This window comes from Bufo gargarizans, chromosome 9 (assembly GCF_014858855.1).
Source record: "Bufo gargarizans isolate SCDJY-AF-19 chromosome 9, ASM1485885v1, whole genome shotgun sequence".
Classification (NCBI taxonomy): Eukaryota; Metazoa; Chordata; class Amphibia; order Anura; family Bufonidae; genus Bufo; species Bufo gargarizans.
The window spans coordinates 1085066-1221183 of NC_058088.1; the positions used below are offsets into that span (position 1 = coordinate 1085066).

General features: G+C 43.6%; 2 protein-coding genes across 2 annotated transcripts; both read left to right on the forward strand.

Moving 5' to 3' along the window:
* The first annotated feature begins 32924 nt into the window (after window positions 1-32924).
* LOC122946024 (cytochrome P450 2A13-like) lies at window positions 32925-45398 on the forward strand. The gene is made up of 9 exons (XM_044305312.1): window positions 32925-33135; window positions 34802-34964; window positions 37721-37870; window positions 38517-38677; window positions 40227-40403; window positions 40666-40807; window positions 43031-43218; window positions 43824-43965; window positions 44783-45398. Exons 1-9 carry the CDS (start codon window positions 32956-32958, stop codon window positions 44965-44967), a joined length of 1488 nt encoding a protein of 495 aa, XP_044161247.1. The 5' UTR covers window positions 32925-32955; the 3' UTR covers window positions 44968-45398.
* A 14540-nt stretch (window positions 45399-59938) lies between these two features.
* LOC122919625 (cytochrome P450 2A4-like) lies at window positions 59939-115032 on the forward strand. The gene is made up of 9 exons (XM_044268757.1): window positions 59939-60184; window positions 79532-79694; window positions 86787-86936; window positions 87330-87490; window positions 105140-105316; window positions 107424-107565; window positions 108045-108232; window positions 108521-108662; window positions 114609-115032. Exons 1-9 carry the CDS (start codon window positions 60005-60007, stop codon window positions 114791-114793), a joined length of 1488 nt encoding a protein of 495 aa, XP_044124692.1. The 5' UTR covers window positions 59939-60004; the 3' UTR covers window positions 114794-115032.
* Window positions 115033-136118: the final 21086 nt, after the last annotated feature.

A 136118-nucleotide genomic window follows, 5' to 3' on the forward strand; every position in this document is an offset into this window, starting at 1 on the left:
GAGTCTGAAGAGGAGTCAGAGGAGGATGGTGGCGGGGAGTAGGAGGAGGAGCAAGAAGAGCAGGCTTTAAATCTTTCTGGGATCCCTGGTGTTGTCCGTGGAAGGGTGGAGGAGAACGAGGACGACATTATCCTGAATGCAAGGCCACTACACCGCTTCCAGTTTAGTGCAAATGGGGTCCTTCATGCTCCAGTGTTTTAAGAGGGACCCCAGTATAAAAATCATAAAGGACAAGGACCAGTACTGGGTGGCAACGTATTTAGACCCCCGGTACAAACAAAAAATTACGGAAATGTTACCACCATCACAGAGGGCTGTCAGAATGCAGCACTTCCAGGCCTTGCTTCGAGAAATGCTACATTCTGCTTTTGCATGCGCTGGCAGAGGAATTTCCACTCACAGAGAAACAGTTGCAGGTACCAATCCCACAGCGCCTGCAAGAGGAGAGCAGTTTGAAGATGTGTTGGTTAGGGTTGAGCGAACCCGAACTGTAAAGTTCGGGTTCGTACCGAACTGTAAAGTTCGGGTTCGTACCGAACTGTAAAGTTCGGGTTCGTACCGAACTGTAAAGTTCGGGTTCATACCGAACTTTAGGATTTTTGGACCCCGGACCCGAACCCGAATATTTCCGTAAAAGTTTGGGTTCTGTGTTCGGCGCGATCTTGGCGCTTTTTGAAAGGCTGCACAGCAGCCAATCAACAAGCGGTTATCTGTCTGACCTTAGAAGCCATCACAGCCATGCCTACTAATGGCATGGCTGTGATTGGCCAGAGCAGCATGTGGCCCAGGCTCTATATAAGCTTGAGTCACGTAGCGCTGCACGTCACTCTGCTGCTACAAGTGTAGAGAGAGGATGCTGCTGGACTTGTGATTTCAGGGAGAGAATAGGAGAGAATCTAACTCAGCGATCTACAGAGAAATAGTTGTGTGGGTGCAGGGCACAATCGTTTCACCCTGCCCTGAGGCCATTGACCAAAAAGCAAAAAAACTTTTATAATTCTGTTAGTTAGGTGGGTGGCGGTGCCCAATTTATGCAAGCTCAGTGCACCAACACTGCATCTAAACTTTTGGGACATTGCAAATCACCATTTTTTGGGGCAATCTACAACATCTGGATAAGTCAGTGTGCAATTTAAGGTAGAAATACACCCATTATTTTCTGGGGTTTGAAAAAAACACTTTAAAAAAAAAACAAACTGTATTTTCCAGATCTGCAAGTGTTAAATTCATATATACAGCTTTCATATTTTGTTACCAAAAAAAGACTAATTTAGCAATCTACAACATCTGGATTAGTCAGTGTGCAATTTAAGCTAGAAATACACCCATCATTTTTTGGAGTTTGAAAAACACTTTTTTTTTTTAAAAAAAAATGTATTTTCCATATCTGCAAGTATTAAATTCAAGTTTAATATCTACAGCTTTCCGATTCAGTTGCATTTAAGTGCAAAGCACGAGCTGCAGTGGAGTAGACACATCAAAAACCAAGAAATGTCTCTGGCTCCTCCTGCTTCCTCTTCTGCTGCATTAATGTAGTATTAATGTAATGGCACCTCTTTATTATTAATGTAATGACCCCCTCTTTATTATTCATATAATGGCCCCCTCTTTATTATTAATATAATATCCCCCTCTTTATTATTAATATAATGGCCCCCTCTTTATTATTAATGTAGTGGCCCCCTCTTTATTATCAATGTAATGGCCTCCTCTTTATTATTAATATAATGGCCCCCTCTTTATTATTAATATAATGGCCCCCTCTTTATTATTAATGTAATGACCCTCTCTTTATTATTAATGTAATGGCCTCCTCTTTATTATTAATATAATGGCCCCCTCTTTAATAACAAAGAGGGGGCCATTATATTAATAATAAAGAGGGGGCTATTATATTAATAACAAAGAGGGGCTATTATATTAGTAATAAAGAGGGGGCTATTATATTAATAACAAAGAGGGGGATATTATATTAATAATAAAGAGGGGGCTATTATATTAATAATAAAGAGGGGACCATTATATTAATAATAAAGAGGGGGCTATTATATTAATAATAAAGAGGGGGCCATTATATTAATAATAAAGAGGTGGCTATTATATTAATAATAAAGAGGGGGCCACTACATTAATAATAAAGAGGGGGCCATTATATGAATAATAAAGAGGTGGCTATTATATTAATAATAAAGAGGGGGCCACTACATTAATAATAAAGAGGGGGCCGTTATATTAATAATAAAGAGGGGGCTATTATATTAATAATAAAGAGGGGGCCATTATATGAATAATAAAGAGGGGGTCATTACATTAATAATAATGAGGGGGCTATTATATTAATAATAAAGAGGGGGCCATTATATTAATAATAAAGAGGGGGCTATTATATTAATAATAAAGAGGGGGCCACTACATTAATAATAAAGAGGGGGCCATTATATTAATAATAAAGAGGTGGCTATTATATTAATAATAAAGAGGGGGCCACTACATTAATAATAAAGAGGGGGCCATTATATTAATAATAAAGAGGGGGCTATTATATTAATAATAAAGAGGGGGCCATTATATGAATAATAAAGAGGGGGTCATTACATTAATAATAAAGAGGGGGCTATTATATTAATAATAAAGAGGGGGCCATTATATTAATAATAAAGAGGGGGCCATTATATTAATAATAAAGAGGGGGCCATTATATTAATAATAAAGAGGGGGCTATTATATTAATAATAAAGAGGGGGACATTATATGAATAATAAAGAAGGGTCCATTATATTAATAATAAAGAGGGGGCTATTATATTAATAATAAAGAGGGGGCCATTATATTAATAATAAAGAGGTGGCTATCATATTAATAACAAAGAGGGGGCCATTATATTAATAACAAAGCGGGGCCATTATATTAATAATACAGAGGGAGCCATTATATTAATAATAAAGAGGGGGCTATTGTATTATTGACAAAGAGGGGGACATTATAATATACAGGGGAAATAATATTATGAGGAATGGGGGACTATCTGTCTGGCTCTAGCACAGTATTGGGGGGCAGCAGGATGACAGTGTTGAGACACCAGGAAGGAGAGGATGAGAGTAAAGTGAGGAACCTAAAAAAAAATCTGTGAAACTCTGCAGAGACGAGAAGCGGCTGAAAGAAAGTATCATGGCGGTCTTATCTCTGAATGAAGACGTCGAGGAGAGTCTACATCACAGGAGACGTCACTGGATGTAACAGGTATGGGGCGGTATTATACTCTAATAATAATGTCCATGCACATATCTGTTTCACAGTAGAGTTGAGGGAGGAGATTGAGAATATGGCCCACCCTGCCGCATTCGGCCCTAGACTTCAGGTCACACTGTGTGTGTTCTGAATTATGGGGGCTTACACCCATCTACTACATTATCTGTACTCAGAGTTATCACTGTGTTATCTGTGGTGTTACATAGGACTGCTAGTGATCTACTACAGTATCTGTTAAAAGGGGCGTGCCTGGGGTGGGGGGGGCGCAATTTTTGGCTTGCCCCGGGTGCTGGCAACCCACGCCACGCCACTGGCGTAACACCTTCACCACTAACTTCAGCACAGCCAGGGGTAAACGACAGCAGGCAGTTTTAAAACTTATCTGTTTGGGGGACAAACCCCACACCGCGCAGGAGCTGTGGACGGGCCTTGAACAACAGACCAATGAGTGGTTTGTGCCAGTCAGCCTCAAGCCATGCCTGAAGGTGTGCGATAATGGGCGAAATCTCATAGCAGCTCTTGGACTAGCCGGTTTGACACACATTCCTTGCCTGGCACATGTGCTGAATTTTGTGGTGCAGAGATTCTTTAAAACTTACCCCGACATGCCAGAGCTGCTGCATAAAGTGTGGGCCGTCTGTGCGCGCTTTCGGCATTCTCACCCTGCTGCTGCTCGCCTGTCAGCGCTGCAGCGTAACTTTGGCCTTCTCGCTCACAGCCTTATATGCGACGTGCCCGCAAGGTGGAACTCCACCTTGCACATGCTGGCCAGACTGTGCGAGCAGCAGAAGGAGATAGTGGTGTTTCAGCTGCAGCATGCACAGGTGAGTCGCTCGGCTGAACAGCACCACTTTATCACCAATGACTGGGCCTCCATGCGAGACCTGTGTTCCTTGTTGCGCTGTTTCGGGTACTCCACCAACATGGCCAGTGCCGATAACGCCATTCTCAGCGTTACTATCCCACTTCTATGCCTCCTTGAAAAAACGCTCCTGGCGATGATGGAAGAGGATGTGGCACAGGAGGAGGAGCAGGAAGTGGGATCATTTTGTAGGGTTTCCAGCCAGTCATTCCTAAGTGACTCAGAGGGTGGGTTCCTGCACCCACAAACCCAAGGTATACAATTGTCCAGCCAGGGCACAGTTTAGGAGGATGACGAGGTGGAGGATGAGGAGATGGAGCTGAAGGAACCATGTTCACAGCAAGGTGGCACCCAGACCAGCTCATGGCCATCACTGGTGCGTGGTTGGGGGGATACAGAGGACACAGACGATACATCTGTGAAGGTTCTCATTTATCCAGGTCATGGTATATATCTGTAAAGAATAAATCAAGGCAACTGGACGTACTGTAGATTTCTTGAAAACGTTTCACTCGTTCTTCCAACGAGCTTTCTCAATTCTGAGTGATTGTACAAAAATTCTGGGAATAAATATGTAACTGAATCCACATCTGGTAATTATACCCAGCAATGGGTCAAAGGTGTTGATTCCATTATCCTAATTGGAGTCAGTAGGTGATAAAGACTTCCCAGAAAAAGGTGTCAAGACAGCATTGTATGTGGCAGACAATAGATGTCTAACCCCCCCACCTCTATTCAAGCTTGGCTTCTCCATTTTTACGTAGATGGCCTCCTTCACGCCTTGTTTGTACCAATAGGCCTCCTTATCCAAAACACGTACTTGACTGTCTTCAAAGGTGTGACCTGTTCCTTTTAGATGTAAGTACACGGCTGAATCTTGACCAGAGGTTTTGGCTCTTCTATGCTGAGCCATACGCTGATGTAGTTGTTGTTTTGTTTCGCCGATATACAGTTCTGGGCATTCCTCATTGCACTGGACTGCGTACACAATGTTGTCCATCTTGTGTTTAGGCGTTGGGTCTTTGGGGTGAACCAGTTGTTGCCTCCAATTAGGATAATGGAATCAACACCTTTGACCCATTGCTGGGTATAATTACCAGATGTGGATTCAGTTACATATTTATTCCCAGAATTTTTGTACAATCACTCAGAATTGAGAAAGCTCGTTGGAAGAACGAGTGAAACGTTTTCAAGAAATCTACAGTACGTCCAGTTGCCTTGATTTATTCTTTACAGATACAGACGATACACCTCCCACAGAGGACAGCTTTTCGTTGCCTCTGGGCAGCCTGGCACACATGAGCGATTACATGCTGCAGTCTTTTTTTTTTGTACGTGTTTTATTTTATATCATTTCACTACTTTGTCATTAACATTTTCTGGTGAAATTAACCAATTTTTGGATGTATAGTACCACTGCTATACCTAGTAGGCCGGTTAAAAAAAAATACAAAATTCTCATTTACATTTTCGGGTGAAATTCACCAATTTTTTTATGTATAGTTGGCCATATAAAAAAAAAATCATTTGCATTTTTAGGTGAAATTCACCAATTTTGGTGTGTATAGTACCACTGCTATACCTAGTAGACAGGTTAAAAATAAAAATAAATTGTCAGCTACATTTTCTGGTGAAATTAACAAATGTTGGTGTGTATAGTACCCCTGCTATACCTAGTAGACAGGTTAAACAAAAAAAGAAAATAGTAATTTACTTTTTGGGGTGAAATTAACCAATTTTTGGGTGTATAGTACCACTGCTATACCTAGTAGGCCGGTTAAAAAAAATAAAAAATTGATATTTACATTTTAGGGTGAAATTCACCAATGTTGGTGTGTATAGTACCACTGTTATACCTGGTAGACAGGTTAAACAAAAAAAAAAAAAAAAAAAAAAAAAGGTCAGTTATATATTCTGGTGAAATTCACCAATTTTTGGGTGTGATGTACCACTCCTACACCTAGTAGTCCAAAAAAAAAATTGTAGTTACTTTTTGGGTGAAATTCACCAATTTTTGGGTGTAATATACCCCTACTCTACCTAGTTGACAGCCTAATCAATTTCAATAATTTTTCTGTTACATTCTTAGGTTGACATTATACAGTTTTAGATGTGAATAAACACCTGATATGCATAGGTGACAGGGAATAAAATTTTATATATTATTCAGTAATTAAGTTGTCACACTTTTATGCTTGAATGTGGTCTCTCTTTATCACACTCTGGCCTGGAACCCTGATTCCCCGCCACCCGTGATCACTGAAGGGAAATATGACTCCATCTGGTCTTCTCTTACATGTACAGAATTGTTATAATATCTTACCCATGCACTTCACATCCCCCCCGCTGTGAGTTAGGTTCACTTATCTGTCTCAGGACAGATTCTTGGAATCTCCTAGAACTAGAACAAATGTTTTGTTTCATTCAGGGTCATTCGGCACAACTGCGTACATTCTTATATGTGACGTATTGCATATCCATAAAAGGATGTTCCGGTTGTATCTGTATGAGCACTAATGTTTATATTTTATGATTGGTTTAACGCTGTTGTTATGCAAACTTTTCTACTGCCTATATAAGGCCAAGCTATAGCATAATAAAGTTAGAGTGTTTCTCAGTGATGTGTGTGTCTATTATTGCCAACTGAGAAACATCTCTCCTGACGTCAGTGTCTCAAACCAAGGTTGTCGTAGAGGTCCAGAAAGGTGCAAATCCTTTCAGTTTGGGGTCTCCGTCCGGGATAGAGAAGACCATCCTCGTGTCCGGTAAGAGAGACATCCCTTTTGTTCACTGCCCGGTCCGAGGGCACTGGCCACATCTCTACCCGTGAGTTTTTATTATGTATCCGGGATACATTGTTAAGCCTTAAAAATAGACTCCGGGAGTTTATAATAAGTACTTGGAGTACTTTCATGAATAAGGCCGGCACTTGGAGTGCCATGCACGGATTAGAGTCTCAGGGAGATCTATCCGTAAGTTGATTTGTGTCAGGGACACACCATAAGGATCTCCGGGAGATCTATTTACTTTATCTAACTGTTGACAGAGATATTTTTTTTGTACCAGGGGTACATGTAAGAGAGGGTCATCAACTCACCTGGTGCAGAATGCACCAGGGATATGCTGATTCACCTGTAGTGTACAGCATTGTACAGGTTTGGGCCTCCCTGACTACAAACTCACATTCCATGTATATGCTCGACAAAATTGTAAAACCATGGCGGGTGTGCTGACACAATATCCCGGAGGCAAGTTACGTCCTTGTGCCTTTTTCTCAAAGGTGGTTCTGGCATCCGTCCAAGGAATGCCGGCCTGTCTGAGATCTCTTGCAGCCTGTGCTATGATGGTTGAGCTTGCAACGCCACTCACAATGGGACATGAGACTATCTTGTACACCACACATGATGTAGTAGGCCTTCTCAAAGGCATACACACACAGCACATGTCCGCACAAAGACTATCTGGATATGAGATTCTACTCCTCAGCAATCCCTCCCTCCAAATCAAATACACAACACACACCTCAGGTCCAGCACCTATCTTGAATGCCCTATTAGGACTTAAAGGACCTGAGGATTACTTGATAGAGGCACATGATTGTATACACGCCATACAACATGAGACATCACCCTGCTCTGATTTACAATCTGTACCTGTAGAAGGAGCTCCTGATGTTTTTGTTGATGGATCCTGCAGCAGACCAGATCCACTTATCATGCAGGATATGCTATTGTTATGCTACCCGATGTTGTCCTGAAAGTCAGACCCATCACATACCAATCTGCACAAGCAGCAGAATTGCACTCACGAGACCATGCATACTACATGAAGGCAAGCCAGTCACCATTTACACTGACAGCAGGTTCGCACATGAAGTGGTCTGGGACCACGGGATCATTTGGCAAAGGAGACGATTCATTGCAGCTGATGGTAAGCACATCTCACATTCACAACTTGTCATACAACTTTTAGAAGCCATAAGATTGCCCTCACAGATTGCAATTGTCCACTGCAGGGCGCATACTGGTGGTAAAGATCATGTGTCCCAAGGCAATGCCCTGGCATACACGGAGGCCAAGAAGGTTGCACTGATGGCCCCGGCCACATTGCAAATGGTGAAATTAGTACCGCCTTCACTTGAGTTAACTCAGATGCTTTTGGATCTCCAGTCCTCAGCTACTGACGATGAAATGGCCAATTGGTGTTATCCAATCTTGCTGAAGAATCCTAGGACAGGATTATTCTGCAAAGAGGGGGAAACATGCATACCACAGCACAGCTCCCCTCTGTTCATTGCACATTTTCATGGAGTAGGACACAACAGCATTCAAACAACACACATGCTGCTAGCACAGAATTTCTATATTACAGGCATTAAACAGTTAGTGTCAGATTATGTGGGAAGGTGTATCACATGTTTGAGGAACAACCCAAACTCTAATGTAACCAGATTGATTAAAGCCCTAAGTGAAATTGAGGAAAAAAGTTGCTTGTAAGTCTCCTTGTCTTCCACAGGAACCAACTCACCCATTCCAAGTGGGAGATATCGTGCTGATATAGAAATTAAAGAAAGGAAAATTCGCAGGAGACTTCAACTACGGACCACTGACTACAGTGGTAGCCGCGACATGCACAGCTGTACTTACAGAAGAAGCACCTACTTGGATCCACGCCACCAGAGTGAAACTGGTAAAGGAGGTAATAACAGGGACAGACAGTCCTGACCTCAAAAAAGGACAAAGTAGGGTACTAATGGGAGCAGACAGCTCTGACCTCTAAAAAGGACAAAGTGAGGTACTAAAGGGAGCAGACAGCTCTGACCTCCACCAGGATGCACTCCCTCAATTCTGGAAGATGGCTCAGATGGTCCACTTGGACTGTGGGATTACTGACGATCCTAATGATTCTGCCGGAGGATAACAAAGCTGAAGTTGCTATAACTCAGAAAGGTGGAATCACTACCTTCTGGTACAATTCCTCCAGTACTCACGTTGCAACTTACGCCTTCTGTTTATGCAGCATAATGAAATGCAGTCCTTCCACGAGATGCGGTAACCACTATAAGAATGGACATACCGTCAGAAACAAACAAACCCCCTCAAACCCTGTATCTTAACTTTTAACAATATGATAGCAATATTTGACCCAACATATGAGGAGGCTCTTGCAGCAGAAACTGGGTTCTCTGATGCCAATCTATGGTTAGAATGGATGAAGTACAGCGCTGCTTCAGTAAATAAAAGTAATTGTTATCTATGTGGGACAGCTAAGCCTCACCTAGGTACTGTGCCCTTAATATTGCCCTCTAGTGTTGAGGAATGTTTTTTGCAATTATTCTCAAATTTATCTAGTAACCAGTCTGCATGTGAAGAATGGAAGCAAAAATACCCACTCCTCATAAAAACTCCCCACCCTGGTGCAGGTATACATATCTATCCTGGTAACTATACCTGCCACAGAGGGGGAGATCAAGGAAGATTCCTGGGTAATTTCACTGAAGGATACTGTGCAACAGTGAAACAGATACCTCCCTCACACAGAATCAAGTATACTCGATTGGAGACGTATATTGGATCTGTGGGGATGGAAAGATAAGATCTAGAGTAGAGGGTTCCTGGATAGGTGAATGTGCCCTTGCTAAAGCCATCATGAACATACACATCTTCACTGAAAATAAAAAAGACACCAACACACATATACGCAACCATCGCGTCCTCCCAAAAGGTAGCTTCGACCCACGTGTGTATATTGATGCAATCGGGGTCCCAAGAGGGGTCCCTGATGAATTCAAGGCCAGAGGTCAGGTGGCAGCAGGATTTGAATCCATAATTCCCCACATAACAATCAACAAAAATGTAGACTGGATCAACTATATTTACTATAATCAACAAAGGTTTGTAAACTACACCAGGGATGCGTTACAGGGTGTAGCAGAACAGTTACAGGCAGATTCCATTATGACATTTAAAAACCGCATGGTACTCGATATGATACTTGCAGAAAGAGGTGGTGTCTGTAAGGCATTGACGGACCCCTCATCATGATGCACGTTCATACCCAACAACACCGGCCCTAATGGTAAGGTCACACTGGCAATAAAGAAACTCGAGGATTTATCAATCGAGCTCAAAATCGATAACCCTTGGGATCAGTATTTTGGCTGGTTCACTACCTGGAAACAGGCACTTGTACAGTTGGGAATCATTATCCTGATAATTATTATAGTAATAGCATTAGTTGCAACATGTATCATACCATGTGTACGGAAACTGATAATGAAAGGAGTATCAAATATGTCATTTTATGAGACTCTGCTGCCTAATCCTGAAGACAACTCACATGAAGGATAAAGAAAATATCTGGCGGTATACAGGGAAAAGGGCAAGGGTAAGAACCGTATTATCTAAGAAATTTGGTTCTAAAAGGGGATTGAAGGGAAATGTGACTCCATCTGGTCTTCTCTTACATGTACAGAATTGTTATATCTTACCCATGCACTTCACTCCCCCCCCCCCCCCCCCCCCGCTGTGAGTTAGGTTCACTTATCTTTCTCAGGATGTTTTGTTTCATTCAGGGTCATTCGGCACAACTGTGTACATTCTTATATGTGACGTATTGCATACCCATAAAAGGATGTTCCGGTAGTATCTGTATGAGCACTAATATTTATATTTTATGATTGGTTTAACGCTGTTGTTATGCAAACTTTTCTACTGCCTATATAAGGCCAAGCTATAGCATAATAAAGTTAGAGTGTTTCTCAGTGATGTGTGTGTCTATTAATGCCAACTGAGAAACATCTCTCCTGACGTCAGTGTCTCAAACCAAGGTTGTCGTAGAGGTCCAGAAAGGTCCAAATCCTTTCAATCACCATGGTAGGCGCATAAAAGAACATCGAAAGTTTATAGTGCAGATATCAAATTGGATCGTGAACATCACGGGGACGTGCGACATGGTGGGGCACTAAGTGTGCACACATCTACACAAACTGACTGACAGGGGTCAGCCCCTGCAACTTCTGGGTCTCCAAATTGGGCACATGGCCTGAGCTTGCCCTTTACCCCTTGGAGGTGCTGGTTATTGCAGGTTATATTTCCAAATGTTTTGGGGTGTACCCTAATTTTAAAAATAAAATTTAAAACTAAAAAGCAGTTTTGGCTACCTCCTACTCCTCCACCGCCGCTTCCACCTACACCGCCACATCCACCCCCTCCTCAACCTCCTACTCCATATGGACCTGGTCCTCCTAGATCAAGATTATTATTTTTTATTTTTATGTATTTTATGTTATTTTAAGTCATTTCCCTATCCACATTTGTTTGCAGAGCACTTACTATGCTCTTAACCACATTTTGATGCCATTTGCAGCCCTCTAGCCCTTTCAATGACATTTTTACAGCCATTTTAGTGGCTCAAAAGTCCGGGTCCCCATTGACTTCAATAGGGTTCGCGTTCGGGGTGAAGTTCGGGGCCCGAACTCAAACTTTTTTCCGAAGTTCGTCCGAACCCGTCGAACCCAAACATCCAGATGTTCGCTGAACTCTACTGGCCAGCTACACTCCCACTAAAATTACCTATAATTCTTTTCTCCTAGTGGTAGGACTTGAACATGAATTCTCAACTTCCAAGTGTCTTTTATCACTCTCAATTAGAGCAACTAACTTCTGTATAGGATGTTCCAACTTGAGTGGAGTAGTGAGACATTTTCCTTTTTTGTCAAGTTTTGAATCTACTATTTGTAACAACACTCTTCTTACTAATTTGTCTTTATCCTTTTGAACTTCTATAACTTTGGTCAATTTCTATCCGTTTGCCATTTACTTCTTAGCATAAGATTGGCTATGTACTCTTTCCTCCATCTATTTCAAAACTGTTCTGATAGCTATTGAACTCTTCGCCATCTCCTCCTGGCATATAAATCCTCTTGGTGAACTTGCCAGGCGGCGTCTGTATGTAATCAGACTTAAGGTGAAGTAGATGGTTGGGAGTTAAAGGGTCCAAACTTGTTGGATCGTTGATGTTATCAACTGTAAGTGGACGACTGTTAAAAATAGACATTACTTCATAGAATAGGGTCCTAAGTGAAGCATCATCTATTCTTCTGGCTTTCTCTTTCAACACTGAACTTAACACATTCCTTACAGTTCTGATTTGTCTTTCTCAAACTCCTTCTGTATGGCTTGCATGTGGAGCATTCATGTTAAAATCACACTGTTTCTCTAACAAATACTCAGTTACTTTTTCTTTATCGATCTCTTTTAGAGCTTTCTTCAATTCATTCTTTGTTACAACAAAATTAGATCCTTGGTCAGATCTAAGCTCTCTGACGGTACCTCAAATGGCTATGAAACATCTAGATAGACATATCTTCTAACATTTCTAGGTGAATAGCTCTGGAGCTTAGGCATGTAAATATTAGTCCATATCTCTTGTACTCCTTGCGGTTTTGCTTGGTGATGAATGGGCCAAAACAATCAATTTCGCTATAAAGAAATGGTGCTGATGGGTTAACACGATCTGCCGGTAAATCTGCCATTCTTTGATCTTCGGTAGGTCTACATGCCTTTCTGCAGACTACACATTTACTTATATACTTTGCTATAACTTTACTTCCTTTCACTTATCCTTGATGCAAGGATTTGTTGTGGTAGTGATCAATAATCAATCTTGTGAAGGTAGAGTTTTTGGGTAGAATTGCTGGATGCTTCACTCTGCTAGGTAACAATGCATTTTCCAGTCTCCCTCCCACCTTCAGTATACCATCCTGCAGAACAGGATTAAGCTTGTACAATGGGTGGTTGTTTGGAAGCCTTTTAGGTTCTTGTCTAAGTCTCTTCAACTCTTCACTGTAGAATCTCTGTTGAATGAGTCTTATGACTGTTTCTTCAGCTTTCATTCTTTCTTCTACATTCAACAACTCCTTCTTTCTAATTCCCTTTGCCAAACGTTGAATTCGAGCTACTACGTTTATGACTGTATTCCATTTTAAACATCTGGCTAGTTATTCAAGTATGTTATCTTGGCACTTGGCAGCAGTGCTCAATGTTTGTACAACTTTTACTTCTGGATCACCCATAGACAATTCTGTGTAACCTTTACTGGGCGTGATTTTCTTTTCCCAAAGGAACTCTGGGCCTGTAAACCAATTAGAATTATTCAATTCAGTTACATTCAGGCCTCTTTAAGCATGATCTGCTGGGTTATGCTTTGTGTCAATGTGATGCCAATGTTCGGGATTTGGTATTTCCTGAATTTTCTCTACTCTGTTGGCGACAAACATATGGAATCTTCGAGCTTCGTTATTTATATATCCTAGGACAATTTGGGAGTCTGTCCAAAAATATTCTTCATATATTTTTTATTCCAATTCTTCTCTTAAAAACTTAATTACTGATGCTGAAACTACGGCTGCTGTCAGTTCAAGTCTTGGTATTGTCTGAATACTGGTAGGTACAACTCTGGCCTTCCCCATAACCAGGGCACAGTGTATCTTTTCTTCTCCTATTACTCTGATGTAGGAGCACTGACCATATCCATAACTATTGGCATCTGAAAAATGATGAAGTTCTATTTTCTTGAACTTTCCGAAATCATGAGGTACAAAACATCTGGGTATCCAAACTTCTCTCAAGTTTTGCAAGTCTCTTATCCAACTCTCCTACCTTGGCCTCAAATTTTCAGGTATGGGCTCATCCCACCCTAACTTCTGTTTGCATAATTCTTGCAGTATTTCTTTTGCTCTGAGGATTACTGGGGCCAAGAATCCCAATGGATCAAATATAGAAGCCACTGTGGGAAGAATGGTTCGTCTAGTTGCAACTTTCTCTTCAATAGATACTTCAAAGAAGAACTTGTCATTCTTTACATTCCATCCCAATCCAAGTACATTATGAACTGGAAGATGATCATAATTGAGATCTACATTCTTCATTGTTGCTGCATGTTCAGAGTCACTGATGGATCCCAGTACCTATCTGTTGTTTGAGATGAATTTGTGAAGGCGCAGGTTTCCTCTTGCGCATACCTCTTGGCTTTCTTTTACTAGTTTGATTGCAGATTCTGTAGACTCTAGACTTATGAGACCATCATCTACATAATAGTTTTTCTTCTGAAAATTTGCAGCTGATGGGTAATCCTTTTCATTCTGATTGGCCAGGTACTTCATACCATAATTGGTGCAACCTGGAGATGATGCCGCTCCAAACAAGTGTACTTTCATTCTGTATTCTGCTGGCTCTGTATCTGTATCTCCGTCCTCCTACCACAGTACCCTCAGGAAGTCTCTATCTTCATTTTTCACATGAAACTGGTGGAACATCTTTTCAACGTCACACATGACCGCTATAGGATACTTTCTGAATCTACAGAGTACTCCAGGCAGAGCATTTGTAAGATCTGGTCCTTTTAGCAGATGATCATTCAATGCATCACCATTGTACTTTGCAGAGAAATCAAATACTACTCTAATCTTATCTGGTTTCTTTGAGTGGTAAACATCTTGATCTGGGATGTACCACACTTCTCCTTCTTTAGATTAGTTATTAACTTTCTCTGCATGTCCATCTTCGAGGATATCTTCCATGAATTTCAAATAATCCTGCTTGAATTTAGGATCTCTTTCCATCTTTTTCTTCAAACATTTCAATCTTGCTAGGGCAAGATTTCTGTTATTTGGCAGACTAGGTCGTTCTCTAAAAGGTAAGGGCATTTCAAGATGACCGCGTTGATTCTGCTGAATACTTTCTTCTAGAGTATGTACAAACTTTATGTCTTCTTGGAATACACTAATTTCTTTAGAACTTATGTCTGCAAAGTCGGATTCAAGGATCTTGATTACTTTCGCTGGACTTACAGTTGGTAACTCTTGGACAGATATTCAATGACATAATCCTGTCATCTGTCTTAGGTTTGCGATCTGCTGTTTTCCTCCAACAACACCTAAATCAGTTTGAACAGCATAGGGTTCACCCTTTCCTCCTGTGATTACCTTTCGTGGTACCAAGGCTTCAGGACAATCATAGCCTATCAACAGTCCAACACCAAACTCCTTCAGCGGGGACATTTCATGAGATATGACAGATAGGTGCTCCCATTCATTGGCTGTTTCACAGGTAGGTATGCAATCTTGATCTAGAGGTACGGTATATTGTCTTTTGTATAAGCTGGAGGTAGATTTAATATGCAGTCTGAATGAAGACCTCTAACTCTCAGTCCTTTGACCCTTTGACTGTTCACTAATGTGTCTCTCCCCATCATTGTAGTGAGTTTGAGCTTCTGTAGCCACTGTAATTTCTTGCAGATTTCTTGATCAATGAAGGTGACATCACTCTGGGCATCCAGTAGCGCATAGGCATATACCATCTTGTTTCTCCTTTTAGGATTTGAAATGCAGACTGGTACAAACATTGATGTGCAATGCTCTCTCCCTCCCTCACTCTGGAAGAGAATACTGATACTTTCTTTCCTTCCTCAGTATCTTTAGGTATTGAGGATTTATCTTTCTTTGGACGTTCTTCATGTAGTGGTGTAGCATGGCGTCCTTTGCAAATGCTACATGTGGCTCTTTTCTTACACTCCTTAGTAACATGGCATTTTCTTAGACAACCAAAACACAGTTGGTTCTCCAGTACAAATTTTTTCTTTTCTCCTGGGGACTTCTCCTTCAATTGTTGGCACTTATGTATGTATTGTTTTCTCCACAGAACATACACTCGAAGGTAGTCTGAAGATTTATCGGCTCTGTCTCTCTACTGCTCCCAGTAGTTACTTTTCACTTACTCTCGTATGTATCTGGACCTTTAGCTGCTGTGTTGTTTGCAAAGCTAGTTGCTCTTGCACGTCTTATCTCTCTTAAAGGCCTTTATTAGAAGGATTTTAAGACATAAGATGATGTTACTGGATTACATGCTATCCATGCTTATTTATTGATGAATTCAGAGAACTCTTTAAAACTTGTGAAGTTCTTAACTAGATCTAACTGTTCAGTCACATAGCGATTCCATCTAGAAGCGACTTCTTCAGGTAGCTTAGTTAGCATCCTGTGGTTTTCTAGATAGTCGTTCATAAGAGAATACTGATACTTTCTTTCCTTCCTCAGTATCTTTAGGTATTGAGTAGTGTTGAGCGAACTTGTGTTTTAAGTTCGGCGTTAGAGTTGAGCGAACACCTGGATGTTCGGGTTCGAGAAGTTCGGCCGAACTTCCCGGAAATGTTCGGGTTCGGGATCCGAACCCGATCCGAACTTCGTCCCGAACCCCATTGAAGTCAATGGGGACCCGAACTTTTCGGCACTAAAACGGCTGTAAAACAGCCCAGGAAAGGGCTAGAGGGCTGCAAAAGGCAGCAACATGTAGGTAAATCCCATGCAAACAAATATGGATAGGGAAATGAATTAAAATAAAAATTAAATAAATAAAAATTAACCAAAATCAATTGGAGAGAGGTCCCATAGCAGAGAATCTGGCTTCCCGTCACCCTCCACTGGAACAGTCCATTCTCAGATATTTAGGCCCCGGCACCCAGGCAGAGGAGAGAGGTCCCGTAACAGACAATCTGGCTTCATGTCAGCAGAGAATTAGTCTGCATGTCATAGCAGAGAATGAGGCTTCACATCAGCCACCCCTGCAACAGTCCATTGGCATATATTTAGGCCCAGCACACAGGCAGAGGAGAGAGGTCCCGTAACAGAGGATCTGGCTTCACGTCAGCAGAGAATTAGTCTGCATGTCATAGCAGAGAATGAGGCTTCACGTCAGCCACCACTGCAACAGTCCATTGGCATATATTTAGGCCCAGCACACAGGCAGAGGAGAGAGATCCCGTAACAGACAATCTGGCTTCACGTCAGCAGAGAATTAGTCTGCATGTCATAGCAGAGAATGAGGCTTCACGTCAGCCACCACTGCAACAGTCCATTGGCATATATTTAGGCCCAGCACACAGGCAGAGGAGAGAGGTCCCGTAACAGAGGATCTGGCTTCATGTCAGCAGAGAATCAGTCTTCATGTCATAGCAGAGAATCAGGCTTCACGTCACCCACCACTGCAACAGTCCATTTTCATAAATTTAGGCCCAGCACCCAGGCAGAGGAGAGAGGTCCCGTAACAGACAATCTGGCTTCATGTCAGCAGAGAATTAGTCTGCATGTCATAGCAGAGAATGAGGCTTCACATCAGCCACCACTGCAACAGTCCATTGGCATATATTTAGGCCCAGCACACAGGCAGAGGAGAGAGGTCCCGTAACAGAGGATCTGGCTTCATGTCAGCAGAGAATCAGTCTTCATATCATAGCAGAGAATCAGGCTTCACGTCACCCACCACTGCAACAGTCCATTTTCATAAATTTAGGCCCAGCACCCAGGCAGAGGAGAGAGGTCCCGTAACAGACAATCTGGCTTCACGTCAGCAGAGAATTAGTCTGCATGTCATAGCAGAGAATGAGTCTTCACGTCAGCCACCACTGCAACAGTCCATTGGCATATATTTAGGCCCAGCACACAGGCAGAGGAGAGAGGTCCCGTAACAGACAATCTGGCTTCATGTCAGCAGAGAATTAGTCTGCATGTCATAGCAGAGAATGAGGCTTCACGTCAGCCACCACTGCAACAGTCCATTGGCATATATTTAGGCCCAGCACACAGGCAGAGGAGAGAGGTCCCGTAACAGAGGATCTGGCTTCATGTCAGCAGAGAATCAGTCTTCATATCATAGCAGAGAATCAGGCTTCACGTCACCCACCACTGCAACAGTCCATTTTCATAAATTTAGGCCCAGCACCCAGGCAGAGGAGAGAGGTCCCGTAACAGACAATCTGGCTTCATGTCAGCAGAGAATTAGTCTGCATGTCATAGCAGAGAATGAGGCTTCACGTCAGCCACCACTGCAACAGTCCATTGGCATATATTTAGGCCCAGCACACAGGCAGAGGAGAGAGGTCCCGTAACAGAGGATCTGGCTTCATGTCAGCAGAGAATCAGTCTGCATGTCATAGCAGAAAATCAGGCTTCACGTCAGCCACCACTGCAAAAGTCCATTTTCATAAATTTAGGCCCAGCACCCAGGCAGAGGAGAGAGGTCCCGTAACAGACAATCTGGCTTCATGTCAGCAGAGAATTAGTCTGCATGTCATAGCAGAGAATGAGGCTTCACGTCAGCCACCACTGCAACAGTCCATTGGCATATATTTAGGCCCAGCACACAGGCAGAGGAGAGAGGTCCCGTAACAGACAATCTGGCTTCACGTCAGCAGAGAATTAGTCTGCATGTCATAGCAGAGAATGAGGCTTCACGTCAGCCACCACTGCAACAGTCCATTGGCATATATTTAGGCCCAGCACACAGGCAGAGGAGAGAGGTCCCGTAACAGACAATCTGGCTTCACGTCAGCAGAGAATTAGTCTGCATGTCATAGCAGAGAATCAGGCTTCACGTCACCCACCACTGCAACAGTCCATTTCCATAAATTTAGGCCCAGCACCCAGGCAGAGGAGAGAGGTCCCGTAACAGACAATCTGGCTTCATGTCAGCAGAGAATTAGTCTGCATGTCATAGCAGAGAATGAGGCTTCACATCAGCCACCACTGCAACAGTCCATTGGCATATATTTAGGCCCAGCACACAGGCAGAGGAGAGAGGTCCCGTAACAGAGGATCTGGCTTCATGTCAGCAGAGAATCAGTCTGCATGTCATAGCAGAAAATCAGGCTTCACGTCACCCAGCACTGTAAGAGTCCATTTTCATAAATTTAGGCCCAGCACCCAGGCAGAGGAGAGAGGTCCCGTAACAGATAATCTGGCTTCACGTCAGCAGAGAATTAGTCTGCATGTCATAGCAGAGAATGAGGCTTCACGTCAGCCACCACTGCAACAGTCCATTGGCATATATTTAGGCCCAGCACACAGGCAGAGGAGAGAGGTCCCGTAACAGAGGATCTGGCTTCATGTCAGCAGAGAATCAGTCTGCATGTCATAGCAGAAAATCAGGCTTCACGTCAGCCACCACTGCAACAGTCCATTGTCAGATATTTAGGCCCAGCACCCAGGCAGAGGAGAGAGGTCCCGTAACAGAGAATCTGTCTTCATGTCAGCAGAGGATTAGTCTGCATGTCATAGCAGAGAATCAGGCTTCACGTCACCCAACATTGGAACAGTCCATTGGCATATATTTAGGCCCCGGCACCCAGACAGAGGAGAGGTTCATTCAACTTTGGGTAAACTCGCAATATAATGGTAAAATGAAATAAAAATAGGATTGAATGAGGAAGTGCCCTGGAGTCCAATAATATATGGTTAAGGGGAGGTAGTTAATGTCTAATCTGGACAAGGGACGGACAGGTCCTGTGGGATCCATGCCTGGTTCATTTTTATGAACGTCAGCTTGTCCACATTGGCTGTAGACAGGCGGCTGCGTTTGTCTGTAATGACGCCCCCTGCCGTGCTGAATACACGTTCAGACAAAACGCTGGCCGCCGGGCAGGCCAGCACCTCCAAGGCATAAAAGGCTAGCTCTGGCCACGTGGACAATTTAGAGACCCAGAAGTTGAATGGGGCCGATTCATCAGTCAGTACGTGGAGGGGTGTGCACACGTACTGTTCCACCATGTTAGTGAAATGTTGCCTCCTGCTAACACGTTGCGTATCAGGTGGTGGTGCAGTTAGCTGTGGCGTGTTGACAAAAGTTTTCCACATCTCTGCCATGCTAACCCTGCCCTCAGAGGAGCTGGCCGTGACACAGCTGCCTTGGCGACCTCTTGCTCCTCCTCTGCCTTGGCCTTGGGCTTCCACTTGTTCCCCTGTGACATTTGGGAATGCTCTCAGTAGCGCGTCTACCAACGTGCGCTTGTACTCGCGCATCTTCCTATCACGCTCCAGTGCAGGAAGTAAGGTGGGCACATTGTCTTTGTAGCGTGGATCCAGCAGGGTGGCAACCCAGTAGTCCGCACAGGTTAAAATGTGGGCAACTCTGCTGTCGTTGCGCAGGCACTGCAGCATGTAGTCGCTCATGTGTGCCAGGCTGCCCAGGGGTAAGGACAAGCTGTCCTCTGTGGGAGGCGTATCGTCATTGTCCTGCCTTTCCCCCCAGCCACGCACCAGTGATGGACCCGAGCTGCGTTGGGTGCCACCCCGCTGTGACCATGCTTCATCCTCATCCTCCTCCACCTCCTCCTCATCCTCGTCCTCTTCGTCCTTCAGTAGTGGGCCCTGGCTGGCCACATTTGTACCTGGCCTCTGCTGTTGCAAAAAACCTCCCTCTGAGTCACTTCGAAGAGACTGGCCTGAAAGTGCTAAAAATGACCCCTCTTCCTCCTCCTCCTCCTCCTGGGCTACCTCCTCTTGCATCATCGCCCTAAGTGTTTTCTCAAGTAGACATAGAAGTGGTATTGTAACGCTGATAACGGCGTCATCGCCACTGGCCATGTTGGTGGAGTACTCGAAACAGCGCAACAGGGCACACAGGTCTCGCATGGAGGCCCAGTCATTGGTGGTGAAGTGGTGCTGTTCTGTAGTGCGACTGACCCGTGTGTGCTGCAGCTGAAACTCCACTATGGCCTGCTGCTGCTCGAACAGTCTGTCCAGCATGTGCAAGGTGGAGTTCCACCTGGTGGGCACGTCGCATATGAGGCGGTGAGCGGGAAGGCCGAAGTTACGCTGTAGCACAGACAGGCGAGCAGCAGCAGGATGTGAACGCCGGAAGCGCGAACAGACGGCCCGCACTTTATGCAGCAGCTCTGACATGTCGGGGTAGTTGTGAATGAACTTCTGCACCACCAAATTCAGCACATGCGCCAAGCAAGGGATGTGCGTCAAATTGGCTAGTCCTAGAGCTGCAACGAGATTTCGCCCATTATCACACACCACCAGGCCGGGCTTGAGGCTCACCGGCAGCAACCACTCGTCGGTCTGTTGTTCTATACCCCGCCACAACTCCAGTGCGGTGTGGGGCCTGTCCCCCAAACATATGAGTTTCAGAATGGCCTGCTGACGTTTACCCCGGGCTGTGCTGAAGTTGGTGGTGAAGGTGTGTGGCTGACTGGATGAGCAGGTGGAAGAAGAGGAGGAGGAAGCCGAGAAGGAGGAGGTGGCAACAGGAGGCAAAGAATGTTGCCCTGCGATCCTTGGCGGCGGAAGGACGTGCGCCAAACAGCTCTCCGCCTGGGGCCCAGCTGCCACTACATTTACCCAGTGTGCAGTTAGGGAGATATAGCGTCCCTGGCCGTGCTTACTGGTCCACGTATCTGTGGTTAGGTGGACCTTGCTACAGATGGCGTTGCGCAGTGCACACTTGATTTTATCGGATACTTGGTTGTGCAGGGAAGGCACGGCTCTCTTGGAGAAGTAGTGGCGGCTGGGAACAACATACTGTGGGACAGCAAGCGACATGAGCTGTTTGAAGCTGTCTGTGTCCACCAGCCTAAATGACAGCATTTCATAGGCCAGTAGTTTAGAAATGCTGGCATTCAGGGCCAGGGATCGAGGGTGGCTAGGTGGGAATTTACGCTTTCTCTCAAATATTTGTGAGATGGAGAGCTGAACGCTGCCGTGTGACATGGTTGAGACGCTTGGTGACGGAGGTGGTGGTGGTGTTGGTGGTACATCCCCTGTTTGCTGGGCGGCAGGTGCCAACGTTCCTCCAGAGGCAGAGGAAGAGGCCCAGGCGGCAGCAGCAGAAGAGGTAGCAGGGGGAGCCTGAGTGACTTCCTTGGTTTTAAGGTGTTTACTCCACTGCAGTTCATGCTTTGCATGCAGGTGCCTGGTCATGCAGGTTGTGCTCAGGTTCAGAACGTTAATGCCTCGCTTCAGGCTCTGATGGCACAGCGTGCAAACCACTCGGGTCTTGTCGTCAGCACATTGTTTGAAGAAGTGCCATGCCAGGGAACTCCTTGAAGCTGCCTTTGGGGTGCTCGGTCCCAGATGGCGGCGGTCAGTAGCAGGCGGAGTCTCTTGGCGGCGGGTGTTCTGCTTTTGCCCACTGCTCCCTCTTTTGCTACGCTGTTGGCTCGGTCTCACCACTGCCTCTTCCTCCGAACTGTGAAAATCAGTGGCACGACCTTCATTCCATGTGGGGTCTAGGACCTCATCGTCCCCTGCATCGTCTTCCACCCAGTCTTGATCCCTGACCTCCTGTTCAGTCTGCACACTGCAGAAAGACGCAGCAGTTGGCACCTGTGTTTCGTCATCATCAGAGACATGCTGAGGTGGTATTCCCATGTCCTCATCATCAGGAAACATAAGTGGTTGTGCGTCAGTGCATTCTATGTCTTTCACCGCTGGGGAAGGGCTAGGTGGATGCCCTTGGGAAACCCTGCCAGCGGAGTCTTCAAACAGCATAAGAGACTGCTGCATAACTTGAGGCTGAGACAGTTTCCCTGGTATGCATGGGGGTGATGTGACAGACTGATGGGGTTGGTTTTCAGGCGCCATCTGTGCGCTTTCTGCAGAAGACTGGGTGGGAGATAATGTGAACGTGCTGGATCCACTGTCGGCCACCCAATTGACTAATGCCTGTACCTGCTCAGGCCTTACCATCCTTAGAACGGCATTGGGCCCCACCATATATCGCTGTAAATTCTGGCGGCTACTGGGACCTGAGGTAGTTGGTACACTAGGACGTGTGGATGTGGCAGAACGGCCACGTCCTCTCCCAGCACCAGAGGGTCCACTAACGCCACCACGACCATGTCCACGTCCGCGTCCCTTACTACATGTTTTCCTCATTGTTATGGTTCACCACAACAACAAAAATATTATTTGGCCCAATGTATTGTATTCAAATTCAGCGGGATATAAATTTGAGGCCTAGTATTTAGGCGCTGGGTGACCGGTATGGATTTACTAACAGAATTGGACTTGGAAATGCACAGTAGCGTGTGTGTGAAGTTATTCTGAATGACCCTATGTGCACCTTGAATATTATATACCCTTTTAGGGATAGATTTCAAATAGCTCTGATATAGCAGAAACCACTAAATTATGAAATTGCTAAATTGGGAATTGTATTTCAACCCAGAACAAAAAACTGTGCTTTGACGGACACTAAATAACTTGCCCAGCCACAACAGTACAGCGGTAACGACAGATGTAGCGGGATATAAATTTGAGGCCTAGTATTTAGGCGCTGGGTGACCGGTATGGATTTACTAACAGAATTAGACTTGGAAATGCACACTAGCGTGTGTGTGAAGTTATTCTGAATGACCCTATGTGCACCTTGAATATTATATACCCTTTTAGGGATAGATTTCAAATAGCTCTGATACAGCAGAAACCACTAAATTATGAAATTGCTAAATTAGGAATTGTATTTCAACCCAGAACAAAAAATGTGCTTTGACGGACACTAAATAACTTGCCCAGCCACAACAGGACAGCGGTAACGACAGATTTGGCGGGATATAAATTTGAGGCCTAGTATTTAGGCGCTGGGTGACCGGTATGGATTTAGTGACAGAATTAGACTTGGAAATGCACAGTAGCGTGTGTGTGAAGTTATTCTGAATGACCCTATGTGCACCTTGAATATTATATACCCTTTTAGGGATAGATTTCAAATAGCTCTGATATAGCAGAAACCACTAAATTATGAAATTGCTAAATTGGGAATTGTATTTCAACCCTGAACAAAAAATGTGCTTTGACGGACACTAAATAACTTGCCCAGCCACAACAGTACAGCGGTAACGACAGATTTAGCGGGATATAAATTTGAGGCCTAGTATTTAGGCGCTGGGTGACCGGTATGGATTTAGTGACAGAATTAGACTGGGATATAGCCAAAAAATAACCACACTATATCTGGTTAAATGCACTTGGTGTGACAGCTTGACCAACCACACTACTGAGGGTTAAATGCACTTGGTGACGGGCGCAGCTTGCCCCTGATGTAGTATATGGCCAAAAAATGAACAGACTATTGCTGGTTAAATGCACTTGGTGTGACAGCTTCACCCTGATGTAGGCTTTAGCCAAAAAACAACCACACCATTGAGGGTTAAATGCACTTGGTGACAGGCGCAGCTTGCCCCTGATGTAGTATATGGCCAAAAAATGAACAGACTATTGCTGGTTAAATGCACTTGGTGTGACAGCTTGACCAACCACACTACTGAGGGTTAAATGCACTTGGTGACGGGCGCAGCTTGCCCCTGATGTTGTATATGGCCAAAAAATTAACAGACTATTGCTGGTTAAATGCACTTGGTGTGACAGCTTGACCAACCACACTACTGAGGGTTAAATGCACTTGGTGACGGGCGCAGCTTGCCCCTGATGTAGTATATGGCCAAAAAATTAACAGACTATTGCTGGTTAAATGCACTTGGTGTGACAGCTTCACCCTGATGTAGGCTTTAGCCAAAAAACAACCACACCATTGAGGGTTAAATGCACTTGGTGACAGGCGCAGCTTGCCCCTGATGTAGTATATGGCCAAAAAATGAACAGACTATTGCTGGTTAAATGCACTTGGTGACGGGCGCAGCTTGCCCCTGATTTAGTATATGGCCAAAAAATTAACAGACTATTGCTGGTTAAATGCACTTGGTGACGGGCGTAGCTTGCCCCTGATTTAGTATATGGCCAAAAAATTAACAGACTATTGCTGGTTAAATGCACTTGGTGTGACAGCTTCACCCTGTTGTAGGCTTTATCCAAAAAAGAACCACACCATTGAGGGTTAAATGCACTTGGTCGCAGCTTGGATGCACTTGGTCGCAGCACCGCACAAGACACAAAATGGCTGCCGATCACCCCAGAAAAAAGTGACTGACAAACGGTCTGGGCAGCCTAAAAACAGTGAGCATTTGAATTTCAGCAGCTCAATGATGCACAGCTGCAGATCGATCGATTAATCAAGTCCTTTGGAGGAGTTAATCTGCCTAATCTCGCCCTACTGTCGCAGCCGCAACCTCTCCCTACGCTAATCAGAGCAGAGTGACGGGCGGCGCTATGTGACTCCAGCTTAAATAGAGGCTGGGTCACATGGTGCTCTGGCCAATCACAGCCATGCCAATAGTAGGCATGGCTGTGACGGCCTCTTGGGGCAAGTAGTATGACGCTTGTTGATTGGCTGCTTTGCAGCCTTTCAAAAAGCGCCAAGAAAGCGTCACAAAAGCGCCAAGAAAGCGACGAACACCGAACCCGAACCCGGACTTTTACGAAAATGTCCGGGTTCGGGTCCGTGTCACGGACACCCCAAAATTCGGTACGAACCCGAACTATACAGTTCGAGTTCGCTCATCCCTATTCGGCGTCTAAAGTTCGGGATCAGGTTATCGAAGAATCGCGTCATGGATTCCGCTACCCCGGACTATAACTTGGTCCGGGGTAGTGGAGTCCATAACGCGATTCTTCGATTACCTGATCCCGAACTTTAGACGCCGAAGTTAACACACAAGTTTGCTCAACACTAGTATTGAGGATTTATCTTTCTTTGGACGTTCTTCATGTAGTGGTGTAGGATGGCGTCCTTTGCAAATGCTACATGTGGCTCTTTTCTTACACTCCTTAGTAACATGGCCTTTTCTCAGACAACCAAAATACAGTTGGTTCTCCAGTACAATTTTTTTCTTTTCTTCTGGGGACTTCTCCTTCAATTGTTGGCACTTATGTATGGATGGTTTTCTCCACAGAACATACACTTGAAGGTAGTCTGAAGATTTGTCGGCTCTGTCTCTCTACTGCTCCCAGTAGTTACTTTTAACTTACTCTCGTAGGTATCTGGACCTTTAGCTGCTGTGTTGTTTACAAAGCTAGTTGCTCTTGCACGTCTTATCTCTCTTAAAGGCCTTTATTAGAAGGATTTTAAGACATAAGATGATGTTACTGGATTACATGCTATCCGTGCTTATTTATTGATGAATTCAGAGAAATCTTTAAAACTTGGGAAGTTCTTAACTAGATCTAACTGTTCAGTCACATAGCGATTACATCTAGAAGCGACTTCTTCAGGTAGCTTAGTTAGCATCCTGTGGTTTTCTAGATAGTCGTTCATAAGAGAATACCGATACTTTCTTTCCTTACTCAGTATCTTTAGGTATTGAGGATTTATCTTTCTTTGGACATTCTTCATGTAGTGGTGTAGGATGGCGTCCTTTGCAAATGCTACATGTGGCTCTTTTCTTACACTCCTGTCATGAGGGTGTCAAGAGCCACGTCTGACTCCATTATACCCGGGGTCAGGAAGTCGCAGCGGGTGGCTGCGCGCTCTATGTCTAAAGATCACGTTGTTTCTTAATGATAGTTTTCTGTGTTTGCCTTGCAATCCTTTTTGTCTCACTCAGGGATCTGTAGCTTCTCCTCCTCAGCTGTTTCTTGTCTGTCACTCCCAACCTCCTTATATTCTCCTCTCTCACTTCTCTGGTTGCCAGATATAGAGCTTCCTGCCTGGACTTCTATACTGACCCACTGGAGCTGTGAATCCTGGATGTTGTTCCAGAGTGTTATCCTCCGGATCCCTGTTGGGCTTTTTGTTGTCTTCTGTTGTCGCCTACCTGGGATTATATGTTTAGTCTGTATTGTCTGTCCTCCTCTTGGTGTTTTCCTTTAGAGCTAGTGGTGCGGACTAGTGTTCCCACCGCCCTATTCACTATCTAGGGCTCATCTTAGGGAAAGCCAGGGTTTTAGGCACGTGATCGGCGTACGGGTGAGGAACCCATCTAGGGACGTCAGGGCAGTCAGGTGCCAGCCTCAAGGTGAGATAGGGGTCACCACCTTTCCCTTGGAAAGGGCCTTCCTCTTTCCCTCCCTTTGTGTCACGTATGTGATAGGCACGCCGGTCGTGATAACTCCTTAGTAACATGGCCTTTTCTTAGACAACCAAAACACGGTTGGTTCTCCAGTAAGAAATTTTTTCTTTTCTTCTGGGGACTTCTCCTTCGATTGTTTGCACTTATGTATGGATGGTTTTCTCCACAGAACATACACTTGAAGGTAGTCTGAAGATTTGTCGGCTCTGTCTCTCTACTGCTCCCAGTAGTTACTTTTAACTGACTCTCATAGGTATCTGGACCTTTAGCGGCTGTGTTGTTTACAAAGCTAGTTGCTCTTGCACGTCTTATCTCTCGTAAAGACCTTTATTAGAAGGATTTTAAGACATAAGATGATGTTACTGGATTACATGCTATCCGTGCTTATTTATTGAGGAATTCAGAAACTCTTTAAAACTTGTGAAGTTCTTAACTAGATCTAACTGTTCAGTCACATAGCGATTCCATCTAGAAGCGACTTCTTCAGGTAGCTTAGTTAGCATCCTGTGGTTTTCTAGATAGTCGTTCTTAAGAGAATACCGATACTTTCTTTCCTTCCTCAGTATCTTTAGGTATTGAGTAGTGTTAAGCGAACTTGTGTTTTAAGTTCGGCGTCTAAAGTTCGGGATCAGGTTATTGAAGAATCGCGTTATGGATTCCGCTACCCCGGACCATAACTTGGTCCGGGGTAGCGGAATCCATTACGCGATTCTTCGATAACCTGATCCCGAACTTTAGACGCCGAACTTAAAACACAAGTTCGCTCAACACTAGTATTGAGGATTTATCTTTCTTTGGACGTTCTTCATGTAGTGGAGTAGGATGGCGTCCTTTGCAAATGCTACATGTGGCTCTTTTATTACACTCCTTAAGTAACATGGCCTTTTCTTAGACAACCAAAACACAGTTGGTTCTCCAGTACAAATTTTTTCTTTTCTTCTGGGGCCTTCTCCTTCAATTGTTGGCACTTATTTATGGATGGTTTTTTCCACAGAACATACACTTGAAGGTAGTCTGAAGATTTGTCGGCTCTGTCTCTCTACTGCTCCCAGTAGTTACTTTTAACATACTCTCGTAGGTATCTGGACCTTTAGCTGCTGTGTTGTTTGCAAAGCTAGTTGCTCTTGCACGTCTTATCTCTCTTAAAGGCATTTATTAGAAGGATTTTAAGACATAAGATGATGTTACTGGATTACATGCTATCCGTGCTTATTTATTGACGAATTCAGAGAACTCTTTAAAACTTGGGAAGTTCTTAACTAGATCTAACTGTTCAGTCACATAGCGATTACATCTAGAAGCGACTTCTTCAGGTAGCTGAGTTAGCATCCTGTGGTTTTCTAGATAGTCGTTCATAAGAGAATACTGATACTTTAGTTCCTTCCTCAGTATCTTTAGGTATTGAGGATTTATCTTTCTTTGGACGTTCTTCATGTAGTGGTGTAGGATGGAGTCCTTTGCAAATGCTACATGTGGCTCTTTTCTTACACTCCTTAGTAACATGGCCTTTTTTTAGACAACCAAAACACAGTTGGTTCTCCAGTACAAATTTTTTCTTTTCTTCTGGGGACTTCTCCTTCAATTGTTGGCACTTATGTATGGATGGTTTTCTCCACAGAACATACACTTGAAGGTAGTCTGAAGATTTGTCGGCTCTGTCTCTCTACTGCTCCCAGTAGTTACTTTTAACATACTCTCGTAAGTATCTGGACCTTTAGCTGCTGTGTTGTTTGCAAAGCTAGTTGCTCTTGCACATCTTATCTCTCTTAAAGGCCTTTATTAGAAGGATTTTAAGACATAAGATGATGCTACTGGATTACATGCTATCCGTGCTTATTTATTGACGAATTCAGAGAACTCTTTAAAACTTGTGAAGTTCTTAACTAGATCTAACTGTTCAGCCACATAGCGATTCCATCTAGAAGCGACTTCTTCAGGTAGCTTAGTTAGCATCCTGTGGTTTTCTAGATAGTCGTTCATAAGAGAATACTGATACTTTCTTTCCTTCCTCATTATCTTTAGGTATTGAGTAGTGTTGAGCGAACTTGTGTTTTAAGTTCGGCGTCTAAAGTTCGGGATCAGGTTATCGAAGAATCGCGTTATGGATTCCGCTACCCCGGACCATAACTTGGTCCGGGGTAGCGGAATCCATTACGCGATTCTTCAATAACCTGATCCCGAACTTTAGACGCCGAACTTAACACAGAAGTTTGCTCAACACTAGTATTGAGAATTTATCTTTCTTTGGACATTCTTCATGTAGTGGTGTAGGATGGCGTCCTTTGCAAATGCTACATGTGGCTCTTTTTTTACACTCCTTAGTAACATGGCCTTTTCTTAGACAACCAAAATACAGTTGGTTCTCCAGTACAATTTTTTTATTTTCTTCTGGGGACTTCTCCTTCAATTGTTGGCACTTATGTATGGATGGTTTTCTCCACAGAACATACACTTGAAGGTAGTCTGAAGATTTGTCGGCTCTGTCTCTCTACTGCTCCCAGTAGTTACTTTTAACTTACTCTCGTAGGTATCTGGACCTTTAGCTGCTGTGTTGTTTGCAAAGCTAGTTGCTCTTGCACGTCTTATCTCTCTTAAAGGCCTTTATTAGAAGGATTTTAAGACATACGATGATGTTACTGGATTACATGCTATCCGTGCTTATTTATTGACGAATACAGAGAAGTCTTTAAAACTTGGGAAGTTCTCAACTAGATCTAACTGTTCAGTCACATAGCGATTCCATCTAGAAGCGACTTCTTCAGGTAGCTTAGTTAGCATCCTGTGGTTTTCTAGAAAGTCGTTCAGTACTTCCAGTCCTTGAACATGTGGGATGGCATTGCTGCATGCTTGCTTGAAGTCACTGTACTCTTGAAGTCTGAATTGTTCTTTAGGACCTATTTTAGGCCAGTTATAAAATTTCTTTCTAAAAGCTCTTTGTACTAAGAAAGGATGACCATATCTTGCATTTCATTTTTCCCAAGCTTCCTTGTAGGTTTCTTTGTCTTTTCTATAGAAATTACCCTCCAGAACTTTCTTTGCTTCCCCACCAACATATCTCAAAAGGTAGAATAACTTGTCAATTGGACTGAAGCAATGATGCTCAATGATCATTTCAAAACTTGCCTTCCACTCTATGAACTTCAGTACGTCTCCTGAAAATACAGTGGGTTCCAGCATGGGAAGTCTAGCAAGGATAGTTCTCTGTTGTTCTGTTGGGACAATAGTTGCAACAGTCTCCTGAGCATTACCGTGACATCTAGGAATAGAATCATCCTGTTCTAATTTGTCACTTAGTTCTGAATTAGGTGATTCCTTTTCTTTATCTTTTCTGGTAGAGATAGAGGGTAAATTCACACACGTTTTTCCTAAAACTGGACTAGGCATAAGGATAATAACTTTTTTCCTCACTGCAAGCTGGAGATTTCCTTTCATTCTCTTGAATGTATGAAGGAAAATATGAGTCCTTTTCTTTACTTAGCACAGAGTTGAACCTATGACTACTCTAAATCATATCTTCCTCATGTACTCTGAGTCTGGCTTCTATGATCTTAACTTCTTTCTGCCTTTCCAGACTTTTCATCTGTTGGCGCTGTGCTTTCATTTCAGCTTCCATATGATGGCGCTGTGCCTCCTTTTCAGCCATCAGTTGGAGCTGCGCCTCGATGGCAGCTTCCAACTCAACTTATGCTCTCTTGACAGCAAGTTGTTCAGCTAATTCCTTTCTTTTGGCTGAAGTATTTGAGGACTCTGATATGTGGGTGGCACTTCTGCTAGCAAAGGAAGTCACACTTGAGATTGTGGTTCCACCTAAGGACCTAGCATAGTCTCTCATAAAAAGCTCATTCATTCTACTTCTTGCTTTAACTTCATCATAATTAGCTGTAGATGAAAGTTCTCTCATGAGCTTTACTAAATCTTTAGTGACTGCAGTACATGTGTCCATGTTCCTTACAATATCCTGGGAAGGTAAACGACCGCAGGTTGACATATGCTGCCATAAGCTCTGATTCAGATTCTTCAACCATCTCTACCATATCACTCAAGTTCCTTTTTATACTTTCTTGCTTTAGCTTTCTACAAATGTCTTTAATGTATGATTTCCACCTATCATACATCCGGGCAAACTTTTTCTCTTTTAATGCTGCTTCTTGCTCAAAAATTTCCAGCATCATTGAGGTCGGTTTTCTGGCACGTGATGAACGTCTTAGTTCATCTGTTTGGGCTATATTTGTTTGAGGCAAGACTAATGCTGCATCAGACTCTTCTACCTCAGACAGGTTCCCTTGCTCTTCCCTCTCTACTCTATCTATCTTTGTATCCTCTTGATGTGATGCGATGCTCTGCGCTGAGTTGCGATGCTCTTTGCAGACTTGTGATGATCTGTGATGACTTGCGATGTGCTGGCTTGGATACGCTGCTGCAGGCTTTGGGCCTAGTGGCAGGAAAATAGCTGACTGCAGTACGGGGTCTCTCCGTGAATAGCGGTGCAGGCACTCAAGCTCTGAACTTTGGCCTCCCACCATGTGTCTCTTTCTCTCTCTAGGAGAGAAGGGTTGCAGGAGGGTTGGCTCTCTTTCTGTGACTATTTTGCCTTTGCCGTTATGCCACTTTAAGAGTCGGCTGCAGTTTGACTAATGCACATGTTCTATGGCCTTTATGGTAGCTCCACTGAGATGTCTTTGCTTGCTCACTCAGGGAACAGTTTCTGCGCGGCGGTATATGCTGGCGCTCTGCTGCTCTAATGTGATTTTTACTGTGCAAGTTGAGGAGTGCTATCGCTTCGCCCTCTAAAGGGCTATAGTTCCACTGTGGCAGGCGCAGCACTATGAAGTGCCTTTTGCACTCTGACTTTTAGTCTAACCAGACTGTCTAGCGCCGTTCTATGGAAACAGTAGGTTTAAAGAGCACACCAAATGCTTCAAATAACTTCTTTATTAACTTCAACTTTTCTTCATATATAATACTTCCGCCTCCGCAGCAGATAGTCAATGTACAGGTCTTAGCTGGCCAGTAGAGTTGAACGGACACCTGAATGTTCGGGTTCGACCGAACTTCAGAAAAAAGTTCGAGTTCGGGACCCAAACTTGAACCGAATTTGACCCCGAACCCGAACCCCATTGAAGTCAATGGGGAACTGAACTTTTGAGCATTAAAATGGCTGTAAAATTGTCATGGAAAGGGCTAGAGGGCTGCAAATGACATCAAAATGTGGTTAAGAGCATGGCAAGTGCTATGCAAACAAATGTGGATATGGAAATGACTTTAAATAACATAAATAGGTAAAAAATAAAATAAATAATCTTGATCTAGCACAGGGGTAGGCAACCTCCGGCTCCCAGCTGTTGTGAAACTACAATTCCCAGCATGCTCCATTCATTTCTATGAGAGTTCTTAGAAGAGCAGAGCAAGTATGAATACTGGGAGTTGTAGTTTCACAAGAGCTGGGAGCCGGAGGTTGCCCACCCCTGATCTAGGAGGGCGAGGTCCATATGGAGTAGGAGGTTGAGGAGGCGGTGGATGTGGCGGTGTAGGTAGAAGTGGCGGTGGAGGAGGCGGAGGAGGTAGCCTACACTGCTTTTTGGTTTCAATTTTATTTTTAAAATTAGGGTACACCCCAAAACATTGGGAAATATAACCTGTAATAACCCCCTCCAGTCATGCTAAACACACGCTCAGACAATACACTGGCTGCAGGGCAGGCCAGCACCTCCAAGGGGTAAAGGGCAAGCTCAGGCCATGTGCCCAATTTGGAGACCCAGAAGTTGCAGGGGCTGACCCCTGTCAGTCAGTTCGTGTAAAATCCTAAAGTTTGGTACGAACCCGAACTTTACAGTTCGGGTTCACTCAACCCTACTGGCCAGCTATACCTACCAGAGATTATTCTTCGATTGATGGCAAAATTCCCAGTGACTAATTCCCTTTAAATAAATCTTGCTTATTTACAATATATTAAGCAATAGAGCTGTAATCTACACCAGCACACCCTGCATGTCCTTAAAGATCTTGTGTTATCTGGATTGCTGCCATGCTCCTGGTCATGTATAAATACAGAGGGACATAGTACAATAGTACAGCCAGAGTTGTGACCACAGGGGCGCAGAATGGCTCTGAACATTGCTTCGACTCTTCTCCTGGCTACAGGACTCACCCTCCTAATTTATCTCATTAAATGGTGGAGTAGAATCAACCAGAAGAACCTACCCCCAGGACCAACACCTCTACCAGCCTTGGGGAGCATCCATCAGCTAAGCACCTCAGAACTACCACAGTCTTTAGTTAAGGTATGTACACTTACCTTCTATTTTACCCTAAGTAGGACATGGGTTTCATATTAATTCCCACCATAAATCTCTTCAGGAAGTCAGGATGATCCAGCAATAGACAAGGGAAGCCTTAGGGAATTCATAATCCCCGCAGCTGCTTTTCAAGTCCATCATCATATACAAGATATTTTATGACAGTCTGTATCTGATGCTCAAGATGCCATAAACGGCAGCCTATATTCTGCTGATAAATCCAGAGTAAAAAGGGAATTTGATGCGCGGACTGCTGTCCTGTTGTGTTATGAAATCAATCCTGCCTAAGATGGGAGATACCTGATGTTAAGGAAATGATGTGCAGTATATATAAAAATGTGTACAGAGCAAATTATAACATAGGTTTCTCTATGAAAAATTAAAGGGTCATCTACTTTCGGCAACACAGTTTTGTTAGAAGGATCCTGTGACAGTAAGTAGATGACGGTGTGCCCCCACTGCATGAAGCATCAGCAATCAGCTGTTATGTAAAGCCAGCAGCAAATGTTCAATGTGCCTGTAGCACCACCACAGGGGAAATAAAGTATTACACGGTGACCACTAAAATGAATAAGCTAAGTGCAGTGCATTTTGAGTTTTCCAGAGAGGTGTTCTTTGTAGCTGCTCTCCTCTCTAGCTACTAAAGGAGAGCAATAAAATGCTACCCTTTCCCCTGTATTAACAACCTGATGGTTCATTACTAGCCTTTGCAGAAATCATATCCCAGTCTCATGAGATCCAGAAAGGAAAGCAATTCCTACATAAGTCTTTTAGTTGAGGTGTTTTCGATCCCACTGGACAGGATCATCTTTTCTAGGTGTACAGCTCTAGTGATTAGCGGCATAAGCAATATTCATTTTCGCGATATTGCGCAAATTGTTCACTTAATATTCACAATAAATTTGTGAATTCTAAAAATCTTGACCTCGTCATTATTTTCTCAGTTGCGCAAATCGGCACTAATGATGCACAAATGTTTTGCACAATACATGCAACTTCACGTTATCAGGTCTGAGTAGATATTACTGATTGGTGCACTAAGTATTGTTGTTACATCACAGCACTATGTCTGTAGCATGTATGTATGGGCAGCAGAGAAATAGTAATTCCTATCACACTACCTAACACCCTGCACTGGAACCTATCAGCTACACTATATCACCATCTAACCTACACTGACTATCTCCCATTAACTATCAGTATTTCATATATATATATAAGCTAACTAACCATCTAATGTAATTGGATAAGGAATAGGATCCAGATGAAAGCACAGAGCACAGCAATGTCACTGCTCTCTCTTTCAGAACTGCAAAAGAAACAGCAGAAAATGGCTGATGGGACGGTTCTTATATAGTAAGGGGTAGGCAACTTTCCTATTGGTTGCTAGGGATGTTGCTAAGCTCAGACAAAGACATTGCAGCCTTCTCATTGGCCCACAAGCAAGATGGGAGGTTACTGATAAAAAAAAAATCTTGAATATTCATGATTACGGATATATAGCCTCTATATTCTACTTTTTTGCGAATTGCCGATATTCGTGATCAAAATTTGTGATTATACATCTCCTGTACAGACCCGTAAAACTCTCAAATAAAAACAGTAACAAGTGTTAAATTTACAATTTTTTATGTTTTCTATATCTGTCTAGCTGAGTGAGACATATGGACCTGTCTATACCCTCTACATAGCCAATATTCGGACGATAGTACTGATTGGGTACGATGCTGTGAAGGAAGCATTGGTGGACCGCAGCGATGCTTTTAGTGACAGGGGAGACACAGGAGCTGGAGAATTTTTTGCTAAAGGTTTTGGTAAGATGGTAAAGTAAAAGAATAAAATACGTTTTTATTTATTTCAATGTGAATTATCACAGTGTATGATGCTGTGAAAGTATACTTCTCTCACAGTAAGTGTAGAATGTGTGAAAGAGGCCAAAATGTGAACCAACCTACTAGTTGAGATGAGCGAAGTTTTAAAAAATTCAATTCGGCAACTTAGCCGAAGTTCACCAAGAAATTTGATTTGTTACAAATGAATTTGTCGCGAATCACTATAAATCAGGTATACCCCGACCACTCTGCCTTAGAGTACAGCCACACGGAGCTGCTGTGCTGCGGACAGGTTGCGGCCATGCTACAGTAAAGAACAGCATGGCCAATTAGCCCACAGCTGCCTTTTATTTAATAATAAAGACCACACTGTATAGTTCTTCTTCATTGTTAATGGCCGCAGCACCTTTAATGCACCTTTAAACAGGGGCTGTTGCTAGTATGGGGTTTGACTGGTTAGGTGGGGGGGACAATATGCATATTATTACTGTTCTGGCCTGCAATCTTATGCAGGTTATTTGACAGTAAACATTGAATATTAATCTGCTCTGACATACCCACTTCTCCAACCGCATCACTCTCCTTCCCTACAAGTGGGAGCTCTTCTTCTGCCATCTGCTTTTTCTACTTTACCACATCATCTAATATCGATGAGAATATTTCATCAGGAACCTCCAGCTCCTCCTCTCTTTCTGCATCTTTCTAACTTTTCGAGGACATGACGACTTTAAAGGATGATTTGGAAGAAGTAAACCCAGCAAAATATGAGGATGGTCATCATAAAAAAATGGCCTCCCTAAGAGGTGCAGACTGGATGGTATTGGTTGGCAAGCTGGCAGTGGAATAATAAAGGTTACATATTATCAGTATTGAATTACATGTCTTAGTTTACGGCTGATGTAGGAATAAGTAAATGTTGGAAAAAATAAATAAAACTTTATAGAATAAGTCTCCCTACACTCTCCCTGTAGTCTTCCTACACTCCCCCTGCACTGTCCCTGCACTCTCCCTTTCCAATATTGTCCTATTAATCATTTTCAGCAACACTGTCTCTAGCGCATAGCGCATGCCACGTCTCTCCCTACCACTAAGGATGAGGGTTTTATAGGGCTGAGACATCACAGGCGATGGCTATTTGCGGATTGGCTGGCTGCATAGCATTATGGGCGACCTTGTGTTCCCGGGCTTCTTACTTTCACTTTGTAACATATGCAGCCGCCATTTTAGGAAAACCTGATTCGTTACCACGAAGAGAGAGAAAATTCGGATTTGTTTCTATTCAAAGTTTTCCTAAACTTCAGACCGAATTCCTTCTCTTCGAATGCTTGACCTAGCTCAAGACTACCAACTACTTCAAGTTACTGTAATGGTTCCCACTGTGGATGAAAATATGTTGCTATTTTTGGATGAAAATGCCCATGATTTTCTAAATCTGGACAACTCATTTAATGAATGTGTCAGAAAATCTCCTACTGTTTAAATTAAGTTTTATGTTTGTTTTTAAAGAATTGTTGGTGATTTTGATTTACTGTAAATTTTTCATATATATTTAAAATAAATGTTAAAATATTGCAGTTTTTGAGCTGGCTACTAAAGGTGTCTGGTTGGCCAAGAGCCAATTACTTTGTCACGAAGCAAATTTTTTTGTAAGTAGCAGGTGCAATTACAGGGACCTGCGATAGCGCCACCCTCCTCATTGTACTCCTCAGATGCCGCATTCGTACATGATCTTGGCATCTGAGTGTAAATTTAACAATAATAAAAATGAAATTAAAAACTTACCGCCTCCATTTACTCGCGACGGGCCAGCCACCGCCATCTTGCTTGAAGATGTCGGCCGAAATACTGCACGGGATTTCGGCAGAGATCTTCAAGCAAGTTGGAGGCTGGCGGAACGTAGCGAGCAAATGGAAGAGGTACATTTGAATCTTTTTGTTTTTTATACTATTTCAGGTTAAATCAACTCGCTGACACGAAGCACAAGGAAATTCAGTTTCTAAGCAAATCGAATTTATCCTGAAATTCGGATCGAATTCCACTTTGTGCGATTCGATTCGCTCATCTCTAGTGTTTATGTGTTGTCAATGGGGATAGAGGAGAACAACGCTTCTTTACACCTCTTATGCCGTTTATCTCCAGGAAGAAAAGCTTGAGTGAAAAATGAATTTGCCTGACCCTTCTACTGTATATGTCATCTTTGTCTGGGGAGAGTCTGGAACCCTCATAACATAATACACATAATGCTGTTGGCTTGGCCCTTTGAAAAAGGGCCATTTTCCATTAATACTCTAAGAAATGTAAGGTTCCTAAGCCTTATGATAAACTGACACTTCATCTTTCATAGAGATCACTTTCCAGTAGTCATTTCCTACTGTAATCAAAGGCAGGATTACAAAGACAGATAACACCTATATACTGCTAACACGGTATCTAATATTAACAATCGGTGACATCAAAGCTTATGAACTTCCATCTTTGTACACTGACCTCTGCAATAACCATGTCTTGTGCATTGACTCTGCAGACTTAATGACTGCTGTAAAGCATGTATCTAAATGCTGTTAAAAGCAGCTCAGGCAAGATGGCCGCCTCATAATCATGTACAGGAAATTAAATAAATCTACCATCAGAAAATAAGAACAGATTATATATTTAAAAAAAAGAATCTGCTTCAGTATCTGGTTTTAATTAGAAAAAAATATAGTATACTCCCTTTAATTGTATTCTTGAACTTATAGGGGTCATTGCAAGCAGTGGGGAAAGGTGGAAAATTCTTCGTCGTTTCTCTCTGACAACGTTGAGAAATTTTGGAATGGGAAAGAGGAGCATTGAAGAAAGAATCCAAGAAGAAGCCCAATGTCTTGCTGAGAAATTTATGAAGGATAAAGGTGGGTGAAGTTCCAAAGATATCTGTCTCCGACACTCAGGCCATACATATCCACAGATCCGTAAAAAAAACGCATCCCTTCCGTGTGCAATCTGAATTTTTCTCAGTCCTAATAAATATTAATGGCTATTCCTGTCCGCAAAAACAGACAATAGGACACGTTCTAAAATTTGTAGGACGTATATACGAATGCGGACAGCACACGGTTGATTCATTTTTTTTTTGCGGACCCATAGAAATGATGGGTCTATGTGCACAAGACACACTATGAGTGTCCAATAGGTGTGGGCCCTACCTTTAGGACCTGCTTCTATCTCCAGAACAGGACATGGTCACACTCAGCCTGGAGTGGAGAAGAAGCTGAGCATGCACAGCTCTCTGCTAACAACTCAGTGGTACTGTACTTTCAAAAATAGCTGAGCAGATGGACTTGGCTAATTTTGGAAGTGCTATTAAAATGAACGGCGAGAGCCACACAAGCACAAATACCTCTCTAATACCAAATCGGGGCAACGGGGCTCCTTTCTGTAGACAGATGGGACTTATACCTATCTGATATTTATAGCATATTTTGTGGATATGCCATAAATGACTGAGATAAGAATACCAATTTAAAGCAATAATTAACCTTTTTTTTTTACTAACAGATGCTCCAAGTGACCCAACATATATATTACGATCTGCTGTTTCTAATGTCATTTGCTCCGTTGTGTTTGGTGAAAGATTTGACTATGAAGATAAAAAGTTTTTGAATCTCTTATTATGTCTTCACGAACTTTTCCAGTTGTTCAACACCCGTTCAGGGCAGGTAAACGTTACAAACTGTCTAACAGGTATATGGGTGCAATGTAATTACCTAGAATTTACACTCTGGAAATGTCTGCCTACCATCTGTCCATTTCATATTTCCAGGCACAGCAACCTGTTAACCTCTTTGGGGACAGTATAGTAATGCACAATGGATGGACCTATGGCTGGATGTCATTGTTTGGATGCCTTTGCTTAGATCAGGGGTGATCACAGTCTTGGTTCAAGATTAAAACAGAACATCAAAATAAAGCTAGTTTCACACTTGTGGCAAGGAACTCTGGCAGACTGTTCCGGTAGAGAACAGCCTGCCAGAGTTCTCCAGATCCTGCATTGCCGGACACTACCGCTTTCCCACCAGACCCCATTGACTATGATGATTCAACTTCTACCCGGTAAATATGCTGAGAAACGACAAAAAACACTGTGTGCTGAGTGCTGTGGCATTGCCTGCAGGACCTGTCAGTCAGATAACCCGGCCGCAGGTGTAAAAGAAGCCTAAAGAAACTTTGCAGAAAGTACTAATTAAAAATAGTTTACTATTGAGTACCTACAAGGATGGAGGTGTAAATGTAGCTTCATTTTTATTTATTTATTTAGGATGCACTGAATTAATTAAAAAAATATTTCCTGTGAAGGTTGACATATGCTTTAACCTCATCCTGGGGCAGCGATTTTCATTTATTTATTTTTTGTTGTTTGTTTTTCGCTCCTTGCCTCCCCAGAGCCATATTTTTTATAACCTTATGAAGTCTTTTTTTTTATTATGGGACAAGTTTAACTTTCCAATTCCACAATTTAATATTGCATAGGATGTAGTGGGAAGTGGGAAACAATTCCAAATGTGGCAATTCCGCCACAGTTTTAAGCTTTTTTTTTTTTTTACAGCTTTCACTATTTGGTAAAACTGACTTGTGCTCTTCATTCTCCAGGCCGGTATGAATCCGGCAATACCACATATGTATAGTTTTTCTTGGGTTTTAATACAAAAAAAGATAAAAATACATTATGACCCCCCATAACTTTTTATTGTTCTGTCTATGAAGATTTGGGGGCACATAATATCTTTCGTTTTTGATAACACTATTTTGGGGTGTGTATTATGGATATTAGCTGGAGTTTCATACAGCATGCCCCCGGCAGCTATGGCTCTCGCTCCGCAGCTGGTGCCATCTTTAAAGACCTGATGTCCGTCGTACATATACAGTGGATGGGATGTAGAGAAGAATTTAAAGTCAAGTTTAAAGGGAGTCTTTCACTAGGAAATCACTGATAAACAAGGCACATAACCTTGTAGGCCTAGCTCAGCTGAATGCAATGATATCTTTCACATGTACAAATGAGTATTTAAGTGCCCCAAAGGTGGGCCTAAGCCTCTCTCAGCCAAGCTAGTCCTACAAGACGTAGTACCTGGTCTATCAGTCAATTTGTTGGTAAAATACTTAATTTATAATGTCAATTTTTATACAAACACATTAAAATATGACACTCAACTAACAAAATAATACTGATGCTATGTTTTTTTTTCTGTTACTTGGTTTCTCAATTAGCTCCTTAACATATTCCCCTCCGTAATGCCCTACATTCCTGGTCCTCACCAGAAGATCTTCAAAGTTTTCAACAACCTGAAACAGTTTATTAAGGATATGGTGAAAAGCCACCGAGCCACCCTGGATGAAAACTGCCCTCGTGACTTCATAGACTGCTTCCTCATGAAGATGGAAGAGGTAACATATTTATAGGGTTCCACAGCAGCAAAAATTGAAGTATCTTTGAAAAAAAGATGTTGAAAGCATTGATTCTATTGGTTGCCATGGGCAACACTGCACTTTTTATTCACTCCAAGTCCTACTGTATTACATCAGCAACCAGTGTGTAGGGATTTGATAATATTTGGAAATTTAAATAACAGCAAAAAGAAAAAAAGAATCCAGACTTTGTAATAATTGATCATTAAAATAATGATAGAATTATATTTTTTTTTTTAAGGAAAAAAAGAACCCAGACACCGAATTTCATGATGAGAACCTAGAGGGGACAATATTAGATTTATTCTTTGCTGGAACAGAGACTACAAGTATGACATTGAGATATTGTTTTATTATACTCTTGAAACATCCGGAAATACAAGGTGATTAGTCTGATGTATTATTTTTATTTTTTATAATACAGTACACATACAGTTGTGTGGCTATAGAAGTAATGCTGCTTTCACATCTGCGTTTTCCTTTCCAGGTTTGAGATACGGCAGAGGATCTCAAAACCAGAGGAAAACGCATCCGTTTGAATAATACAACCAGCTGCATCCGTTCAGAATGGGTCCGGTTGCATTATTTTGAAAATTAACATGCCAGATACTATTGAAAGTCAATGGGCACCAGATCCGTTTTTTTGTGTCTGAAAAAATGGATCCGGCACCATTGACTTAAAAGGTTTAGTTTCCCATGCCAAACACAAAAACACTTCTTGCGATTGCCCCGCTCCCTGCCATTGTACCCCTCAGATGCCGGGTTTATACATGATCGCAGAATCTGATATTAATAACAGTGTAAAATGTTAAAAATGGGCAGGCCACCATCATCTTGCTTGAAGATCTGGCGAGAAAATCTCGCGCGACTCAAGATGACATAAACAGGCCGTCACCATGCATGGGATTTCGGCCGAGATCTTCAAGTAAGATGGCGGAGGCCAGCCCGTAGTTTTTTTTGTTTTTTACATTATTTCAGGTTAAATTGATTTACTATCGTGAAGCAGATAATAAATATATTCACAATTACCTTCCATTTGTTATAATGGCTCGTTTTGTCTAGGGAGCAATCATTAAGAGAAATAAAATGGCCGCCGTCCTACTAGTACACACAAAACCTGTCCTAATCCCACAGCAGGACAAGTTGCTTCACCATAATGAGCCATAGTGCTGCATCATCCTCTCTGCTCTGGTTGTCAGGAATCATGATTCTGAATACAGGTGAATCTCTGTGGGAATGGAAATGATGAGGAGACATGAGAGGAAGGTGAGGTGTGGATAATGAGCAGCAGCACTTGTATGCAGCCTCCATAACCACAGCCTGTCCTGTCCGCCCTCTCTGTACTTCATGTCTCCTCATGAACTAAATTCCCCAGAGATTCAGCTAAAGTTCTTATTATCTGTATTCAGGATCATGATCCCTGACAAGTAGAGAGGAGGAGGAGGATGAGGCAGCTCTGTACCTCAGTGTTGTAAAGTAACTTGTCCTCATGTGTGAGCAGGACAGGTTTTGTGTGAACTGGTGGGACAGCGGCGATTCTGTTTCCCGTGAAGTTTGCTCCACAGACAAAACGAGCCATTATAAATAATAAAAGGTATTTGAGAATATATTTATAATAAAGTAATATTTAAGTGTTTTCATTTTCTTAATTCCTGGAAAACCCCGTTAAATAATCTACCCAGTTCTTTATATGATTATAGGCTGGTTAAGGTGCTGCACATTACCTATTTATACTGTATGTAGTACAGTAAGTCCACTGTGTAATGTACCATTTGTGCAGGGGCTGGGAGACTAAAGGCCCACTTTGCTTAGGGACCCACTGGTGGATTCACCTGTACCATTGTGGCCCAGTCCGAGCCTGATAAGACATAAGACTTTGCTTGCAATTGAACTATGAATACAATTGAACTATGAATGCAATTATTCCCCCTATTGCAAAATATATTTGCAATAGGGGGAAATCAAAAATTATATCACAGAAAAAAATACCCCTAAAATTTAACTTTTACTAAATACGTTTAAGAATAGAATAAAACCCCAAAATCAATTGGACATAAATAATATAAAATCCTTTAATCGTGCCTACACTAATATATATAGTCTTTACCATACTTAAAAGTCCCACACGTTTAGACACATGCCAGTCAGGGGATGTGCTTGATAGCGAATATGTACTAATCGGTCCCTAAGTCACCTACCCCTCCTATATGTAATAAGTGGTCTGGGAGGGACACAATCCCTTAGTTCTGGGTCTGATAACAAAAGTGAATGGTATCAAATAACAGTGAGTTATGGATGAAAACTAACGGTGTTGCTCTGCATTGTTCCGAGTATCTTATATGCTGGTATTGTCGCTTTATTATCCTGCTGATTTGTGGTTATACACGTGCACTGTATGAATATATATCTCAGTGTGGGCACGAGTAAATGATTTTATATTATTTATGTACAATTGATTTTGGGGTTTTGTTCTATTCTTAAACGTATTTATTAAAAGTTAAATTTTAGGATTATTTTTTTCTGTGATATAATTATGGATACAATTAAGCTAATAATGATACTAGTCTGAAAAATATGAGCAATGTTGTGTCTATTATCTTTTACAGAAAAGATCCATAAAGAGATTGACAATGTAATCGGGAAAGATCGTTGTCCATCAATAGAAGACAAGAGTAAAATGCCGTATACAGAAGCTGTAATCCATGAGGTTCAAAGATTTGCTGATATTGCCCCTGCAGGATTGCCTCATTCTGTCAGCAAGGACACAACCTTCAGAGGATATGACATTCCAAAGGTATCTGGGGGAATAAAGCTACTCCTTATGGAGACCGCAAAGTTGGACTAGTGAATATTTGTAAGCCGGACAATCCTTCCTGGGAAAGGGGAAACAGTATCCCCCCCTCTGTCAAAACCCTTTTAAAAAGCTGTGTGCAGATGGGATGCTTCTTCTTATGGAGAAGGTTCTGGTTTTGGCTTATATCTCATTCCTAAGTCATGATTCAAGGCTTGTTGAAAGGGCTACACATTGATATGTAGAGTATCTATCCTATAGGTAGCACTAGAGAGCCAGCTTCTGTTCTCCTGCATAAGAGTTTATTATTATTCTAATCATATAACATACTGTACTAATCTTCTTAATGCTGTGACTGTCTTAGCTGTCTACCTTTTGCTATGTTTTAAGCTAAAGAATCATGCCAGACAATTGACATTTCATTTTAATCCTTACTCTGCTGTTATTAAAAAAGTATACAGTATGTAGGCTTCATGGCTAAGCAGGCTATATACCTTTAGGGGATAGCCATGCTGAGGAAGGTGTGCTGATCTTCTCGGCATCTTGGTTCAATTCTTCCTATCAATTGCTAACTAGAACCAGTTTTTAACATGTTTACTAACTTTCAGGGTACCATGGTGTTTCCAGTCCTGACCTCTGTGTTGAAAGACCCGAAACAATTCAAGAACCCAGAAGAGTTTGATCCTTCACACTTTCTTAACGAGAATGGTTGCTTTAAGAAACATGATGCATTTATGCCATTCTCTACAGGTAACCTGATTAGTTGATCTTTAGTTTTTAGTTAAGCTGAAAAAATTCTGAAATCTATGGCGAAGCTGGGTGAGCTTCATATGAACCTGGGTTTGGTAAAGGAATATATTAGAGGATGTTTGTGGTCATGGATCTATACTGTGTTTTAAGACCAAAACATTCCTTGACAGGGCTTAGAAATCATTTATCTTGCCCTGTCTTTATAGACACACATCATATTAATGTTGCAACCATCATATGAAAAGACATTGCTTCCAATTTGTGGAACGTCTATCAAAAGGTCAGAGGCTAGAACTATTGTCCATAGTAGAAAGCTTTTTCTCATTGACATATCATAACAAGAAGGACAATGCCTTTACTAAAGGGCCCTTTACATGGGCCGAGAATTGCATAGATCATTCAAAACAACGCTTGTAAGGGATGATGTAGCAGTGTCAATGTACCGCTGATTTTTCCGATGAACGAGCGAAACGAGTCACGGGGAGTTATGGGGAAAAGGGAAGCCGTTAGTGATCGCTTCTTACCATCTCTGGAGAAGATCGCTGCATGTAAATAAAACTGACTCCTCTACCAGCGAGCAGCAGATTGTCAGTAAGGAATGCTTCCTTCCCAACAATCTGATGTAGTATCATCCCGTGTAAAGAGACATTAAGTACACAGTACTAATGTAACAGAATTAAATATGTCCCTGAACTATCCCTTTTCAGCACTTATTGAGTTATGATAGCTCATCAGATTTAGCTTCACTGGAGTGGAAAACTACCAGTATCAAATTTAACTTGACTTCTTAATATGTATGCTTGCTGTATCTTTTTAGGCAAACGCATGTGTATGGGAGAAGGTCTGGCTCGCATGGAGCTCTTCCTCTTTCTCACCACCATACTGCAAAAGTTCACCTTGGAGCCTACAATAGACAGAAAGAATCTGAGCATAAAACCAATGCCCAACACCAACGCTTCAAGACCTCATTCATACCAGATGAAGGTTGTCCCTCGGTTATGAGTTGAAGCTTCTTGCATAGAGGAAACCAAGAAGATCTAGAGCATGCAAACAAAAGAAATCTCTAATTTTTAAAGAGGTTTTCTGGGATTTTATTGGTCATCAATATCAGATTGTTGGGGGTCCGACACCCAGCACCCCCGTAGATCAGCTGGTTGAAGAGAAGGCTGCTTGCCATGATCAGTGCAGCTCTTGCACGGCATTTGTCCTTCTCTTCAACCAGCTAATCGGACCCCCGCCATTCTAATATTGATGACCTATTCTGAGGATACACACACTAAAAAAACATGTAAAAAAAAATATCTGAGACTAGTTTCTGGAAAATTCCTTGTAAATTTATGTTGTTTTTAGTAATTGGTCTGGATTACTGAACATAATTTAATATAATTCTAATTTTCTGCAATGATTCAGCATTAATAAAACATTGGACTGCACTGTGTCTCCTGTGTTGTATGCTGCATGTAATTTTTCTTTCATGATTTTTATTTTTTATTTTGTTTAATTGAAGCATGTATGGTGGCTGGCTGGTACACTAAGCTAAATCATGTGTTTGGCTTGTTGAATGTGAATTATTTTGGATAAAGTTTCTTTGTGTATCTAAAGCTGTGCATAACTATGGCTAGGCTGAGTTCACACTTCAGTTATTTGATCAGTTATTTCTATTAGTTATTGTGAACTGAAACCCATAGTGAAGCCTACTCAGAGATCAGGTGTAATGGAAAGATCCGCACCTGTTCTGTCTTTTTGACTCGCACCTGGTTTTCGCTCACAATCACTGATGGAAATAACTGAGTGAGTTCCTTGTTTTTAAGGTGTTTACTCCACTGCAGTTCATGCTTTGCATGCAGGTGCCTGGTCATGCAGGTTGTGCTAAGTTTCAGAACGTTAATGCCTCGCTTCAGGCTCTGATGGCACAGCGTGCAAACCACTCGGGTCTTGTCGTCAGCACATTGTTTTAAGAAGTGCCATGCCAGGGAACTCCTTGAAGCTGCCTTTGGGGTGCTCGTTCCCAGATGGCGGTCAGTAGCAGGCGGAGTCTCTTGGCGGCGGGTGTTCTGCTTTTGCCCACTGCTCACTCTTTTGCTACGCTGTTGGCTCGGTCTCACCACTGCCTCTTCCTCCGAACAGTGAAAGTCAGTGGCACGACCTTCATTCCATGTGGGGTCTAGGATCTCATCGTCCCCTGCATCGTCTTCATCCCTGACCTATTGTTCAGTCTGCACACTCCAGAAAGACGCAGCAGTTGGCACCTGTGTTTCGTCATCATCAGAGACGTGCTAAGGTGGTATTCCCATGTCCTCATCATCAGTCAGTGCATTCTATGTCTTCCACCGCTGGGGAAGGGCTAGTTGGATGCCCTTGGGAAACCCTGCCAGCAGAGTCTTCAAACAGCATAAGAGACTGCTGCATAACTTGAGGCTGAGACAGTTTCCCTGGTATGCATGGGGGTGATGTGACAGACTGATGGGCTTTGTTTTCAGGCGCCATCTGTGCGCTTTCTGCAGAATACTGGGTAGGAGATAATGTGAACGTGCTGGATCCACTGTCGGCCACCCAATTGACTAATGCCTGTACCTGCTCAGGCCTTACCATCCTTAGAACGGCATTGGGCCCCACCAAATATCGCTGTAAATTCTGGCGGCTACTGGGACCTGAGGTACACTAGGACGTGTGGCTGTGGCAGAACGGCCACGTCCTCTCCCAGCACCAGAGGGTCCACTAACACCACCACGACTATGTCCGCATCCCTTACTAGATGTTTTCCTCATTGTTACCGTTCACCACACACAATAAGAAAAAAATTATTTGGCCCAATGTATTGAATTCAAATTCAGGCCTTTTTTTACAGACACCTAACACTATCTGGCTATGTATTTAGGTACCGTATTACACTAATACAGGCACAGCAGTAACGACAGATTTAGCTGAATATAAATTGTAGGCCTAGTATTTAGGCGCTGGATGACAGGTATACGTTTGCGGACAGAATTAAACTTGGAAATGCACGGTAGCGTGTGAAGTTATTGATGACGACCCTATCCGCACCTTCAATCTAATATACCCATTTATGGATAGATTTAAAGTAGGCCTGATACAGCAGAAACCACTGATTTAGGGAATTGCTAAGTTGGGAATTGTATTTCAACCCAGAACAAAAACTGTGCTTTGGCGGACACTAAATGAATTGACCAGCCACAGCAATAAACACAGATTTAGGCTACTTTCACACTAGCGTTCGATCGGATCCGTTCTGAACGGATCCGATCATAATAATGCAGACGGAGGCTCCGTTCAGAACGGATCCGTCTGCATTATATTGGCATATAAAAGCTAAGTGTGAAAATAGCCTCGGACGGTTCCGTCCAGACTTTCAATGTAAAGTCAATGGGGGACGGATCCGCTTGAAGATTGAGCCATATTGTGGCATCTTCAAACGGATCCGTCCCCATTGACTTACATTGTAAGTCTGGACGGATCCGCACGCCTCCGCACGGCCAGGCGGACACCCGAACGCTGCAAGCAGCGTTCAGCTGTCCGCCTGTCCGTGCGGAGGCGAGCGGAGCGGAGGCTGAACGCCGCCGGACTGATGCAGTCTGAGCGGATCCGCATCCATTCAGACTGCATCAGGGCTGGACGGAAGCGTTCGGGTCCGCTCGTGAGCCCCTTCAAACGGAGCTCACGAGCGGACAGCCGAACGCTAGTGTGAAAGTAGCCTTAGCTGAATATAAATTTTAGGGCTATTATTTAGGCGCTGGGTGACAGGTATACGTGCAGGAACAGAATTAAACTTGGAAATGCACAGTAGCGTGTGTGTGAAGTTATTGAGGATGACACTATCCGCACCTTCAATCTAATATACCCTTTTATGGATAGATTTAAAGTAGGCCTGATATAGCAGAAACCACTGATTTAGGGAATTGCTAAGTTGGGAATTGTATTTCAACCCAGAACAAAAATATATCCTTTGCCAGACAGCAGACAGTATTACAATTGGCTGGCCACAGCTGAAACACCAGATTTAGGGTACTGCTATTTTGGCAATTGTATTTCACCCCTCAATAAAATAGCAAGCACAGCCAAGCCCCTGATGTAGGATATAGCAAAAAAAATACCACACTATTGATGGTTAAATGCACTTGGTGTGACAGCTTCACCCTGATGTAGGATATAGCCAAAAAATAACCACACTATTGAGGGTTAAATGTACTTGGTGGCAGCTTGTGCTGGCGCACCACAAGACACAAAATGGCCGCCGATCACCCCAGAAAAAAGTGAATGAAAAACGCTCTGGGCAGCCTAAAGACAGTGAGCAATTGAATAGCAGCAGTTCAATCATCCACAGCTGCAGATCGATCTCTGAATGAAGTCTTTTGGAGGAGTTAATCACTGCCTAATCTCGCCTTAACTTTGCAGTTGCAACCTCTCCCTACACTGTTCAGAGCAGAGTTACGTGCGGTGCAACGTGACTCCAGCTTAAATAGAGGCTGGGTCACATGCTGCACTGGCCAATCACAGCCATGCCAATAGTAGGCATGGCTGTGACGGCCTCTTGGGGCAAGTAGTATGACGCTTGTTGATTGGCTGCTTTGCAGCCTTTCAAAAAGCGCCAAGAAAGCGACGAACACCGAACCCGAACCCGGACTTTTGAGAAAATGTTCGGGTTCGGGTCCGTGTCACGGACACCTCAAAATTCGGTACGAACCCGAACTATACACTATTTCTATCTGTTTCTTTTCTGAACAGATCCGTATGTAATAAACCCTCACTATCCTTGTTTAATAGCGTATCGAGAAAACTGACCTGCATCTGACTATATGTGATCGTAAATCTCAAGCCAGGTATCATGTTATTAATGTACTCATGGATAGTGTTGATAACTAATATTCGAATTTCAAATTTTTATTGCAAATATAGGTACTATATTTTGAATATAGTGATATATATTCTCAATTTTGAATATTCCATTTTTTTTTATCAGTACACACGATCCCTCCCTGCTTCTAGCTTGTGGGCCAATGAGAAGGCTGCAGTATATTTGACTTTAGGAGTAGTGTTGTTTGCGAATTTTCGTAATGCAAAATATTATTACACTCCAGAAATACATCCAGGCCCCTCTTGAATTCCTTTATTGTACTCACCATCACCACCTCCTCAGGCAGAGAGCTCCATAGTCTCACTGCTCTTACCGTAAAGAATCCTCTTCGATGTTTGTGTACAAACCTTCTTTCCTCCAGACGCAGAGGATGTCCCCTCGTCACAGTCACAGTCCTGGGGATAAATAGCTGATGGGAGAGATCTCTGTACTGACCCCTGATATATTTATACATATTAATTAGATCTCCCCCTCAGTCGTCTTTTTTCTAAAGTGAATAACCCTAATTTTGATAATCTTTCAGGGTACTGTAATTGCCCCATTCCAGTTATTACTTTAGTTGCCCTTCTCTGAACCCTCTCCAGCTCTGCTATGTCTGCCTTGTTTACAGGAGCCCAGAAGTTGTAGAACTATGTTTCCATCACGGGCATCTATGTCCCTTTTGATGCAACCCATTACCTTATTGGCCTTGGCAGCCGCTGCCTGACACTGGACCGCTTAGTTTGCTGTTTTTCAAAATTTCTAGGTCTCACCTCATGTGATATGAAGTAATATCACGTATGAAACGTTCAATTTTCTGTATGTTATATAGAAATTTCTTTGAAAATTCTAATAAAAATTATTTTGTTCTAAAGATAATACAAACGGATCCTTTCTGAACGGATGCATGTGGTTGTATTATCTGAATGGATCCGTTTGTGCAGATCCAAGACGGATCCGCACCAAACGCGAGTGTGAAAGTAGCCTCAGAAAGTACTGTTTCTTGTTTGTTTTGTGTTATGTATCTGTCTTATTAGGTTACTTAACGACTTCTAAATCTGATCTTGGATTTATAGGACCACACTTCTATTAATCAGTCCTGTTACCATTTCTTGAAAATACCATCTGCTAATCATTAGTGGCTGTTATTGCAAACTACTGCTTGGGGATCCCTTTGCAAGGTTCACACCCTCATGAATAAAATCCCATAGACTCCACAATTTAGTTTAACCCTAAACCTAATCCAATAATGACACATCTGGGGAGTGGTGTCTGTGCAGTAGTGTCTCTGTTATGACACAATCACTGAATATGTAGTCAAGTGTGACCCTTGTCACACTTGTACCTTGTACTTGTACCCAATTTCTATTCCAGGTTTTTAGATTTCTTTTTTTTTACACCCCCTTTAAGCTAGCCTACAGTCACTACATCGCATCCACTATAAAGTCAGTGGCTCTGACTACAATATAGTAATTATACAAAAAATAAAAGTTTCTAATAAAAAAAAAAAAAAAAAAAAATTTCTAGGTCCTTTTCCATGTCAGTGTTTTACCATTTAGTATGTACAGGTAATTTGCATTATTTAAGAGGTCTGGACTGCATAGTGTGTCTTGTGCACTGTATGAACTTTTTTTTAAATTGAGGCTAGTATACTATACTATACAAAAAAACACATTCTCCTTTTTCATTCAAGCTGCATTCTCAGCCATACACTCTTAACCTTCCCCCACCCTGTCCCTCTGCAGCCTCAACATTCCTGATTCCAGCTAAAATGAATCATTCACACAGCAATTCCTCCTGCACCATTCGAGCTGTGCATAGGCATGCTGGGACAGAAGTGTGCCAAGGTTCCCAAAGCAACAGTGACTCTTCCAGTGAAAAACATTCTCTTTAGGCCTCATGCACACTGCCGTTGTTCACGGCCGTGTGCGGGCCGTGGAACCGCGGCCTGGATCCCTCCTGAGAGCAGGAGCGCACGGCGTCACTGGTTGCTATGACGCCGTGCACTCCCTGCTGCCGCCGCAATACAGTAATACACTGGTATGATCTATACCAGTGTATTACTGTACTGTGCCGGCAGCAGGGAGCGCACGGCGTCATAGCAACCAGTGACGCCGTGCGCTCCTGCTCTCAGGAGGGATCCAGGCCGCGGTTCCACGGCCCGCACACGGCCGTGAACAACGGCAGTGTGCATGAGGCCTTATAGGAAGAGCTCCTCGTTATTGCTGCACTCATTTCCTCTCCAGCTGTTTTTGACTCATCTATACGATCACGATAACATAGTAAACATCTTTATACATATTTTGGTTTCTGGATGCCAGTTATTCATTTTTTCCCCCAATATATTTATCTTTTAGCTTTTAACACTTATGGACAGGTATAAGGCAACACTTCAGCCTTGTCTCCTTTCAATGATCCTCATTTCTTTTCTCTTTTCTCTCTTTTTTATGTTTTTTTTAATCTATATAAATTATATCAATTTTTATTATTTTGTGTATTCAAGAACTGGTCTCACAATCAAATATTTTACACTTTTTATGCATTTAGCTAATCAGCCCTGACCTGTGACCCCTGGACAATAGGTGGTCTTATGATCTTTTGTGTACTGGGTGGGCCATTTATATGGATACACCTTAATAAAATGGGAATGGTTGGTGATATTAACTTCCTGTTTGTGGAACATTAGTATTTGTGAGGGGGGAAACTTTTCAAGATGGGTGGAGACCATGGCGGCCATTTTGAATACAACTTTTGTTTTTTCAATAGGAAGAGGGTCATGTGACACATCAAACCTATTGGGAATTTCACATGAAAAATAATGGTGTGAAGATACGAGATGTGCAGCACCTGAAACTACGGATACTGGAAGCCTGTGCTAGCATTTCTCCTGCGGTGTTGCTATCAGTGTGTGAAGAGTGGGAGAAGAGGGTTGCATTGACAATCCAACACAATGGGCAGCACATTGAACACATTTTATAAGTGGTCAGAAACTTGTAAATAACTCATGAAAGAATAAAGTTACGTTAAAACCAAGCACACCATTGTTTTTCTTGTGAAAATCCCAATAAGTTTGATGTGTCACATGACCCTCTTCCTATTAAAAAAATAAAAGTAGGATTCAAAAGGGCCGACTTCAAAATGGCCGCCATGGTCACCACCCATCTTGAAAAGTTTCCCCCCTCACATATACTAATGTGCCATAAACAGGAAGTTAATATAACCAACCATTCCCATTTTATTAAGGTGTATCCATATAAATGGCCCACCCTGTATATTTAGGCTTGATTGAGGTTTTCTTTAAAACAGAACCAGCAGGCTGTTCCAGTGAATCTGTGAATATCGGACACTACTGTGCTGAGATACTATCCAGCCCAATTCACTGACTGTAGTGGGACAGCCAGAGATCCAGCCAAAACCCAGCAAATATGCCAAGGAGCAGCCGCTGCGCGCAGCAGTTTTTGTCCAGCCGCTTCTCGTCATATTTGCCTGGTAGCGACCGAATCTTCGCCAGTCCCCAATATAGTGAATGGGGCGTGAAGGAAATATATATAAATAAATAAATATATTGCAAGAAAATTTAGACTAGAACCTATTGAGGGTAGAACCTCTTTTAGACTGAACACGCCCATCTACCTGGGACTTCTGAGCAGAGTACGTTTGTAGCTGGTTCCTACACTGCCCTGAATATTGTAGGCTTAGGTAAGTCCAAAGTGAGGCAGTATATTTAGTTTTAGGGACCTATCTGCAGAAGCCACCTTGACGCCTGGTAGATGGGCCCGACACGTAAGAGCTTCCATTACTCATTTATAGTCGGTATTGTACCACTTTTATCTAGAATGACCCCCATTTCTTAGCTCTTTTGTTTGTGTATATAACGGTGTGCAGCCATTTTGTTTTTTGTAAAGGTAGTATTTAGTGTTAGGTTCCCGTCTTACAGAGATCTCCTTGACGTTTGGCAGATGGGCCCAAATAATTTTGTACAAAATGTATTTGCTAAGAATCTCAAATTTACAAAATAAGCATAGCATTAGCACCACAATATTTTATTTAACTATGATATTATTGTACTTTATTTGGTTTGCAGAGTGCTGTTGCATTGTATTTTTTTTCTTCAGGAAATTACAGTACCTCTTCTGGTCAGTTCCTAGCAGGAGCGTAACTACCATAGCAGCAGACCATGCGACTGCTATGGGGCCCAGGGCAATAGGAAGCCCAGTTGGGATCATCTCCTCTTCTACTGGGGGTGAAAACTTGGTCAGTACTCTAACCCTCTAAAGGAACAACTTTTAGCAAATGAGGCCGTGGAAAAAATAGCCCAAAGATCATTAAAAAGAATTTAGGCGGAAACCCTTTTGTCCTGTGTGGGGCCTGGTTTGATCCTTGCTATGGGGCCCTTAATTCTCTATGAATGCCACTGGTTCCTAGACTAGCTGACAGAAATAATTGAGCACAACCAGCAGACTCAATGTCCAAATTAACATCAGGATATTTAGAATCCCCCATTATATGGACCCTGTAATTGCATGCTGCCTTTCCTATATGTTGCAGAATTTCATCCTTGGCCAGTTTGGTTATGTTGGGTGGATTATATCAAACTCCAATTAGTAAGTTACCATTTTGCCTGCTCAATATCTATAAGTACTCCACTCTGTCGGATCTCACCCCAATACTGTCATTTGACTGATCGATAAACCTCTGCCACCCTCATTGCTCTTACCCAGTCAGGATTCTGTCATTGCCACTATTTCATAATCCATATCTAGCATTCACATTTCCAACTCTTCCATTTTATGTTCCAGAATGTTTTCGTTCACCAGCAGACCTTTGATCTTACCAGCACCTACAGTATATTTTACTTGGGTCTATGCATATTCCTAGTCATCTCCCTGCTGTCCATGCAAACTCCAGCCCCCACCAAATTCCAATTGACCTCTTCTCCCCTGGTTTATGTATACCCACCAACCCTTCTTCCAGATCCTAGCTTTAAAGATCCTGCAGCCATCTAATTGTTCATTCCCTAGAACCCAAAACAATGTTACAATGTTGCTCTAAAATGATTTAACCATGCAAATTTAATATAATGCACCATATCGCTCACATCATAAGTATAATGAGTATAGTCTCAGGTTATCAACTGTTGTTTGTTTCCCTCAACATCATTGTTATAAGCAGTGGGTGTGGATCCACTGTGTCAATTTTCTTAGTTGTACATTGTGGGTCTAAGGCCTCTTTCACACTTGCGTTGTCCGGATCCGGCGTGTACTCCATTTGCCGGAATTACATGCCGTATCCGGACAAACGCAAGTGAACTGAAAGCATCGGATCCGTCTTCAAAATGCTTTCAGTGTTACTATGGCAGCCAGAACGCTATTAAAGTCCTGGTTGCCATAGTAGTAGAAGGGAGCGGGGGAGCGGTATACTTACAGTCCGTGCGGCTCCCGGGGCGCTCCAGAATGACGTCAGAGCGCCCCATGCGCATGGATGACGTGCCATGCGATCACGTCATCCATGTGCGTGGGACGGCCTCACTCTGGAGCGCCCCGGGAGCCGCACGGACGGTAAGTATACTGCTCCCCCGCTCCCCACTACACTTTACCATGGCTGCCAGGACTTTAGCGTCCCGGCAGCCATGGTAACCATTCAGAAAAAGCTAAACGTCGGATCCGGCAATGCGCCAAAACGACGTTTAGCTTAAAACCGGATCCGCATCCGGTTACCTGATGAAGGGGAGTGTTTCATCCCCGAAACGCGTTGTTTCCAATTAAAACAAAAATAATCTATTAAGACTGATCATACTGGTGGATTTGTGCCGAACTTCTTCTTCTCTTTACCCACGAATTCTTTTGGAGGGACTGGACATCCCAGCCAAAAGATCCCAAAAATATGCGGCTGCAATCCTGGTTCAAATGGTCTTGTTTTTATCAAGTTTACAGTAGCGTTGTGCCTGCCGGAGCACAACCCTGTAAGGTGAGTTTGGCTATTTCTCACTCTGATATCCCTATCTGGTGTTTTGAACATACTACCCTATTGTGCGCTCCTTTTTCTCTTTTTTCCCTTGTTTCCGAGGGAAATTTAGATTTGTCCGTGCTTCATACTCCCATTCTAGAAACTACACCCCTCAAGGTATTCAAAACTGATTTTGCAAATGTTGTTAACCCTTTAGGTGTTCCACAAGAATTAATGGAAAATAGAGATAACATTTCAAAATTTTACTTTTTGGGCAGATTTTCCATAAAAAAATTTTTTTTTCCAGTTAGAAAGCCAGGGTTAACAGCCAAACAAAACTCACTTTATGGCTCTGATTCTGTAGTTTACAGAAACACCCCATATGTGGTCATATAAACTACTGTACGGGCACACGGCATTGCGCAGAAGAAAAGGAATGCCATACGGTTTCTGGAAGGCAGATTTTGCTGGACTGGTGTTTTGACACCATGTCCCATTTGAAGCCCCCCTGATGCACCCTTAGAGTAAAAACTTTTAAAAAGTGACCCCATTTTAGAAACTACGGGATAGGGTGGCAATTTTTTGGTACTATTTTAGGGTACATATGATTTTTGGTTGCTCTATATTACACTTTTTGTGACGCAAGGTAGCAAGAAATATCTGTTTTGGCATTGTTTTTATTTTTTGTTATTTACAACATTCATCTGACAGGTTAGATCATGTGGTATTTTTATAGAGCAGGTTGTCACGGACACGACAATACCAATTTTTTGGGTTGTTTATTTCAGTTTTACATAACAAAGCATTTTTATTTATTTTTTTATGATTCTTTAGTGTCTCCACATTCTGAAAAGCCATAGTTTTATTTATTTTTTGGGCGATTGTCTTGTGTAGGGGCTAATTTTTTTCTGGATGAGATGACGGTTTGATTGGCACTATTTTGGGGTGCGTATGTCTTTTTGGGGCTTGATATTACACTTTTTGTAATGTAAGGTAACAAAAAATTGCTTTTTTTACACCGTTTTTATTTTAAACAAAATTACAGTGTTCACCTGAGGGGTTGACATTAGCTCCATTTCCCCTGAAGACGCCATGGCGAAACATGTTGGGGGAGCTGCAATCCAGTTTTTAGTTTGGGTGCGGGTGTAACTATGTATCCGAACGTGGTGTGACTGCAGGTGCACCTCGAGAGAAACACACCAGTGGCAGAGAGTCGCAACAAACCAAATATAATAGAAGCACAGCTAGTAATTGAGAAACCAAGCGACTAAGTATATGGCCCTTATAATGCTCTCCATACATATATAAATATAAGAATACAGCCAAGAGACCTAAGAGCTGGAAAGTGGAAACATAAATAAAAATCAGCTAGAAATACGAATTATGAGAAGGAGAGACGCATTCTAGGGCAGAATATATAGATGAAGTAACCTATATTTCTACCTGCATGAGTTCACCAGCACCTATAATTTTAAAATTTTCTGCTATGTTTTAAATGACCAGAAACGGGAATTTAGTAGCCTAGTGGCTAATTGAACCTTATCACCTGAGGGGTTAGGTCATGTGATATTTTTATAGAGCATGTTATTACTGATGCGGCGATACCTAATATGTGTACTTTTTTAATTTACTTAAGTTTTACACAATAACAGCTTTTTAAAAACAAAAAGAAATGGTGTTTTAGTGTCTCCATATTCTGTGACATAGTTTTTTTTACTTTTTGGTCAATTGTCTTAGGTAGGGGCTCATTTTTTGCAGGATGAGGTGACGGTTAGATTGGTACTATTTTGGTGGGTATACGCCTTTTTTGATCGCTTGCTGTTGTACTTTTAGTGATGTAAGGTGACAAAAAAATTGTTTATTTAGCACAGTTTTTATTTTTTATTTTTTACGGTGTTCATCTGAGGGGTTAGGTCATGTGATATCTTTATAGAGCCTGTCGATACAGACGCGGCGATACCTAATATGTCAATTTTTTTACTTGAAACTTTTAAGTAAAAGTCCCACTTTGGGACTTCAACTTTTGGGGGTCTGATCCCCTTTACAATGCATTCCAATACTTCTGTATTGGAATGCATTGGCTGTATGAGTAACACAGTGTGTATTACTCATACAGCTTCCTGCCTGTGAGATCCAGGGGGCTGGATCTCACAGGCAATTCACCGGAAAGCAGCTCTGATGCCTAAGGAAGGCACTGCGCTGCCTTCCATGCCATCAGGTCCCCATTACAGCCGCACAGGGACCCGATGGCACCGCCGACCACCTGCCGCAACCACCCGTAAAAGCCGCAAACCGCAGGTCTGAATTGACATTCACAGGACCCCCCCGCGCATTGTCCCAGGGTGCCTGCTGGTTGATTTTAGCGGGCACCCAGTTCCGTACGCGCGGCGGTGATCGGAACTACACATGACGTACCGGTACGTCATGTGTCCTTAAGTACCAGGACATCAAGACGTACCGGTACGTCATATGGCCCCAACAGGTTAAAGGGTGCTCCCTCCGCACACTATATTTCATAATGTCTCAGTGTCTAGTACCCTATTTGCCATGCCTACATTTTTTTTAGAAATGTTACAAAACAGAACACTAAGAAAACAACAGACTGTTTCCTAATTCAACCTATGATTCATTTATGGATATTATATAAACTTTTTCTAGTTCTGAAAGCATTATCCTATCGATCCCCTGTTTTTCACCCTTTAACCACCTATACAGAAATATGGCCTTCACTGCAGAGGAACCACCAGGCAGCTATCTCTTAGAATAGTCCTGGTGTGGTTTGTTGCTGATCCATGGAGGTCAGAGACACTAATGTGTGGCACCAAGAGAACAAGCAAATTCATAGTCAATAACAGGCTGAGTTCAGAGCAGGCAGATTGTATACAAATCTTTCATTGTCAATGGGGACAAAACTGAACTAAACAGAACAGAATGCTCCAAAATGCATTCCGTTCTGTTTAGTTGCATTCCCAGACCGGAGAGCAAACCGCAACATGTTGTATTTTGCTTTCCAACCTGGGATGCGGAGCAAGACGGATCTGACACAATCTGCCAAAATAGAAAACGGATCTGTCCCCCATTGACTTTTAATAGAGTTAATGACGGATCTGTCTTGGCAATGTTATAGATATGTTAAAGATAATACAACAGGATCCGTTCATAACGGATGCAGATGGTTGTATTATCAGTAACGGAAGCATCTTTGCTGGACCCTGCTGGATCCAGCAAAAATGCTAGTGTGAAAGTAGCCTAAGAGCAAATTATTAGCAACTGATACAGCGATTTAGCAGCTCACAAAGCAGGAGAAGATTAATCCTCATAGTGTTGTAAACTGAGGTTCAAGGAAAACAAGTCCTAATACACACAGGACACTGACGGCCTGGCTTGCTGCTAGAGTGCAGGAACTATTACAGGCAAGGTGTGAGAGGTAGGGAGCAGTGCTCCCTAGAGCTTTTTGCACTACTGTGCCTACCTACTTGCATGACTGCCCTAAACAGCAGACTACAACTGGACGGCAGTCCCTTCTTAACTAAGTCCTGGGGCTTAATAAGGAAAACTCTAAGGACAAAACGATAAACATAGTGACAGAGACAGAAGGCATTAAATATTATGAGGTGGAGAATGCAGATGCCACACAGAATACCAGAAGCAATAGTCACGTTAAGGTACAAAATGTTAAACAAGATAAAATCAAGTCAGAAGCGAAGGTCATAAATGCCGGATCAGAGGAGTAAACACTAAGCTGAGGTCAAAACCAAGAGAGCATGTCAGAAGCCAAATCAAAATCCACAAACGTAGTCAGGAATACAAGCAAGGTCAGTTGGAAATATCAGTCGGATCAACGTTAGTAGGGGTCGGCGAAAACACCAAACACAGGCAATTGCTCAAGGAAGAAGCCAGTTTAAATACCCTGCTTCCTGGATGAGTAGCTCCAGTGCACAATTTGTTTGATCCAACATGTCACATGACCCGTCGATGTCATCATGCGTGGTTCACTACGCTAGAACCCACGTGACCGGGCTCTGATGTCATCACACCCGGGTAACAAGTGCCGGCTTTAATTGGTCCCTGGGTTGTGACGCCACACAGCAAGACCAGGACCTGGAAGCAGCCTTGGAATAACAGGACCACCAGTGCCTGGCCACGTCATGGGAGCATGGATCAGTAAGTTCATTACATAAGTGGTGAGTGGAGTAGCACCCGTGCCTGCTCAGGAGAAGTGTGAGTTCAATTTTTACTACCATGTTAAAATTAAAAAAGGTTGAAAAGCTAACAATTGTTCATGTGCTTTAGTTAGTATTTTGCATTTGGTAAATGGTGCCAGAGTGATAGAACTACAACAGTGGATTATTATCCATGCCCATCCAGGAGAGTGGGACAGCAATGGACAAGGACCACCAGCATAAGGGCTTTTTCAGACAGCCGTAGTGTTTTGCGGTCATTTGCGGACCGCACATGGCAGGCACTATCATAGAAATCCCTATTCTTGTCCGCAATTGCGGACAAGAATAGGACTTGCTCTATATTTTTTCAGTGGAACGGAACAACGGTGGCGGACAGCACACAGTGTGCTGTCTGCATCTTTTGCAACCCCATTAAAATACAGTCATGTGAATGAGCCCTAACAATCATCTGTTAGAGGAGAGTTGGGAGCTCTGAAGGTTAAGCTCTGATTTAGCATTATTAATGGTAGCATCTGATCTGATTACATAAGTTGAGTTCAATTTTTAGTGCCATGTTAAAAAAAGACAAAAAGTTATCAATTTATCTGTAGATTAGTTTATTTTCTAAATCTACATTTGGCCATTTACAAAAGATCCAAACAGTAATGCTCTGTTTACACATGTGTTGTGGTTTTTATGCATAATGGAAGCCACAATACATTGCAGGATAGGTCATATGACTTACAATGAGGGTCTCCGTCATGGTGTCTGACATCTTCATGGCGAGAATACAGCATTTTTTTTTACAAACCTGAAAGACTAAGGCTTCAAATTAACTTAGAAACAGAGAGAGCCCAAGTTAAAAAAGGAATAAGAAGAACTCCATCTTTTTAAATAAGATCTATAATTGTACTAGCATTTACAACAATGCAAAACAATTCAGCTGTAACTCACAAACACGCCCAGCCTGTCCTCGGTGATCACATGTTCTCTGGATTGTTGCTCTCTTCCTCTTCCTTTTCATATACAAATACAGAAGGACATAGTGCAGACAGAGCTGTAATCACTAGTTTGCAGGATGGCTCTGAACATTGCTTCAACACTTCTCCTGGCTACAGGCGTCGCTTTCCTAATTTATTTGATTAAATGGTGGAGCAGAGTCAAACAGAAGAACCTACCCCCAGGACCTACACCTCTACCAGGCTTGGGGAATATCCTTCAGATGAGCACCTCAGAGCTACCACAGTCTTTAGTTAAGGTATGTACACTTATTTGAGAGATACTTAGCAATTCCTACTATAAATCGGTTGTTGAAATACTTCATAAGTCAGGCTGATATAGTAAAAGACAAGGGAAGCCTTAGGATACTGACACTGAGTTTTTTGGATAAGGTTGTGAGGCAAATCTGCCTGCAAGATTTTGTGCCAAAGACAGAAGTGGATTTGAAAGGAGTCAGAAATATAAAAGAAAGACATATATTTTTCCTTCTTGCTGTAAAATAATGCACTTGAGGAGAAGGAACCATGTATTGGTGGTTCTGTGTTAACCAAGAATTCAGAAGAGAAGTATTTAAGTGTCCTTATACCAGGCAGCTTCAAAATCAGCTCACAGTGTTGTCAGGTGGCTGAGAAAGCAAGTCGGATGCTTGGCTGTAAAGCTCGAGGTATAACTAGTAGGAAGAGAGAGATCATGATCTGTCATATAGAGTACTAGTGAGCTTCATTCAGATAAACAGATTTCCAGCACGAAGGAGATAGAATCTTGCATGTTCTTTATTGGATATTCAAAGCGTACACACTGTGCAGTGAAAGAGGTCCCTCCATGTCCCTGGTCAGACCGGCATGTTTCGAGCCAGCTGGCTCTTAGTCATGATCTGAGTACTAGTGAGGACACATCTGGAATACTGTGTACTAGTGAGGCCACATCTAGAATACTGTGTATAGTTCTGAAGACGCCACCTACAAAAAAATATACATAAAATGGAGCTGGTGCAAAAGCGGGCTACAAAAATGTTGAAGAGTTGGAAGTAAAGATGGGCGAAATTCTCAAAAATTTGATTCGGCTGGTTCGCCAAATTTTCAGAAAAAATTTGGTTACATCCGAATTTATTTGTGGCGAATCATGTAAAAAATTGTCTATTTCCTGGCTGCAGAGAGCCTTTATAGTGGTGCAGAACACTGTGCCTTGTAGTAACACGCATAGGGAGTCTGCTGTGGTAGTGAAACAATACTGTGAGTCAGTATGACATGCAGATGACAGGCGTTGCACTGCACACTTCACTATTTGGGCAGTTACGGGGCCAAAACTGATCAAATTACTCAAGTGTGAACTCAGCCTTACAGGTCAATGTTAGCGGCAGGTATAAAGAACCATGCAGAGGCACAAGATCCTACTATGGCGTGAAAGAGCGTACTCCTTTTACACCAATTCACTGATTCCACATAGATTTCTACAGAACCTGTTCTATTAAAGGCTTATACAAGTAGAGCCCCCCCTGACAGAGTGGAGTGGGTGTCAGCAGTAAGTTTGTGTTGACGTCACAGATTATTTTGCCTTTCCTCTGATTATTGTCAGAACAATAACCCCAAAAAAATGGCTCCTGTCTGTAGAGCATCCGCCTTCACTCAGTCAGCATTTGGTCAGTAATCCATCAGTATTGCTAAAGCCAAAAAAAACAGAACTGGATCCAAAACAGAGATGACACGTGAATGGAATATTGGCATGTGTTTTCGTACCCACTCCTGCTTTTGGCTATCAAATCATAAGCCAATTCTGATGCAAAATAGGGACCATGTCATACAGGCCTTACAGCTGTTACATAGACAGGATCCGGTCAGAAGAAGGGTCAAATAAATAATGATGTCAGCCAGTCCGAAAGGCAAAATAGTGGTCCAGTCATGAAGTGGGGAGATTGGGAACAGCATGAGAGGTCCACAGAGTGGCACTATGACATAGTAGTCAGGTGCAACACCATCAGCATACTTTTCTGAGCAATCAAATACTACTTTAATCTTATCTGGTTTATTTGAGTGGTAAACTCCTTGATGTGGGATGTACCACACTTTTCCTTCTTTAGGTTGGTTATTAACTTTCTCTGCATGTCTTTCTTCGAGGATGCCTTCCATAAATTTCAAATAATCATTTTTGAGTTTGTGATCTCTTCCTATCCTATTCTTTAAACATTTCAATCTTGCTAGGGCAAGATTTCTGTTATTTGGCAGATTAGGTCGTTCTCTATAAGGTAAGGGCATTTCAAGATGACCTTGTTGATATTGCTGAATACTTTCTTCTAGAGTGTGTACGAATTTTGTCTTCTTGGGATACACTCTTTTCTTTCGAACTTATGGCTGCAAAGTCGGATTCAAGGATCTTGATTACTTTTGCTGGACTTACAGTTGGTAACTCTTGGACAGATATGCGATGACACAATCCTTTCACCTGTCTTGAGTTTATGATCTGCTATTTTCCTCCAACAACACCCCATCCTAGATCAGTTTGAACAGCGTAGGGTTCACTCTTTCCTCCTGTGATTACCTTTCATGGTACCAAAGCTTTGGGACAATCGTAGCCTATCAACCGTCCAACACCAAACTCCTTCAGCGGGGACATTTCGTGTGATATGACAGATACATAGGTGCTCCCATTTATAGGCTGTTTCATAGGTAGGTATGCGATCTCGATCTAGAGGGGTATTGTCTTTATTATAAGCTGGAGGTAAATCTAATGTAAAGTTTGAATGAAGTCCTCTAGCTCTTAGTCCTTTGACCCTTTGACTGTTCACTAATGTGTCTCTCCCCGTCATTGTGGTGAATTTGAGCTTCACTGGTTCTGAGCCACTTGTAATTTCTTGCAGATTCCTTGATAAATGAAGGTGACGTCACTCTGGGCATCCAGTAGCTCATAGGCGTATACCTTCTTGTTCCTCCTTTTAGGATTTGAAATGCACACTGGTACAACCATTGATATGCCGTTGCTTTCTCCTTCCCTCACTCTGCAAGAGAATACTGATACTTTATTTCCTTCCTTAGTATCTTTAGGTATTGAGGATTTATCTTTCTTTGGACGTTCTTCATGTAGTGGTGTAGGATGGTGTCCTTTGCAAATGCTACATGTGGCCTTTTTCTTACACTCCTTAGTAACATGGCCTTTTCTTAGACAACCAAAACACAGTTGGTTCTAAAGTACAAACCTTTTCTTTTCATCTGGGGGCTTCTTCAGTTGTTGGAACCTGTGTATGGAATGGTTCTCTCCACAGAACATACACTTGAAGGTAGTATGAATATTTGTTGGTTCTGTCTCTCTACTATTCCCAGTAGTGAGTTTGGACTTGCTCTTGTAGGTATCTGGACCTTTAGCTGATGTGTTGGTTGCAAAGCTAGTTGCTCTTGCATATCTTTTCTCTCTTGCAGGCCTTTTTTCTAAGGATTTTACAATGGAAGATGATGTTACTGGATTACATTCTATCCATGCTTCCTCATTGACAAACTCAGAGAACTCTTTAAAACTTGGTAAGTTCTTACCTAGATCTAACTGTCACATAGCGATTCCATCTAGAAGCCACTTCTTCAAGTAGATTAGTTACCATCATGTGATTTTCTAGATAGTTGTTCAGTACTTCTAGTCCTTGAACATGTGGGATGGCATTGCTGCATGCTTGCAGGAAGTCACCATACTTTTGGAGTCTGAAGTGTTCTTTAGAACCTATTTTAGGCCAGTTATTCAGTTTCTCTCTAAAGGCTCTTTGTACTAAGAAAGGATGACAATATCTTGCATTCAATTTTTCCCAAGCTTGCTTGTAGGCTGCTTCATCTTTTCTATAGAATTTACCTTCAAGAACTTCCTTGGCTTCTCCACCAACATATCTCTGAAGGTAGAATAACTTGTCAACTAGACTAGAGCAATGATGTTCAATGATCATCTCATATCTTGCCTTCCACTGTATGAACTTTAGTACATCTCCTGAAAATACAGTGGGTTCCGGAACAGGAAGTCTAGCGAGGACTGTTTTCTGTTGTCTTGCTGGGACAATAGTTGTAACATTTTCTTGACCGTTGCAGTGATATCTAAGGATAGAATAACCCGGTTCTATTTTCTCACTTAGTTCTAAATTAAGTGAGTCCCTTTCTTCTAAATTCACACACCTTTTCCCTAGCTTTGGACTAGGTCTCTCTTTGTCTTTCTAAGCAGGAATGAAAGGACAATGACTTATTTCCTCACCAAATGCTGGAGATTTTCTTCCATTCTCCTGGGAGTATGGAGGAAAGTAGGAGTCTGTTTCTTCACCTAGTACAGAGCTGAACACAAGACTACTCTGATTCATATCCTCTTCGTGTACTCTGAGTATGGCTTCTACAATCCCAACCTCATTCTGCCTCTTTCCAGACTTTTCATCTCAGCTTCCATTTGATGGCGCTGTGCCTTGATGGCAGCTTCCATATCAACTTCTGCTCTCCTGACAGCAAGCTCTTCAACCAACTCCTTTCTTTTGGCTGAAGTACGTGAGGACACTTGAGACTGTGGTTACCACCAAGGACCTAGCATAGTCTCTCATAAAAAGCTCATTCATTCTCCATCTTGCTTTAACTTCATCAAAGTTTGCTGCAGATGAAAGTTCTCTCATGAGCTTTACAAAATCTTTAGTGACTGCGTACATGTGTCCATGTTCCACAATATCCTGGGAAGGTGTCGCAAACGACCGCAGGTTGACATATGCTGCCATAAGCTCTGACTCAGATTCTTCCACCGCCCTTACCTTGTCACTCAAGTTCTATTTTATACTTTCCTGTTTTAACTTTCTACGAATGTATTTAATGTATGATTTCCACCTATCATACATCCGGGTGAACTTACTCTCTTTTAAAGCTGCTTCTTGCTCCAAATTTTCCAGCATCTTTGAGGTCGGTTCTCTGGCACGCGATGAACGTCCCAGTTCATCTGCTTGGGCTAGATTTGTTTGAGGCAAGACTAGTGCTCCATCAGACTCTTCTAACTCAGACAGTTTCTCCTGCTCTTCACCTTCTACCCTATCTATCCTTGTATCCTCTAATAGTGGCATGGTCATACTAGGCTCAGACATTTTTACTTTAAATGCTATAACAATCAATATGAATATTAAAGGACATTTCACTTTAAATGCAATATTGACAAATGCAGAAATACATGACTTTCACTTTAAATACTTTAGAGTCCATATACTACAAACTGTCCTTAGTTTTTACTTTGAAGTCTCTTATTTCTGAACACAAAAAATGTCTCTATATGCCAAAGCCTATATGCAATGATAAGTAATAAAAGGAAAGCTTAATGGAGAAGTCAGTCTTAAAGGAGATGTGTCTTTTCTTGATATGATGCGATGCTGTGCACTGACTTGCGATGCTCTGTCCTCAAGCTGATGTCCTCCTCAACGGTTTCTGACCTCTCGCAACACCAGCTCCCACGCCACTCTTCTCATCACTACTTGCCCGCCTATTGGAGGAAGCGGCAGATGTCTCCTCCACATCTTGGTTGGCCAGTAGCTGCTGACTGTCCTCTAGTAGCTCATCCTCGCTGTATAGTGGATCTGAGCCCACAGCATATAATATTAGTCTGGCTGAGGAAACAGAAAAGGACAGTGGCGTATTGAGAACAGTTCTGCTCCCGAGCCATGCCAACTAAGGGTTGTGTCTGACGAAACTAAGGACTTTTGGCTTAGTTGTTGGTCAAGACACGACCACTAGATGACACCGGGAGCTCAAGCCTCTCGCTGCAACTCCTGCTGCCATGCCCCCTTACTCTATTGTGACCAGAAACATTTAGGCGTCTGCCACTCCCCTGTGCAGGGACTGGCACTTCTCTGTCTAACATACTGTTAGATTAAATAAATAAATAAAAAGGAAATTCAAACATCCCCAAAAAGTCTGCAATTTTCTCACTTCACCACACAACAGTGAATAAGCCCTTTTTTCCCACTAATACACGCCAATGAAAGCTCTAGAACATATAACTGCACCTCTGAATGGCAAATAGGCCCTTACTTGTTTCTACTTATACACGACACAAAAGGATTTAGAACATATAACTGCACAGCTGAACGGCAAATAATATTTATTTTTTTGCCACTAATACACGCCAATAAAGGGCTTTAGAACATATAACTGCACTGCTGAACAGCAAATATATATTTTTGGCCAGTAATACACGCCAAAAAGGGCTGTCATTTTCTCACTTCACCACACAACAGAAAATACTTTTTTTTTGTGTTACTAATAGAGTTGAGCGAACACCTGGATGTTCGGGTTCGAGAAGTTCGGCCGAACATCCCGGAAATGTTCGGGTTCGGGATCCGAACCCGATCCGAACTTCGTCCCGAACCCGAACCCCATTGAAGTCAATGGGGACCCGAACTTTTCGGCACTAAAAAGGCTGTAAAACAGCCCAGGAAAGAGCTAGAGGGCTGCAAAAGGCAGCAACATGTAGGTAAATCCCCTGCAAACAAATGTGGATAGGGAAATGAATTAAAATAAAAATTAAATAAATAAAAATTAACCAAAATCAATTGGAGAGAGGTCCCATAGCAGAGAATCTGGCTTCACGTCACCCACCACTGTAAGAGTCCATTTTCATAAATTTAGGCCCAGCACCCAGGCAGAGGAGAGAGGTCCCGTAACAGAGAATCTGGCTTCATGTCAGCAGAGAATTAGTCTGCATGTCATAGCAGAGAATGAGGCTTCACGTCAGCCACCACTGCAACAGTCCATTGGCATATATTTAGCCCAGCACCCAGGCAGAGGAGGGAGGTCCCGTAACAGAGAATCTGTCTTCATGTCAGCAGAGAATCAGTCTGCATGTCATAGCAGAGAATGAGGCTTCACGTCAGCCACCACTGCAACAGTCCATTGGCATATATTTAGGCCCAGCACCCAGGCAGAGGAGGGAGGTCCCGTAACAGAGAATCTGTCTTCATGTCAGCAGAGAATCAGTCTGCATGTCATAGCAGAGAATGAGGCTTCACGTCAGCCACCACTGCAACAGTCCATTGGCATATATTTAGGCCCAGCACACACACAGGCAGAGGAGAGAGGTCCCGTAACAGAGAATCTGTCTTCATGTCAGCAGAGAATTAGTCTGCATGTCATAGCAGAGAATGAGGCTTCACGTCAGCCACCACTGCAACAGTCCATTGGCATATATTTAGGCCCAGCACCCAGGCAGAGGAGGGAGGTCCCGTAACAGAGAATCTGGCTTCATGTCAGCAGAGAATCAGTCTGCATGTCATAGCAGAGAATGAGGCTTCACGTCAGCCACCACTGCAACAGTCCATTGGCATATATTTAGGCCCAGCACCCAGGCAGAGGAGGGAGGTCCCGTAACAGAGAATCTGGCTTCATGTCAGCAGAGAATCAGTCTGCATGTCATAGCAGAGAATGAGGCTTCACGTCAGCCACCACTGCAACAGTCCATTGGCATATATTTAGGCCCAGCACCCAGGCAGAGGAGGGAGGTCCCGTAACAGAGAATCTGGCTTCATGTCAGCAGAGAATCAGTCTGCATGTCATAGCAGAGAATGAGGCTTCACGTCAGCCACCACTGCAACAGTCCATTGGCATATATTTAGGCCCAGCACCCAGGCAGAGGAGAGAGGTCCCGTAACAGAGAATCTGTCTTCATGTCAGCAGAGAATTAGTCTGCATGTCATAGCAGAGAATGAGGCTTCACGTCAGCCACCACTGCAACAGTCCATTGGCATACATTTAGGCCCAGCACCAGGGGCGGATTAAGTGTATGATAGACCCGGGGCTGTCTACCAAACTCGGGCCCCTCCCTCCATTTTAAGTTTACGGGTTTTTTTTCTGTATAAAGAGGCTGCGGTGCTTTGTGAGCGCCACTGTCTCTTCCTTGGCCATATGACATCACATTAATTGGTCACGTGGCCTAGGTGCAGCTCTGTCCCATCTGAGTGATTGGGGCTGAGCTGCAATACCAAGCGCAGTGCTATCAAATGGGCAGTGCTGTGCTTGGTAAGGAGAAAAGAGGCTGCGACGCTCGCTGGAACATCGCAGTCTCCTCAAACAGCGGATTGGTGGAGAAGATGAGACGCAGGTCACAGTAGTGAGTAAGCTCTACTATAGGGGAATACAGCAGCACATAGCTGTTACATCCAGTGACTTCTCCTGTCATGTAGATCTTCTCTTTCCTCTTCTCCTCCGTTTGACCCAGACCGCCATGACAAATTCTTTCAGCCGCATCTCGTCTCTACAGAGTTTGTTACACAGATATGTTAGATTTCTCATAATTGGGGTCATTTATCAAACTGGTGTAAAGTACAAGTGGCTTAGTTGCCCATAGCAACCAGTTTCCACCTTTCATTTTCCAGAGGAGCTGTCAAAAATGAAAGGTGGAATCTGGTTGCTATGGGCTACTAAGCCAGATCTACTTTACACCAGTCTGATAAATTGTTCCAAAGGTCCCTATAGTGTCTACAGCAGTTATAATGTCCCCTAGAGTGCCCCCAGTAATAATAACACCCTATATTTTGCTTTAGGTAATAATGCCTGTATAGTGCCCCCAAAAATAATGCCCCCTAATAGCAACTCCCCCACACTACTCCCATATAGTAATTTCCCCCACACTGCCCCATATAGTAATTTCCCTCACACTGTCCCCATGTAGTAATTTACCCCACACTGTCCCCATGTAGTAATTTACCCCACACTGTCCCCATGTAGTAATTTTCCCCACACTACCCCATATAGTAATTTCGCCCACAACTGTCCCCATGTAGTAATTTCCCCCACACTGCCCAGTATACTAATTTCCCCCCACACTGTTCCCCATGTAGTAGTTTTCCCCACAAAGAAATTTGCCCCCACACTGCCCCATCAAGTAATAACCCCCCAAATTGCCCCATTAAGTAATTTGCCCCCGACACTGCCCCCATAAAGTAATTCGCCCCCACACTGCCCTACATTAGGTAATTTGCCCCCACACTACCCTTCATTAAGTAATTTCCCCCCACACTGCCCCCAATTAAGTAATTTGCCCTCACACAAACACAAAAAAAAAGGCTAATACTATACTTATCTGTGTCAGGAATGGTGAGGCAGGCGCGCGTACATCAAAGCCCTGCGCGCAACACTATACATGTGCGCGATGACATCATCACGCACGCCGCTCAATGACTTCACCACGCACGCCATGCTTTTACCACCAGATAGGCCACAGGCCTACTAGGCCTGAAGCCTATGGTGGTGATAGGCGGCGGGGTAGGGAACTATGTGCTTCTGTGCCCCGCCACAGTATGTGGGCGTTCGGGTCGGTTTTTGGCCCCCCAGCGATGCCGGGCCCGGGGCGGCCGACCCAAAAGCCCCAATTATAATCCGCCACTGCCCAGCACACACACAGGCAGAGGAGAGAGGTCCCGTAACAGAGAATCTGGCTTCATGTCAGCAGAGAATCAGTCTGCATGTCATAGCAGAGAATGAGGCTTCACGTCAGCCACCACTGCAACAGTCCATTGGCATATATTTAGGCCCAGCACACACACAGGCAGAGGAGAGAGGTCCCGTAACAGAGAATCTGTCTTCATGTCAGCAGAGAATTAGTCTGCATGTCATAGCAGAGAATGAGGCTTCACGTCAGCCACCACTGCAACAGTCCATTGGCATATATTTAGGCCCAGCACCCAGGCAGAGGAGGGAGGTCCCGTAACAGACAATCTGTCTTCATGTCAGCAGAGAATCAGTCTGCATGTCATAGCAGAGAATCAGGCTTCACGTCAGCCACCACTGCAACAGTCCATTGTCATATATTTAGGCCCAGCACCCAGGCAGAGGAGAGAGGTCCCGTAACAGAGAATCTGTCTTCATGTCAGCAGAGAATCAGTCTGCATGTCATAGCAGAGAATGAGGCTTCACGTCAGCCACCACTGCAACAGTCCATTGGCATATATTTAGGCCCAGCACACACACAGGCAGAGGAGAGAGGTCCCGTAACAGAGAATCTGTCTTCATGTCAGCAGAGAATCATTCTGCATGTCATAGCAGAGAATCAGGCTTCACGTCACCCAACATTGGAACAGTCCATTGGCATATATTTAGGCCCCGGCACCCAGACACAGGAGAGGTTCATTCAACTTTGGGTAGCCTCGCAATATAATGGTAAAATGAAAATAAAAATAGGATTGAATGAGGAAGTGCCCTGGAGTCCAATAATATATGGTTAAGGGGAGGTAGTTAATGTCTAATCTGGACAAGGGACGGACAGATCCTGTGGGATCCATGCCTGGTTCATTTTTATGAACGTCAGCTTGTCCACATTGGCTGTAGACAGGCGGCTGCGTTTGTCTGTAATGACGCCTCCTGCCGTGCTGAATACACGTTCAGACAAAACGCTGGCCGCCGGGCAGGCCAGCACCTCCAAGGCATAAAAGGCTAGCTCTGGCCACGTGGACAATTTAGAGACCCAGAAGTTGAATGGGGCCGAACCATCAGTCAGTACGTGGAGGGGTGTGCACACGTACTGTTCCACCATGTTAGTGAAATGTTGCCTCCTGCTAACACGTTGCGTATCAGGTGGTGGTGCAGTTAGCTGTGGCGTGTTGACAAAAGTTTTCCACATCTCTGCCATGCTAACCCTGCCCTCAAAGGAGCTGGCATTGACACAGCTGCCTTGGCGACCTCTTGCTCCTCCTCTGCCTTGGCCTTGGGCTTCCACTTGTTCCCCTGTGACATTTGGGAATGCTCTCAGTAGCGCGTCTACCAACGTGCGCTTGTACTCGCGCATCTTCCTATCACGCTCCAGTGCAGGAAGTAAGGTGGGCACATTGTCTTTGTAGCGTGGATCCAGCAGGGTGGCAACCCAGTAGTCCGCACAGGTTAAAATGTGGGCAACTCTGCTGTCGTTGCGCAGGCACTGCAGCATGTAGTCGCTCATGTGTGCCAGGCTGCCCAGGGGTAAGGACAAGCTGTCCTCTGTGGGAGGCGTATCGTCATCGTCCTGCCTTTCCCCCCAGCCACGCTTTTTTTTTTTTTTTTTTTTTTTTTTTTTTTTAAATCCATTATATAATCCATCCACTACCCTTGTCATATTTATATGTATTTTTTTTTTTTAAACCTTTCCTTATTACATTTTAATTATATAGTTTATATTCCCAAACTCTGAAATAATTTTTATTAGGGGTCCCTATATAAAATTCTAATTAATCTGGTAGAAGGTAGACATATATATATATATATTTTCCTCCTCTCCCCCTTGATCCCATGAGCAGGCGATTGGCAGAGAGAGCTAGACGCCGACAATACAAGACGTCCCTCCCTCTGTCTTTTTTCTCCCCATGCCGGTGCGTTCCATTAGTTGGAGCGCACAGCGATGGGAAGTGACGTTCTTCTGAGCCGGCGTGCGTTCCACACGCAGCCGGCATGCGTTCCACGAAACCGGAAGTCGCGGCAGATACGCGACTTCCGGATTCTGGATGCGTTCCACCGACCGGAGGCGGTGCTTGAACGGGATTTCCCGCTCTTTTTCGTCCCCTGAGCGCGGGAATTTGATACACTGGTGAAGGGAATCTATTTAACATGTAAGTTGATTTTATTTTATGTATTACTCAATACCTTGCTCCTGAGGAAGGGGTTTTGCATAACCCCGAAACGCGTTGAGCCTTATTAAACTACTTGAAGATACCCATTCTAAAGATTGAGGACTCTAATTTTCCAATTGAGGACCGTGAGAAGCAGACTCGGCCGGGGGGTACTGTCTCAGGTAACTTGCATTACACCTGTTTGGCAGCCCCCCAGTGAAGTGAGTAAAAACTACACCTTTTTTATCTACCTGTTTTCTCAAGTGAATTACAGCAACCCAGGCGAGGGGGGTTCACTGTCCTAGGTAGTTGTGACACCTGACCTATGTGACAGCCCCCCCAGTGAAGTGAGTACCTTAGTTCACTTCAAAATATCAAACACTGTTATACATTTGTGTTTCTCCTATTTGGGGGGCCACTGCCACAGGTGCCTTTATACCGGTTGACAGCCCCCCACCAAAGTAAGTTATATTTACAGGTATCGCTGAGTACTCGTCCTTTAGGGGTATCGCTATATCCCATTGCGCTTTATACATAGTTATATGTTTGTGGGGATTAGGCGCCATCTATGTGTATTTAAAAGTTCTGAAGGTCACCAACATTATAGACCAAATTTTACACATAAATTCTTCTTCTTGCCCCCAGCCACGCACCAGTGATGGACCCGAGCTGCGTTGGGTGCCACCCCGCTGTGACCATGCTTCATCCTCATCCTCCTCCACCTCCTCCTCATCCTCGTCCTCCTCGTCCTCCAGTAGTGGGCCCTGTCTGGCCACATTTGTACCTGGCCTCTGCTGTTGCCAAAAACCTCCCTCTGAGTCACTTCGAAGAGACTGGCCTGAAAGTGCTAAAAATGACCCCTCTTCCTCCTCCTCCTCCTCCTCCTCCTCCTCCTGGGCCACCTCCTCTTGCATCATCGCCCTAAGTGTTTTCTCAAGGAGACATAGAAGTGGTATTGTAACGCTGATAACGGCGTCATCGCCACTGGCCATGTTGGTGGGGTACTCGAAACAGCGCAACAGGGCACACAGGTCTCGCATGGAGGCCCAGTCATTGGTGGTGAAGTGGTGCTGTTCTGTAGTGCGACTGACCCGTGCGTGCTGCAGCTGAAACTCCACTATGGCCTGCTGCTGCTCGCACAGTCTGTCCAGCATGTGCAAGGTGGAGTTCCACCTGGTGGGCACGTCGCATATGAGGCGGTGAGCGGGAAGGCCGAAGTTACGCTGTAGCGCAGACAGGCGAGCAGCAGCAGGATGTGAACGCCGGAAGCGCGAACAGACGGCCCGCACTTTATGCAGCAGCTCTGACATGTCGGGGTAGTTGTGAATGAACTTCTGCACCACCAAATTCAGCACATGCGCCAAGCAAGGGATGTGCGTCAAATTGGCTAGTCCCAGAGCTGCAACGAGATTTCGCCCATTATCGCACACCACCAGGCCGGGCTTGAGGCTCACCGGCAGCAACCACTCGTCGGTCTGTTGTTCTATACCCCGCCACAACTCCTGTGCGGTGTGGGGCCTGTCCCCCAAACATATGAGTTTCAGAATGGCCTGCTGACGTTTACCCCGGGCTGTGCTGAAGTTGGTGGTGAAGGTGTGTGGCTGACTGGATGAGCAGGTGGAAGAAGAGGAGGAGGAAGCCGAGAAGGAGGAGGTGGCAACAGGAGGCAAAGAATGTTGCCCTGCGATCCTTGGCGGCGGAAGGACGTGCGCCAAACAGCTCTCCGCCTGGGGCCCAGCTGCCACTACATTTACCCAGTGTGCAGTTAGGGAGATATAGCGTCCCTGGCCGTGCTTACTGGTCCACGTATCTGTGGTTAGGTGGACCTTGCCACAGATGGCGTTGCGCAGTGCACACTTGATTTTATCGGATACTTGGTTGTGCAGGGAAGGCACGGCTCTCTTGGAGAAGTAGTGGCGGCTGGGAACAACATACTGTGGGACAGCAAGCGACATGAGCTGTTTGAAGCTGTCTGTGTCCACCAGCCTAAATGACAGCATTTCATAGGCCAGTAGTTTAGAAATGCTGGCATTCAGGGCCAGGGATCGAGGGTGGCTAGGTGGGAATTTACGCTTTCTCTCAAATGTTTGTGAGATGGAGAGCTGAACGCTGCCGTGTGACATGGTTGAGACGCTTGGTGACGGAGGTGGTGGTGGTGGTGTTGGTGGTACATCCCCTGTTTGCTGGGCGGCAGGTGCCAACGTTCCTCCAGAGGCGGAGGAAGAGGCCGAGGCGGCAGCAGCAGAAGAGGCCGAGGCGGCAGCAGCAGAAGAGGTAGCAGGGGGAGCCTGAGTGACTTCCTTGGTTTTAAGGTGTTTACTCCACTGCAGTTCATGCTTTGCATGCAGGTGCCTGGTCATGCAGGTTGTGCTCAGGTTCAGAACGTTAATGCCTCGCTTAAGGCTCTGATGGCACAGCGTGCAAACCACTCGGGTCTTGTCGTCAGCACATTGTTTGAAGAAGTGCCATGCCAGGGAACTCCTTGAAGCTGCCTTTGGGGTGCTCGGTCCCAGATGGCGGCGGGCAGTAGCAGGCGGAGTCTCTTGGCGGCAGGTGTTCTGCTTTTGCCCACTGCTCCCTCTTTTGCTACGCTGTTGGCTCGGTCTCACCACTGCCTCTTCCTCCGAACTGTGAAAGTCAGTGGCACGACCTTCATTCCATGTGGGGTCTAGGACCTCATCATCCCCTGCATCGTCTTCCACCCAGTCTTGATCCCTGACCTCCTGTTCAGTCTGCACACTGCAGAAAGACGCAGCAGTTGGCACCTGTGTTTCGTCATCATCAGAGACATGCTGAGGTGGTATTCCCATGTCCTCATCATCAGGAAACATAAGTGGTTGTGCGTCAGTGCATTCTATATCTTTCACCGCTGGGGAAGGGCTAGGTGGATGCCCTTGGGAAACCCTGCCAGCGGAGTCTTCAAACAGCATAAGAGACTGCTGCATAACTTGAGGCTGAGACAGTTTCCCTGGTATGCATGGGGGTGATGTGACAGACTGATGGGGTTGGTTTTCAGGCGCCATCTGTGCGCTTTCTGCAGAAGACTGGGTGGGAGATAATGTGAACGTGCTGGATCCACTGTCGGCCACCCAATTGATTAATGAATGTACCTGCTCAGGCCTTACCATCCTTAGAACGGCATTGGGCCCCACCATATATCGCTGTAAATTCTGGCGGCTACTGGGACCTGAGGTAGTTGGTACACTAGGACGTGTGGATGTGGCAGAACGGCCACGTCCTCTCCCAGCACCAGAGGGTCCACTAACACCACCACGACCATGTCCACGTCCGCGTCCCTTACTAGATGTTTTTCTCATTGTTATGGTTCACCACAACAACAAAAATATTATTTGGCCCAATGTATTGTATTCAAATTCAGCGGGATATAAATTTGAGGCCTAGTATTTAGGCGCTGGGTGACCGGTATGGATTTACTAACAGAATTAGACTTGGAAATGCACAGTAGCGTGTGTGTGAAGTTATTCTGAATGACCCTATGTGCACCTTGAATATTATATACCCTTTTAGGGATAGATTTCAAATAGCTCTGATATAGCAGAAACCACTAAATTATGAAATTGCTAAATTGGGAATTGTATTTCAACCCAGAACAAAAAATGTGCTTTGACGGACCTTAAATAACTTTCCCAGCCACAACAGGACAGCGGTAACGAGAGATTTAGCGGGATATAAATTTGAGGCCTAGTATTTAGGCGCTGGGTGACCGGTATGGATTTAGCGACAGAATTAGACTTGGAAATGCACAGTAGCGTGTGTGTGAAGTTATTCTGAATGACCCTATGTGCACCTTGAATATTCTATACCCTTTTAGGGATAGATTTCAAATAGCTCTGATATAGCAGGAACCACTAAATTATGAAATTGCTAAATTGGGAATTGTACTTCAACCCAGAACAAAAAATGTGCTTTGACGGACACTAAATAACTTTCCCAGCCACAACAGGACAGCGGTAACGAGAGATTTAGCGGGATATAAATTTGAGGCCTAGTATTTAGGCGCTGGGTGACCGGTATGGATTTAGTGACAGAATTAGACTTGGAAATGCACAGTAGCGTGTGTGTGAAGTTATTCTGAATGACCCTATGTGCACCTTGAATATTATATACCCTTTTAGGGATAGATTTCAAATAGCTCTGATATAGCAGAAACCACTAAATTATGAAATTGCTAAATTGGGAATTGTATTTCAACCCAGAACAAAAAATGTGCTTTGACGGACACTAAATAACTTTCCCAGCCACAACAGGACAGCGGTAACGAGAGATTTAGCGGGATATAAATTTGAGGCCTAGTATTTAGGCGCTGGGTGACCGGTATGGATTTAGTGACAGAATTAGACTTGGAAATGCACAGTAGCGTGTGTGTGAAGTTATTCTGAATGACCCTATGTGCACCTTGAATATTATATACCCTTTTAGGGATAGATTTCAAATAGCTCTGATATAGCAGGAACCACTAAATTATGAAATTGCTAAATTGGGAATTGTACTTCAACCCAGAACAAAAAATGTGCTTTGACGGACACTAAATAACTTTCCCAGCCACAACAGGACAGCGGTAACGAGAGATTTAGCGGGATATAAATTTGAGGCCTAGTATTTAGGCGCTGGGTGACCGGTATGGATTTAGTGACAGAATTAGACTGGGATATGGCCAAAAAATAACCACACTATTGCTGGTTAAATGCACTTGGTGACGGGCGCAGCTTGCCCCTGATGTAGTATATGGCCAAAAAATGAACAGACTATTGCTGGTTAAATGCACTTGGTGTCACAGCTTGACGAACCACACTACTGAGGGTAAAATGCACTTGGTGACGGGCGCAGCTTGCCCCTGATGTAGTATATGGCCAAAAAATGAACAGGCTATTGCTGGTTAAATGCACTTGGTGACGGGCGCAGCTTGCCCCTGATTTAGTATATGGCCAAAAAATGAACAGACTATTGCTGGTTAAATGCACTTGGTGTGATAGCTTGACCAACCACACTACTGAGGGTTAAATGCACTTGGTGACGGGCGCAGCTTGCCCCTGATGTAGTATATGGCCAAAAAATGAACAGACTATTGCTGGTTAAATGCACTTGGTGACGGGCGCAGCTTGCCCCTGATTTAGTATATGGCCAAAAAATGAACAGACTATTGCTGGTTAAATGCACTTGGTGTGATAGCTTGACCAACCACACTACTGAGGGTTAAATGCACTTGGTGACGGGCGCAGCTTGCCCCTGATGTAGTATATGGCCAAAAAATGAACAGACTATTGCTGGTTAAATGCACTTGGTGTCACAGCTTGACGAACCACACTACTGAGGGTTAAATGCACTTGGTGACGGGCGCAGCTTGCCCCTGATGTAGTATATGGCCAAAAAATAAACAGACTATTGCTGGTTAAATGCACTTGGTGACGGGCACAGCTTGCCCCTGATTTAGTATATGGCCAGAAAATGAACAGACTATTGCTGGTTAAATGCACTTGGTGTGATAGCTTGACCAACCACACTACTGAGGGTTAAATGCACTTGGTGACGGGCGCAGCTTGCCCCTGATGTAGTATATGGCCAAAAAATGAACAGACTATTGCTGGTTAAATGCACTTGGTGTCACAGCTTGACGAACCACACTACTGAGGGTTAAATGCACTTGGTGACGGGCGCAGCTTGCCCCTGATGTAGTATATGGCCAAAAAATAAACAGACTATTGCTGGTTAAATGCACTTGGTGACGGGCGCAGCTTGCCCCTGATTTAGTATATGGCCAAAAAATGAACAGACTATTGCTGGTTAAATGCACTTGGTGTGATAGCTTGACCAACCACACTACTGAGGGTTAAATGCACTTGGTGACGGGCGCAGCTTGCCCCTGATGTAGTATATGGCCAAAAAATGAACAGACTATTGCTGGTTAAATGCACTTGGTGACGGGCGCAGCTTGCCCCTGATTTAGTATATGGCCAAAAAATGAACAGACTATTGCTGGTTAAATGCACTTGGTGTGATAGCTTGACCAACCACACTACTGAGGGTTAAATGCACTTGGTGACGGGCGCAGCTTTCCCCTGATGTAGTATATGGCCAAAAAATGAACAGACTATTGCTAGTTAAATGGACTTGGTGTCACAGCTTGACGAACCACACTACTGAGGGTTAAATGCACTTGGTGACGGGCGCAGCTTGCCCCTGATGTAGTATATGGCCAAAAAATAAACAGACTATTGCTGGTTAAATGCACTTGGTGACGGGCGCAGCTTGCCCCTGATTTAGTATATGGCCAAAAAATGAACAGACTATTGCTGGTTAAATGCACTTGGTGTGATAGCTTGACCAACCACACTACTGAGGGTTAAATGCACTTGGTGACGGGCGCAGCTTGCCCATGATGTAGTATATGGCCAAAAAATGAACAGACTATTGCTGGTTAAATGCACTTGGTGACGGGCGCAGCTTGCCCCTGATTTAGTATATGGCCAAAAAATGAACAGACTATTGCTGGTTAAATGCACTTGGTGTGATAGCTTGACCAACCACACTACTGAGGGTTAAATGCACTTGGTGACGGGCGCAGCTTGCCCCTGATGTAGTATATGGCCAAAAAATGAACAGACTATTGCTGGTTAAATGCACTTGGTGTCACAGCTTGACGAACCACACTACTGAGGGTTAAATGCACTTGGTGACGGGCGCAGCTTGCCCCTGATGTAGTATATGGCCAAAAAATAAACAGACTATTGCTGGTTAAATGCACTTGGTGTGACAGCTTCACCCTGATGTAGGCTTTAGCCAAAAAACAACCACACCATTGAGGGTTAAATGCACTTGGTCGCAGCTTGGATGCACTTGGTCGCAGCACCGCACAAGACACAAAATGGCCGCCGATCACCCCAGAAAAAAGTGACTGACAAACGGTCTGGGCAGCCTAAAAACAGTGAGTGAGCATTTGAATTTCAGCAGCTCAATGATGCACAGCTGCAGATCGATCGATTAATCAAGTGAAGTCCTTTGGAGGAGTTAATCTGCCTAATCTCGCCCTACTGTCGCATCCGCAACCTCTCCCTACGCTAATCAGAGCAGAGTGACGGGCGGCGCTATGTGACTCCAGCTTAAATAGAGGCTGGGTCACATGGTGCTCTGGCCAATCACAGCCATGCCAATAGTAGGCATGGCTGTGACGGCCTCTTGGGGCAAGTAGTATGACGCTTGTTGATTGGCTGCTTTGCAGCCTTTCAAAAAGCGCCAAGAAAGCGTCACAAAAGCGCCAAGAAAGCGACGAACACCGAACCCGAACCCGGACTTTTACGAAAATGTCCGGGTTCGGGTCCGTGTCACGGACACCCCAAAATTCGGTACGAACCCGAACTATACAGTTCGAGTTCGCTCATCCCTAGTTACTAATACACGCCAAAAAGGCCTTTAGAACATATAACTGCACAGCTGAACGGCAAATAATATATTTTTTTTTGCCAAAAAGGGCTGTAATTTTCACACTTTACCACACAATGGCTAATAAGCCCTTTTTTTCCCCACTAGTTTTCCCCGCTAGTTTTGTTAAAAGGATTCCTTGCCAAGAAGCTGATGGTTTGTCATGAGCACCAATCAGCAGTTAGCTATAGAAACCCAACAGCAAGTGCTCAATGTGCCTGCAGCCCCTCCACAGTGGAAATTTAAGTATTATATGGTGTGTACTGAAATGAATAGGCTGAATTAATACATGGACCTGTTGGGTCCTCCAGAGGGCTGATCTTATAGCTGTTCTCCTCTCTGGCTATTAAAAGGGAATTCTAAAAAATGTACCCACCACCCCATTTTCACAGAATTACCTGATAGCATATTACTAGTCTGTGCAGGAATCGTCTCCTAACTCACGATCTCCAGAAAGCCTTTCCCAAACCTTCTTATAACTAAAGTGTTCTTGACCTCACTGGACAAGATCCTCATCTGTAAGTATATATTTCCTGCTCAGATCTGTAATACTCTAATATGAAAACAACCTACATGTTACACTCACTACTTTTTATGTTTTCTATATCTGTCTAGCTGAGTGAGAAGTATGGACCTGTCTATACGCTCTACATAGGCAACCTTCAGGTCATAGTACTGATTGGGTATGATGCTGTGAAGGAATCATTGGTGGACCGCAGCGATGCATTTAGTGACAGAGGATACACAGGAGTAGGAGAGTTTTTTTCAAAGGACTTTGGTAAGCTAATAAAGTAAATGACTAATATAAAAATATCTTATTTTCTTTGATTTCTTTGATTATTCTATAATGTACACAAGCCCTATCTCTATAATAGACAGAAATCCTATTTCTCTTACAGTTTTTAAAAAGCAAATGACAGTTGAGGGAATTTATGGCTATTTCATAAATAGGTTTGTCCTTAACCCCTTAGGGACCACCAATATGCATTTTTACAGTAGTCACCAAGGAGCCTTAGGCTGGGCAATCGCCTTTTCACAGAGGCATAGCCCGGTCTAAGCGCTGCACAGTGGAGAGCGAGAGCTTAGCTCTCACATGAGAGCTGCTCTCCTCTTTTTAACAGAAGTGCCAATCCGGGCTGTTTAACCCCTTACATGCTGATTGCAATAGCGCCCACCTCATATCAGCAGTGACAAAAGGAGTGGACTCCCTCTGTCTCCCATCAGCACCCCTGAAATGTGATTGCAGGGTGCCCATGTGTGTAAAGTCTAGCTGGGACCTGGTGTAGGCCCCAAGCCTACCTTAAGTGTTTTCCAGCAGGCTGGTCAACGTCAGCATAGCACTGACATTAAAATGCAATGTACTAGAAGGACAGTGCACTACATTTTAGAAGCAATCAAAAGATTTAATAAATAAATAAAAATTCCAATGCCATTGAAATTTTTTATAAAAATTGCAAAAATAAAATCTCACAATCTAAGTAACACTACTTACATATAATGTAAATTATCCCCTCCATATAAAAACAAAAGCAACAAAAAATGCCAGAATTGCTAATTTATTCGCCACTGAAAAAATTTATTAACGAGCGACCATAAAAGCTTAATTTACCCCAAAATGATACAGATGAAAAAAAAGTCATGTCGCAAAAATCAAGGCCTCAAACTAAAACTTTAGCCCAGCTAAGACGCTTCTGACGTTGTTTGTTGTTCAGGAGAGGCTTGACAAGTAGTAAAACTGTTTTACAGCTTGTCCTGCAACAAACAAACCCTCACATAGCTCAGTCAATAAACAAATAAAAATGTCACTGTTGTGCCCCCAAACAGCAGTTCACGATGACATACAGAGAGTGCAGAATTATTAGGCAAATGAGTATTTTGACCACATCATCCTCTTTATGCATGTTGTCTTAGGCTACTTTCACACTTGCGCTTGATCGGATCCGTTCTGAACGGATCCGATCATATTAATGCAGACAGAGGCTCCGTTCAGTACGGATCCGTCTGCATTTATAACTTAGAAAAATTTCTTCTAAGTGCGCAAGTAGCCTGAGCGGATCCGTTCAGACTTTCAATGTAAAGTCAATGGGGGACGGATCCGCTTGAAGATTGAGCCATATGGTGTCATCTTCAAGCGGATCCGTTCCCATTGACTTACATTGTAAGTCTGGACGGATCCGCACGCCTCCGCACGGCCAGGCGGACAGCTGAACGCTGCAAGCAGCGTTCAGCTGTCCGCCTGGCCGTGCGGAGGCGAGCGGAGCGGAGGCTGAACGCCGCCAGACTGATGCAGTCTGAGCGGATCCGCATCCATTCAGACTGCATCAGGGCTGGACGGAAGCGTTCTGCTCCGCTCGTGAGCTCCTTCAAACGGAGCTCACGAGCGGACAGCAGAACGCTAGTGTGAAAGTAGCCTTAGTACGAGCTGTATAGGCTCGAAAGCCTACTACCAATTAAGCATATTAGGTGATGTGCATCTCTGTAATGAGAAGGGGTGTGGTCTAATGACATCAACACCCTATATCCGGTGTGCATAATTATTAGGCAATCCTTTCCTTTGGAAAAATGGGTCAAAAGAAGGACTTGACAGGCTCAGAAAAGTCAAAAATAGTGAGATATCTTGCAGAGGGATGCAGCACTCTTAAAATTGCAAAGCTTCTGAAGCGTGATCATCGAACAATCAAGCGTTTCATTCAAAATAGTCAACAGGGTCGCAAGAAGCGTGTGGAAAAACCAAGGCGCAAAATAACTGCCCATGAACTGAGAAAAATCAAGCGTGCAGCTGCCAAGATGCCACTTGCCACCAGTTTGGCCATATTTCAGAGCTGCAACATCACTGGAGTGCCCAAAAGCACAAGGTGTGCAATACTCAGAGACATGGCCAAGGTAAGAAAGGCTGAAAGACGACCACCACTGAACAAGACACACAAGCTGAAACGTCAAGACTGGGCCAAGAAATATCTCAAGACTGATTTTTCTAAGGTTTTATGGACTGATGAAATGAGAGTGAGTCTTGATGGGCCAGATGGATGGGCCCGTGGCTGGATTGGTAAAGGGCAGAAAGCTCCAGTCCGACTCAGACGCTAGCAAGGTGGAGGTGGAGTACTGGTTTGGGCTGGTATCATCAAAGATGAGCTTGTGGGGCCTTTTCGGGTTGAGGATGGAGTCAAGCTCAACTCCCAGTCCTACTGCCAGTTTCTGGAAGACACCTTCTTCAAGCAGTGGTACAGGAAGAAGTCTGCATCCTTCAAGAAAAACATGATTTTCATGCAGGACAATGCTCCATCACACGCGTCCAAGTACTCCACAGCGTGGCTGGCAAGAAAGGGTATAAAAGAAGAAAATCTAATGACATGGCCTCCTTGTTCACCTGATCTGAACCCCATTGAGAACCTGTGGTCCATCATCAAATGTGAGATTTACAAGGAGGGAAAACAGTACACCTCTCTGAACAGTGTCTGGGAGGCTGTGGTTGCTGCTGCACGCAATGTTGATGGTGAACAGATCAAAACACTGACAGAATCCATGGATGGCAGGCTTTTGAGTGTCCTTGCAAAGAAAGGTGGCTATATTGGTCACTGATTTGTTTTTGTTTTGTTTTTGAATGTCAGAAATGTATATTTGTGAATGTTGAGATGTTATATTGGTTTCACTGGTAAAAATAAATAATTGAAATGGGTATATATTAGTTTTTTGTTAAGTTGCCTAATAATTATGCACAGTAATAGTCACCTGCACACACAGATATCCCCCTAAAATAGCTAAAACTAAAAACAAACTAAAAACTACTTCCAAAAATATTCAGCTTTGATATTAATGAGTTTTTTGGGTTCATTGAGAACATGGTTGTTGTTCAATAATAAAATTAATCCTCAAAAATACAACTTGCCTAATAATTCTGCACTCCCTGTATGGGGTGTTTCTGTATTCAGGAAAAAACGCATGACAAAATATGGAGTGAATTTTCTCCTGTTATGCCTTGAGAAAATGAAAAATTTGGGGCTAAAGCAACATTTTATTGCAAAGTGTTTCTTAATTCTATGAAACGCTTGTTGGGTTAAAGCGCTCACTATAACCCTAGATCAATTCCTTGAGAGGTGTAGTTTCCAAAATGGGGTCACTTTTTGGGGTTTCCTTTCTAGAGGTGCATCAAGGTCTCTTCAAATGTGACATGGCACCCAAAAACTATTCCAGAAAAATCTGCCAGTCAAAAACAATATTGTGCTTCATTCTGAGCCCTGTGGTGTGCTCAGGAGAAAATGGATAATGAATAGTGAAACATTTGGGCCTAAAGTGACATTTTCTTGTAAAATATGCAATTTTTCATCTTCTCAGCCAAGTGTTTATTTTTTCTATGAAACAAAGTGCTCCCTACCACCCTTAAAATATTCTTTGGGGGTTGTAGTTTCCAACATGGGGTCACTTCACATAGTGACTTCAAAACTGAATTCGTCCTTTAAAAAATAGGTTTAGCAAACTTTATAAAAAATGTAAAAATTTCTTCTAAGACTTATATATATATAAAAAAAAAAAAATGATATCTACAAAATAATGCCAACATAAAGCGGACATATGGGAAATGTTAAGTAATAAGTATATTTATGAGGTATTACTATCCGTCTTAAAAGCTGAGAATTTCAAATTGATAAAATTGCTAATTTTTCACATTTTTAGGAAAATGTGGGATTTTTTTTATAAATTAATGAAAAACTTATAGACTCAACTTTACCATTAACATGAAGTATGATGTGTCATGAGAAAACAATCTCAGAATTGGTTGTATAAGTAAGAGTGTTCCCAAGTTATTACCACATAAAGTGACACGTCAGATTTAGGGTGCATTCACATCACCGTTTAGCTTTCCGTTCTTCTGATCCATCAGAAGAAGAGAGATCCTGTTGCATCAGCTGTCATCCATTTAAGCCATTTCTTTGCAGGTTCCCGTTTCCCAGTCTGCGCATGCGCAGACCTAAAAAAATGTGAGAAAATTAAATACTGGATCCGTTTTTCTGGATGACACCAGGGAGACGGATCCAGTGTTTCAATGTACTTGTCGGCCGTATCCGCATCCAGATCCGGATGCAAATGCTATCCGTTTGCATACGGATTTCCAGATCCGGCAGGCAGTTCCGGTGATGGAACTGCCTGCTGGAATCTAACAACGCAAGTGTGAAAGTACCCTAAAAAAAAAACACAAAATGGCATAGGGTACTTTCACACTAGCGTTTTTCTTTTCCGGCATTGAGTTTCATCCTGGGGGCTTTATACCGGAAAATAACTGATCAGTTTTATCCCCATACATTCTGAATCAAGAGCAATCCGTTCAGGATGCATCAGGATGTCTTCAGTTCAGTCCTTTTAAATGTTCAGGACGGAGATAATACCGCAGCATGCTGTGGTTTTATCTCCGTCCAAAAAAACTGAACACTTGCCTGAATGCCAGCATTTTTTTCTATAGGAATGTATTAGTGCCGGATCCGGCATTAAAAATACTGCAATGCTGGATCTGTCCTTCCAGTCTGCGCATGTGCAGACCTTTAAAAAAAAAAAAAAAAAGAGAAATGGATCCGTTTGTCCGTATGACGAACTGACAGACGGATCCGTTCTTGCAATGCATTTGTGAGCCGGATCCGCATCCGTCTACAAATGCTGTTCGTTTGCATGCAGATTGCCGGCGACGGAACTACTTACCGGATCACTCTGCCGCGAGTGTGAAAGTACTCTTAAATGGATGACAACTGATGCAACAGGATCCTTTTTACTGGATCCTGTAAAAAAAAATATCCTAGGCAATCCTATGCATAACTGATGCAACAGGAACAGGTATTTTTTTACAGGATCCAGTTTTTTTTTATCTCTCTCTTCTTCTGATGGATCAGAAGAACGGAAAGCTAAACGGTGATGTGAATGCACCCTTGCAAAATTTGGCCTGGTCCTTAAGGTGAAAAATGGCTGTATCCTGAAGGGGTTACACGTATATGTACAATAATAGGTCGTATTCTATTTTTTTGCCACGGACATGGAGTGCTGTCCACATCTTTTGCCGCCCCATTGAAGTGAATAGGTCTGCATCCGGTCCACATTTTATGCACATGAGCCCTAAGAATTTCCCCCCAGTGATCCCCATACGGTAAAAAAGCCCCCTTTGTGCTCCAACACAGTAGTTATTCTTCCACGATAGTTGTGTCCCTTTCTGCCCCCTCACAGTAAAAATGGTGCTGCCCTGCTAGTGCCTCCTAAGAATGATGTTCCCATGGGGCCGCTTCCCAATAGGGCTGCACCCATAGTCCCCCTCACAATAGTATTTCCTCCTTAGTGTCACTCTCACAATGTTGTTGCTCCCTTAATGCCCCCACAGAATTGTGTTGCCAACCTTAGTGGTCAATCAAATAGTTTTGCCTTCTTATTGCCCTCTTATAATAGTAATGACCTTGTACTTTAAAAAAAAAGTTGAATTTTTACCCAGCCCTATTTCCCTAATAATCAGAACAAAACATGCTTGTGCTTTCTCCTGCTTTACTCAGCAGATACCATGATGTAGCCCCCCTTATTGAGTTGCATATCAAGTACAACCCATCTGTAACTGATCCACGAGTGTGGACCCACTGTACCAACTAGGTGGTTTGACTTTGAGCTAACCCTAAGGTCATTATTCTGAAGTCCCCCTGGTATTAATCCTTTAACCCCAGGACAGAAATCTGGACTTTTTTGCAGGAACCAGACCACTAGCTCTAGGGATAGTCCCAGAATTATTGGCAGCTGACCCACGGAGGTCAGGGACACACCAAAACTGCAGTAGAACCTTAGCATTCTGAGTAGTTTTTGAGATCCAGACAGCACATTAGTAGCGTAGATCGAGATAGACACACGATAGACTGGCATGCACGGTAATGGTGGAGACACAAGCAAGGCAGACTGGGTACTTGGCAGAAGCATGGACAAGGCAGACAGACTGGGTTAACTTAAACACGAATGAAATTGAAACTGGAACTGGAAGTGCAGAAGCACACAGGCAGGATGGATACAAGGCTGGAGCACAAAAGAAACATAGGCTGGATCTAATGTAGAATAAACTCAGGAGAATGACAGAAGCAGTAAACTTCCAGACACCTTTGCTGGTCACCAGGGAACCTAAAGCTTAGACACCCTCTGCCTGGAGAGGATGTCTTAAATACCCAAGGATTTGGAGGTTCATGCATTGGCTCTTTAAGATGCCGAAGGTGAGCACGTGCTTTCTAAGGCCTCTTGCACAAGACGGTATTTGTGATCCATGCGGATCACAAATACTCGTTGAAATGGACACATTTATTTCTATAGATCTGCAACAAAAAAAAAAGAGGGCAGTACACATCCATATGCTGTCCACATCCATGCAGCTGAGCAACAAATGATAGAAACTGTAATATTCTTGTCAATTTTGCTGACAAGAATAGGTCTTTTACATTGGGTACCATGAAAATTGCCCGATGCACGTAGACCGAATCCGTATTTTGTGGATACGCTATTTGAAGACCGCAAAACGGATAGAATTATGTGCATAAGACCTTAGGAAACATAGGGTGGAGCATAGGCAGAAGCATTAAATAAGCAACATGCAGAGGATTCTGACAATCAGAACACTGGAAGGCATAGTGAGGGACACAGAGTCCATGCCCAGAGGTTACAGCAGGGCCACAGTGGGAACAGGCTGGTGACCACAATGTCTTAGACAGTTAATGACCAAATGCAAGGACTATTGTCCCGGCATCAGAGGATCTGTCAAACCCCATTAACTCTACCTGTTCTGGCCACTATAATGATTGCATTTATGTATGTTGTATCTATGTATTTCTAATTCTGTCCAATTGCTTGAAATGCATGCTTGAACTTACAGGAATCTTTGCAAGCAGTGGGGAGAGGTGGAAAATCCTTCGTCGATTTTCTTTGACAACGTTGAGAAATTTTGGAATGGGAAAGAGGAGCATTGAAGAAAGAATCCAAGAAGAAGCCAGATTTCTCACTGACAAATTTATGGAGGACACAGGTATGTGATGTCCGTTTTGCCTCATACTTTCAGCTAACTCTAGTCAGCTATTGCCCAACAGACATCTCTATGGATTACCCATGAACATGAATGCTTGGTCTGTGGGGAACAAAGGATCGGGCATCTTGAAACCCAACATACGTGATCTTTCTTTTCCCCAAAACTTGAAATTGGGAAACTATTGAGCTGCTATATGTGTACTAGATTTATTACTGACCGCTCAAATCATTAGGTTCAGCCAACATTAATCTGATGTTGGTCAGCAGTAGTGAGATAGCTATAAACCACACCATACAGTGTAGCAATCCATACTATGGTACATATTCTCCCAGTGCTTGAATTATATTGTATAGTTAAGGATATGACTGACCACCTCTTTATATTGGATAACAGATACCACAATTGACCCAACATATATTCTACGACAAGCTGTTTCCAACGTCATTTGCTCAGTTGTGTTTGGGGAAAGATTTGACTATGAAGATAAAAAATTCTTGACACTCCTCTCCTATTTAAATGATATTCTTGAATTCTCCAACAGTCGCTTTGGGCTGGTAAGTATTACATTATATGTCTAACAGATATATGGGTGCAATATAATGAACATGAATTCACAAAAAAATTATAGTTTTGCTGATTCTGAAAACTTTTGCCCTTATGGTTGAAGGTAAACTGCCTGGTGTCCATTTCATATGTATGATGATTTGCGTCAGCCTGGCGTGGAACATAAAAAAATTGCTCCATCGTTTTGATGATACTGAACTGGCTGCTGCTGTGGCTTCTAGTGCTTGTGGTAGTGGAGACAGTGGGAGTTAGGCGACTGCGGGGAGTGGAGAGGAGTCTCAGCCACACGAGCGGCAGGCGTCTGCTTGACCAGAGCTGTGGCAAGCTGCGAACACAGTTTGTCCTGGTATTAGAGCAATTGACCTCCCATTCAGCAACAGGAAAACATTCCCCACTTTGCTTTGATAGTGAGGGTATAAAATCGTAGTTATCCAGTAATCATCAGATTGCATGTGTATGATACGCCTGCCATCCTGTAAGCAAGCAAGAGTGCAGCTTGGTATTCTCACCAGCATGCCCATGGACACCAGTGATTTTGAATGCAATGTTCAAAAACATTGAGTTGACAACACTGTCTTGTTATAGAAATAAAACACACAATTTTGCTAGCTCATTTTACTAGTGTACGAAACCCATGACTTCATTTGCAGGCCAAATAAAAAAAATGGCTGGAAAACAGAAGAGTTCAAAGCAAAAGACCCAGGCATCATCATCCAAGAGTCAGAATGTGGGTAATAGTAGCAGTAGCAGCACCAGCCATCCGGAAAGTAGTAGTAGTAATAGTGGCACTTGTCGCTAAGGTGGTGGTGACTGGGGAGTGGTAGCAATAGTTGCACTTGCGGCAAATACAGATCAGAGAATCAGGAGAGTGGCCAAAAAGCCCACAATGACATCACAGTCTGATAAAAGTGGTGCTGAGGTGAATACTATGGCTATGATGGGGTGTTGGACAGAGCCTGGGAGCTGGATCAGGGTTGTGAGGCGGAGATCACATCAGAAGAGGAGGGTGTGGCCGTGTCAGCAATAAACAGAGGCAGCATATGACCAAAACCTGCCCAAAAAATGGCAGGGTTAGATCTGCTTCTGTTGTGGTCATCTCAGAAATTGGTGATGTTGCAGGCTCAAAACATGCCAGACCACATAAGGATTTTTCTCCCAACGCTGGCATACAAAACCACAGCTGTTTTCATGATCTTAAAGGATTAAAATAAGCCATGGGTGTTCAAACACAAACATACAGTAGGTACCAGGGCCCTATAGCAGCACAAGGTCACATTACTGGATCCTGTCGGAAAATAGAACTTGCCAACATTCTGAATCAGAACAAGTCTGTATTCCTTCATCTCTTCTTCTTTGTGGCAGCCAGCCTGTATACCCAAGCCTTGCATTGTCCTTGACATCATCATCAGCTGCTTCTTGTCCTGCTCAGACTCCTCCTCTTTGTGAGTCAAGCTGTCTGGGGCACAGCCGTGTCTCAGCTGAATAGATAAAGGAATAACCAGCTCCAGATTCCAAGCTTCAATAGATATCATTAATTTTTATTTTTTTTAAACGGTGACGTGTTTCGGGGATCAACCCCTTCCTCATACATGTCCAATGTCTGTATGAGGAAGGGGTTGGTCCTCAAAACGCATCACAGTTTTTGGAATAAAAATGTGTGATATCTGCTGAAGCTTTGAGTCTGGCACTGGTTCGTTACTTTATCCATTGATCTGAGACACGGCTGTGCCCCAGAGACCTTGGGGGAGATTTAGCAAACTGGTGTAAAGTAGAATTGGCTTAGTTACCCATCGAAACCAATCAAATTCCACCTTTATTTCTTCACAGCTCCCTTGAAAAATGAAAGGTGGAATTTGATTGGTGGCTATGCGCAACTAAGTCAGTTCTACTTTACACTAGTTTGATAAATCTCCCCCCTTGACGCAAATATCTGACGTCCGGTTTACTCCTGGAGAGTATTTCAATCTGCTGCCATGGTGACTTCAATTTGCATTACATGCGTATATATCACCTACAGCTGCTTTTATATTGTCGCACCAAGCTTAACTATACTACCTTATGTGGCGCTTGGTGCTGTACTTTACACTTTATCTCAGCATCTGCTCCTCCTCCTCCATAATGGAATGTGTGGCCATGAGAAACCTTTCTGCAACCAGCAATTAGCTTGTATGTAAGCTGCACTCCCACCTGACTGGTGGTGCAGTTGCTGCAGTACCACTTAGGCTGAGTTCACATTTCAGTTATTCGGTCAGTTATTTCCATTAGATTTAGTGACCCAAAACCAGGTAGGGTCAAAAACGCCAAACTGATGCAAATCCCATTAAACGTTATCTCTGTGAAGGCTTTACTACTGGCTTCGCTAACCATTGCACAACAATCTGCACCTGAAATATGCCTAATTTTGTATTTCAGAATAACAAATTACCCCCTGTGTGTTTAATGTTACCGGTTCAAGAAGGTAATTTTTTTACTGAATGGTCTATGAAACACCGTAATGTGGCTGCTAACTCAAATATATGCAGTATTTGCAGTAAAATGTCTTTGAACTATGCATTCAAAAATAGGTATAAAAATTGAGTTACTGTCGTAAAATGCTTTTGCTAGACTGCCTTGTTCAATAACAAGGCTATAATGTAGTGATGAAAAATGTGGAAATGCTCAATGTTTGCAGAAGATTGCTATTGTGGTGCTGTGCTGGCAATAAGCCTACGTAGAAACTTTTAGAGAAAGAAAAAGTCCCTATTAATATACAGAAAAAAAAACGAATTATTACTGGATTTCTGGCAGGGGGTTTTGTAATGCAGAACTGCCAGGCTGAGCTGCTGACCAGACCCCCACTCCCTCAAATCTTCCCTGATCAAATTCCTTAAGTATCTCTCCCCATAGTGCCCCTATTACACTAAATTAGTGGCTTGTGTCTGATCGTTTTTTGCCAGGCACTGCCAGACACACTCCTTCCAGGTAAGAATCTGAACACACGGGCTCTTTTTCTCGTTCAGGATAGACAGATCTCTATGTACTGTCACCCTGATTGGCTGATACGGCCTCTGAGCCAATCAGGTCAAGCCCCCCCTTTCTCCTAGTGTCATGTGCTCCCCCGTCTTCTTCCTTCCTTGTGTTTTTTTTTCCACCAATATTAACAGTAAAATGGTACTGAGCACCATTTTTATGAAATTTGCTAAAGCCTATCACAAAAGCTTTGGATTAGTTTGGCACGCAAATTTTTGTAAACTTCGTAAAGAATCTGAATTTGCTCATCTCTACTTTAGGCCTTACATTTCTTATTAAATGCTTTTGCAAAATCCAAGAGCACTATATCAACAGCCGTCCTTTTGTCCAGACCTGTACTTAACTCTCCATAAAAACATCAAGTTAGTATGACAAGTTCTGTATTTGGTCAACCCATGCGTGCTTCCTACAATGGAAGGTAAGTGTCACGACCGCTATCCCAGCAGCAGTCGTGTCGCACCAGACGGAGGGGAAGGGGGACCCTCATCTACGGATGGGAAATAGAACGGTCACCCCTGACTAACTCTAAGCTGGCACCTGTCTGCCCTGATACCCTAGACGGGGTGTGAACCCGTGCGGCGAGCAGGATGCCTAAACCCTCAGTCACCCTAACAAGACTAGACTGGGGAAAGGCAGATGGGAGCACTAGTCACCATCACTCACGTCTAGGAGAACAACAGGGGAAGACAGCAACAAACAAACAAACAATCAAACATAGATAGACTTATCCAGTCACGAGCAGAGAAGGTGATCCCAGTAACGACGGTCCACACCAGACGAGAGCTCCACAGCAATACCATCAAACGATTTCCTTCAAAGGTCAGAATAGCACTGGAAGTAAGGACTATATCTGGCAATGACTGCAAGTGAAACTGAAACTAATATAGTAGCTGGGAGTGGCAGACAGGACTCACCTGAGAAGGATGCCTACAAACTCCCAGTCAGGACAAAAAGGTTCACAAGGCAAAACCCTGATGACATACCCTGAACCACAGAGCAAACTCACAAGCTATCGCGAGTAGCAAGTCGCTGCGACCTTCTCCTCCCAGACCTGTCTGGATCAGTCACAGTCGTGACAGTAAGGTAAGGTCTATAATCACTTGGGAAAGACCTGGAGCTCTTTTTGAATATGGGCGCCACATTTGGCTTGTGCCAGTGACTGGCACTACTAGATTCACTAGAAATTCTCTAGAAATTATGAACATGGGCACAGTAATAACTGAACTTGGGTGTAATCCCTCTGACATGGAGACTTGTTCACAGTTAAAGGGTGTAAACCCGGCGCCCCTTGCCTGCAATTGTGTCCCCACACGCAGGCAAGCACGTCAGCCTTCCTCACTCCTCCCCACTGCTGAGCTCCGTGCTGACAGGCGTAGGGAGTGGGGTTGTTAGCTGTGGTCTGTGCTCCTGCTTCCTGCATTCCTCTCCTGGCTCTGAGCAGAGCTTGTTGCCCGGCTCAGAGTGTCTTGTGTGCATGTAGGGTGTCTGCGGGTGTGTCTTTTCTCCTTATGTGAGGCAGCATGCTCATGCCCCTTATCTTCACCAGCCTATGGCTAGTTTCGCAGGATGTATTTAAAGGCGCCTTCTTCTGCAGGAAGACACCTGAGCAACTTGGTCACTAGTTATCTAGCCCAATTCTGTGAAGGTATGTAGTGTAATTCTGCTTTACTGTGTACTGGAGCCTGCTTTTTGTTTAAATGGCCTATTTGCTGCCTACCCCTGACGTAGGACTACAGTCACAGACTTTGCCTCAATGCTGCGTGCCTTGACCTGACTATACTGCCACCTGATCAGCCTCTGGCCTCCCAACACCCTCTGGTTGTACCGTACCTCCTGGAGGTTATTCCAGTGGGTCCACACCCAGGTCTAGAACATGGCCACCATCTTGAAATGGACACTCCCAATCTCCCTCCGAGGTGACCCTGAAAAAGCGCCAATCAATAGGGTGGGAAGGCTGCTGGGGCAAAAATAGAAAAAAGGGGGTGTGGGGCTAAGGGCTAAGGAACCAAATGTGTGCAAGACAATGTGTGGATAATAAAAAGCAATGTAAAAACAAAGGTGTGGATTAAAATCGAAGAACAGATTAAAAAAAAATAATTAAAAGATATATAAAAATATATAATAACACTTAAAAAAATGGTATAACTTTAAAAATCGTCACAGTTCGTGGTGAATAAATGTACATATAAATACACTTCAGTGTAAGCATGAACATTGAGATGTTACTCACTTCATGGGCGGGTGTTACTCGGATATGCATAATACACCAGTAAACCAATACCCCCCAGCCAGGTTCGCCTCAAGATGGTGAAAGATGAAGTCAGCCACAGTCAGGAAGCTTCTGTTGAAATGTTTTTATTTTGTATAAAATCTGGCTCAACGCGTTTCGGGACGATGTCCCTTCATCAGGAGTAGCATTACTTGTGATATGGAAGGGGGGGCTATTTATGGCCTGGATATTGGGCTAATTCCCCCAAAAAAAAGCCAAAAAGAGGAGGGAGTGATCAAGAAAGGGCGCTAAACGTTAGGGGGCGTGTTTGGCCGCTAAGTTACTTCACCTTTGGTGATGTCAGGGGTCCAGGTTGGCGGTCGTGATGTGGATTTTTTGTTAGTGTTTGGCTGGTGTGTCCGGAGCGCATTTCTGGTCTACTGCGCATGACCGGAAGCAGTGCCGGAGAACGATGCGTTCCAGGTTGGTACGCAAATCCCGGAAGTGGCACCGCAGCTGTCCGGATCTGAATGGAGGATACTCGGACTGTCGATCGGGGGTGGGGTGGTGATCTGCCCGTCATGTCTGGGTGAAACTGTCAGCTAGTGGGGACCTCTTGAAGCTGATAGTGGCCAATCTGAGATGGTGGTGTTTTTTTTTTTTTTTTATAAAAAGATTTGCTATTATTATTTATTGGGGGGTAATCTGTGTACTGTCATTGGTCATAAGTGTGGTGATGTCACCTGTACCAGTAGATTATAAGAGCACATGGTCATATAGGTGTCTGTTATATATTGATGTGGAATCTATATAAATCAGAAGCTTCCTGTGGCTGCCTTCATCTTTCACCATCTTGAGGCGAACCTGGCTGGGGGGGTATTGGTTTACCGGTGTATTATGCTTATCCGAGTAAACCCCTCCCCCCCGTTAAGTGAGTAACATCTCAATGTTAATACTTACACTGAAGTGTATTTATATGTACATTTATTCGCCACGAACTGTGATGATTTTTTAAGTTATACCATTTTTTTTTAAGTGATACCATATATTTTTTTTATATCTTTTTGTTTTTAATTTGAATTTTTTTATTTTCTGTTCTTCGATTTTAATCCACATCTTTGTTTTTACATTGCTTTTTATTATCCACACATTGTCTTGCATACATTTGGTTCCTTAGCCCTTTTCACTCAGCCTGTAGTTTAATATGATCTTCAGCTGAATTTATGTAGGAATAGAGTTCATGAAGTACAGAGAGTTCAGACAGGACAGCCTGTGGTAATGTGGTTCTGTGGTAATGGAGACTGCATAGAAGTGCTGCTGCTCATTATCCCCATCCCCACCTTCGTCTCTATACTTCATGTCTCCTCAGGAATAGAGTTGAGCGAACACCTGGATGTTCGGGTTCGAGAAGTTCGGCCGAACATCCCGGAAATGTTCGGGTTCGGGATCCGAACCCGATCCGAACTTCGTCCCGAACCCGAACCCCATTGAAGTCAATGGGGACCCGAACTTTTCGGCACTAAAAAGGCTGTAAAACAGCCCAGGAAAGAGCTAGAGGGCTGCAAAAGGCAGCAACATGTAGGTAAATCCCCTGCAAACAAATGTGGATAGGGAAATGAATTAAAATAAAAATTAAATAAATAAAAATTAACCAAAATCAATTGGAGAGAGGTTCCATAGCAGAGAATCTGGCTTCCCGTCACCCACCACTGGAACAGTCCATTCTCAGATATTTAGGCCCCGGCACCCAGGCAGAGGAGAGAGGTCCCGTAACAGAGAATCTGTCTTCATGTCAGCAGAGAATTAGTCTGCATGTCATAGCAGAGAATGAGGCTTCACGTCAGCCACCACTGCAACAGTCCATTGGCATATATTTAGGCCCAGCACCCAGGCAGAGGAGGGAGGTCCCGTAACAGAGAATCTGTCTTCATGTCAGCAGAGAATTAGTCTGCATGTCATAGCAGAGAATGAGGCTTCACGTCAGCCACCACTGCAACAGTCCATTGGCATATATTTAGGCCCAGCACACACACAGGCAGAGGAGAGAGGTCCCGTAACAGAGAATCTGGCTTCATGTCAGCAGAGAATCAGTCTGCATGTCATAGCAGAGAATGAGGCTTCACGTCAGCCACCACTGCAACAGTCCATTGGCATATATTTAGGCCCAGCACACACACAGGCAGAGGAGAGAGGTCCCGTAACAGAGAATCTGGCTTCATGTCAGCAGAGAATCAGTCTGCATGTCATAGCAGAGAATGAGGCTTCACGTCAGCCACCACTGCAACAGTCCATTGGCATATATTTAGGCCCAGCACCCAGGCAGAGGAGGGAGGTCCCGTAACAGAGAATCTGTCTTCATGTCAGCAGAGAATTAGTCTGCATGTCATAGCAGAGAATGAGGCTTCACGTCAGCCACCACTGCAACAGTCCATTGGCATATATTTAGGCCCAGCACCCAGGCAGAGGAGAGAGGTCCCGTAACAGAGAATCTGGCTTCATGTCAGCAGAGAATTAGTCTGCATGTCATAGCAGAGAATGAGGCTTCACGTCAGCCACCACTGCAACAGTCCATTGGCATATATTTAGGCCCAGCACACACAGGCAGAGGAGAGAGGTCCCGTAACAGAGAATCTGGCTTCATGTCAGCAGAGAATCAGTCTGCATGTCATAGCAGAGAATGAGGCTTCACGTCAGCCACCACTGCAACAGTCCATTGGCATATATTTAGGCCCAGCACCCAGGCAGAGGAGAGAGGTCCCGTAACAGAGAATCTGGCTTCATGTCAGCAGAGAATCAGTCTGCATGTCATAGCAGAGAATGAGGCTTCACGTCAGCCACCACTGCAACAGTCCATTGGCATATATTTAGGCCCTAGCACCCAGGCAGAGGAGAGAGGTCCCGTAACAGACAATCTGGCTTCATGTCAGCAGAGAATCAGTCTGCATGTCATAGCAGAGAATGAGGCTTCACGTCAGCCACCACTGCAACAGTCCATTGGCATATATTTAGGCCCAGCACCCAGGCAGAGGAGAGAGGTCCCGTAACAGACAATCTGGCTTCATGTCAGCAGAGAATTAGTCTGCATGTCATAGCAGAGAATGAGGCTTCACGTCAGCCACCACTGCAACAGTCCATTGGCATATATTTAGGCCTAGCACACAGGCAGAGGAGAGAGGTCCCGTAACAGACAATCTGGCTTCATGTCAGCAGAGAATCAGTCTGCATGTCATAGCAGAGAATGAGGCTTCACGTCACCCACCACTGCAACAGTCCATTGGCATATATTTAGGCCTAGCACACAGGCAGAGCAGAGAGGTCCCGTAACAGACAATCTGGCTTCATGTCAGCAGAGAATTAGTCTGCATGTCATAGCAGAGAATCAGGCTTCACGTCAGCCACCACTGCAACAGTCCATTGTCATAAATTTAGGCCCAGCACCCAGGCAGAGGAGAGAGGTCCCGTAACAGACAATCTGGCTTCATGTCAGCAGAGAATTAGTCTGCATGTCATAGCAGAGAATCAGGCTTCACGTCAGCCACCACTGCAACAGTCCATTGGCATATATTTAGGCCTAGCACACAGGCAGAGGAGAGGTTCATTCAACTTTGGGTAGCCTCGCAATATAATGGTAAAATGAAAATAAAAATAGGATTGAATGAGGAAGTGCCCTGGAGTCCAATAATATATGGTTATGGGGAGGTAGTTAATGTCTAATCTGGACAAGGGACGGACAGGTCCTGTGGGATCCATGCCTGGTTCATTTTTATGAACGTCAGCTTGTCCACATTGGCTGTAGACAGGCGGCTGCGTTTGTCTGTAATGACGCCCCCTGCCGTGCTGAATACACGTTCAGACAAAACGCTGGCTGCCGGGCAGGCCAGCACCTCCAAGGCATAAAAGGCTAGCTCTGGCCACGTGGACAATTTAGAGACCCAGAAGTTGAATGGGGCCGAACCATCAGTCAGTACGTGGAGGGGTGTGCACACGTACTGTTCCACCATGTTAGTGAAATGTTGCCTCCTGCTAACACGTTGCGTATCAGGTGGTGGTGCAGTTAGCTGTGGCGTGTTGACAAAAGTTTTCCACATCTCTGCCATGCTAACCCTGCCCTCAGAGGAGCTGGCCGTGACACAGCTGCCTTGGCGACCTCTTGCTCCTCCTCTGCCTTGGCCTTGGGCTTCCACTTGTTCCCCTGTGACATTTGGGAATGCTCTCAGTAGCGCGTCTACCAACGTGCGCTTGTACTCGCGCATCTTCCTATCACGCTCCAGTGCAGGAAGTAAGGTGGGCACATTGTCTTTGTAGCGTGGATCCAGCAGGGTGGCAACCCAGTAGTCCGCACAGGTTAAAATGTGGGCAACTCTGCTGTCGTTGCGCAGGCACTGCAGCATGTAGTCGCTCATGTGTGCCAGGCTGCCCAGGGGTAAGGACAAGCTGTCCTCTGTGGGAGGCGTATCGTCATCGTCCTGCCTTTCCCCCCAGCCACGCACCAGTGATGGACCCGAGCTGCGTTGGGTGCCACCCCGCTGTGACCATGCTTCATCCTCATCCTCCTCCACCTCCTCCTCATCCTCGTCCTCCTCGTCCTCCAGTAGTGGGCCCTGGCTGGCCACATTTGTACCTGGCCTCTGCTGTTGCCAAAAACCTCCCTCTGAGTCACTTCGAAGAGACTGGCCTGAAAGTGCTAAAAATGACCCCTCTTCCTCCTCCTCCTCCTCCTCCTCCTGGGCCACCTCCTCTTCCATCATCGCCCTAAGTGTTTTCTCAAGGAGACATAGAAGTGGTATTGTAACGCTGATAACGGTGTCATCGCCACTGGCCATGTTGGTGGAGTACTCGAAACAGCGCAACAGGGCACACAGGTCTCGCATGGAGGCCCAGTCATTGGTGGTGAAGTGGTGCTGTTCTGTAGTGCGACTGACCCGTGCGTGCTGCAGCTGAAACTCCACTATGGCCTGCTGCTGCTCGCACAGTCTGTCCAGCATGTGCAAGGTGGAGTTCCACCTGGTGGGCACGTCGCATATGAGGCGGTGAGCGGGAAGGCCGAAGTTACGCTGTAGCGCAGACAGGCGAGCAGCAGCAGGATGTGAACGCCGGAAGCGCGAACAGACGGCCCGCACTTTATGCAGCAGCTCTGACATGTCGGGGTAGTTGTGAATGAACTTCTGCACCACCAAATTCAGCACATGCGCCAAGCAAGGGATGTGCGTCAAATTGGCTAGTCCCAGAGCTGCAACGAGATTTCGCCCATTATCACACACCACCAGGCCGGGCTTGAGGCTCACCGGCAGCAACCACTCGTCGGTCTGTTGTTCAATACCCCGCCACAACTCCTGTGCGGTGTGGGGCCTGTCCCCCAAACATATGAGTTTCAGAATGGCCTGCTGACGTTTACCCCGGGCTGTGCTGAAGTTGGTGGTGAAGGTGTGTGGCTGACTGGATGAGCAGGTGGAAGAAGAGGAGGAGGAAGCCGAGAAGGAGGAGGTGGCAACAGGAGGCAAAGAATGTTGCCCTGCGATCCTTGGCGGCGGAAGGACGTGCGCCAAACAGCTCTCCGCCTGGGGCCCAGCTGCCACTACATTTACCCAGTGTGCAGTTAGGGAGATATAGCGTCCCTGGCCGTGCTTACTGGTCCACGTATCTGTGGTTAGGTGGACCTTGCCACAGATGGCGTTGCGCAGTGCACACTTGATTTTATCGGATACTTGGTTGTGCAGGGAAGGCACGGCTCTCTTGGAGAAGTAGTGCCGGCTGGGAACAACATACTGTGGGACAGCAAGCGACATGAGCTGTTTGAAGCTGTCTGTGTCCACCAGCCTAAATGACAGCATTTCATAGGCCAGTAGTTTAGAAATGCTGGCATTCAGGGCCAGGGATCGAGGGTGGCTAGGTGGGAATTTACGCTTTCTATCAAATGTTTGTGAGATGGAGAGCTGAACGCTGGCGTGTGACATGGTTGAGACGCTTGGTGACGGAGGTGGTGGTGGTGGTGTTGGTGGTACATCCCCTGTTTGCTGGGCGGCAGGTGCCAACGTTCCTCCAGAGGCGGAGGAAGAGGCCGAGGCGGCAGCAGCAGAATAGGCCGAGGCGGCAGCAGCAGAAGAGGTAGCAGGGGGAGCCTGAGTGACTTCCTTGGTTTTAAGGTGTTTACTCCACTGCAGTTCATGCTTTGCATGCAGGTGCCTGGTCATGCAGGTTGTGCTCAGGTTCAGAACGTTAATGCCTCGCTTCAGGCTCTGATGGCACAGCGTGCAAACCACTCGGGTCTTGTCGTCAGCACATTGTTTGAAGAAGTGCCATGCCAGGGAACTCCTTGAAGCTGCCTTTGGGGTGCTCGGTCCCAGATGGCGGCGGTCAGTAGCAGGCGGAGTCTCTTGGCGGCGGGTGTTCTGCTTTTGCCCACTGCTCCCTCTTTTGCTACGCTGTTGGCTCGGTCTCACCACTGCCTCTTCCTCCGAACTGTGAAAGTCAGTGGCACGACCTTCATTCCATGTGGGGTCTAGGACCTCATCGTCCCCTGCATCGTCTTCCACCCAGTCTTGATCCCTGACCTCCTGTTCAGTCTGCACACTGCAGAAAGACGCAGCAGTTGGCACCTGTGTTTCGTCATCATCAGAGACATGCTGAGGTGGTATTCCCATGTCCTCATCATCAGGAAACATAAGTGGTTGTGCGTCAGTGCATTCTATGTCTTTCACCGCTGGGGAAGGGCTAGGTGGATGCCCTTGGGAAACCCTGCCAGCGGAGTCTTCAAACAGCATAAGAGACTGCTGCATAACTTGAGGCTGAGACAGTTTCCCTGGTATGCATGGGGGTGATGTGACAGACTGATGGGGTTGGTTTTCAGGCGCCATCTGTGCGCTTTCTGCAGAAGACTGGGTGGGAGATAATGTGAACGTGCTGGATCCACTGTCGGCCACCCAATTGACTAATGCCTGTACCTGCTCAGGCCTTACCATCCTTAGAACGGCATTGGGCCCCACCATATATCGCTGTAAATTCTGGCGGCTACTGGGACCTGAGGTAGTTGGTACACTAGGACGTGTGGATGTGGCAGAACGGCCACGTCCTCTCCCAGCACCAGAGGGTCCACTAACACCACCACGACCATGTCCACGTCCGCGTCCCTTACTAGATGTTTTTCTCATTGTTATGGTTCACCACAACAACAAATATATTATTTGGCCCAATGTATTGTATTCAAATTCAGCGGGATATAAATTTGAGGCCTAGTATTTAGGCGCTGGGTGACCGGTATGGATTTAGTGACAGAATTAGACTTGGAAATGCACAGTAGCGGGTGTGTGAAGTTATTCTGAATGTACCCTATGTGCACCTTCAATATGATATACCCTTTTAGGGATAGATTTCAAATAGCTCTGATATAGCAGAAACCACTAAATTATGAAATTGCTAAATTGGGAATTGTATTTCAACCCAGAACAAGAAATGTGCTTGAACGGACACTAAATAACTCGCCCAGCTACAGCACTAAGGACAGATTTAGCTGGATATAAATTTGAGGCCTAGTATTTAGGCGCTGGGTGACCGGTATGGATTTAGTGACAGAATTAGACTTGGAAATACACAGTAGCGGGTGTGTGTGAAGTTATTCTGAATGACCCAATGTGCACCTTGAATATTATATACCCTTTTAGGGATAGATTTCAAATAGCTCTGATATAGCAGAAACCACTAAATTATGAAATTGCTAAATTGGGAATTGTATTTCAACCCAGAACAAGAAATGTGCTTGAACGGACACTAAATAACTCGCCCAGCTACAGCACTAAGGACAGATTTAGCTGGATATAAATTTGAGGCCTAGTATTTAGGCGCTGGGTGACCGGTATGGATTTAGTGACAGAATTAGACTTGGAAATACACAGTAGCGGGTGTGTGTGAAGTTATTCTGAATGACCCAATGTGCACCTTGAATATTATATACCCTTTTAGGGATAGATTTCAAATAGCTCTGATACAGCAGAAACCACTAAATTTTAAATTGCTAAATTGGGAATTGTATTTCAACCCAGAACAAAAAATGTGCTTTGACGGACACTAAATAACTTTCCCAGCCACAACAGGACAGCGGTAACGAGAGATTTAGCGGGATATAAATTTGAGGCCTAGTATTTAGGCGCTGGGTGACCGGTATGGATTTAGTGACAGAATTAGACTGGGATATGGCCAAAAAATAACCACACTATTGCTGGTTAAATGCACTTGGTGATGGGCGCAGCTTGCCCCTGATGTAGTATATGGCCAAAAAATGAACAGACTATTGCTGGTTAAATGCACTTGGTGACGGGCGCAGCTTGCCCCTGATTTAGTATATGGCCAAAAAATGAACAGACTATTGCTGGTTAAATGCACTTGGTGTGATAGCTTGACCAACCACACTACTGAGGGTTAAATGCACTTGGTGACAGGCGCAGCTTGCCCCTGATGTAGTATATGGCCAAAAAATTAACAGACTATTGCTGGTTAAATGCACTTGGTGTGACAGCTTCACCCTGATGTAGGCTTTAGCCAAAAAACAAACGCACCATTGAGGGTTAAATGCACTTGGTGACAGGCGCAGCTTGCCCCTGATGTAGTATATGGCCAAAAAATAAACAGACTATTGCTGGTTAAATGCACTTGGTGTGACAGCTTCACCCTGATGTAGGCTTTAGCCAAAAAACAACCACACCATTGAGGGTTAAATGCACTTGGTCGCAGCTTGTGCTGGCGCACCACAAGACACAAAATGGCCGCCGATCACCCCAGAAAAATGTGACTGACAAACGGTCTGGGCAGCCTAAAAACAGTGAGCAATTGAGGATCAGCAGCTCAATGATCCACAGCTGCAGATCGATCAGTTAATCAAGTCCTTTGGAGGAGTTAATCTGCCTAATCTCGCCCTACTGTCGCAGCCGCAACCTCTCCCTACGCTAATCAGAGCAGAGTGACGGGCGGCGCTATGTGACTCCAGCTTAAATAGAGGCTGGGTCACATGGTGCTCTGGCCAATCACAGCCATGCCAATAGTAGGCATGGCTGTGATGGCCTCTTGGGGCAAGTAGTATGACGCTTGTTGATTGGCTGCTTTGCAGCCTTTCAAAAAGCGCCAAGAAAGCGTCACAAAAGCGCGAAGAAAGCGACGAACACCGAACCCGAACCCGGACTTTTACGAAAATGTCCGGGTTCGGGTCCGTGTCACGGACACCCCAAAATTCGGTATGAACCCGAACTATACAGTTCGAGTTCGCTCATCCCTACTCATGAACTCCATTACTACAGAGATTGAGATCAAATTAAACGGTATTCAGGATCATAATCCCTGAGAAGTAGGCAATAAGGATGAGGCAGCTCTCTAGCTCAGTGTTGTGAAGTAACTTGTCTTCATGTAGGATTAGGACAGGTTTTGTGTGTACTAATAGAATGGTGGCCATTTTATTTCCCCTGACAATTGCTTTCCAGAGAAAACGAGCCATTGTAACTAATGAAAGATATTTGAGAATATATGTATAATAACATAATATATAAAGTGTAACTATCATATTTTTTTATTTGCTAGTTTATTAGAACTAGGCATGTATACCTGAGTTAGTCTGTCAATGCTTGTTGAAAGATTTGTAATTTCCTTATAATAACAGCTTTTATTAATGTCCCTTTCCACTGGTCCCTTAAAAGCCTGTTACTAGGGCTTTTCTGTGTCCAGCTCATTGTAAACAGAAGACAGAGGGGCGATCCTCCACACTGAATGCCTGCATTAAAGGGGTTGTCCAAGTTATATTTATTGATGACCTATCCTCAGGATAGGTCATCAATATCAGATCGGCGGGGGTCCGACACCCGGCACCCCCTCCGATCAGCTGTTTGAAGAGGAGACTCGCACGGTGTCAGCGCTGCCTCCTCTTCACTGTTTACTTTTTAGCCGTTGCATCTGCAGTGGTGAGCAGGTGTAATTACACCCAAGCCGTCCCATTCATTTCAATAGGATGGCTTGGGTGTAATTACACCTGCTCACCACTGCAGATGCAACGGCTAGAAGGTAAACAGTGAAGAGGAGGCAGCGCTGACACCACGCATGCCTTCTCTTCAAACAGCTGTCGGACCCCCGCCGATCTGATATTGATGACCTATCCTGAGTATAGGTCATTAATAAATATAACTTGGACAACCCCTTTAAGCTTTAGATAGAGGAGGCGTGTCTCTCAGTAATACAATCTTATTGGCTGGCAGGAAGCTTCTGGCTACAGCAGGTGTGTATGTGAAGGGAGGGAAGATAGTTTTGGTCTCAGAGAAGTGGTGCAGGAGCCATTTGAGATGAAGAACCTCATATCGTAGGGGTTAAAACAAAGGAAAACAGTGGTATGTTAAAAAACTAATGATTGCTTTATGCATAATGCTGCATAATAAAAACATGACAGTTACACTAAGTATTTTCAGTTATTTTATTTTCTCAATTCCCAGAGAACCCCTTTAGGGTGCACAGAAAAGGAAATTGTGTAAGTAGTTGTACACAATATGGACTTGCACAAATTAAAAGAACCTTGCTTTATCCGATAAACAACCACTTAACCAGGCCACAGAATCACACTCAGCACCAACAATGCCAATTTTTAATGCCACTAAACTCTGTACAACAGCCCTCTCAGTGCAACAAGCAGAGATGTCTACAACCTTGGCAATAAAACAAGAACATAACAGCCATTAAAGAAGCTATTAAAATATGGCAACTTTGCAGATAACCTCAATTAAAATAGAGTACAATATTGTGTCTACAGGTGTTATGCAGAAAGGGGAGTACCAGTGGGGTGGCAGAGGTAGCAATGGCATCCGGGCCAAACACTCCACAAGTATTAGAAGACACAAGTATTGTAAGGCTCCTTGTGTAGGTTTTTACATTGTCTCTCAGGTGTGATAAAGTATGTCTCAATATGCAAATCTATATGTATCCATGGCCAAAGACTACAAACAAACCAGTTACAGCTTCATTTTGCAATTGTGAGATCTTCTATCTATCCTTATATTCTTGCTAACATACATAGGCTAGCTTCGCAAGAAATAAGGGACCAATAGAAAAGTGTGACTGCAGGGTCAGACCAAAAAGGGTTTGTTTGTAGTCTGTAACCATGGAAACACAAAGGTCAGCATAAGATCTGTAAACACAAAATAGATTTCTTAATCATGATTACCTGCCAAGTTACTTTATTTTTATTACTATATTTTTTGCCCTATAAGACGCACCTGCCCATGATACGCACCTAGGCTTTTGAGGAGGAAAATAAGAAAAAAAAAATTTGAACCAAAAGGTTTGCTTTTGGTGGGTTTTGAACTAATAGTGGTCGGTGGATGACACAATTATGGGGGATCTGTTGAGGACACTTATGGGCGATCTGTGGGTGACACTGTTATGGGGGATCTGTGGGTGACACTGTTATGGGGATCTCTGGATGGCTTTTATTGGGATCTATGGATGGCACTGTTATGGGGATCTGTGGATGACACTGTTATGGGGGGGATCTGTGGATGACTCATATAAAGCATCTTATGCTATGTGTCATCCACAGATCCCCTTCATAACAGTGTCCCTGTAGTGTGAATGGCCCCCAATACAGGGGGTGAGGGTCGCATCTGGTTTTATAATTACAGCGGGGCCCGTGCAGTGACTGTATTCTACTACACGGGCCCCACTCACTTTATATAATCGTATCTGTAATTGTAGGCATTGTTAATGTATACAAATTCTGGGTAATCAGCGCCTGTATTACGGAACTTACAAGCGCTCGGTAGCAGAGAGGAGGGAGGAGGCAGGCCGGGAGGACGGGCGCTGGCAGCGTGAGTCACTACGTCATGCGCCCACGCCACCTGCTTTATTCATAAAATGGGCGGCGCAGGCGCGTGACGTAGTGACTCACGCTGTCAGCGCCTGTCCTCCCGGCCTGCCTCCTCCCTGCTACCGAGCACTTGTAAGTACCGTAATACAGGCGCTGATTACCCAGAATTTGTATACATTAACAATGCCTACAATTACAGATACGATTATATACAGTGAGTGGGGCCTGTGTAGTAGAATACAGTCACTGCACGGGCCCCGCTGTCATTATAAAAGCAGATGCCGGGCCCCAGCCCCTCCTCCCTCTCAGCTGATACACCCGCCGTGCGGCATCTCGGCGCGGCGTATCACTGAAAATTCGGCAAAATGCAGCATTCGCCTCATAAGACGCACTGCTATTTTCCCCCCACTTTAGGGCGAAAAATAAGGTACTTTAGATGCACTGAAGTAATCTAAAACATTTTTTTCAATGTCAACATTTGCTGTAATGACAAGGCTAAAACTTTAAAGCATATTATGACTATAAATTTGAAACTCGAACAACGGAAGAACATTTATAATATTTTTTCCCTATCACATTTTTTTTCCTAATTAGCTTGTAAATATGTTCCCAGCCATAATGCCTTACATTCCCGGTCCTCATCAAACATTCTTCCGAATTGTTAACAACCTGAAACAATTTATTAAGGATATGGTGAAAACCCACCGAGACACCGTGGATGAGAACTGCCCTCGTGACTTCCTAGATTGCTTCCTCATGAAGATGGAGGAGGTGAGTAGTGATGAGTGGCATAGGCAATATTCGCATAATTTTCATGATTGCTCAAATCGGCACTAATGATGCGCATATTTTTTGCACAATACATGCAAATTTACATTTTATCAGGTCTGAGTAGATATTACTGATTGGTGCACTAAGTATTGTTGTGACATCACAGCACTATATCTGTAGCATGTATGACTGGACAGCAGAGAAACAGTAATTCCTATCACACTACCTAACACCCTGCACTGGAACCTATCAGCTACACTATATGTCTATCTAACCTACACTGACATCTCCCACTAACTATCTGTATTATATATGAGCTAACTAACTATCTAATGTAATTGGATAAGGAATAGAATCCAGATGAAAGCACAGAGCACAGAAATGTCACTGCTCTCTGTCTCTCTCTCAGAACTGCAAAAAAACAACTGAAAATGGCTGCTGGGGAGGTTCTTATATAGTAAGGGGTAGGCAACTTTCCTATTGGTTGCTAGGGATGTTGCTAAGCTCTAAGACAAATATATTGCAGCCTTCTCATTGGCCCACAAGCAAAAAGGGCGGTTACTGATGAAAAAAAAAAATCTAGAATATTTGCGATTATTAATATATAGCACTATATTCTACATATTCGCGAATTCTCGAAGTGGAGATATTCGCAATAAAAATTAGCGATTAGAATATTTGCGATCAACACTAGAGGTGAGTTTACAGATAATTAGAATTACAAAAACACACACTTATAATGTAAATACATTTTCCACAAAGAAAAAAAAACTGTGCCTCTGGGACTAACCGATGGATGGTAGCTATCCATAGTTACATAGTTAATACGGTTGAAAAAAGACATAAGTCCATCAAGATGTGGACGCGAATCCCAGAAGGAAGTGAGACTCAGACATTTTCATAAGCATTAGTGTCATTTACTTTTGAGAATTCATCTAAACCCTTTTTAAAACTGTTCACTGTTCCTGCTGTGACCACGTCCTGAGGAAGTCTATTCCGCAGATTCACAGTTCTTACAGTAAAGAAGCATTGACGCTTCTAGAGACTTAACTTTTTCTTCTCCAGTCGGAGGCAGTGCCCCCTTGTCTTTTGAGGGCATTTGACATTGAAGTTTTCCTCCATATTTTCTGTATGGTCCATTTATATATTTGTATAGGTTAATCATGTCCCCCCTATAGACGTCTCTTCTCAAGAGTAATTAAAAGTAATTCTTTTAATATTTCTTCATAACTAAGACCCTCCATGCCCTTATCATAGTCGCTCTCCTCTGTACTTTTTCCAGCTGCAGAGCGTTCTTTCTATGGACTTGTGCCCAGAACTGAACCCCATATCCCAGAAATCCAGGGACAGACTGTGAACTTAAAGTGTCTCTAGAAAAAAATAAGTGGCCTCATTTTGTAGATGGGCCAAAACTGACAGAAGGTGAAGCAACACAATTAGATAGGGCCAGCATAAGTAACCATAGACAACAGAAGCAGGCAGGGTCAGCGATACTGTAATGCAGCCCAAAATTCTGCCCCAGCAGAACCAAATACCATAGTGCAGCAAAAACTACTGTCACCTTCAAAAAGGCATCTGTCCAATCCACTAGCCTGGTGCATACGTACCGTAGCTGATGCTCCTGCATTAATTATTGCTTAGAGCATAAGATCATTTTTTACCCAGCCGGTGTCCATGAGGTGGGTTCTAGCAACCCTCTGGGTGTCAGCCCACTGGGAAATCTCCCTGTAGGGTTTATGACCAGTTCTCCCCGGTATAAGTCAATGTTCAAACTTTTAAACAAGGCTTAAAACAAGACTTTGTATTTTAGCCAAGCCAGTACCTCATCTGTAAACAGCAGTTTTAGTTTGATAGGCCTTTATTAGGATTCAGGATGTGGCTTTTCTTTCTGCAAAGAGTAACACTCCTACTAGCCTTTCTCTACAATGAAGAATCATACCTAGTGGACTTTTGAGGCAAGATATTTATAGGGTTCCCATTGCAATCATTCTGTTGGTCACCACGGTCAACATTGCACTTTTTATTTATTTGTATTACATCTACAAAGAGTGTGCGGGACTTAGACAATATTTTATAATTAAATAAAGATGAATTATTATTTTTTTAGGAAAAATATAATCCAGATACAGAATTTCATGAAGAAAACCTAGAGATGACAATATTAGACTTATTCTTTGCTGGAACAGAGACTTCAAGTTTGACACTGAGATATAGCTTTCTTATACTCATGAAATATCCAGACATACAAGGTAAAATCCATATTATTTTACTCACACTGGGATGTAGAAGTACAGTATCAGACCTGAGGATGCCCAAATGACACCAGTATTATAAAAAGCACATGGTAGGTTGGGGTCCTGTTAGCGATTTTGCATTCAAACCAGTACCTTTAAGTTACTGTCTCCAAATATCTGCTAAATTGACTAATGTCATTGCTTCCCTTTTTGGGAAAAACAGATAGAATATGTATCCTCCCTTTCTCTTAGTGCAGAACTTTTCCATACACATAAAATGCTAAACTTATATCTTTGCATATGGCATGTGATGTAACATGGCAAAAGACACATACAAAATTACATAAAAAGACCTCTGTTCCTATATAAAATATGAGGCATACAGAAGAACATTTTGGGGCCATACATTTGTAAAGTTGCTGCATTATGGATCTGTGTTGTATGGATACAATGATAACATGACTGTAGACTTGTTCTGTTTTTGCCCTTTTTAGAGAAGATCCTCAAAGAAATTGACCATGTAATCGGCAAAGATCGCTGTCCATCAATAGAAGACAAGAGTAAGATGCCATATACAGAAGCTGTAATCCACGAGATCCAGAGATTTGCTGATATTGTCCCTTTAGGAGTTCCCCATGCTGCCAGTAAGGTCACAACCTTCAGAGGATATCACATTCCAAAGGTAAATTATGTTGGTCTCATCAACCTCTTAGCTCTTAACATATTCCCATCTTTTAAGCTTATAATTTATGGTTTAAATTAAACTTTTTCTTTTTGAAACCTTATATTATTCTTATTTGCCTATAAGTATCATGGTAAATTAACAGACACTACCTTTTGATTAAATCCCATGCCAAAGAAGATATTCTGATCTTCTCAATGCGTTAGTTAATTTCTTCAATTACCATCCAGACCTGACTTTTAACACTTCTGGTTTTCTAGAGCTACATATGTCATACATTTCTTTCAGGGAATCTTGGTGCTTCCAGTCCTGACCTCTGTTTTGAAAGATCCAACTCAATTCAAGAACCCCGATGAATTTGATCCTGGACACTTTCTTAATGAGAATGGTTGCTTTAAGAAATGTGATGCATTTATGCCATTCTCTACAGGTAACAAATTGTTAATTGACTATTAGTTCACAAACTAGCAAAAATTATCTGTAAAATATGACTGACATTAAGCTTTATTTTAATCCAGGTTGGTATAGTTAAATAGTTGAGGACTTCGTATTTTGATGTGGTTGGTAGATCTTGGTTATGTTTATGAAGACCAAGAATATGACTTGATAGGACTTAAGAATGCATGACTTCCAAGGACTTGATAGGTCTTTACACATACGATATTAAGACATGGGCTACAGTCGAGTCATTGTTATAAATCGAGCAGATGAAACTATGTGCAACATCTAACAAAAAGGTTTGAGCTACAGTATTGTCCATACTACATGGTTGAGTCACATTATTATGTCCACCAGCTAATATCTAGAGTAACTGCCATGTACAGCATGGACAGCAGGTAGATGGACTGGCGCTGACTCAATAAAGTCCTGGTTGGTTGTTACAGGTATCTGGAGCCATGCTCACTATCGGGAATATAAAGCAAATGCTTTATATAAAATAAAGGATCAAAGGAAAAATGTCAAGGGATTTGATTCTCGAGGTGGACATATAAAACACCTGAAAAAGAGTTTGATCGGTAACTTAATTATATTGTGCAATCAGTAAAACATGGTACAAGCGTCTATGCAAAAATATAAATGATTTATTATACAATAATTTAAATATAGTCAAAGAATAATCAATGTGAAACTCAATCTGCAATGATATACAGTGATATGCAGTACCCAAAATTCGCTACTAGATGGCACCAACACAAATACCAGCGTATACACAGTACCTCTTAAACAGAAAATGTAATACGATCTGCTTTGACCACAATCATCAGATATAAAACTCAATAATGTTAATAATAGATACAAACCCTTGCTCTGCATAAAACTATGACAAATCTCGGATAATCGGGTAGGATTGTCACACAACTTATAAAATGATCAAGCCTGGTATGATTATGGAATGAAATTATTCCAATCAGAGAGTTTACCTCTGAAATCAATATTTAAGTTTTTTATTCAGTAATATGCATCTCTATTGAATAGTGACAATATTGATATAGCAATTTCAACAACTATACATCTGCCAACAGCGGGGAGTTTGCAAAATATCAGGCTGATTAATTCATATCAATGTTGCACTAAATAAAATTATACGTTACCCGAAAATGCAGACTCCAAAGTCTGTTCTGATCATTGGGATTTTTCTCCAGGGGTTTCTCCTTTCTTTGTTTCTCTATGTTTCTGAGTCTTGTGTTGCTCCCTGTTTTTTTCTTGTTGTTTTTTTTTTCTTTCTCTCTTCTTACTCTAATGTGTACTTTCTTATCCAAAAACCTATCAGTTAGATACACCATCCTAGCTTGGAGTTTTCCAATCATTGTCGGCTAGGCGTATACATTTGATAAGAACTGTGATGTCATTGTATTCCCAAAATTCACTTCTGCTGTTGGTGTAATATTACTCATTTACCCCTAGGTGACACTATTACCTAAGCTATTAGTATAATTCTATTAAGGGTTAAATATCCAAGTATGACTTTATCTCACATTTTATACACACAACCTTTGGAACCTAAATCAAAGCTAAAGGGATTAATTCTGACACTTCTACCAATTAAGCACAGACCTTTAGGCACCATTTGAATGTTTCCCATACTCCAAAATGTATGTTACAGATAATAATTTGATGAGCCTTTTTTTCTCACAGAGATATCTGTGCCTCCTCTGCTACACCAACGGGTGATTGATGGTTAGTTAAAATAACACACCTTTACAGATACTCATTAACTTAGGTATATATGCGTTCTTACTGAGAAATATATATGATAACAAATACCTAAACATCCTTAATAATGTGTAACAATATAAAACAATACATATATCTTATTAATTTTCTTATACAAAACTAAGGTTGATTATATGGGTATATAGATATTACAGATTTTCTGCTTCATTAATAAATACTAAACTGTAGAAGTAATTAGTAGTGATGAGCGGCAGGGGCAATATTCAAATTCACAATATTTCACAAATATTTTGTAGAATATTTGTCATATATTCCCGAATTCGAGATTATATTCTTGATTACAAAAATCGGCAATGTATTATTCGCGGCCATCTTTAAAAATACAGAACATATAATACAAACCGGATTCCAAAAAAGTTGGGACACTAAACAAATTGTGAATAAAAACTGAATGCAATGATGTGGAGATGGCAAATGTCAATATTTTATTTGTAATAGAACGTAGATGACAGATCAAACATTTAATCCGAGTAAATGTATCATTTTAAAAGAAAAATACGTTGATTCAAATTTTCACGGTGTCAACAAATCCCCAAAAAGTCGGGACAAGTAGCAATAAGAGGCTGGAAAAAGTAAATTTGAGCATAACGAAGAGCTGGAAGACCAATTAACACTAATTAGGTCAATTGGCAACATGATTGGGTATAAAATAAGCTTCTCAGAGTGGCAGTGTCTCTCAGAAGCCAAGATGGGTAGAGGATCACCAATTCCCACAATGTTGCGCAGAAAGATAGTGGAGCAATATCAGAAAGGTGTTACCCAGCGAAAAATTGCAAAGACTTTGCATCTATCATCATCAACTGTGCATAACATCATCCGAAGATTCAGAGAATCTGGAACAATCTCTGTGCGTAAGGGTCAAGGCCGTAAAACCATACTGGATGCCCGTGATCTCCGGGCCCTTAAACGACACTGCACCACAAACAGGAATGCTACTGTAAAGGAAATCACAGAATGGGCTCAGGAATACTTCCAGAAACCATTGTCAGTGAACACAATCCACCGTGCCATCCGCCGTTGCCAGCTGAAACTCTACAGTGCAAAGAAGAAGCCATTTCTAAGCAAGATCCACAAGCTCAGGCGTTTTCACTGGGCCAGGGATCATTTAAAATGGAGTGTGGCAAAATGGAAGACTGTTCTGTGGTCAGACGAGTCACGATTCGAAGTTCTTTTTGGAAATCTGGGACGCCATGTCATCCGGACCAAAGAGGACAAGGACAACCCAAGTTGTTATCAATGGTCAGTTCAGAAGCCTGCATCTCTGATGGTATGGGGTTGCATGAGTGCGTGTGGCATGGGCAGCTTGCATGTCTGGAAAGGCACCATTAATGCAGAAAAATATATTCAGGTTCTAGAACAACATATGCTCCCATCCAGACGTCATCTCTTTCAGGGAAGACCCTGCATTTTTCAACAAGATAATGCCAGACCACATTCTGCATCAATCACAACATCATGGCTGCGTAGGAGAAGGATCCGGGTACTGAAATGGCCAGTCTGCAGTCCAGATCTTTCACCTATAGAGAACATTTGGCGCATCATAAAGAGGAAGGTGCAGCAAAGAAGGCCCAAGACGATTGAACAGTTAGAGGCCTGTATTAGACAAGAATGGGAGAGCATTCCTATTTCTAAACTTGAGAAACTGGTCTCCTCGGTCCCCAGACGTCTGTTGAGTGTTGTAAGAAGAAGGGGAGATGCCACACAGTGGTGAAAATGGCCTTGTCCCAACATTTTTGATGCAGACCATTGCAAAGTACTAGTTCATATTAATACTAATTCTGGAATATCTATATTTATGATGCTATGTTTCGCTGTTCTTCTACTATACTTGCTTGAAGTTTATGACTATAGGTAAAGATGGGTGTTACCAGTTGGAGGGGGGGGGGGTGTTTCTGCACAGTTTGACACTATCTATTCAGTGATGTCAGTGTCAGATTGCAGAAACACCCCCCCCAGGTGGTAACACCCATCTGTGCCTACATACATAAACTTCTAGCAGGAATAATAGAAGAATGGCACAACACAGAGTCATAAGTATAGATGCCCGAAAATTGCAGTTACAATGGGGAAAGGAGCTAGCCACTAAAACAGACATGTCAGGAGAGGTGATAGGTCTGCTTTAAGAAAACTTGTCAGGTTTACCTGCAGTCCTATGGAAAACAACCTGTAGCACAAGGACAAGTTATGGGAAATCATGTTGACTTGAGTGACAAATTCATTGCGGCTGCATGGGCAATTGTGACTCTTGCTTCTGAAAATGTACGTAATATACACCTACAATAGAATAAAAATGTCTGTTACACACATTGATCTTTGGCCTTATAACAGATATGGTTGTTATATCCAGTAATGAGCGGCAGGGGCAATATTCAAATTAGCGATATTTCGCAAATATTTGGGCGAATATTCATCATATATTCGCAAATTTGTGATCTCTTCATTATTTCTTGATCGCAAAAATCGGCAATCGAAAAATTAGCGATATAAATTTGCGATCAACACTACTCTTAAAGTCAAAGATATTGCAGCCTTCTCATTGGCCCACAAGCAAGAAGCAGTGAGGGATCATGGGTACTGATGAAAAAAAATCTAGAATATTCGCGATTACAAAAAATATAGCACTATATTTTAGATATTTGCAAATTCTCAAAGTGCCAATATTTGCGCAAAAAATTTGCGATACTAAAATTCGCAATCAACACTAGTTATATCTAGTGTTGAATAAATCAAAGTTGACGAAGTGGAATTCGATTCGAATTACAGGAAAAAATTGTCACAAATCTGAATTTCCTTGTGCTTCGTGGTAATGCATCAGATTTTTTCTAAAATGGCTGCTGCTCACCAAATCAGCAGATAGCTAGCCTCTGTGATGTCGCAGCCCTATAAAAAGCCTCCGCCATTTTACTGGTGATAGGCGCTAGGGACAGTGATCAAGAAAGCTTTTATTTGTAAAATTTTAGTTTGGAAGAGTTCAGGGATGGCACAGGGACAGTGCAGGGAGATCATAGGGAGACTTTAGCCACACTATAGGGAGAGAATTGAGAGAGTGCAGGGGTTAATGTAACAGTGTCCCTGTGGTTAATAGATAAACAATTCTATTACACCTTGCTGCACTAATTGGGGTGAAAAAGCTGTGTAATACTACTGCTATTGCGGTGTCCACACTGTTTTATACATACGTAATTCTATAACGCCTTGATTCTGTAATTGGGGTGAAATAACACTCTATTTTTTTACATATTTGGTTTTACACCTCGTGTTATAGATTCCATTAGGCCTTGATTTTGTAATTGGAGTGAAATAGCGTTCTAATACTACTGATAGTTTTTTATTACTGGTTTTCTAGCAATCTATGAGCAATCAGCAGACGGTGTAAAATGAGTGCGCTCTTTCACTCTATAGTAGAATCTTGGGCCCATGCAAGTTTAAGTACATTATACCTGGTGCTAACATTAACCTGTAAGGATGAGTTCACACTTCAGTTATTTGGTCAGTTATTGACCCGTAACTGACCAAATAAGTGAAGTGTGAACTGAGTCTAAGAGTGATGCCTGCCACCTGCCTGTCATACTGACGCACAGTAACCGTTTCACTACCACAGCGCACTAGCTATACATGTTTCTGCAATGCACAGTGAGGTACACCGAGATACATTCTCCCTGAAGCTGGGAAATAGCTGATTTTTAACGCGTTTCGTCACTAATTAATTTAGATCTAATCAAATTTTGGGGAAAAATTCAGCAAAGCATCCAAATCGAATTTTTCAAAACTTCGCTCATCTTTAGTTATAGTACTTGAATTAGGAACTCATGCAGAAAATAAGCGCAGTAAACCAGTCCTCTCCTCAAATAAAAAGTGTATGAAGAATTTAAGAGATCAAAAATTTCACTGATATGTGATGAAACCCAACAGTAAGGGTTCAATTGTACTGCAATGCTCCCACAGGGGAAATAAATATTCACACAATGGCTACTAAAATTGCTCTTCACTCTGGTTTATTAATCAAGGTAGTGAATAGGGACCCCATCCTCTATTAACTCAGAATTGCCTTAAAGGACAATTAAATTGTTTTTTTTAAACCTCCCAACCACTTTAAGTTTAGCTTGACTTTTTATTGTGTATGCTTGTTCTGTCTTCTCAGGCAAACGTGTGTGTATGGGAGAAGGCCTGGCTCGTATGGAGCTCTTCGTCTTTCTAACCACCATACTGCAAAAGTTTACCTTGGAGCCGACAATAGACAGAAAGAATTTGAGCATAAGACCAGAGCCCAACACCAACGCTTCAAGACCTTATCCATACCAGATGAAGGTTGTCCCTCGTTTCTGAGTTCAGGACAAGCTTTAAGCATAAAGGAAATTTAGAAGTTATAGAACTTACAAACTAAGAAGGCAGCTCTAATGTTTGAAAGATATCAAATGAAAAAAAAAAAGCAATATAAAGACATGTTTACACAAAGCATACACTTTTTTTATTTTTTGTATTGGATATGTCAGGATTAATTTAAATAATATAATGCAATTCTTAACTTCAGAAATTATTCTGTTTTAATAAAACTTTGGAATGCACCGTGTCTCCTGTACACTGTATGTACTTTTTCTGTTTTTCAGGATTTTTTTTTATTGAGGTTAATATGCTACCTGGTACCTTTTGAACTGAGCTAAATCTTTTTTTGCTTATTGCATGTGCATTAGGGCTAATAGGGCTGGAAGAGATGCGGACAGCACAAAGAGTAACTCCGTTCTACGGCCCTGCTAAAAAAAAAACAGAACATGTCCTATTATTGTCCGTATCACAGAGAAGGATAGGACTGGTCTATTTAGGGTCAGACCTTGCGGAACACACGCAGCAGGTATCCGTGTTTTGCAGATCTGCAATTTGCAGATTGCCTAACACGGTACGGCTGTGTGCATGAGGCTTTATTTTGGTTAGTTTATTCTTTGTCTTTCAAAAATAGCCCATACCAGGGGCATAACTAAAGGCTCATGGGCCCTGGTGCAAGAGTTCAGCTTGGGCCTCCATCCTTCAGTGACTTGTGGCAAGGGGCAGGGGTGCACCTAACCTTTCTGATGCCTGAGGTAAAAATTTAAATGGCACCCCCCTCATGCCAAACTCTCAACCTAACCTCTTCTCTACAGCCCTACTGTTAAAGGCATACTTGGAAAACATTACATACAGCTCTACAAAACATACAGGGTAATACAGCGCCACATGCCTCTTACATCCAGTCACGTCTCCTCTGATGTAGATGTTCTCTTTCTTCAACTTCTCCATTCAGACCAGAATGTCATTATGATTTCTTTCAGCCATCTCTTCTCTCTACAGAGGTTAACAAACAGACTTCTTAGTTTCCTACTTTTCAAAAATTTCCTCTCACCTTCTCAACACCCCATCCTGTGCCCACTGTATTCCCCAATACTATACTGCAGAAACAGTCTCCCTGAAAATACTAGTACCATGTAGACACTGGCGTACTGCCCATAGCGGCAGACCACGCAGTTGCTATGGGGCCCAGGAGTTTGAGGGGCCCGGGCAGGCTGATTGGCCCCGCCCCCTTTCCAATCAAAGTACGTCTCCCTTCCTCCTTGGCCCTGCAGCCAGCCACCAAATCCTTTCGTCTGCTGTACTCTGCTGCTTCCCCTGCCTAATATCGCTACAGCAGCAGAGCACTGTGTGAGGGAGAGGGCCCGGCAGGGTTAGCAGCACTTCACTGCTCTAATCTCCTGACCTCCAACCACTGACCTGAAGAGCAATGGCCTGCAAGGTAGTGTAAATTCCATGAGCTGTTGGGATTCCCAAATCCCACAGCAACACAAGCATCAGACTGCACACTCTATATGACCGTTATCTAATCACTCACACACTGAGCTCCAGAGGGGGAGGGGGACACACTAGAGTGCTGACGGCTGGTTAAAGCTATGTGTATTATGTAGGTGTAGCAGGGAGTTAGTAGTTGTGCTGGTGTGTGTGTGAATATGTGTGTGTGTGTGTGTGTATATATATATATATACACACACACAGACCTGTTCACAGCTTATTCACCTCACTGTAGGTTCTGTAGGAAGGCATAAGGGGTCGTCATTGATCGAAGGTATGTGTCACCAAGGTTCCTGGCCTTGGTGAGGTAAGAGCCGGTAGTTTTAAGTGTCAGAGGCAGCTAGTGCTGATTGATACTGTTTGTTGTTAGTATGGCTGTAAAGCCGATCCGGGCCGGCTCTTACTGGGAGTAGCCAAAGTGCTAGGTGGGTGGCTGCTCCCCACGCTCCAGGCCGGGTCTTTATTGGCCTATATAAAACCCAGCCAGCAGTCTCATCTGGGTGTGGATGACCCTTCATCTGACAGGGAAGCTGTGGAGACTCTGTTTTGGAATCTGTGAATTGGTGCCGTGGTAAAGGCTTGAAAGCCGCATGCTGGAAAACAGGCCCCTAAAGCCTGCTGTGGACGGCTGGGGGAAAGACTGCTAACCAGGTGAAGATTTTGTTCTATGAACATTGCATGGTGTGAACAAACACCAAGACTGTGAACGGTCATTTTTGTTTTTCTTAATGTGTGAATAAACACCGAACTGTTTAAGTTAAGGACTTTGCAATTGCCTCTATACTGTGTCCACTAGGCTGTCTACCAGAGCAAATACACATATGCTTGAAATTATGAAGGGTGGTTCAGGCTCTGCCCCTCATTGCCTTATTACTATTTCTAATGAGGGCAATGAGGGACAGGAACTGGATTCCCCTCAGAATTTGAAGTATATGTCTATGTATTGTTATTAGTGTTGAGCGGACTTGTGTTTTAAGTTCGGGATCCTGTTTTGGATGACACATCCGAAGTCGATTCACATAAAACTTTGTTTCAATACTGTACGGAGCGAGCGCTGTTGGCAGGACACAGCAGAAGCATGATGGCAGGAGTGGCATGATGGAGGCAGGCGGGCAGCAACAGTGGCAAGACGTGGCACCGTCAGCAAGGCCAGATCTATACATTTGCCTCAGCCAGTGGAGTGTGAAAATCCTCCCTAATCCAGGCTTGGATCATTTTGACAAAAGTGATGTTTGGGTGTCACCAGGCTCCCTACGTCAATGAAAACCCTCTCTGAGATGCAACTGGAGGCTGAGCAAGAAAGAAGAAAGAGACTGTGCTGTGTCAGTTCAGGCCACTGTTCCAGTCTGCCTGCCCACAAATCCACTGGGTCAGGGAACAGGGTATGCACCAGAGACGGGGCTTATTGTAGGTACTGTAGGCCTAAACCTGGGCGTTCAGGTGGGAATTTTTAGCTTGCTAAGTGGCCTCAGCCTGGCACTGCATGTGCAAAAACCGATCCATCATGTTGAGGAGACTAAAATGGCTTCTGCTGCTGCTGTTCTTCTTCCTTCTTCGTCGCTAGTGATGAGCGGCAGGGGCAATATTCAAATTAGCTATATTTTGCGAATTTATGGGCGAATATTCGTTATATATTCCCGAATTCACGATCTTCGAGTTAAAAAAAATTTTGGATCCGAAAATCGCAATGTAAAATTTGCGTATTGCTCATGCGCAAAACGGGAGTGGTCAAGTTCAGCAACTGTCGGAAGTTTGTGGAGATTAGAAAAGATTGTTGGAAGCAATTTTTGCGACAGTGAGGAAGAACTCCTGATCACTGTAAGTAATTTCACATTACAGCAGTGTATTTGATTACATTTTACATGCATGTCAGAACAATTGCTTTAGGCTACTCACACTTGCGGTAGAGTAGATCCGGCAAGCAGTTCAATCGCCGAAATTGCCTGCCAGATCTGTCAAAACGTATGCCAACTGATGGCATTTGTAAGACTGATCAGGATCCTGATCCGTCTTACAAATGCATTAAAAAAGCCGGATCCGTCTTTCCGGTGTAATCCGGAAAAAAAGGATCCAGCATTTATTTTTTTCCGTCTGCGCATGCGCAGGCCGGAAGGATGGATCCGGTCATCCGGACATTCCTATGAAAAAAAATGCCTTCAGGCAAGTGTTCAGTATTTTCTCCGTCCTGAACAGTCAAAAAGACTGAACTGAAGACATCCTGATGCATCCTGAACGGATTGCTCTCCATTCAGAATGCATGGGGATATGCCTGATCAGTTCTTTTCCTGTATCGAGCCCCTAGGATGGAACTCTATGGCTACTTTCACACTAGAGGCACGGACCTCTAGCAGGCTGTTCCGTCGGGTGAACAGCCTGTCGAATCCGTCCTGCCGCTAGTGAAAGTGTGGCCCCCAGACTGCCGCTCCGTCCCCATTGACTATAATAGGGGTGGGGCGGAGATCCGGTGGAGGCACGGCAGCGCACGGCGAGAGGCTGCCGGGATAAATGTTGGACATGTCGTAGGCAAGTGTGAAAGTACCCTTATAGGCAGATAGAGTGTTATAAAATATTTGTGATTGCGAAAATCGCCACTTATGATCCAATTTTTTTTCGCAATACATATAACTTCACATTTTATCAGGTCTGAGTAGATATTACTGATTGGTGCACTAAGTATTGCTGTGACATCACAGCACTATGTCTGTAGCATGTACGTATGGACAGCAGAGAAATCTCTCTCACATGCACATTGCACATCCATATCCTGCCGCACACTATATACCACACACACACACACAGTCTATAGATTAGAGTTTGTATCCTGTTGGAATGGTGAGGACTCAGGAGAAGCTTTTTTTTGTCTTACCGCCTTGTATTTGCTGGTTCATTTAGAGTTACCCAAGGTGCACCATGGGGAGGCCAATGTCCAATTGCTCAGACCCCACACACATACAATCGCAATAGAATCCGATCTTATAAAGGTATCATATCAGAATGGTTGCTTTAGGAAAAGTGATGCATTTATGCCATTTTATACAGGTAAGGTAAGGTCAAATCAGTAAGCCGCTGTCGCTCCACATCTCATTGTCTTCCCACCTTTTACACCTGCTGCTTGACAATGTGTATTGCTGCTTAACTGACTTGTAACCAAAATATCAAAAATATATATTTTTGTGCGTTCAGTTTTCCCTGTTTTATTACATTTAATGTACAGTATATAAAGTAATACTATCACTATGGTCATTTGCCATGTTCTTGGCCATGCTGCTTGCTTGTCTGTTGACTTTAGCCCATTTTGAGTATGTACCAATTACAAAGACTGTGGGGCACATTCATTCAGACCGGCGTTTTAGACCCCTATACCTGACCGTTGATCCGCCAGAGTTATTCAGAGGTGCAGGCTTCCTAGCAGCTAGAAGGCGCTACTACGAGTGAAACTGCCTTCTTAAACAGCTAATTTATAATGTAAAAACGCAGTGGCAGTACTGCTGTTTTTCCCTTCTGCCTCCCAAAAAGAGTTAATAAAAGTTAATCATAAAGTTATGTGTACCCCAAAATGGTACCATTAAACAACTACAAGCCCTCATAAAGCTATATAGATGGAAACATAAAAAAAAAGTTATAGCTCTTGGAACGTCACAATGAAAAAAGGAAGAACAACGTTTGGTCAGTAAGGCCCAAAACTGGCTGATCACTAAGGGGTTAATGCTAAGACAACATTGGTAATGTCATAGTGACAATGGTTAAACGAATGGTAGTAACAGGCTGTTTAAAAGAGCACTGCATGGTTAAAAAATATATATATTCTGATCTATTAAATGGCAGACACCATTTTTAATGATTTGTGCAGGATGAATACTAAAACTTTTGGATGTGCTGAAATCTAAAACTTTTCTGAAAAATTGCAACAAAACCAATTTGAGTCGTATTAATTCACTCATCTCTACTAAAAATAATTTTTCCAACTCAACCTTAATAAAAAAAATATTAACAATTTGTCTTCTACAGTCTTCATGTTTCATTTTCCCCGCAAACTGAAAAAAATCCGATATTGTATACGGTCTGTTGGACAAGATCAGATCCAACAAGTTATCTGCTCCGGTCCGTTCCTTGACAAGCTGAGAGAAATGTTGTCTTGAATGGTCGATAAAAACGTATAGCTTCTAGCCAGGGGCGTAGCTATAGGGGGTGCAGAGGTAGCAGTCGCTACCGGGCCCAGGAGCCTGAGGGGGCCCAAAGACTCTTGTGCTGCATAAGAAGACACACAAAGCACTGAGGGAAGGGGGGCCCAAGCCTAACTCTTGCACCAGGGCCCATGAGCCTTTAGCTACGCCCTTCTAGCACAACCAACAGGTTAAATGTCCCAATTAGTGTCAGGAGAGTTAAAATCCCCCATAATATGGACCCTGTTATTGCAGCATTTCATACTGTTAGGCCTCTTTCACATGGGCATCATGGATTTGGGCTGGATAGGATGCGAGTGCGTCGGGGGCAAATGCGCATTTTTTCCACGCAAGTGAAATTTTTTTAATGCGTTTTGCACGCGCGTGAGAAAAATCGTCATGTTTGGTACCCGAACCCGGACTTCTTCACAGAAGTTCGAGTTTTGGTTAGGTGTTCTTTACATGTTATTATTTTCCCTTATAAAATGGTTATAAGGGAAAATAATAGCATTCTTAATACAGAATGCTTAGTAAAATAGGGCTGGAGGGGTTAAAAAAAAAATTATAATAATTTAACTCACCTTATTCTACTTGTTCGCGCAGCCCGGCTTCTCTTCTGTCTTCTTCTTTGCTGTCCCGGCGGAAATGGACCTGTGGTGAGTGATGTCACCACAGGTCCTTTTCCTCCGGGACAGCAAAGAAGAAGACAGAAGAGAAGCCGGGCTGTGCGAACAAGTGGATTAGGGTGAGTTAAATTTATTTAAATTTTTTTTAACCCCTCCAGCCCCTATTTTACTAAGCATTCTGTATTAACCTCTTCTGGACACAGGGCGTACCGGTAAGCCCTGATGTCCTGGTACTTAAAGGGACACTAACAGGCCCTATAAACATACAGACGTGGACAAAATTGTTGGTACCCTTTGGTCAATGAAAGAAAAAGTCACAATGGTCACAGAAATAACTTTAATCTGACAAAAGTAATAATAAATTAAAATTCTATAAATGTTAACCAATGAAAGTCAGACATTGTTTTTCAACCATGCTTCAACAGAATTATGTAAAAAAATAAACTCATGAAACAGGCATGGACAAAAATGATGGTACCCCTAGAAAACACAGAACATAATGTGACCAAAGGGACATGTTAATTCAAGGTGTGTCCACTAATTAGCATCACAGGTGTCTACAACCTTGTAATCAGCCATTGGGCCTATATATATGGCTCCAGGTAATCACTGTGTTGTTTGGTGATATGGTGTGTACCACACTCGACATGGACCAGAGGAAGCAAAGGAAAGAGCTGTCTCAAGAGATCAGAAAGAAAATTATAGACAAGCATGTTAAAGGTAAAGGCTATAAGACCATCTCCAAGCAACTAGATGTTCCTGTGAGTACAGTTGCACATATTATTCATAAGTTTAAGATCCATGGGACTGTAGCCAACCTCCCTGGACGTGGCCGCAGGAGGAAAATTGATGACAAATCTAAGAGACGGATAATCCGAATGGTAACAAAAGAGCCTAGAAAGACTTCTAAAGAGATTCAAGGTGAACTTCATGCTCAAGGAACATCAGTGTCAGATCGCACCATCCGTCGTTGTTTGAGCCAAAGTGGACTACATGGGAGACGACCAAGGAGGACACCATTGTTGAAAACGAATCATAAAAAAGCAAGACTGGAATATGCCAAACTACATGTTGACAAGCCACAAAGCTTCTGGGAGAATGTCCTGTGGACAGATGAGACAAAAATCGAAGTTTTTGCCAAGGCACATCAGCTGTATGTTCACAGACGAAAAAATGAAGCATATCAAGAAAAGAACACTGTCCCTACTGTGAAACATGGAGGAGGCTCTGTTATGTTCTGGGGCTGCTTTGCTGCGTCTGGCACAGGGTGTCTTGAATCTGTGCAGGGTACAATGAAATCTCAAGACTATCAAGGAATTCTAGAGAGAAATGTACTAGCCAGTGTCAGAAAGCTTGGTCTCAGTCGCAGGTCATGGGTCTTGCAACAGGACAATGACCCAAAACACACCGCTAAAAACACCCAAGAATGGCTAAGAGGAAAAAATTGGACTATTCTAAAGTGGCCTTCTATGAGCCCTGACCTCAATCCTATTGAGCATCTTTGGAAGGAGCTGAAACATGCAGTCTGGAAAAGGCACCCTTCAAACCGGACACAACTGGAGCAGTTTGCTCATGAGGAGTGGGCCAAAATACCTGCTGAGAGGTGCAGATGTCTCATTGACAGTTACAGGAAGCGTTTGATTGCAGTGATTGCCTCAAAAGGTTGCGCAACAAAATATTAAGTTAGGGGTACCATCATTTTTGTCCATGCCTGTTTCATGAGTTAATTTTTTTACATAATTCTGTTGAAGCATGGTTGAAAAACAATGTCTGACTTTCATTGGTTAACATTTATAGAATTTTAATTTATTATTACTTTTGTCAGATTAAAGTTATTTCTGTGACCATTGTGACTTTTTCTTTCATTGACCAAAGGGTACCAACAATTTTGTCCACGTCTGTATTTAGTTATTCCTATGCAGTCATAGATCTATTAAAGTGTATTCCAATGATATAAGAGTACCAACTGTCCGCATTGTAAACCATGTAAAAACAACTTTATATTCATCTGTCAATCACATTTCTTTATGCCCAAGGGGCGTTTTCTCTCATACCTTTGTGCCCAGCCGCGCCCCAACTGTCGTTTCCTACCGCCGCCCAGCTCATTATTATTCACTGCGCTGGGCGGCTCTTACATTCCCCGATCCTGTCAGTTCCCGCGCATGCCCGATAGATACTTATGGGCATCGGCCTCAATCGGACCATCTGCGCTTGCGCCGGCAGCCTCCCAAGCCTGTAAATGAATGCGCCTGTGTCCGATCTCTCCTCAAAGGCACTCGTATCCAACGCTTCAGAGCGCTGATGTCATCAGAAATTCAGATGGTTAATGCGCCTGCGCCGGCCAAGAAGCTCTTCTCTCGGGTGACAGGATCGGGGAATGTAAGAGCCACCCAGCGCAGTGAATAATAATGAGCTGGGTGGCGCTAGGAACCAACAGTTGGGGCGTGGCTGGGCACAAAGATATGGGAAAAAACGCCCCTTGGGCATAAAGAAATGCGAAAAAAACGCCCCTTGGGCATAAAGAAATGTGATTGACAGATGAATATAAAGTTGTTTTTACATGGTTTACAATGCGGACAGGGGGTACTCTTATATCATTGGAATACACTTTAATAGATCTATGACTGCATAGGAATAACTAAATATGTTTATAGGGCCTGTCAGTGTCCCTTCAAGGACACAGGGCATACGGGTACGTCCTGTGTATTTCCGATCACCGACGCCCGACGGGCGGTGATCGGAACCCGGTGCCTGCTCAAATAATTGAGCAGGCACCTCGGCTAAATGTGTGGGGGGGTCCCCCTCAGACCTGCGGTTTGCGGCGGCGAACGGGCGTGCCATCGGGTCCCCATGCGGCTGTAAGGGGGATCCGATGGCATGGAAGGCAGCGTGATGCCTAAGAAAGGCATCGCGCTGCCTTCCTGTGACGTGCCTGTGAGATCCAGCCCTCTGGATCTCACAGGCCGGAAGCTATATGAGTAATACTGTACATACAGTATTATTCATACAGCCAATGCATTCCAATACAGAAGTAAAAAAATATTGGTAAAAATTATGGGGGGAAAAAAGTATACATATTAGGTATCGCCGCGTCCATATCAACCGGCTCTATAAACATATCACATGACCTAACCCCTCAGATGAACACCATAAAAAATAAAAACTGTGCTCAATAAACAATTTTTTGGCACCTTACATCACAAAAAGTACAACAGCAAGCGATCAAAAATGTGTTTGCCCACCAAAATAGTACCAATCTAACTATCACCTCATTCCGCAAAAAATGAGCCCCTACCTGAGAAAATCGCCCAAAAAATAAAAAATAAATATGGCTCAGAAAATGGAGACACTAAAACATAATTTTTTTTTGTTTTAAAAAAACTGTTATTGTGTAAAACTTACATAAATATAAAAAAGTATGCATATTAGGAATCGCCGCGTCTGTATCGACCGGCTCTATAAAAATAGCACATGACCTAACCCCTACACCGTAAAAAAAACAACAAAAAAACTGTTAAATAAACAATTTTTTGTCACCTTACATCACAAAAAGTGTAATAGCAAGCGATCAAAAATGACATATGCACCCCAAAATAGTGCCACTTAAACCGCCATCTCATTCCACAAAAAATTTGACCCTACCTAAGATAATCGCCTAAAAACTGAAAAAAATATGTCTCTCAGAATATGGAGACACTAAAACATGATTTGTAAATGAAAACATTGATTTTCAAAAATGATATTATTGTGTAAAACTTACATAAATAAAAAAAAGTATACATATTAGGTATCGCCGCGTCCGTATGGTCCGGCTCTATAAAAATATCACATGACCTAACCCCTCAGATGAACACCGTTAAATATAAAAAAAAAACTGTGCTAAATAAATCTTTTTTTGTCACCTTACATGACAAAAGGTGTAATAGCAAGCGATCAAAAAGTCACACGCACCCCAAAATAGTGCCAATAATACCGTCATCTCTTCCCACAAAAATCATACCCTACCCAAGGTAATCGCCCAAAAACTGAAAAAATTATGTCTCTCAGACAATGGAAACACTAAAACATGATTTTTTTTGCTTCAAAAGTGAAACCATTGTGTAAAACTTACATGAATAAAATAAAGTATACATATTAGGTATCGCAGCGTCCGTAACAACCTGGTCTATAAAAATATCACATAATCCAACCTGTCAGATGAATGTTGTAAATAACTAAAAATAAAAACGGTGCAAAAACCTTGTTACCTTGCCTCACAAAAAGTGTAATATAGAGCAACCAAAAAACATATGTACCCTAGACTAGTACCAACAATACTGCCACCCTATCCCTAGTTTCTAAAATGGGGCCACTTTTTTTGAGTTTTTGCTCTAGGGGTGCATCAGGGGAGCTTCAAATGGGACATGGTGTAAAAAAAAACAGTCAATTTCATCTCCATTTGCCAATAACTCTTGTGGAACACCTAAAGGGTTAACGACGTTTGTAAAATCAGTTTTGAATACCTTGAGGGTTGTAGTTTCTTAGATAGGGTCACTTTTATGGAGTTTCTACTGTAGGATTGCATCAGGGGGGCTTCAAATGGGACATGCTGTAAAAAAAAACAGTCCAGCAAAACCTGCCTTCCAAAAACCGTATGGCATTCCTTTCCTTCTGCGCCCTGCCGTGTGCCCGTACAGTGGTTTACGGCCACATATGGGGTATTTCTGTAAACTAAAGAATCAGGGCCAAAAATATTGAGTTTGAGTTTGGCTGTTAACCCTTGCTTTGTAACTGGAAAAAAAATATTAAAATGGAAAATCTGCCAAAAAAGTTAAATTTTGAAATTGTATCTCTGTTTTCCATTAATTCTTGTGGAACACCTAAAGGGTTAACAAAGTTTGTAAAATCAGTTTTGAATACCTTAAGGGGTGTAGTTTCTATAATGGGGTCATTTTTGGGTGGTTTCTATTATGTAAGCCTCGCAAAGTGACTTCTGGTCCCTAGAAATTGGGTTTTTGAAAATTTCTGAAAAATTTCAAGATTTGCTTCTAAACTTCTAAGCCTTGTAACATCCCCAAAAAGTAAAATATCATTCCCAAAATGATCCAAACATGAAGTAGACATATGGGGAAAGTAAAGTAGTAACTATTTTTGGAGGTATCACTATGTATTATAGAAGTAGAGAAATTGAAACTTGGAAATTTGCAATTTAAAAAAAAATTGTAAATTTTGTATTTTTTAATAAATAAAAATGATTTTTTTTTACTTCATTTTACCAGTGTCATGAAGTACAATATGTAACGAAGAACAATCTCAGAATGGCCTGGATAAGGCCTCATGCACACGACCGTTGTGTGCATCCATGGCCGTTGTGCCGTTTTCCGTTTTTTTTCGCTGACCCATTGACTTTCAATGGGTCCGTGGAAAAATCGGAAAATGCACCGTTTTTCAGCCGAGACCGTGATCCATGTATCCTGTCCGTCCAAAAAATATGACCTGTCCTATTTTTTTGACGAACAACGGTTCACGGACCCATTCAAGTCAATGGGTCCGTGAAAGAACACGGATGCACACAAGATTGGCATCCGTGTCCGTGATCCGTGGCCGTAGGTTACTTTCATACAGACGGATCCGAAGATCCGTCTGCATAAAAGCTTTTTCAGATCTAAGTTTTCACTTCGTGAAAACTCATATCCGACAGTATATTCTAACACAGAGGTGTTCCCATGGTGATGGGGACCCTTCTAGTTAGAATACACTACAAACTGTGTACAAGACTGCCCCCTGCTGCCTGGCAGCACCCGATCTCTTACAGGGGGCCGTGATCAGCACAATTAACCCCTTGCGGCACCTGAAGGGGTTAATTGTACTATCATATCCCCCTGTAAGAGATCAGGGCTGCCAGGCAGCAGGGGGCAGACCCCCCCCTCCCCAGTTTGAATATCATTGGTGGCCAGTGCGGCCCCCCCCTCCCTCTATTGTAATAATTTGTTGGTGGCACAGTGTGCGCCCCCCGCCCCCCCCTCTCCCTCCCTCTATTGTAATAATTCATTCGTGGCACAGTGTGCGCCCCCCCCTCCTCCCTCTATTGTAATAATTTGTTGGTGGCACAGTGTCCGCCCCCCCCCTTCCTCCCTCTCCCTCCCTCTATTGTAATAATTCATTCGTGGCACAGTGTGCGCCCCCCCCCCTCCTCCCTCTATTGTAATAATTTGTTGGTGGCACAGTGTCCGCCCCCCCCCTTCCTCCCTCTATTGTAATAATTTGTTGGTGGCACAGTGTGCGCCCCCCATCGGCCCCCACTCCCTCTATAGCATTAACAACATTGGTGGCAGTGTGCGGCCTCCCCTCTCTCCCCCCCCCAATCGTTGGTGGCAGCGGAGTTCCGATCGGAGTCCCAGTTTAATCGCTGGGGCTCTAATCGGTAACCATGGCAACCAGGACACTACTGCAGTCCTGGTTGCCATGGTTACTTAGCAATAGTACAATAGTAGAAGATTCATACTTACCTGCTGGCTGCTGCGATGTTCGTGACCGGCCGGGAGCTCCACCTACTGGTAAGTGACAGATCTGTGCGGCGCATTGCTAAATGAACTGTCACTTACCAGTAGGAGGAGCTCCCGGCCGGTCACAGACATCGCAGCTCCCAGGTAAGTATGAATCTTTTACTATTGTACTATTGCTAAGTAACCATGACAACCAGGGCTGCAGTAGCGTCCTGGTTGCCATGGTTACCGATCGGAGCCCCAGCGATTAAACTGGGACTCTGATCAGAACTCCGCTGCCACCAATGATCGGGGGGGGAGATGGGAGGCCGCACACTGGCCACCAAGGTTGTTAATGCTATAGAGGGAGGGGGGGCCGATGGGGGGCGCACACTGTGCCACCAACGAATTATCACAATAGAGGGAGGAAGGGGGGGGCCGGGGGGGGCTCACACTGTGCCACCAACGAATTATTACAATAGAGGAAGGAAGGGGGGGCCGGGGGGGGCACACACTGTGCCACCAATGAATTATTACAATAGAGGGAGGAAGGGGGGGCCGATGGGGGGCGCATACTGTGCCACCAACGAATTCTTACAATAGAGGGAGGGAGGGGGGTCGATGGGGGGTGCACACTGTGCCACCAACGAATTATTACAATAGAGGGAGGAAGGGGGGGCGATGGGGGACGCATACTGTGCCACCGACGAATTATTACAATAGAGGGAGGAAGGGGGGGGGCCACACTGGGCACCAATGATATTCAAACTGGGGAGGGGGGGTCTGCCCCCTGCTGCCTGGCAGCCCTGATCTCTTACAAGAGGATATGATAGTACAATTAACCCTTTCAGGTGCGGCACATGAGGGGTTAATTGTGCTGATCACGGCCCCCTGTAAGAGATCGGGTGCTGCCAGGCAGCAGGGGGCAGTCATGTACACAGTTTGTAGTATATTCTAACTAGAAGCGTCCCCATCACCATGGGAACGCCTCTGTGTTAGAATATACTGTCGGAAATGAGTTTTCACGATCTAACTCATATTCGACAGTATATTCTAACATAGAGGCGTTCCCATGGTGATGGGGACGCTTCAAGTTAAAATATACCATCGGATTGGATAAAAACTCCGATCCGATGGTATAAAAGGGACTCCAGACTTTACATTGAAAGTCAATGGGGACGGATCCGTTTGAAATGGCACCATATTGTGTCAACGTCAAATGGATCCGTCCCCATTGACTTGCATTGTAATTCAGGACGGATCCGTTTGGCTCCGCACGGCCAGGCGGACACCAAAATGACTTTTTTTTCATGTCCGTGGATCCTCCAAAAATCAAGGAAGACCCATGGACGAAAAAACCATGTTATAAGGGAAAATAATAAAGATTGGGTCCCCATCCCGATCGTCTCCTAGCAACCTTGCGTGAAAATAGCACCGCATCCGCACTTGCTTGCGGATGCTTGCCATTTTCACGCAGCCCCAATCACTTCTATGAAAAACGCACAAAATGGAGAATTCTGCAATTTTCATGCAACACACTAGTGATGCATGAAAATCACCGCTCATGTGCACAGCCCCATAGAAATTAATGGGTCTGGATTTAGTGCAGGTGCAATGTGTTCACCTTACGCATTGCACCCGCGAGGAAATTTCGCCCGTGTGAAAGAGGCCTTAGGTAGCAAAGTCCAATTAGGTCATTACCATTTTTGTATCCACTGTATACCCATAAGGACTCCACCCTGTCAGCGCTTCCCCCGATACTGTCATTTAGCAGTGGGCTTTAAAGCATACCTGGGTTAATAAAATAAAAAAGTTTGCATAATGGGTTTGCTACGTCTCTGTAATATATGATAAAATGCTAAATAATAAATAACTTTTTTGTGAACGGTGGCTCAGTGGTTAGCACTGGTGACTTACAGCGCTGAGGTCCTAGGTTCAAATCCAACCAAGGACAACATCTGCATGGAGTTTGTATGTTCTCTCCAGGTATGCGTGGGTTTCTTCTGGGTACGCTGGTTTCCTCCCACACTCCAAAGACATACTGATAGGGAACTTAGGGCTCATGCACACAAACTTATTTTGTGTCCGTTCCGGATTTTTTGCGGACCATATACGGAACCATTCATTTCAAAGGGTCCAAAAAAAAGAATGGAAGTTACTCCATGTTCATTCTGTTTCCGGATGTCCGTATTTTCATTCCTCAAAAAAATAGAACATGTCCGATGATTGTCCGCATTAGGCCTCTTTCACACGAGCGTGACGGATTAGGTCCGGATGCATTCAGTGAAACTCGCACCATTTTGCAAGCAAGTTCATTCAGTTTTGTCTGCAGTTGCGTTCAGTTGTTCCGTTTTTTCCATGCGAGTGCAATGCGTTTTGATGTGTTTTTCATGCGCGTGTTCAAAAACTGAAGGTTTTCAAACAACATCTCTTAGCAACCATCAGTGAAAAACGCATCGCGTCCGCACTTGCTTCCGGATGCAATGCGTTTTTCACTGAAGACTCATTTACTTCTATGGGGCCAGGGGTGCGTGAGAATATAGAACATGCTGCGTTTTTCATGCAACGTAGAACTGATGCGTGAAAAAAACGCTCATGTTCACAGAACCATTAAAATGAATGGGTCAGGATTCAGTGCGGGTGCTATCCGTTCACGTCACGCATTGCACCCGTGCAGAAAACTCGCTCGTGTGAAAGGGTAGTACTGTTCTATTAGGCTGGGTTCACACGGGCGTCACGTTTTGGCTCAGGATGCGTCCCGGGTGCATTGCGACAAATCAGTTTTGGTTCCAGCGTTTAGTTTTTATTACGCGGGTGCAATGCGTTTTGCACGCGCATGATAAAAATCTTAATGTGGTACCCAGACCCGAACTTCTTCACTGAAGTTCAGGTTTGGGTTCAAGGTTGTGTAGATGTCATTATTTTCCCTTATAACATGGTTATAAGGGGAAATAATAGCATTCTTAATACAGAATGCTTAGTAGAAGGTCAATTGAGGGTTAAAAAAATAAAAATAAATTAACTCACCTCCTCCAATTGATGGTGTAGCTGCCGGTCTCCTGTTCTTTCTTCAGGACCTATCAAAGGACCTGTGGTGACATCACTGAGCTCATCACATGGTTCGTCACCACAGGTCCTTTAGCCGGCAGCTCATGATTAAAGAGGACCTTTCACTACAATAAAAAATCTAAACTAAGCATACAAATGGCCGCAGCACTCAGCTCATAGCCTGAGAGAAAAGAAAAACTCTCAGGCTATGAGCTGAGCGCTGCGATTGGCCAGCGCTACAGCCTGGGAGAAGGAGACGCTGGCAGGCTCCTCCCAGTTGAGCCAAAAATCTGAAGATACCGGAGCCTAGACCGGGAGAACGGAGCGGCGCCCAGGGATAATAGTAAGTGCAGAGCGATTCCTGGGCGCCGCTCTCCATGTCTGTATGCTTAGTTTAGATTTTTTATTGTAGTGAAAGGTCCTTTTTAAGAAGTAAGACGAGATCGGCAACTACGCGATCAAGAGGAGAAGGTGAGTTATTTCTATTTTTTTTAACCCTCAATTGACCTTCTACTAAGCATTCTGTATTAAAGAATGATATTATTTTCCCTTATAACCATGTTATAAGGGAAAATAATACAGTGAATAGACTTTCATCTTAGGCTACTTTCACACTAGCGTTCGATCGGATCCGTTCTGAACGGATCCGATCATATTAATGCAGACGGAGGCTCCGTTCAGAACGGATCCGTCTGCATTATATTGGCAAAAAATGGCTAAGTGTGAAATTAGCCTGAGCGGATCCGTCCAGACTTTTACATTGAAAGTCAATGGGGGACGGATCCGCTTGAAGATTGAGCCATATTGTGGCATCTTTAAACGGATCCGTCCCCATTGACTTACATTGTAAGTCTGGACGGATCCGCACGCCTCCGCACGGCCAGGCGGACACCCGAACGCTGCAAGCAGCGTTCAGGTGTCCGCCTGCTGAGCGGAGCGGAGGCTGAACGCCGCCAGACTGATGCAGTCTGAGCGGATCCGCATCCATTCAGACTGCATCAGGGCTGGACGGAAGCGTTCGGGTCCGCTCGTGAGCCCCTTCAAACGGAGCTCACGAGCGGACAGCCGAACGCTAGTGTGAAACTAGCCTTAGCAATCATGCGTGAAAATCGCACCACATCCGCACTTGCTTGCGGATGCTTGCGATTTTCACGCAGCCCCATTTACTTTTATGGGGCCTGCGTTGCGTGAAAAACGATTTTCATGCAACGCACAAGTGATGCTAGAAAATCACCGCTCATCTGCACAGCCCCATAGAAGTGAATGGGTCCGGATTCAGTGCAGGTGCAATGCGTTCACCTCACGCATTGCACCCGCGCGAAAATCTCGCCCGTGTGAACCCAGCCTTAGGGGCCAGCTGTTCCGTTCCGCAAAATACGGAATGCACACGGACGCCATCTGTGTTTTTTGCGGATCTCTTTTTTGCGGACCGCAAAATATGTACGGTCGTGTGCATGTGAGCCCAATTGGGGACAGCTTGACGCAAAATATGTACGGTCGTGTGCATGGACCCTTAGATTGTGAGCCCAATTGGGGACAGCTTGATGCTAATGGCTGTAAAGCGCAGCACAATATAGCAGCACCATATAAGTACAAAAATAAATAAAAACTATATTGTAGAGCACCGCCCAATTTAAGGCAGATACCCCCTAATGAAACTGGAGAGTTACACCAATTGTGAACAACCAGGAACCACCCTGTATTGCTTGATGTATCCCCACTATAATGGCGCACCTTCAGTGTGTCAGTACCAAAAACAAATGTGCGTCCTTTGTCCACACCCCCAGGTAAGATGTGGGGTGACTGAAAAATGAACGATCTACTCCATGTACTCAGTGTGAGGTCTCCTGCACACGACCGTAGGTGTCCCGTTGCCGTATTGCGGACCGCAATTGCGGTTCCGCAATACACGGGAACCGTTTCGTGTGCATTCCACATCACGGATGCGGACCCATTCACTTCAATGGGTCCGCAAATCCGGAGATGCGGAATGGTGCGAAACGGAACCCTACGGAAACATTATGGAGTGCTTCCGTGAGGTTTTGTATCGTACTTCCGTTCCGCAAAAACATGTCCTATCTTTTGCGGAACGGCCGGATCGTGGACCATTTAAAGTGAATGGGTCCGCGATCCGCTGCGGCTGACTCATGGACGGTGTTCGTGCATTGCGGCCCGCATTTTGTGGGCCTCAGCACGGCCACGGGGTGCACACGTGCCTACAAGGCAGTTAGCACTGATGCCGGCACACCTCACTATATTCAAGGCAGGGTTTCATATGGATAGCCCATTTGCTAGGCTTTTGCTGGCCCAGAAAGCCTCCCTGAATGTGTCCCTGTTATTACAGCCCCTCCCCCCCATGGGTACGGCTGACAATACACTTATGTCTATGGGTCTATCACATGCCTTCAATAAAGGCAGACCATGTAAATGCTCCGGGCCCCGGGGGAGGGGGCCCGTCACTCATTTCCTACTTCTTTCCTTCTGGTGGGAGGTGAAAACACTGCATTTGCATGTAGATGCCACTAGGGGGAGGTCAGTCCAAAGAGATTATGATAGCTTCCATTGCACTATATAAACTCCTATCACTGAGCTCCCCTAGTGGTATCTGTAGGTAAACAGCTTCGTAAAGTGAAGCTGAAAACTTTATCAATGTATGTATTAGGAATGAGCAAATCGACTTCGAATGAAATATCCAAAGTCGATTTGCAGAAGCTCCGTTCAGTATTAGAATGTATTGGCTCTGATGAGCCAAAGCTATTGCTTGAATTCTCACGAGACTTTCGGTAATAACTTCACAAATTAATTTCTACAGTAAAAAAACAGGCAATAACAAGCAATAACTTTGGCTCATCGGAGCCAATACATTCTAATACTGTACCAATACTGTACCGAGCTCCAGATTCTGCATATTCGTCAGAAATCTGGGGTATTGTGCTTTGTGTTCTGAATTGCCTGTGAGTGGTTGCATGCATAATGGGAAATTGGTGGCGCAGAGGGGGCCAATAGGGCCAATAGTAATAAACTGTTCCTCTTTCGTTTCATTGGTATATACCGCACACATAAATATATACCAGCAGTGGATACATTGCACACATAAATATATACCAGCAGTGGATACATTGCACACATAAATATATACCAGCAGTGGATACATTGCACACATAAATATATACCAGCAGTGGATACATCGCACACATAAATATATATGGATGGACTTCACAGCTCAGGAGCGAGGAGCCAAGTCTGCACTCTGAGTGATGGCCGACGCCCGCGGCACGTCCTGACTACCCCGCCAGCTTCTTTTGTCCTATGGCCGGTTCCTGCAACAGATATAATTGTGTCTGTATGGTATTGCATCCAGAGTCCATTCAATGCCCCATGTTCTCTGGCCATAGCTTGCACTTCGTACTGATTTAGTACCTACAGACCTTGATTGAAGGCAGCCAAACCTAGTCTTATCCAATACTACTTAACCCTTAGACTAGTTGTAGGTACTTGGCGACACAGTATGTGTGCTGTCTCGCCTCATTCACAAGGATGTATTTCACCAATCATGTGACGTTAACATTGTTGTATGGACCGTCAAAATATTTTTAATCATGCCTTATTCACTAGTTGTATAATCATGCACTTGTGCACCTCACTATATAATCATGTATTATGAATTTATGATTTATTTCCGCCATATGAATCTTCTTTTTCTGTATATTATGTCTTGTCAGCCTGATGAAGGGCGATTGTTAGCCCGAAACGTTGCAACTGATATACCACTTACTCCGGCTGAAATAATATGAAATAAAACCATTTATTATCATCACTTAAGGAGTGCTGTCTAAATATTTGTGTGATACCTACAGTTCTTGAGGTGGAGCTACAGAACACAACCCGGACGTGCACCCACCCTTGCCGTTTTATGAAAAGAGTGCTGTGGCCTATTTACTTAAAAAGATTATAGACATTCAGCAGCAGAGCAGGAAGAGAGAAGGGAGATGGCACATGCACAAAGCGCACGCCGTCTTCTCAAACAGCTGATCGTCGGGAGTGCCGGGTGTCAGACCCCCGCCAATCTAATATTAATGACCTATCCTGAGGATAGGTCATCAATAAGAAAAAACCCAGAGAACCTTTTGAAGCTACCCCCAATACTGTGCCTGTTCTGTCCCCCCCCCATGTCCACAAACATTATACTATAAACCCAGACTGCCCTCATTATTAATCAAATAATAATAATACCCCTACAGTACTCTAGTAGTTATTATAAAACCATAATGCTCCCAGTGGCTCTAATGTTTCCCTGTAGTGCCCCCCACTAATTCCAATATATAATGCTTCCTCCCCATATTGCCAGTACATATATAATGTTCCCCCGTAGTGCCAGTATATAATGCTCCTCCATTCCTCCCCAGTAGTGCCAAGTATATATAATGATTGTCACGGCTGAGGATGGGGAAAACCCTCATCCGTGCGATGCCACGAGATGTTAGTCGCTGCTCGGCCAGGACAACAGAATAAGGGAGCAGGTCACCTCCTAACACATCCCTAATGCGACCCTGACTCCTAGCTGCATGAGCCGACCTTGAAGGTAGGAGGGCTCATGCTCAGGAACCTCGGATCCCTACTCACCCTCCGCCGATCCCTGAACTAGGAGCTGGGTAGACCACCTGTTCCTCCTGGATGCAGAGAAACAGGAGTCTAAACTGGCCGAGCTGCAAGGGGATATAAACATAAACAGACTATGGATATGGCAGGAGAGTGAAAGACTTCCACCCCTACCTGCCACAGACACACTGACTGGATCCCTGGACACAAGTGCTGAAGTCCACACACAGACATAAAAGGACACAGCACACATAAACACACAGGAAGCCAGAACCATAGCTGCAATAATAACAGACACCACATAAACATAAACTTAACATCACATAACATTTATGACCACAAGGGTGGCCCTCACTGGCAGATTGTATTAGAGACCAGAAGGGTGCCTTCAGCTTACTACAAGGCTGGAGTACCCCTCAGCTTCTGAATCACAACAGAAGCTATATAGGCCCAAGTAGCCACACCCACACAGACACACCCAGTGTTCACACACACACACACAGAAGGGATTTAGCCCTTCTTACACTAAGCATGGGAAAACAGCCACATAAAGGGGAAGTGAACAAACACCAATCACACAGCAGCTGTTACCACCGGCAACGACATGCGTGGCAACCATGTCCTGGGAGTCAGCCAAAAGGCCGAGACACTGCCATCACATGTACATAAACAACACGTTGCCGCAGACAACCACAAGTGAAGGAAAAATGTCACAGTGCACACACCAAAACCTCGTGCACACCAAACATATAAAAGGCACACCTACAAAGATCAGACCCCCATTAGACCTCCATGTCAGAAACCCCCATCTCAGACCAAACCTCCCAAGTATCAGATCTCAGATCAGACCCCCATTAGACCTCCATGTCAGACCCCCCCAATATCAGACCTCAGATAAGACCCGCATTCGACTTCCAGACCCCCCCCCCCATATCAG

Coding starts and splice junctions, on each gene's coding strand:
- LOC122919625 (XM_044268757.1), top strand. CDS start 60,005: ATGGCTCTGAACATTGCTTCAACACTTCTCCTGGCTACAGGCGTCGCT. Junction 60,185..79,531: donor TACCACAGTCTTTAGTTAAG/GTATGTACACTT, acceptor ATATCTGTCTAG/CTGAGTGAGAAGTATGGACC. Junction 105,317..107,423: donor TCCTCATGAAGATGGAGGAG/GTGAGTAGTGAT, acceptor TTATTTTTTTAG/GAAAAATATAATCCAGATAC.
- LOC122946024 (XM_044305312.1), top strand. CDS start 32,956: ATGGCTCTGAACATTGCTTCGACTCTTCTCCTGGCTACAGGACTCACC. Junction 33,136..34,801: donor TACCACAGTCTTTAGTTAAG/GTATGTACACTT, acceptor ATATCTGTCTAG/CTGAGTGAGACATATGGACC. Junction 37,871..38,516: donor GAAATTTATGAAGGATAAAG/GTGGGTGAAGTT, acceptor TTTTACTAACAG/ATGCTCCAAGTGACCCAACA.